Source organism: Carya illinoinensis, chromosome 9, assembly GCF_018687715.1.
Source record: "Carya illinoinensis cultivar Pawnee chromosome 9, C.illinoinensisPawnee_v1, whole genome shotgun sequence".
NCBI classification, from domain to species: Eukaryota; Viridiplantae; Streptophyta; class Magnoliopsida; order Fagales; family Juglandaceae; genus Carya; species Carya illinoinensis.
Genome location: NC_056760.1, coordinates 3,904,598 through 4,048,776, shown reverse-complemented (window position 1 = coordinate 4,048,776; position 144,179 = coordinate 3,904,598). Strand labels below are relative to the sequence as shown.

Genomic DNA, 144,179 nt, shown 5'->3' with positions numbered 1-144,179 from the left:
CACAAGTCCATCCCCACCCATGTGTTGTACCCAGGATCTCCCAAGGGCAAAGATCAATAACTCTTTTATATAATTTGAATTCTGCCGGGTATTTATTATTTAACATGCTTTCCACCCATACTTCAAATCATTAATTCATATATCATGAAATCTTTGATCACAATAAACAAGAATAATAATAATTGAGCTGTACAGTGCATCCGGGAATAAAAAATTCTAAGTTAATGCACTGAAAGGAGAGGTAAACTTCAGTCATGAACATATACTTCACTTGCTGCATAAAATATGATGATACAAGTTAATCCCAAACGTACCTTATGTCAAACTCTTCTGACTTTGTAACAGCTTCTTGGGCAGCTTTGACCACTTGATTATTCATACCAAGATTGGAACAAAAGCGCCTCTAAAGATTAAAATGATATTAAAGCCAGTCTGTGCCACAAATTATTGAATGCCAAATGAAGTTATCAATTTCAGAGATGAGAAAACATCTCACCATAAAGTCCCCAGCATGTATTGTTCCCATCTCCACCGACTGACCATTCTCCAACCCCAGCTGTTTCACTATATATTCTTTTGCTCGGCCAATTTCCTTCTTTGTGGCTCCGTTGGCGACAGAGCAAATTTCTAGTTGAAATCCACAGTTTCAGGGAAGCTCATACTTCTTTTTTTATAGGTACGCAATCATTTTATTAAAAAAGGCAATGCATAGCCCCAGTACACAGGTTGTATACAAGAGAACAGGGAAGCTCATACACATAGGGAAAGATAAATTAGGAAGCATCCATGTTAAAAGAATCATAGGCTGTACCCTTTACAGTGCGTGGCTTATCTTCTTGTCGACAAGCAATGTACAGGCAAGCAGCCAATAATGCATCCTGGTTTCTCCCTCTACTAGACTTTTGATCTTCCACCCTCTTAAATATCTCATTAGCCCGGTCCTTCAAATCAATAACAAAAGCACCATTAGGAAAGGAAAATAACAAGTTCAATTCCAAACGCCAAATAACAGATGCAGTGGTATCAGGACTGAAGATGAAAATAGAAATTCAAAGGCGTTTACATTTTTTTCCCAGGGAAAATGATGTAGCAATATTGGTAACGGGAAGAGGTCATCTTAGCTTGATACATCATATAACTATAACTTGCAACATGGTGTTAATCAAGGTTCTAAAAAGAGAATATTCCACTACAAGTTCGGCCATCAACACTTAACACCTCTGCATCATACAAATATGTAATTTTCTACAGTTTAATTTAAGAGCACCTTTAGAAAATTGGGACACTTTAAAAAATTTGAAATGTTAGATTATCTCTTCAACAAATCTAAGGAGCTCTTGAAAATAGAAAAGAACATGTTTCTTTAAATTAAAATTGAACAGCTCGGGTGCCTGAATTCTGAAGATCCTTATAGATAATGAACGAATATATAAAAAATTGATGTCCTAGAATATCCAAATTCAATTTTCTCTTCATTAGTCCAGATGATGAGCAGGCTAGACATTTTTTATTTATAAAAAGCACCTCCATTATGCAATATTTTATGGATCTAGAAAATTGAGTCAAACCAAAACATATATATTACTATCTTTTATTGTATTTTATGGATATTTTCTTACCATACATTATTTTTAGTAATGTCTGTTTTACTTTCAACCATACATGCGCTAGTGCTTAAGTGTGCCTGGTGCTTTCACCAATACCGACTCCCAATTATTTTATTTTGCAGTTTTCATACTCAACTCCACACAGATACTTTTTAAACAACATATTGTTGATTTTCTTGCATGTGCTAAATCAACATCTCTGCCGATTTCTGTTGCTCATTTTCAAAACTCAAAAATTTTGTCAAAAGCAAATATTCCCTAGCTAATAAATTTCAATATTGAAACTATGATGTTTTAGGTGTTTACTGCTAACACAAGTTTCATGTTACATTCCTTTGCATTGGAGGTCAAGAGCATTATAAATCGATCCTATTCTTTTATAGTTATTTTTTATCATAACCTTGCAGCCACACGTCAACGTTTGATAATTGAATAAAGTTTAGATACTTCATCTTTGAGGCATATAACAACATTAGAGAGCATGCAGACATATTGGCATTTGGGTGTGCTAAAACTTTAGTCACATAAATGAAAAATCATAACAGTGAGTAAATAGCATACCTTTATGGTTGCAACAAGGCCCAATCTGAAACATAATATCATCACATTAGCTTCATATTTCAGGATTCTTTTCATCAGAAAATAGAACTGCTGGCAGAATAACATATTAACGTTTCAATATTTAACATAACCAGAAAATATAGTGTTAAGCTAAATTGTCGCTGTATTTTCACAAGATAATTATTGAAAGCAAAATTACTGCAATATTAAAGAAATTTTTTTCGATATGTAATATAAAACTTAATGAAAATAGAAAGGTGAAACTCAAGTTCACAGAGAATATATGATATGTAAACCTAACTAGAAAAAGTGAACAGATTGAGAAAATCCTTAAAGCTAGAAGAAGAAAAACAGTCAAGAGCAACCATCCAGTGCAAAAATCCAAGATCAGCCTGAGTAGCTGGCCAATCAACATTGGCATATCATAAGCAAAGTAGCGGGTTGCTTTATTATTCCCTTAGCAAGCCAATATCAAGCAGCTTAGTAATATTTTCTATTGCCATTCCCATGCTTTCTAGCTGCCAAACATACCCCAAATTCAATTACTCAGAAGATCAACAAGGAACCCATAATTTTTCTATAGTATCAACGAGGAACCCATGTTAACAAAATCGAAACTAACCAGACACCTTACCAACAGGCTTCTGAGAAAAAAAAAAACACACACACACACACACACACACACACCGATCAAGGTCAATCACAATCACAAAACCTGAAGTCCAATTCAGATTCCTTTCTATTTTGCAATCGATTAGTCGGAATCTAAATTTCTCACTTGCCTCGACGTATTTCCCACTTGCCTCGACGTATTTCCCACACTTTTTTAGCATCCAAAAAAGGGCCCATAATGCCAATGCTAAAATGAGGAAAAAAAGGAAAATAAATTTTGAAAAATTACCTATCAGACATAGTAGCTATGGTCTTGAAGGCGAGGATGAGCCCCCGATCCGGGTTGGACCCGCGGTTCTGCCATCGCCCGAGCGAGGATGAGAGGAAATCACCTGTGGCACCGTTGGGCTTGGCTATGACGGTGGAGAGGCCACCGTCGGTCAATAGGGGGTTGGTGGGGCCGCCGACACGGACGGGATCGTTGTCGCCCGATTCATTGGCGAAAGTCCGCCACTCGGAGGTCTCATCGATGGAGTGTGATTCCAGAACCAGCCCGCACTCGGAGCAAACCGTGTCCCCGGCCGAGTGATCGAAAACCACTTCCGTCTGCCGCTTGCAGTCTGAACAAAACGCGTCCATGTTTCTTTATTCTTTATTTATTTCAAACAAAACAAATATCGTTTATGTTTCCTGCGGATTTTCCTGTTGGGGTTTCTGAGGGGTTTCCTCTTCTTCTCCTCTGCGGTGCGAGGCCAAAACCAAGAGGAGAGAAGAACGGGAATGGACTAGAAAGGGGAATGACCGAATGAGAGCATTGAGAGGGGTTGTTATTTCTTTTAATGAAAAATCTACCACAATATTAATATGTCTAACAATTCATCAAAAAAATAAATTTTATTAAAAATAATATTTATTTAAATTTTAAATATAAATAAATTATTATTATATATAAATTAATATGAAATTTTATTTATACGTAATAATTTTTTTTATTTTCTTATCATTTTCTCAATAAATAAAATATAATAAATAATTTTTAATTACCTAATATTACATCATAAAATGAGTAAATATTATAAGAATAAAAAAATTATATTTACTAGTCGGTGTAGATGACACACTGTTAATAATAGTTTTTAATTGAGTCTTTCTACTTGATTTAGAGGATGTGTCATTGTACTACTCGCTAAATATGATTTAATTTATAATAAATATTAGAAATTAATTTACTTGCAAATATAAATTTAAGAAAAATTTAGTTATAAACGATTCTGTGTACCAATACGTGTAACAATCTAACGTGATTAGTCAAAAAATTAGACTATAATAAAAATGATACTAATTTAAAATTTGAATATAAAAATAATACTATTGATATGTAGATTGGTAGATAAATTAATTTAGATAATTTTCTTATGATAAAAATGATTTTAGAAACAACCAACCATGACGAGTTTGAGGACCATGGCGAGTGCTGCATTTGGTAGGTGCATATTCAAGGCATTAGTTAGTTGTAACATTTTCTACTTGGTTGGCTCACGAAAGTAAGTGTCTTGGGTGTTTGGTTGCACCTAAAATGTTTATGTTCAGATCCACAAACAAATCGATGTCTGTTGGTTCTGTTCCATTGATATCGTTCTCATGCTCGACCGTACGTCTGCCCCCATAATTCTGTGGTTTCCCCCACCTTGAACTTGAAGTACTCTTTGCAGCTAGTTTTAAGGTGAAATGTCAGGTCTTGTGTTGGCTGCCGTAATCTTTACTTTTATCACAAGTAATACAACTCCATTAATCAACCTGTATTCTGCATCATCTTCTTTGTGGACTTCACTTTTGCTGGGATTTGAAGTTTCCTATCTTCAGTTCAATTAACTTCTCGATCTGTATTCATCCCCTAAATGGAATTCCCATTTTCAGTACAGGGTCACAGCACAAATTATTGCCTGCTGAAACATTAATTTTTTTCAATTATTTTGTAAGTCACCACCATCTATCGATACCAATGACCCAAATGCTTTTCACCAAATTCCAATTTGTTTGATTGATAAAGTATACAATATATTTACAGAGTAATGACACATACACAATTATTTTTACAACATTTTTTATGATCATATTTTAAAATGAGGTTATTTATTTAAAGTGATTGGAAGGGTTATATCCTTAGCCCATATGGCATTCTAGGCTCAGCCCAAATGGGGATCTCATTAGAAATGAAGGGAGAGAGAGAAGAAAGGAATGGGGAACAAAGGCTAAAGAAGGAAAAATGTGTCAGAAAAATAAAGGATGTGATGAAAATGAGGAAAAAATTTAGAGAATAAGAGAAGTAACCTAAAGTAACAACTGACAGGAAAAAACAGGAGAATTTGAGTTCAAGATCGGGGATTCAGCTGGAGGGACTTCGAGGCGATTAGAGATGGAGAGGTTCTTCAACCTACAGACCAGAAACTTTAATTTTATTATTTGCACACTGAGTAATAAAAGATTATAATAGATTGTAAAATATTTTTATTTATAATGAATTTACAGCTCAAAAGATTTTTTGATCCAATAATATAACAAAATTGCTTAAAGAAATCATGATATATAGGTATTAGTATTAATTAAAGTTAGATGCACGAAAAATCTCATGGCATTAATAAGTTTAAGAAAAATATAGTTATAAGCATAATTATATATTAATGTGCGCATTAGTTTAATGTGATTGATTAAAAAGTAAATTTTATTAAAAATAATATTAATTTAAATTTTAAATATAAATAAATTAATATTGATATGTAAATTAATATGTAATTTTGTTTATATATAACAAAACTAGTAAGTTTACGGTGTCTAAAGGCAGTTCCGAAGCCAATACGAGTCTCAGTGTTTTGTTTCGCGCAAGCCGAAGTCGAAAGCCCCAAAGCACATGGGATTTGTTTTCCTTTATTTCCAAACAGTCTGCATTTTTCCGTTAGATGTCTTGACGTTAAAGCAATTGTTATTTAGGTATTGTTGGAACTTGGGATATTAGAGTATTTTGATAATATTTTATTATTTATTATATTTTATTATTATTTAATATTTTATTATTATTATTTATAGAAAAGTAATAATATATACTATATGACGATTTATGATGTTGCATATTTATTATAATTTAATAAAAAAAATATAATAAATAATTATTTAATAATAATAAATATATTAAAAATAAAATATCTTACACCACCTCACTTCCTAGACCAGTTTGAAAACAAAAATCTTTTAAAGGGAACAAGCATGGGTTCGTAGTACGTGTCCAAAGCAATTGGTTGTCTCTTAGCATGTGTCCAAATTTAGTACCCACAGCAATTGGCTCTCTTAGCATGTACCCAAATTTTGTGGTGCTCGAAAAACAATATATGATGAATGACGAAAATATCCTTTATTTTATCACAACGTGTTAATTTCATGTCATAATAAATAAATATATTTTATAAGTAATATTATACATTACACTTTTATCTTATTATGTAAAATGTGATATATTTATTATCATTAAATAATAACGAATCATTCAATAAAATATAATCTAACGGTAATAAATGAATCACATCTTACACAATAGGTTGAAAGTAGTATGGTGTATAAATTTTTTCATATTTTATATTATCAAAATTTCAAATTTTAGAGACTTTTAAGTTTTAACACTTTGCTTTGAAAAATAATTAACTTTTTATACAAGAAAAATCAACACTGTCTTTGATTTATATCAATTTTTAAATTTGAATTATTTGTTTAATCAAGCAAGGGAAGAATGTATAAGCATTAGCATTGCTTAATGCAAAGTTTGGCTAATGAGTAACCTTTTAACTTTTGGCTGCCTAATCAAAACTTGAATCTCACATTATATTGGTCATCTCACTTAAGGGTAGGCATTGGGCAACCGTATCAGATTCATCCATTCCCTGTCCAGCTCTCGCTTAGGACAGCTGGCTGCACTCGCCCGTCGTGCAAGCAGACTCAAGCTTGGATGGAGTTTTCCCCTTCCCCCGGCCCAACACACACATATATAGAGAGATAGAGAATATATATATATATATATATTAAAAAAAAACATATTTTCTTAATAAAACAATATCGTTTTACCTTAGTTTTTCTGTTTTAAAATTTCTCTCTCTCTCTCTCTCGGTATCTCTATCTCTAGTAGCTCTCTTTGTACTTGTCGTGGGTAGTGAGCGAATGGCCCAAGAGACCAATCCACCTCTCGGCATTTGGACAGGAGGCGGGGCTAGCAACCACCCTTCTGGAGGTGCATATAGGATCCCATTTGACTGATTAGATAATGAGGATAACACATTTGACTGATTAGAGAGATGATCACTCCACTTTATAAGGAGAGTTTTTAAGATAAACTTTAGAGATTAGTCGTTATTATCCTCATCGTGGCCCTATAAATAACACCTGAAGGTATTACATTACATTGATTACATTCATTCATATGCTTAGGTTGAGATTATTTCTCTCTAACTTAGGCACTGGAGTTCCATTGGGCACCCTGTGCTATCTTTTTATTACGTTGCAGGTCATCCATGCCACCAACAACAGGTGTAGTCATAGATTGTGCAAACGCATCGCAATCTTTTTAAAAAGAGAAATAATATTTGTAGTCATAGAGTGCAGAAATACCACATAATTCATTTGAAAAAAATGAGAAATACAGAATTTATATAAAAAATTAATTTTCTAATAGTACTCTAATTTGTTCAAAAAGATTATGCGCCATTTGTGCACTCTATAACTATATCTAGTATTACTTTTTCGAAAAAATAGTAGTTTATTATTAAAAAATTAATTTTTTTACATGTATTCCATATTTACTTAATTCCTTTTTAAAAAAATACGTAAAGTTTGCATACTTTATAATTGTAAATATTATTTATCCTATTTATAACCCACCATGCAATACGCATGATGCGTGATGATTGAGATTAATATATTGAAACCACGTCTGATCATCGTCATGTAAATTATACAATAACTGATAATTTATTAAATACATCGATCCTCATTAATGTCTATAAATTTATATTTCGGCTGCTTGACTTGTTCAAGGACCTTCATTGTAAATGTAGAAATACAGTCCTTCGACTATCAAGTTAGTGTGTCGTTGTCGTTCATGAATTAATTAACACTAATTATATTACATTGCTGCCGTTGTCGTATAGCCAAATTTGACTTGTTTATTATTCTGGCCATGTTTGCTGATGAGCTTCTTCCACTAGTTTTCTTTGAAAAATAAAGAATTATTTAGTCCATCAAAAACTAACTCATGCTGTTTTAAGTTTTTAACTGTTCTTGTTCCCAACACTGGCGGCTGCACGTGCATTATTAATTAACCCGCGTCTGTGACTTGCTCACTCTCAACAAGTAACAACAGCACTCCAAGCGGCTGATACCAGGAGACCTTCAAGCGGTATATGAAAACATTTTGCCCACAATTTATCAAGTTGCAACTCGCTCATGATTAAGGTCCTTCAAAACTATAGGGTCTAAATATATATATGTATATATATACAGTAAGGTCGCAGTCAAGAAATTTAGAAAGATATTATGCATGACATGTGAAGTCAAGAGCCTCCCTGAGATGCCCTAATAATTTGAAAAAGAAAAAAAGAAAGAAGAAAAGGAAAGATATTATGCGTGACATGTGAAGTCAATAGCCAGCTCCCTGAGATGCCCTAATAATTTGAAAAAGAAAAAAAGAAAAAAGAAAGAAGAAAAGGAGCCTCCCTCAGATAGGTGAATTGTGAATAGCTCCGAAAGGGTGTTTTAAAGGAACGCCTGGTATGCAAGTTGCAACCACTGCCTAGCCTGTAATTGGCCTGTACGTGTGCTTTGTTCCCAACAATGCATACTTATTTTTAATTCCTCGATCAAAGGGTGAATCAGCAACTCCTTTGAGGCTTCGACAGCTACAGTACAACGTCTCTCCCTCTCTGACGTGAAAAGCAGCAACCCCCATTAAAACAACCTATCACCAGGCTCAAGCACTGCGCAGAACAACAGCAATGTTTGCCACTCTCTCTTCTCATAAATTCATAATCTTCTGTCCCTTCTTTTCCCCCGCTTCTCTCTCTCTCTACCTCTCTATAAAATACAGAGGAAACCCAGAAACCACCCTTCTAGAATAAGAATTAACAACTAGAAATACCCTCTCATATTTTTTCATCTCTCCCCATCTCCCTCCCTCATCGGTTTCAGTACAAAACCTCCACAGCAAAGAAATCTACCTTTCTCTCTTTGGGTCGACATCAGAACCCAGTTCAAAAGGTCGAATATCACATGCAGCGAGAGAAGTGAAGAAAAGAAAGAAGGGAAGGAAAATAGTACTAAAGTCAGTCAAAGCCATTACATAGAAAATGGTGCAATATCATCTTCACCATCACCAGTGGAGAAAAGGGGATAAACATATTGAAGACGACAAGGAGTCTCAAGCCCTTATCATGCAGTGTGAAAGCACCGGTTGTTACTACAAGCGAACCACACCCAAACTTCTAACCCCCCTATATCTCTCTATTCTTTCTTTTAGCTTTACACTAGCCCCAAACCTCTTCGGATGTGGCTCTTTCTCTCTCATCAGTAAGCCTCTCTCTCTCATGGGTTTCGTATCGTCCTTGATCATTCGGTTTGTTTTGCTCCAGTCCTGATGTGTCTTTTGGGTTTCTACAGATTCATTTGCCGATTCGAGGACAAATACTCCTACGTGCTCTTCAATCTCAAATGGTTAGTACTCTCTCTCTCTCTCTCTCTCTCTCTCTCTCTCTCCCCCTTTTTGTTTCTTCTTCTTTTTTACTTTCCCCGTGAAGTTTAACATAACAGTTTCAACTTTCAACATACTTGAAAAAGGGTGGACCCTGTGATAACGAAGTGTCCTTAACTCGAATTAGTGGGCGATCAAAATTCAGAGAAAGATATAAATAATTGATTGCAGTCGGCGCTCTAAGCATTAGTTAGTTTAATTTTCAAAACGATATTTACTCAATAATAGGAGTGCCAGCCAGCCCCAGCAACAGAGCAGGTGTTGATTTATTTACGTACTTCTGATTTGAGTTTGACGAAACAATAGAAACATTAGAATATTATAATTAAAATAAAAACTTCTTTGCTGAATTGTTACGGTTCGCTCATGGCTCATGCTTTAATCAATTCTACCTTTTATTTTTTGGCGGAATATGAATGCAGGAACTATATGTTGTGATAGGAGTAATGTTACATACAGTCACTTTTGCGCACTCCACTGATTTGATTGGCTGGATTAATTTTTTTTTAATACACAACCAATCATATCATTGGAGTGCACAAAGGAGTTCACAAAAATGACTGCACATAGAATTTTTCGTTGTGATAGAAGCAGTATTCGTTCTGACATATGCATCATGGAAGGGGATGTAAGAACACACCCTGCTTCCTCTTCAGTCTTCCTTTATTTCTCAAGAGAGACAAATGGTCTCGTTAATTATGGTAAAGAAGAGGGAGATGAGGAATTCCGACACGAAAAAATCAGACCCTATACACGGAAATGGGAAACATGTGTCATGGACGCTATCGGTGAATTAGGACTTATTGCAAAGAGAGTGAATTCTGGTATAACCAGACATCGTTGTGATGTCTGGCATGATGTTCCGGCTGTGTTATTCTCGACTGGAGGATTTACAGGCAATGTTTATCACGAATTCAATGATGGGATTCTGCCATTGTACATTACTTCACAGCATTTCAACAGGAAGGTTGTGTTTGTCATCACTGAATATCATAAGTGGTGGATTCTAAAGTACAGGGATGTGCTTTCTCAACTCTCTGATTATCCAGCAATAGATTTTAATGGTGAAAAGAGAACTCATTGCTTCCCAGAAGCCATTGTTGGTCTGAGAATCCATGACGAGCTTACCGTGGATTCTTCGTTGATGGAGGGGAATAAGAGCATTAGTGATTTTCGAAATCTTTTGGACCAAGCTTACTGGCCTCAAATCAGGGGTTTGATCCAAGATGAGGAACGAGAAGCGCAAGAGAAACTGAAACGCAAGCTTTCTTTGTTCCCCATATCATTAGAAACCTCGATAAAAGTGGAAAAGGAAGTGCAAGAGGATCGATCAGAGAAGCCTAAATTACTGATTTTGTCGCGGAATGGGTCCAGAGCGATAATCAATGAGTATTAGAGCACCTACACCTGCCTTAGACAATAACACCTCACAAGCACCAGCTGTATGCTCTCAACCGAATGCCACGTCCATTGCACCTGCTGCACAGCATCTCATAACAGACTCTGCTCCATAAGAATATTGGGAATTTGCTCCATCAAGAATATTATAGAATCTTCTAGAATTATCCTTGATGTAACCGCTGCACTTGTTCTATAAATATGGGCATTACTGTATTGAGGAACATTCAATATGTGAAGAATACTCTTGTTCAAGAATTCTCTCTGTAATGCATTTCTACAAACACCTAGGATACATATATTCTCTTGTTGGTTTAAACATGGTATCGAGAGCCTGAAAGGGCCAACACCCATTTTTCTTTCTCCGATCATCATGGCACCATCAAAAACCACTTCTCCGAATCCCTCCATCACTAATTCCGCTGCCCAACTCATCACCATCAAACTCTCAACCGACAATTACTTACTCTGGCTTGCTCAAATCACATCCTTTCTCCGTGGCAATCAACTTTTTGGATATGTTGACGGCACTACTCCAATCCCTCCTGCCCTCATCGATGATGTTCCCAATCCGAATCATTCCTTCTGGCTTCTACAAGATCAGCTCATCATGTCGGCTATCTACTCCTCATTGACCGATATGGTTCTTTCTCAAATTCTTGAATGTTCCACTTCTCAACAAATCTGGAAAACACTTCACAATCTCTATTCGGCTCAATCCACAGCTCATCTCATGCACACAAAATTTCAACTAGCTACTCTCAAAAAAGGGTCCGATTCAGTATCTACCTATTTTCACAAAGCTAAGGCACTCTCGGCTTCCCTCAATGCCGCCGGACATCCTCTTCCTGATTCCGAATTTATCATCTATTTTTTGACTGGTCTGGGTTCCGATTTTGAGTCTGTAGTTTCTTCCATAACTACAAGACCCAATCCTCTCTCCATCTCTCAGGTTTACAGTTTTCTCATTAATCACGAATCACGGCTTGCACATCAGACCATGTCTCTCCTCTCCACCAATTCTTTTACTGCAAACTCCACTACCCGAGGCTCTTTCTCTCCCTCCAATCGCAACCGTGGCCGAAGTCCTCGACGTGGAAGGGGAGGTCGTGTTTTCTCTCCAACTCCACCTAACTTCTTTTCTTCCGCTCAGACTAATCGACCCACTTGTCAACTCTGTAACCGTGTCGGTCACACAGTTGTTTCCTGCTATCATCGGTTTGATCATGCATATCAATCTCCTCCTCCTTCTTTCTTAGCTAATTTCACCAATTTTCCACATTCGTCCTCTGCTTCTTCTAATTGGTTTCCTGATACGGCTGCATCGACACACTTCACCTCAGATTTTTCCAAACTTAATCTCGAGTCCACTGCTTATCAAGGGCCAGACCAAGTAACAATTGGAGATGGATCCTCACTTGCTATTCAAAACACTGGCTCTGGCTTACTTCCCACTCCATCTGGCAATTTTCTTCTCCGTCAATTACTTCATGTTCCTTTGATTTCTCGCAATTTATTATCTGTTAGACAATTTTGTTTAGATAATTCAGTTTTCTTTGAATTTAACTCATCTGGTTTCTTTGTGAAGGATTTACATTCCCAGGAAGTACTTCTTCAGGGCCCCGTTAAGAATGGCTTGTACGTACTTCCAACTGATGATCAGAATGTTCGTCTTCCCTCCCAACATGCTTTCATAGGCGAACGGACTTCATCAACTATATGGCATGCTCGTCTTGGTCACCCATCTCCACGAATCACTTCTTTTACCATACGACATCACAATCTTCCTATCACATCCACCTCTACCTCATCCACTTGCTCGGCATGTCTCCAAGCCAAATCGCATGCTCTTCCTCATCCTTCTTCCCCTTCTCAATCGCAATTTCCTTTTCAATTGTTATTTTTAGATGTCTGGGGACCAGCGCCTGTGCTATCCTCTAGTGGTTATCGGTTTTATTTTTCCATTGTCGATGATTTTACGAAATATGTTTGGTTCTTTCCTTTAAATGCAAAATCTGATGTCTCGCAAATTTTTCTTAATTTCATTAAATTCGTTCGCAATACTTTTTCTAAAAATATTATTGCCGTTCAATCTGACTGGGGTGGTGAATTCCATCCCTTTCATGCCATTTTACAAAAACTTGGCATATCTCATCGAATTTCTTGTCCATATTCTCACGCACAAAATGGTAGCATTGAACGGCGACATCGCCACATTGTTGAAACTGGGCTCTCTCTTTTAGCCCAATCTTCAGTCCCTATCAAATATTGGATTGATGCTTTTCAAACAGCAGTTTTTCTCATAAATAGAATGCCCACACCTATTCTTAATCATTTCTCTCCGTTTACTTTTTAATTCCTTACCTGACTATCATTTTTTACGTGTTTTTGGCTCGGCCTGTTGGCCCAATCTTCGCCCCTTTAATCGTCATAAATTAGATATGCGTTCTCAACTCTGTGTCTTCTTAGGCTATACCCTTGATCACAAAGGATACAATTGCTTACACATTCCCACTGGCCGGATATATATTTCCCGAGATGTCCGTTTTGATGAAACTCTCTTCCCTTTTGCTTCAACTCAAACCTCCTCACAATCCCAAAGCTCACCCGCCCAGCCCAACTCTTTACATTTCCTTTCTCCACACTTACCAGACCGGGCCCCATCTATGAGTTATCAATCTACTACTCAATCCAGCCCAGCCGATAGCCTTTCCTCTCTCAATGATCAAAGCCCAGCCCATGAGCCCATTGCCCCTAACCCTAACTCGGCATCTCCTTCTCCAGAATCTGTTTCCTCTGCGCCGTCTACTTCGCACGAATTCCCTGCACCGAATCACTCAATCCCTTCATCCTCACCAGCTCCGTCTTCCACCTCCCTCCAAAATACCCATCCCATGACCACTCGGTCCAAAGCCTCCATCACCCGTCCTCTTACCCGAAACGATGGCACCATTTTATGGCCACCACCGAAACCCACTGCCTCTTTCTCTACTCATCTATCCATTCCCGATGAGCCTGCTTCCTACACGGAAGCCTCCAAATATCCAGCCTGGAGTGACGCCATGGCCAGTGAGTTTGCTGCTCTTCTTCGTAACAAGACCTGGTCCCTCGTCCCTCCCCATCCCTCTCAAAATCTACTCGGTTCCAAATGGGTCCTTAAGACCAAACGGCTTGCCGATGGAACCATTGAGCGACGAAAGGCTCGCCTTGTCGCCAAAGGTTTCCATCAACAAGCGGGACTCGATTATTCGGACACTTTTAGTCCAGTCGTTAAACCGGTTACCATACGACTTTTGCTTTCTCTTGCAGTGTCTCGGAAGTGGCCCCTTCATCAGTTGGATATACAGAACGCCTTCCTGCACGGGGACTTGGAAGAAGACGTTTTCATGCAACAACCTACTGGGTTTGTTCATTCTGACTTTCCTCACTTTGTTTGTAAATTAAAAAAATCTATCTATGGTTTGAAACAAGCCCCTAGGGCTTGGTTTGCAAAGCTTAGCTCGAAATTAATCTCACTCGGCTTTCATGCTTCTGTCTCTGATTCTTCTTTGTTTATCTTTAAATCTGCTACTGCTTCTGTGTATGTTCTCATTTATGTTGATGACATAGTGGTCACTGCCTCTGATTCCTCTCTTATTGCTGATTTTATATCCTCTTTGTTTGAATCTTTTCCTGTCAAAGACTTAGGTCCACTTCATTTTTTTTTGGGAATTCATGTCTATCGCACGGCTACTGGACTTTTTCTCTCTCAGTCTCGTTACATTTCGGATCTATTAAAGAAAACAAATATGCATGAGTCTAAACCTGTGTCAACACCAATGTCTACCTCTAATAAACTTTTAGCGCTTGATGGGCCCTCTTTTGAGGATTCTCAGCTCTATCGGAGTGATGTTGGTAGCCTCCAGTATCTATCCTTCACTCGTCCTGATATTTCGTTTGCAATCAATAAAGTCTGTCAGTTTATGCATTGTCCTCGCCAATCTCACTGGCAAGCTGTCAAACGCATACTGTGTTATCTCAAACTCACCATCTCTCTTGGCTTATATTTCTCCTCTGACTCTCCTCTTCATTTAACAGCATTCTCTGATGCTGATTGGGCTGGTTGCCCGGATGATCGGAAATCGACGGGTGGGTTTTGTGTCTATTTTGGATCTCATTTAGTATCTTGGGATTCCAAGAAACAAGCCACAATAGCTAGATCATCGACTGAAGCTGAATATAAATCAGTTGCAAATACTGCTTGTGAAATCCTTTGGATACAAGCCTTATTAAAAGAATTGGGGATTTTTATTTCTGCTGCACCTCACTTGTTATGTGACAACATTGGAGCCACTTATCTTTCAGCTAATCCTGTTTTACACTCACGGACTAAGCATGTGGACCTTGATTATCACTTTGTCCGTGATCGTGTCGCTAACAAAACTCTCATTGTCTCCTTTGTCTCAAGTAAAGAACAAATTGCAGATATTTTTACTAAGCCACTCTCCTCAGCACGTTTTGCACTTCTACGTTCAAGCCTCACCATCCAATCGGTGCCGCTTGAATCGCGGGGGAATATTAGAGCACCTACACCTGCCTTAGACAATAACACCTCACAAGCACCAGCTGTATGCTCTCAACCGAATGCCACGTCCATTGCACCTGCTGCACAGCATCTCATAACAGACTCTGCTCCATAAGAATATTGGGAATTTGCTCCATCAAGAATATTATAGAATCTTCTAGAATTATCCTTGATGTAACCGCTGCACTTGTTCTATAAATATGGGCATTACTGTATTGAGGAACATTCAATATATGAAGAATACTCTTGTTCAAGAATTCTCTCTGTAATGCATTTCTACAAACACCTAGGATACATATATTCTCTTGTTGGTTTAAACAATGAGAATTTGTTGGTGAAAATGTTGGAGGAAATCGGGTTTGGAGTCACAGTGTTGAGGCCTGACCCAACAACAGAACTGGCAATGATTTATAGGACTCTGAATTCAAACCATGTCATGGTTGGTGTGCATGGGGCAGCCATGACACATTTTCTCTTCATGAGACCTGGCTCTGTGTTGATTCAAGTTATTCCCCTTGGAACTATGTGGGCAGCAGAGACATATTTTGGGGAGCCTGCAAGGAAGTTTGGATTGAAGTATATTGGCTATGAAATAGTTCCTAAAGAGAGCTCACTGTATGATAAATACGATGCAAATGATCCGGTTCTTAGAGACCCAGACAGCGTGAATAAAAAGGGTTGGCAGTACACAAAGGACATCTATCTTGAAGGCCAAAATGTGCGACTAGATTTGAGAAGATTTAGGAAGCGGTTGGTTCGGGCTTATTACTACAATAACATTGCTAAAATGAATGGTCGTGTTCATCTCCAATCACAATATACGTAGTTTCCTAATTTATCTTTTGTTTTTTTGTTTTCGCCCTCGTATTTTGCTATGTTGTCTTTGATTAATAATTCACTCTTTGTACAGATATAAGTGAAATGCTGTGAATATCAAGCAGCATAAAATGATCTTTCTGGCAAATAGTAGCTTAGGACCCTTTAAATAACAGTTTCTTTTTTTTTCCCCCGTACTAGTTTGGATTGCTTCAATGTACTGAACGCAGAATTTCGCCGGCAATATCGGATCCGGATTGAATACACCTTGATCAGTGGAAACGTGTTTGCTATGTTTTTCATTCCCCGACATCTTGCCTCTCAAGTCTACGAAGCCGAAGTACAAAGTGATAGAAAATATAACAGAAAAGAAGATGGAGGAATTATGAGGAGGGAGAGGGAGAGATTTTACTATTAAAGAGAACTTTGCGTACATAAATAAATTATATAAAATAAATTTATAAATTATCATAATTTCATAAAATTTATTAGATTTATTTTATAATAAAAATAATTTTACAATCTATCGTATAATATTAAGTCACATCAATTTATATGTTTATTTTTATATAATTCTTTTGTGACTGAAGTACTTTTCTTAAATATAAGACATAGATTCCTATTTATCTTAACATAGAAATATCTTAATGGTTACGAAAATGAAATCAAATTTAATTCGTTTTATTTGCAATATAAAGTGGAGAACTTAGAAATATTAAATTTGAAAATTGAGTATAGTTTTCGTAATTCATATCATTGGTTTGATGAGATGGTAAAAGTGGTGTTGGTAGTGATGTGAATGTAACATCAAATTTGAAAATATGGCCAATAATGAATTGATAATGGATCAAAGCCAACAAATGATCTAACAATAGTCCCATAGATTGAGCCGACAATATTGAGCTAGCCTTAGTAAATTATAGATAATAATCTAAATGTCAAAAATGTTGGACTTGTTTGTGTGGATTCTGATTCTGTTTGTGTATGACCTGGTTTGATCCAACTTGACAATGATTTGTTATAGATTTTTTATAGATTTTCAATAACGCTTAGGTCAATAATTTTTTACTCGTTTCGGCTCTTGGTTAGACTTGACCCATCGACTAGGGTTTACTAATCCAGCTTGACCCACCGACGAGGGTGTACAGCGCACTGTATCTTTCATTCTCGTCTAAATAAAATCATATGCAGCTTTGAAGGCATATGCACGTTTACTGAACAATATAACCCTTGTGTTGTGTGTGATTTATTCTATCTTTTTGTCTTAGTTTTTCTCTTATTATTCCTAACAAAAAATGGGTATGAGACTTTAAACAATCCTCATAGTATACCAAAATCTAGGAAAAAAAAAACTCACGGCTAAAAAATATATTTCAAATGTATTGGTTTGAGACGTAATACAGTTGAACGGTGGCGACAAAAAATTTGTAAAAGGTAAAGCTAGTAGAAGAATTTAAAAGTAGAGAATTTAAAAATCTTGTTCTCCATCTCGTGCCTCTCTGATTTTTGATCCCTACGTTTCATCATCGCCGGTCATCGACTGTCATCATCGCGGGTCATTTTCGGCGTTATCTCTAACAATTTTGACCACAAATTCATCCCAAAAAAAAATTTAAGACCCTAAAAAATACACAAGATTTTGGAACAGAAATGCTACAGAGAAGTTGGCGCAGGAACTGTGCACACCTCCCATTACCTCATTTTTTTCGTTTCTTTTGATGCGCAATTCCTACACCAAAATACCTTCATCAATCATTTTTCATTTTAGAATATTTCCAATAGAAAATCAGTACATAGAAAACGCCATCACTGCTCTGAAGACGCTGTCACTGAATTGATCTCTGAAAAGAAATAAAAACATTAATTTAAAACATTACTTTCCATCAACTCACAACTTCCATGAACTAAAAATGACTTACTACTTTAATGGAAAACAAAAGTCAAATTTTCCAGAGCTTTTCTTATTACCAAGCGAACACGCACCAATGGGTCTTTAATATCCCTCCACCCTAGTATCTCAGCAACCATAGCCTTACACCTCGAAACACCCATCTCGGGTCACGACATGGAGGAGAGGAGGAGGGAGATGGAGAGGGGACCACGAGATAGCTTTCAGAAGGGAAGGAAAAAATTTTAAAACGCACCGAACTAATTTCCAAGTAAACCCCGCGTTTAGTCGTGCGCATCCCTCAGCCAACTCTCCTGCATACAGAGTATTTCTTTGACTTTATATCCCACAAAGTCGTAAAGTAGACGTGATTTCCTTTTCGTAGCATGCATCCTCTGCGTTTGGAACTTTGCTATAGCCTATGGGTAAGGGAATGGTACCATTCTGTAACTATATTCCCTAGTACAGTTAATGCCATAAAAGATTATTTTTAGATGTATACTTTTGTCATCTCTTTTCTACAATTTTTATTTTTATTAGACGTATTAAGAGCATTAGCAATTAACTAACTATTAAATATAATACTCACATAAGCATTACTATGTGCTCGATTTGTTGGTCTTGCAGTCAAAGTTCAGAATGAGAACCTTGCACAACAGTGTAAAAAGATGTGTGCAGATCCGTGAGGCCTATTGAAATGAAACTTTAATGCTTCAATAAGTGGGAGGGATATATTGTGAATCACTCACATTTTTGAATCTTAATATTTTAAATTGAGTTTTGCTACGTACAAACAAAGTCGCGTACTAATTTACATATTAATATTGATTCATTCATATTTAAAATTTAAATTAACATTATTTTCAATAAAATTTACTTTTTAACCGATAATATTAGATTGATACACATATTAATGCACAATTATACTTATAACTAGATTTTTTCTTATCAACTTTGAGTCTATCGGGATGGGTTCGAGTCATATGTCTGCCGATTGCCCAAAATATCTTTAACAGGCTTGATATGGGTCTTGTTTTAACATAACATATTAATCACGTATTAAAAATAAAACCATTTGATTGTTTTGACGTTGTTATTGAGACGTGTTTGGCACTCTAGCATTCAAAGAATGTTTTGAGTGTGGATGTGGACGTAGGGAAGCATACATCTGTTAATTTCTGATTGCCTTGGAGTGGATTTAAGAATCTCCACCAACAAAGATTTAACATGTGGTTAGAATTTGGAACCCATATTTGACCAATTTAAGTTTTTTAATAATGTGATGACGACTGCAATTTTGTAGACTTTGGGCTGTTCAAGGCACCTACGCCGCTACCATTACGCGGCTTCCTTGCAAAACCACGCCCCCATATAGGCGTCGACTTTCCTCTACGTAAACAACGCGCTGGCGTTCTTAATTAACCAAGTGTTAAACAGATCCGAATTTTGCATCAAAAGCGATTTGGAGGGTTGTATCGATTTTCTTTTATTTTTATTTCAACGCACACGACATCAAATATTGATACGAATGAATGTAATATGTGTCACAAGTCAGTAACCACTCCTGTTTGAGGTTATTTTGACTTGGGAAGTGCCTAAAATTGAAGAATGAAGGAGAGAGTCTTCCCATTTTCCAGCTTGAAACAGTGTATATAAGGATTCTCACTGTATACGTTTTGGGTAACCATCCTATTATTATCCGTACTACCCCTATTACTACCCAACTATATCAAGTTTTTTTTATTATTTTATCATTTTTTTAAGTATTTCTTTAACATCTTTAATCATTAAAAAAATTAAAAAAATATATAACTTTACTAATATTCACATCCTTAATCATTAAATAAAATAAAAAATTAAAAAAAAGCAAATACATAAAAAGTAAACCTATATTATTCATACGTTTTTACGTGACAAATGACAACAGAGAGGATAAAACGGAAGTGTGGTTTTCAAGAGACGCGTGGCGTGGGATGCCAAACACCCAGTTGGACCGTGTTGCCAACTTCAACAAGGCTAAGACCAGCCAGCCAGCAACGAAGTTACGAAGGTAATCAATTCAAAGACTGCATAAGTTCTCCTTTGTTGGCGCCTCTATCCCAGAAACAACCTATCCCAAACCACAACTCGCACACAAAACACCCTCTGTTCTCATAATCTCTCTATCTCTCTCTCTGACACACACAAGTCCCAGAAACAACCTGCTAAAAAAAAAAAAAAAATTAGCACACACCCGATTCTATCTTTCCTCTCTCTGTTTCTCTTCTTCTAAGTTTCAGTTCCAATACATCTACAGCGTAAGATCTTTATCTTGTTCGGTTCACTTCATCAATCTGTTCAAAAGGTGGATCACATACTGCAAAAGAGAGGAAAGAAAGGTAAATAGTAATATAAACCATATCAATAAAAACAAGAGGTTCACACAGGACATGGTGCGCTATCATCGTCTTCATCACCAGTGGAGGAAAGGCGATAAACATATGGAAGAAGATGAGGAGTTTCAAGCCCTTATCATGGACTGCCGAACTGCTGGTTGTTATTTCAAAAGAACCAGGCCCAAGCTTTTTTCTCTACTGTTGCTCTCTCTTCTCTCTTGTTGCTTTCTATTTGCTCCTCATCTCTTTAACTCAGGATCGACTCTTTCTCTCTTCGGTAAACTTCTCTCTCTCACGAGTTTCACTTATTCTCAAACTGCCTTGTTTCCCATGTTTTTCTTGAATCCTGATCTTGTGTTTTTGGTTTTGACAGATTCATTCCGAGTTGAAAAGGAAGGCACTGTTGCTCATATGGATGCAAATACTCCCATGTGTTCATCAATCTCAAACGGTTAATACTCTTCTCTCTCTGTTTTCTTTTTTCCCACTCTGGAAGTTGAATCCAACGGTATCAACTTACTGGAAAAGGGGTTGGCCGTATGACGATAAAATCCCGTTAGCTTCAATTTGGTAGGTGAGAAAACTAAACAAAAAATAAAATAATTTTTCGTCGCAAGAATAAAATAATTAATCTCGAATTGTTAGTGTTTAAGGTCGTTGATTTTACATTTTTTTTTCTTTTAAAAAAAGAAAAAAGAAAAAAAATCATGTTTACGTAGTAAATAAAAGTGGAACCCCCCACCCCCACCCCGACCTCACCTTCAGCCCTCAGCGAAAAAGCAATCTTTTCAAGTCTGATGAAATAACAGAATCATGAATTATTACCGTGGAGATGTATATTGGATTGCTACTGTTCCCTCCTACTCGTATGATTTATAGAATAGTAACGATCAAATCATTGAAAATCATATGGATTTGAATTATTTATCTATTTTTTTGGTGATTAAATGCAGGGACAATATGTTGTGATAGAAGCAGTATTCGTTCTGATATATGCCTGATGAAAGGGGATATAAGAACGCAGTCTACTTCCTCTTCAGTCTTCCTTTACATCTCAGGAGATACCAATGGTATCATTAATTTCGGCGATGAAGAGGGAGACAAGGAAATCCAACACGACAAGATCAAACCGTATACACGGAAATGGGAAAAGAGTGTCATGGACGGCATCGACGAGTTAGACCTTATTGCAAAGAAACTGCAATTTGGTAATAACCACCATTGTGATGTCATGCATGATGTTCCGGCTGTGTTTTTCTCGACGGGGGGATATACGGGTAATGTTTATCACGAATTCAATGATGGGCTTCTACCATTGTTCATTACTTCACAGCATTTCAACAGGAAGGTTGTGTTTGTCATTCTTGAATACCATAGCTGGTGGATTCTTAAATATGGAGATGTGCTTTCTCAACTCTCTGATTATCCAGCAATAGATTTTAGTGGGGACAAGAGAATTCATTGCTTCCCAGAAGCCATTGTTGGCCTGAGAATCCATGATGAGCTCGCCGTGGATTCATCGTTGATGGAGGGGAGTAAGAGCATTGTTGATTTTCGAAATCTTTTAGACCAAGCTTACTTGCCCAGAATTATGAGTTTGATCCAAGACGAGGAACGAGAAGCGCACGAGAAACTGGTGCACAAGCTTTCTTTGTCCCCAACATCATCAGAAACCTCAACGAAAATGGAAAAGGAAGTGCAAGAGGATCGATCAGAGAAGCCTAAACTACTGATTTTGTCGCGGAATGGATCCAGAGCGATAATTAACGAGAATTTGTTAGTGAAAATGGCAGAGAAGATCGGGTTTCGAGTTGAAGTGTTGAGGCCCGACCGGACAACAGAATTGGCAAAGATTTATAGGGCACTTAATTCAACCGATGTCATGATTGGGGTGCACGGGGCAGCCATGACACATTTTCTTTTCATGAAACCTGGCTCTGTCTTTATTCAAGTTATTCCACTTGGAACTGTATGGGCAGCAGAGACATATTATGGGGAACCGGCAAGGAAGCTTGGTTTGAAGTATATTGGCTATGAAATCGTGCCTAAAGAGAGCTCGTTGTATGAAAAATACGATAAAGATGATCCGGTTCTTAGAGACCCAAAGAGCGTTACTCAAAAGGGATGGGAATACACGAAAACTATCTATCTTGATGGCCAAAATGTGAGACTGAACCTCGGAAGATTTAGGAAGCGTTTGGTTCGCGCTTATAACTACTACAATGTTAAAATGAACAAGCATGTTCATCTCCAATCACAGTGACTTGCTTTTTTTTTTCGAATAGTTTATTCTGTTATCCTTATTCGCCACTGTTTATCCATGATTTTTTGACCTCTGTAAATTAGCTAGCAGGAAATGAAAAGCTGGAAGAATCCTTTGTATAGATTAGTTAAATGTGCATATCCAGCAGCAATAAAGAAGCTTCTTTCTTTATTTTCTTGTACAAACGTGGATTACTTCATTAAATCTAAATGGGTTTTCTTAATTTCTGAGTCTTCATACATCTTAATGTATTTCCTTAACATGGTATTATACAAGTTTTGAACTTTGTAGATGATGAGCTTCATCCGCGTTTTTGGTTTCGAGGAAAATCAATGCCAATTTCTGAGAACTATTTCTTTCTTTTGTTTTCCGTTGTCCTTCAAATTATGCAATTTGAAGTGGTTTATTTTCGTAGGGACAATTACAAAAATGGGCGTCAGCTAATTTCTTTAGCATATATAAAAAAAGGTTTATTTTTGTCAGGTATTTTCACGTGAACTGAAGAATCAGTTAACAAGAAGCAGAGACCTTTTGCAGTCAAAACTGAGCTCTGTAATCTCGGAGATATTGGAATATGCATCCGCAATCAACAATCAGCAGACAGTTCGCCCCATCTGATATTCTGCTCCCTTTAAACATGGACAGTATGTTAAACATTCCGATCACTCGATCAGACACCTGAAATCTATTCCAGGTTTACGGGTGTTGTAGCTCAATTGTCAGCATGTCAGTATGCTTTGAGTCAAAGCACCACTGCAGTCATCTTCACCTAATGTCATGCTGTCTATAACCACCGCTTCATAATCTTTGTTGATGGGTGGACTGGTGGAGGCGTCTTGGCATTCCTATCATCTTTTGCATCTACAAAAAAAAAAAAAAAGGGCACAGAATCTCAGATTATAAACATATAAATAAATTCAATTTGTCATATGGTTTTTGGATGGTGTAGAGACACTTGGTTTGTTTTGCTTACTAGAGTCAGTTGGCTTCCCTCCAAGAGAAGATCTTCGTGACTTGTCAGATCCTGATGCTTGGATGCCGGTTAGGGATTGCCTCCTCTGAATCCTACCATTAGCTGTCATTGGTGTCTTTGCCTCGTTTATATTAGCTGCACCTTTGATGGGTGAGCGTGGTTCCATCAGGTTCTGCTGGTTCCTGCAAAATGGCAAATCAGTGCTGTAATTCCAGCATCCCATTGTTTCTTCAATTATAGCTAATGGGATGAAAAAGCCACCAATTAAATATGATATGACCTATATATACATATACATATATATATATATATTCTGACAGCCAAAGCTCCTTCCTATCAATATTGAAAAATTTATAGAAAAAAATAGTCTCACCTCTTCTCAGAGCCATTTATCAGCTTTCCAATCGTCCTCAGTGATCTCCTTATTTGAGACCCTTTACCATTCGTGCTACTAATCAAGTTGGGGGTCTGGGACTCTTTAGAAAGACTGGGACCTTGTATCACAACCTGAACCTCATTTCTGGTGAGTATTGATGGTTCAGGTGTCTTTGGTAGCTGAAGAGTAGGAATTTGTGTTCTACCATCTGTTTTTAGGAATCGCTTCTGATAGTTAGTACCAGTAGGACTTCGGGGAGCCTTAGGATGAGATACATCCATTGCCATGGAACCTCCATTGCTAAAATGCCCATAAGGCTTTGTGACCGTATCTGCATCTTGAATGTGCCTGTACTTCTGTGCCGACACTGTCTCAGATGAGAGAGGCTTTGCTCCATCATCTGACACTTTTATCTGCAAATTATCCTTCTTAGCATATCTTGGCCCTTCCAAACTCAATCTTCTTGAACGAGTTGGCACAGAAGGGGTTTCCTTCCTATCTTCAATATTCATTTGTTTCTCAGTTTTTGTGTCAATATTCTCAATGCTCAGTCTTCGAGGACGTGGAGGAGTTCTCTCAACCACTGCTCTTGGTTTCTCACAGGGAGATTTCGGTTCCTTTGTTTTGTTTAACTGCATACTCTGAGCTTCCTTTTTTGCCAACGCCTTCTTTAGGCTCTCAATCTGCAAGATATATATTAAAAGAACACGACTGTTATAGTAATTGACTTGACCTGTGGCAGTTTGCGATGAACCATGGCAGGTGTTAGTGCTGGATAATTAATACGGCTCTGTTAAAGCCCCAAATCTGCTAGATATATAGAAGACTAACAGAAAAAATCCAGATAATTTTGCAATGAATGAAACAGCAATATTTGGTCCAAAAGGAGAAGTAGAAGCAAATCTTTTTGTAATGAATGTCTGTCTACCTGTTCCTTAAGTTGCATAACGTCTCTGCTCTCCCTGTTCAGACGAGCAACTCCGAGTTCAACAGTTGAGACCCTCTGAGCAAACTTTAGAGTGCTGACTGTTTCACCAAAAGAATCTTCTTCCGGACTCACATGAGCAAACATCAATGTTTTAGCGTGTCCACCTAAAATACAAGTTTATTACATAAGTGTCTAATTACAAAAAGAGTTCACTCTTTTTGAGAACAACAATCCTATGAAGTAGGCTTGCCCTGGTTGGAGACTACTAAGAAGGCAGAGTACATTATGAAGAAAGAGACAAGCCAGTGATTTGGAAAGATGAACACAGTACCCAAGGAATCTTGCAAGAGCAGTGTGAGTTTGCTGTTTCGGTAAGGGATGTGTGAGTTTTTCTGAGCCAATGCCATGATAACATCTCCTAGACAAGAAAGAGACTTGTTAATATACTGTGCCTCCTTGAGCCTGTCTCCTGTAACTTCAGATTTGTCCACTCGTTCACTTCCTGCAAGGTCTACCAAATGCAGGCAACTACGAAGAATGTTTCCGGATGTATCTTCTCCATGCACATGTACTGTGAGAACACTGCAGGTAAATGCCAAACCATCAAACATTACTGAACTCCACCTCTTATTCAGTTATCAAACTTAACAAACTTAATATGTCAACGTCCAACTTGGTTGTGAAAACATCAATCTTTTCTCTAATAATTACTAAGTTCAAAAAGAGAACAGCTCTCCAAACCGACCTGTGAGAACGACTACTTCGGTTGTTAATTGCAGTAGAACTGACGGCTCGATTCACCTCACCAAATTTCATTAGGTTCAGAACCTCAGTGGTGGACTTAACAGTCCGCATAGTAGCATCAGGAAGACAAAAGCCATTATCACTAGTACAGCTCCGAATTTCTAACTTGTGCTTAGTTAAGAAAACACATTTAAGTTCACGTGAATAATCAAAACCCAATACGATATGAATTTTCCAGTTCTTTTGGTACTCTAATCAATATTAATCAGTAAAGTAAAGGCCAATAGGGAAGGATATTTGGTAGTTGATGAATCTTCTGCAAGAAGGTCGCGTACTTGTTCATTATATATTTCAACCATCTGGACATGAATGTCATAATTTATCATGTCTTTCCTTTTATTAGACAACTGGAAGAGATAGTTCAGAGCAAGATAATTGATCCCTCTGTCTTTCATCGACCCACCTGGAGGGCCACTCTGTCATTGCATAAAAGCATCAGATGGAAGAGTGCAAAATAGAAGATTAATTATACTGAGGCAAAACCTGCCATCTATATATCTTACCATGGTATGTGTTTTTCCAGATCCAGTTTGACCATAAGCAAAAATGCATACATTGTAACCATCCATTACAGACCGAATTAATGGTTGTGTGTCCTTAAAAACTTCATCTGAAAATAAAAGGGAATTTATGTAAAGCAATTTAAATAAGTAAAAACTAAAATTAGTAGAACCTCGTAAGATACAAAACCTTGGGTAGCTGTGGGACCAAAGACCCTGTTAAACTGAAAAACTTTCTTTCCCTCTTTTTGGGGCTTTAATGGGTCTAAGATCACAAGCGTGCCATCCTCTCCAATAAAATCTATTATGTTTTTGGTTTCTGGACTAAAGGAGGGCCGAATCCTGCAGTAAACTCGAATATTCCCTGAGTATTAATCAGGAATAAATCATTAGTAAGATCTTACTGCTGAAACTTAAATTAAAATTGAGCACATTCATTCAATTATTATGTCTCAAAAAGTAAATTTACCTTTCAAATCCTGAACCATGTTGTATAAATTTCTGTTCTCCTTCACGACTCTATAATATCCACTAGCAGCAGAAGACATTTCCTGTACCTGATATTCTGAACCCAAACAAAAGACAACCATATTTTATTCTTCGCGAAACTTATAGACTCAGTGAGGACATGGTTATCTAAGTTCAGTATCAAGCCAATATATGGGTTTAGGACATCAATACATTTCAAAAGCTCCATATGCTGTAAAAAGTGACAATCTTGGCAAGATTCCAAATTACTGGTTTCAATTACTAAAACAAGATTAATGGTTAAAAATATAACAAAAAAACAAAATATTCACAAATATATGTCATCAAGACAAATTACTGAAGAATCTTGCTTTGCAGACCTCATAGATGATCAAATTTGTACTTTTCCTGGTCAGTAAGGATGCAAAAGACCATTGTCTAAAAAAACTTACATTGAGGGAAGCATCAAAATATGATACATGGTTTTTCTTTACATATAAGCTGATAAACTTAGGAACTAATTTACTGTTCAGTTCCATGGTATCAATAGTTCAACAACTCTAGTTCCTCTAGTAGCATACCCAGGTCTTTCAAATCCCTCTGCAACTGGGACTGCAAGTATTCAAACTCCTTTTTAGTTGATGACCAAAGGGCCCTAAGATCCTGCAAAATGAACAACATTCCAAGTCTATGAATTAGATATGCACAAAACTCCTCCATTGCTTGTCTAAACTACATTTTAAGACTACCCTCAGGTTTAAATAAGATAAACTTTGATGTTAAAAAGAGAATCCATCTTAATTTCAACTCCATGCATTCATGCTTGTGTCATTTAAAAAAAAAAACTCAAAGACAACCAAAATTTTTTTAGTGTTTGAGATAAATTAGCTAAAATTTCCTGTAAGTTTTATAGCTATCATATGTTAGTATGTATTTGATTATGGAAAAATCTATTTGTAAGCAATTCTATGCACCAATACACGCACCCATCCAATATGATTGGTCAGAAAGTCAGACTTTAATAAAAATTGTGCCAATTTGAATTTTGAATATGAAGGCAGCAGCATTAGCATGCAGATCGGTACGCGAATTCACTTGTACGTAGCAAAACTTTTTGATTATGTTTCCATATAAGCCATTCAAACAGTGTAAGTGAAAACCTTTTGACTATGAGAGAAATTTTGCTTTAAAACCTCAATATGGTTAAGATTAGAAGAAAAACTTACCAAAAGCTCCTTTTCTTGCATTTTAAATAGATGCCTGTGGTTGCAGTTACCTTTTCTCAAGAGAGCTCTGCGTCCCTATAAGAGAGATGTACAAAAGACAAATAACAATCTGCCATGAAAAATATAGAGTGCAGCATCTAACTCATTAACTAAATCATGTCAATAACCAAAGCAGAGGTTCTTCACAAGTTTATTGGAATTACATAAAACATTTCTTAGATCCCAAGATTGAAATAATTAGTACAGCTTCAGGTGAAGAAAGTGTCATCTTGCATTTCTTTGAGACTCAAGTAAGGATTTAGATGTAAAACAATTATAGGGCAGATTTGAAAAAGGAAATAGAAATCCATTTTAAAATCAAGGTTTTGAAATTTAATAATTTCAAAAGTGCATTCATACCATAAAACCACATTACTAAGAATACTATGAATAAGATACCTTGAAGTTTTCAAGTGCAGATATATCCTCCAAAGGCTTAAATGTTGATTGGGGAGGTGAGCTACATCTTTCTTCGAATAAATTTTTTATCTTCATTTGCATCTGATTTTGGACAAAGAAAATATAATACTATTAGGCTCATAATAACAGCTCATGTAAGAAAAAGCATTGCCACAAAATAAAAATAAAAATAAAGAGAGAGTTTCTAAATGACTAATAATCCCAAACTTCTCGCATTAATACGACACCAAGTTTATTAAGCTATGAAATCAAGTTCTGTGGTAGGCTTATCAAAATAAAAATAGAAACAGATAATTCAAGCAGTAAGACAATAGATGAATGGATGCATGCACCCCAATAAAAAACCATCAGAGCCATAGAGTCCCCTTATTGGTAGCAGCCAAATTATCATCCCTCACTCACTTGTCCAGCTTATATCTTAAGGAGGGTGGCTAACCACCCAGGCTACTCAAACCTAATGCGACCGAAATAAGATAACTTTCTATAAGCTTGGGAAGAAGACCCAACCCTGTAATATAAAATTAATCCACCAGACATGGCAATCATCAATACTATGAATGCACCAAAGAAAGAAAGAAAGAAAGAAAGAAATTTTAGGATTTTGATATGAATATATGAGCACATCAATCCAAGGTGGAACCATATTCATCAAACCCAAGGTTTTTCCCAATTAATTTTCATTAAATGCCAGTATTAAAGGACTCAACAAATTAAAGTCCTCACACACAGAGAAGATATAGAACAAATTTGGCCAGCAAAAGAGAGCGACTTTTCTTCAAGAGTAAATTGAACTGACCTTGGGGATCTTGTTCTGAACCTTTCCTTCCAAACAACTTGAGACAATTCTGCCTAATAGCTTTACTGGATCCTGTAGCACACATAAAGGATAAGAAGGAAAAAGAAAATCATCATCAAACCTAGCTCTATAATCCAATATTTCAAGGGAGAATAAAAATAAAGTCTTCTACCAATGCCCTTATTGTTACCAGGTTTCTGTCCCGGAAGGAAGCAATGAAGTTGTCATCAATGTTTTCCTTTGAGTCAACCATGCAGTCAGCAAGTAACTGTACAATAGCCCCTACATCGTATTGAGTAAGATGAATATTATTGACTTCTCCAAGCAAAAGGAAAGACAAATAAGTAAGAAGTGGATGCCACATAGAACTACAAATTTTTTTAAAGCAGATTTATCATATTTATTATTAACTGCCTTAGCTGCTACACATTCAAGTATACATTGTACATGTACCCTATAAAAAAACTATCGAAGTCAAATAAGTGCCTAATGGACAGAATATTTGTGTATATGGATTCAACAAGTATGCATAGATGCGACATGTAGAGAAGTGCATGATCAAGAGCAAGAGAAGCCAATTCAACCTTCAAGTTTCTGATTGTCACCCTCAACAGGTGGCTGTTTCTCACATGCTGCAGACATATCTAACCGCCTGGAGGAGTCCGATGAAATTGCTGTTGAGGCATGACCAAAGTTGCCCGTGTTCATTCTGCTGGCAGAATGCTTGACCAAAGGAGATTTTGCACTTCTGTAAGACCCATTCCCGCTGCCCATCTGTTTCCATTCATGATATGATTTAAGCGCCAATATGCAATCAACAACCTTGGACACGGATCCGGCCTCCAATGCATCCTTAAAGCAAAGCATATACCAACAATGACTTAGTCATACAAATTTAGATCCACATATATCTGCAGTTATAAGATACAACGCTGTAGATGTCTTACCCTTTCAAGATCAGATGCTTCAAAAGCAGGCAGCTTCAGCTCTTCCACAGCCACCAAAAAGTTCCGCACATTCTCAAAGTACTGATAGGCAGGCAATGGCTGGGATTCCCAGGTGACTGATTGTAAATGTGATTGATTCTCCACGACCTTAGATGATTTTAACAATCAAAGTGAACTTGTATGAAACAGAACCCCATGCCTAATTTGGATGGGGGGACACAAAAGAAAAAGGCATTCTCCCGTCTGAGCCTAGCTTAGTAAAGGCTGGGATGTCTACTTGTTAAAAACAAAATCAATATCTAGAAGAACAATCAGTGGTTCATTTTCTTTCTCTTTCCTAGGGCCGCAATCAATCAGTTGATAAATTGTTACTATAGCCCACTGTAGGAATGCAATACCTTGGGCACTGATCCCGGGTTAATCTTGTTGATGGCATTGCATAGGACCAGACCATTTCTCAAGAAAGAAATGAATGTCCTCTCCGAAGGCTGGTTTGATATGCCGAGCGGGCCGACCAAGCTCTGCAGCCAACTGACAGCTTGGTATCGCCTCCAAGCTGGGAACATTAGTGCAAAAAAAAAAGGGCTATCAACAGGGATTATTGAAACAAGGATAAAAGCCTTGTTTGAATTCCAAGAAATTTAGGGAAAGAAAAATAATCTGAGATTGGGACCCAGGAAAACAAAATATCTGCTAATCGGAAGAGGTTTGTTCCACGTTTCTTGGAAACCAGAAAGAACTTAAAAAGAAATAAAAAAATTGATAACTTTCTATCATTTTCTTTCCATTTACTTAATTTTTCTCACCAACCAAATAGAAATACATAAACTACTGAATAAAACGAGAAAGACTGACCTGCTTCTTCAGCTTTTCTTGAAGCCAAGTTGAGATCATGCAACTGGTGAGTTCTTGAACAGTCCTCCATGGAAAACCCAACCACTCTTTGCTTCTTGAAATTTCAAAGCACCTAGCATATAATCAGAAACCCATCAAAACCCACGCAATGTTCACCCTTCTCTTTCTTCTTCAAGAAAGTACATCTTTCAAGAGAAATAGTCGTACCCACGAATCAAATCTCACACTGAATAACAAAGACAAATACGCGCGCACACCCTAATACATACATACAATGGTACAGAGAGACCGAGAGCAGCAACCTGTTCTTATTTTGCTTTCTTGGAGTTGAAATGGAACAGAGAGACTGATTCTGGACTGAGAGTAATCTTTTTAACTTTTGCGGCTTTGCCTCCGGTTAAGGTTGGAATCCGAACCCGGGGCTACGAAATCGTAACGTTACTCTTTATTTTTTGAATTCAAATGCGTGGGGACGAATGTGCTTTTGATGCATTGGGAGGAAGATAACAACTTAATAGAGACGATCTCAACCGTCCATTCTAACGACTGGGTAGCGGACATCAACAGACGATATTTATCGTATAATTTTGGTTTGGGCTCGAGAGTGGGCCTTTTGGGCTTGGATATCGGTGCGCTACAAATTCCAATTGCCGTATAGGAAGCGACCCAGTCGCCTTGACTCAATCGCTCTTTCCAAATTCCAATTGCTATCACGCGCGATGCGGTTGCGCGTGGGAGTGAATATAGGCGTACATTCCGCCGTTGTGATGGGGAAGCACAGCTGTATTCTGCAGGGTCAAAAAAGTCCAAACACTCGGGGATTTTGTACGTAATTAACAAGAATCTGGAATTTGGATGCCAATTGCCAAAGATATTAAAACGCTTCCGTGTATCTTGTTTTGGAATCTTTGGTTGGTAAGATGATAACAAGTTTAGATTTTTTTATTTTTTTTTATTTTTAGTTTTTAATTCAAATTTTGAACTTTATATTATGTGTCACAGTGTCTACTTATTTTATTATACATATCAAAATTCAGATAGAATTATAAAACAATCTTTAATTAGAAAAGTCGGTCCGTTCATGGGACTTAAACAGTCCACAATAAAAATTGGCCACGTTAGTAATTCTACACTGCATATAATGAGACTCATCACATCCGATAAAAAAAGCCAAGACCATAAAAAAACAATTCCATCTCCCAGTTACTAGTTGCAGTACTTGGATTAATAACATTCGGTTTACTCTTTGAAAGTAGTCTGTATTCGTGCATGTTTTGGCAGGACGTTCTCGTAGTTTCCCTTCATAAAAGACAAGTGGCTTCCTGTACCCAATAGTGGGACCGTCCTTCGGGATCGGACGTTCTCCTCCACTGTGCTGCATACTAATTTGTTTTTAAAGATAAATGTATTGAGATTAAAGTAAAAAATTAAATAAAATATTATTTTAATATATTATTTTTATATTAAAATTTAAAATTTAAAATTATTTATTTTATTTTATGTGAGAATTTAAAAAAATTATAATAATTAAATAAGATAAAATAAAAATGTTTGGAAAAATGAATTAGGCGTTACAGTTAACCTCATGGGTGGATTCGAGGCTGTTTTTGGCCTTTAAATAGCATGAAGATATACTCATTATAAAAATCTTAAAAATGAGTCGAGTATGGAAGTTTAAAGAGTGTCTTTTATGTTCGTTCAGTTATAAAACTAAGATGAAATAAGCTGTTTTATTAAAAGTTAAATAAAATATTATTATAATATTAAATTTTTAAAATAATTTTTATTTTGAGATTTTAAAAAATTGAATTGTTTATTATATTTTGTATGGAAGTTTAGGAAAATTATAATAATTTTATGAATTAAGATAGTTTGATTGTGTATAACCAAACCCACCCTTAACCTTCTAGAGCTTTTTTAAGACCAAAAAAAGGGCATGTTTGGTAATTTTATTAAAAGCATTTTAAGCACCTACAAAATTTTGAAAGTCCACTTTTATTTATAAAAAAATTAAAAATTTTATTGAAAAATTTATACAGATAATGCTACATTTTTTTTAAAACTATCGTAAGTAACTTTAAAAACGTTTTTAGGTGCATGCCTACCATAAACAAGTTTTTAATAGTTTACTTTTTAATTAAGTTATTTATGAATTACAAATTCTATTATAAAAATTTATATTTCCTACAACAACATCAAACAGATATTTATACACGTACGTAGTAGTAAGTTTTTGGCTATTTTACTCTTGGGAGTTGGATAGAATTGAGTTAAAGACTTTTAAAAAAAAATCTTATTAATTAATATCCTCTTTGTTAGGGGGGATTTTCGTCCTAGGTCCATGAGGATCTTTAAAGCCCAAGCCCATCAGGGAGAGCTTCAGTAGAAGACGAAATAGAAAAAATGTAATGTCAGGCCTACGAGTAAGGGATAGAGGAAAAGACATGAGAGGTAAAGTGATGCGACATAAAGATGGGAGATGAAGAGATAAAAAGGGAAGAGACAGCTTCAAACAATTCTGCTAGAGACCCAAGCTGCATTAAATGACTAACACAAAAAAAACCAAGCTGCATTAAATGACTGATACCAAAAAAACTACATCACATTAAATGCAGTATGGCGATGGAGATTTTGGGGAGAGACGTCCCTCTACCCCAGAACATAGGGCATGACCCCCCTAACATGAAATGCCAAATATAAAGGTAGTCCAAAATTGCTAGGTAAGGGAGGACAAATTCAAGTCTGTTATCAATTATACACAACTGTTGTTGTATTCTTTAAAGCATTTTGATCTCTACACTATACTAACTTTAGCATCAAAGGTTCCTCGAGCCACCCCTCTTTTAACTCAAGATCTGTTACTAGTGAAGACTCACGCCGCTGAACAACTCGGCTCAAGGGCTTACGAAACACGACATTAACACTCTTCAACATAATTAGCTTCCATTTTTGTGTGTATAACCTCTAATCTTACATTTCAAAGTTGGGCCCTTTATAATCCAATTAATTGTGATATATAGGCAATTTAAATTATGCAAAATTATTGTATCGTAAGTGCATAAGCGTCGTGTAATCATTTTGAAAGAAATAAATAAATACAGAACTTACATGAAAATAAATTAATTTTTTAATAGTAGAGTCCACTCTCATTCAAAACGACTGTATGGTATTTGTGTATTTTACGATTGTATATAACATTACTCTTAAATTATAAGTCTACTATGATGCCATGTGATGCCATGCAGCAAGAGATTTGTGTACTAATCCTACTCCTGCTAGAGTAAAGGGAGCGTGCAGTTACTGCAATATGACATAGCAAGGAGAGGCAGATGGTGTTCCAGAAAATTGTCTTTTATATCGATTAATCGCATCATACCCCTTAGTTAGTTGTATCTCGATTGCGTAATTACAGAATCATATGAATTTTAGAAAATTATGAAGCTACCAAAATGGCATTTTAAATAGAAGATAGTATTTTTTCCCGGGATCAAAGCCGATGTATACACGAGTCAAAGGCCCGAAGAGTAATGTGTCTAATGGAAGCACATATGGGCATAACATATGTAACAGCCCGCTAGAAATTCAATTGTGAAATTTCTATTAACTTTAGGAACCTCGTGAAAACCCCATAAGTTTTCACGAATCCATTAATCGTATAGGTTTTTGTCTAACTACATAGTTAGTGTTATTATTTAATATGGTATCAGAAGTGTGTTTTTGATTATTGGAGATAGTTAGAAGTGTCAAAATGTATTATGATTTGTACCATTAGACTCGAAGGGTTATTTAAAGTCTTATGGCGCAATAACATTTTTTCATATTTTCGGACAAAACGTCTGTTCAAAACTGTAGATATTATTGGATAAAAAGAAATATCTTGAGGTAATTTTCATGAATATTATTGAGTAAAAATATTTTGAGTTGATTTTTATAGATATTATTAGATAAAAATATCTTAAGTTGATTTTTTGTAGATACTATTGGATAGAATTTTATGAGATAATATTTTATAGATATTTTGGGTAGGAGAAAACTACACTCAACTCTCAACTCCAGCCTCATCTCTTCCATATCTCATCCATAAGTATCTCCAGCCACCTCTCCCTACGAAATTATCTTCATTTACACTTTCCATTGAAAGAATATCAAACACTCTCTCTCGGACAGCTTTTAGGAGGTCTTTTGCACACACATTTCGAAGCTTTTGTAAGTGTTTTATCATAAAGTCTTCTTCATATAAGTTGTTCATTTTTTAGTCTAATTTACATGGATATCTTATTTGCCCCATTTGAAGATCATTTGGTCAGTCAAATATTGTGTAAACTATAGAAATGTCATTTTGGGAGATAAACTGGAGAATATGTTATAGTTTGGAGTTTTTGACCAAGCTAATGGATAGATATTGGTCCGAAATTTTTATGGAGTATTGTTAAGATGTATATGTGACTATTGGTTGAGGATTTTTGCATGATTAAAGGTTTTGATGAAAGATTTTCTTAAATTTAGAAACTTAGAAACTGTAAGAAGAAAAACAGTTTCTGTTTTAAGAAAGTTTAACTTTTTGGTGGTCTAAACCTATTCCAATGACTTTGATAATTTTATTAGAGGATTCTAAGCATCTTATATACATGTTATATTATTATTTTGAAGATATTTGGTGTTAGTTTCAAAGATATGAAATTTTATGCAAAGAGATATTCAAATAAGCCAAAGTATGGATATTCTTGGCTAAATTTATGTTTTGGTTAATTTCTAACTATGTGATCTTGAATTAGAAGCTTATATATATGTTTTAGGACATCTTTTTAAACCATGTAATGGTTTGGTTTGAAGATCATATGTTTATAAGTCATAGATAAAGAGATTTATCAAAACTAGTTGAGGAAAAAGTTTCTGTTTTTGGACTAAGTGTAAAACCAAAAACTCCAAATGTTATTTTGTGATTTTGGTGACTTTAGTTTGATGATTTAAAGCATGGTTGATGTTAGGATGATAATATGAATATGTTAGAAGTAAGATTTGATTTTTGAAATTCTTGGAGATGTTTTGATTTAAGGTCAAAACTTGTAATTCAAGTGCTTGGATCTTTTTACAAAAAAAAAAAGTTTGGTGTTAATTATTAGCTTTTTCTAAATGGACTTTTTAAGTATAGTTTTGAACTTAGGATTGGAAGATGTTTGTTGCAAAATTTTGGTTTAAGCATGAGTTTTGAAGTTAGAAGGAATTGCAACAAAAATCAAGGGAAATGGCCTATGGATGTTTCGGCCATAGTGTGTTCTTCATAGTTGTGTTTTGTTTTAAATTTTTCTAAGTTGATATTTAAGTTTAGGACAAAATTTACATGAGCAATGTAAATTTTAGAAACTTTTGGAATTAGTATGCAAAATCCTTAAGTTATGGGTAAAACAGTCATTTTCCCACATGTAGAGAGTAAAATGAAAATTTTACTCTTTAAGTTAGTATTTTCCATATTTCAAATATTTAGTGATTTAGTTTTAATTTTTAGAATCACTAATTACAGTTCCTTGTGGTCGCACTTGAAGTTTTATAAGAAACGCGGAGATCGAGGTAAGTTAGCTTTTAACTTACTAGCAGTCTACTGTGTATGTGTGCTAAGTAAAGGAACTACAGTGTATGTATATATGTTATCATATATGTCATGCCATGCCAAGTTATCACGTAATAATCTATTATACAGAATTTATTCTGTCATCAATTTTTATCTGTTACATAATATATTCTGTCATGTATTACTGTACATTACAAGTATGTCATGTTAAATATATTGTCTATTATATGTTATGCCATGTTACGAAATGTTTCTATCTCAAATTGGTCATATATTTCAAGTTATGTTCAAATCACGTTATGTTACGTCAGGGCTCCAGTCCTTTCGTATTCCAGTCACGTTTCATCTTGAGTACATTCAGTTTGTGTAGAATACATGGGACCACAACAACTGTGGAGTATGTATTTAACTGCATTGTGATGTGTAGAATACATGGAGCCACAACAACTGTGGAGTATGTATTTACACGTAGAATACATGGGGCCACAACAACTGTGGAGTATGTATTTTTCATGTTAAGTCAAGTTTGTATAGAATACATGGAGCTACAACAACTGTGGAGTATGTATTTACACGTAGAATACATGGAGCTACAACAACTGTGGAGTATGTATTTTTCATGTTAAGTCAAGTTTGTGTAGAATACATGGGGCCACAACAACTGTGGAGTATGTATTTTTCATGTTAAGTCAAGTTTCAGATCAAGTTCATGTCTAGTCAAGATCAGTTCATGTTTCAATTTAAGTTATGTTAATTATGCTATGTTGTACGCCAAGTTATACTTTAATTACTTATGAATTTGATTATGCATTTATGCTTTTACTGTCATGCATGCATCATTAGCTTGTGTGGAAGTTTTTTTGTTAACTTACTGAGATTTGTAATCAAATCTCACTTTGGTAGTCCCAACTACCATTCCCCCCGAATGGTAGATCTTGTTACAGGACCTGAAGGAGAATCAGGAGCTGATCAACTAGACACAGTTGACTAAGCGACGGTGCGACGTCAATGTTAATATAGTAGTTAACGTAAATTACTACTTGTACAATGGAGTTGCATCTTTAGTACTTTTTGGATCATAACCATTTTGGACTAGTGTTGTGATCTATTCAATGGGTCTTTATGTATGAAGTATGTTTTAAGCATTTGAGATATTTTTCAATTTGGTGCATAGTATTGCTAAAAAAAAAAAAATTATCCGCTGCGAATATTGCATAATGTTAGATGTATGTTAGGAACATTGCATCTTATATGTCATGAACGGGGGCAAGTAACCTTGTGTTGCATGTCTCGATGCTTCAAATGTCCGTCCGATCCCAAACAGAATTTGGGGGCGTCACAACATACATGAAGCAAGAACATTCCTTATAAAGATAGAGTGGAAAGTAACCCATGAGATCAAGAGGGTGGCAATTGGCGAATGAAGTTGCTCTTAGGTCCGTTTGGATTGTGAGTTGATACAAGATTAGTTGAGATGAAAGTTAAATAAAATATTATTAAAAATATTATTTTTTTAATAATATTATTTTTTAAAATTAAAAAAATTAAATGATTTATTATATTTTGTGTATGTATTTGAAAAAGTTATAATAATAAAATTAAATGAAATAAAACACTTTCAATATTCAAACGGAGCCTTATTTTGCTTGGAAATAGAAACGATCATACCATGAACATTGAATGTATTTCATCTACTTCATACTTGAGTTTCATGAATTGAATGTTATTTTCAAGAAAAATAAAAATATATATGTTGATATATAATTTATTTAAATTAGAAAAAATATGGTTGTAAGAGATTATTGCACTAATATATGTATCCATTCAATGTGATTAGTCAGAAAGTCAAATTTAATAAAAACGATGCAAATTTGAATTTTGAATATGAAGGCAGCAATATTAGTATACAGATTAGTATGCGAATTCGCTTATACGTAGCAAAACTCTTTGAATTATTTCTATTTCATAATTTAGTACATTAATGAAAAATATTCAAACATTTTTTAATATTTGAAAAAAAGAAGCTGTCTTTTAATTTCACAATTAATAAGGATCCAACTCAGACTGTCTTGAGAATATAATACCAATTTTAGTAAAAGAAATACTAGCATTGAACAGATATATATCTTATGATTTAATCATGTTTTCTTTTTTAGGAATTAAAAACCGTTCAAAAACAGCAAGTTTTCCTAATTTGTCACAACCAAAAAAATCCATCTCATTTTTGAGTACCGATAATTAACTTGAGTTACAGGCAAATTATTGCCTAAAATATGCTAAGGTTGCGTTTTGGAAAGAATAGATTTTCTTTTCATGTATTCAAAAGGAATCTTCTATCAAGACTGCGCGAAAGCCATGTTTGGATTTCATGCAAGCTGTAGGTACGTACCAAGGCATGTGGCCAATGGACTATAGAAAAAACAAACGTCTCTAAAATGAATAGAAAAATGATATTTACGGTGGTGTATAAATTTTTTAATAATGAAATCTTATAATTTTTTAAAAAAATTACGTGTAATTGATATATTTTAAAATTATATTTATTATTACACAAAAAAAGAGAAAAAAATTTTAAGAAGAAAAGAAATCACACCAATCCACGTAATATGCGACCATCTCTTCTCAAAAGACTACCGAATCGATTGGACTTTTCAATTCCATGTTACCTCAAAACACTCCCATGACCAAATGTTCCAAAAATGACAAGAACACATTGCTCAAGTAAATAGGAAAAATGCCATTTTTGGTTAATTGCCCCATATAGTATTGTATCTGTCACCTTTATATTTCGTATCCTAATTTTGGTCTCACTTTCCTTAATTTATTAGGCCCTGAGAATCCCAATCTGTTCAAGCAACGCAGTTTACATATAGCGATTTGTGTTTTCTTTTTCGTCCTCTTTCTCTGGTATTTGTAGTGCTGTTTGGAGAAGAGGAAGGAAAAATATCAGAACGGCGGCGAGAAAGAAAGAAAGAAAGAAGGAAAATAATAATGGGTAGAGGGAAAATTGAGATCAAGAAGATAGAGAATCTGAACAGCCGACAGGTTACGTTTTCGAAACGTCGAAGTGGGTTGCTCAAGAAAGCCAAGGAACTCTCGGTTCTTTGTGACGCAGAGGTTGCAGTCATTATTTTCTCTAGCACAGGAAAACTCTATGAATTTTCCAGCAACAGGTACATACTTTTTTTTTTTTTTTCCAAAAAAAAAAAAAAAACATTATTTGTACTTTCTTGGATTTTCTTTTTCTTTTTATTAAATGACTCAAGGGAATTATAAAATGTTATACAATCATATATGCATATATTATATCATTCACTGAACTTCTTTTCTCATTTATGAAGCATGGAACACATTCTTTCAAGATACAGCAGGAGTCTGGAAGTAGATTATCCAGAACATCCTTCGCGTGAGCATGCGGCAGAGGTAGGTTTGTTGTAGTTATTTATTTTTTGTTAAGTTTTGTGATACAATTAGCCCATGGTCATGACAGACATGACTCATGGTCATGATCATGGATATGGTTTGTATTTTTTTTTTGTTACATTTATTATTTCAAATTTGTATAGCATATTTAAAATTTCTCTTTTTTCTCGATTGAAGTTTCTATTTACATTTGAATTTGTTCTGTTGAATAAACAGCAGGTACAAGATGACATGAATGCAGTTAAGGACGAATTAGCGAAGTTGCGTTTGGGATATATGTAAGTTATTTTTATTATTTTTATTTATTTCATTGCGCAATTATCTAAGATATGGGATTGTTCCAGTGCTAGGCTAGAAACCTCATTCATAGAATGAGGGAACCCAAGAAAAGAAATGAAAAAAGAAGCTCATTCAATTGGTGATGTTACTTTCCTGGAAAGTCTCAACTTTTATTGGTATCCAAACACTTTCCTAGAGCAGTAACCTCTGGAATTTGTTTTTCCTTTAGTTCTTATTCCTATGTATATCTCTCTGATCTTATAGGCGGATGTTGGGAAAGGAGCTGGATGGCTTAAACTTCAATGAGCTCCAGGACCTAGAGGACCAGTTGAGTGAAGGGGTATTATCGGTGAAGGACAAGAAGGTGCTAAATTTTAGACTTTACTTCTCTATACTTCTTTTTGTTGTCTAAATTGAATGTGCTTATTTGAGAAATCAGCCTTCCATGTTATAGAATTCAGTTGTAATTTTGTACTCTTAAGAGCAATTCCACAGATATTTGTTACATGATGAAACAATCATGTGGATAATATAATGCGCACTTAGATGTGATTTTCTTTTAATTTTTTTCAAATGGGTATGTAGAAGGACTGATTCCTTTCATATATGCACCTATTTAAGCCCTAATCAGTCCTTCATTTTGTTAAATGGTAGCCAAACTGTCAATTTAAAGCTGTGTTTATATGTGGTTTCTTTCAAAACTCTCAAACTGCATGGAACTTCATTGCCTTTATTGTTGCAGGAGGAAGTACTTCTGGAGCAACTTAAGAAGTCTAGATTACAGGTAAACTAGGCTTGTTTTATGGGTGCAGCCCTTTTTTCTTTTTTGCTTTTAATCTTTGGTTGCTTTTTTTGAGGATCTGACCTGTTAAAAAGTATTTCCACTAGTCATTTTTTTATGATTCTCTTGAGTAATAAAGTGCCACACTTTTCCAACCAAAAGTTTTTACTTGCTTAACTGAGGAAGAAATGAAGCCAGATAATCCAACCAGCACAACAAGGCCCAAAAAGAGAGTTATTTTTAATGTTTAAGTACCATGAAAGTCTAATCTTTTCTACCATTCTTTTTGGGTTGGAGACTTGATTTCAAGAATTCAGTTGTGAATAAATGTTGCACATGATTAAACTAATTCTCTTATCCCTTGTAGTCATGGTTCCATATTTCGGCACAACAGAATTTACTTGAAAGAAAATTTGGAACTTTGGATGGCAATAACTTGACTGCAATTTGAAACTTGGAAAATAAAATTAATGCTGTTAGACCCTTTTTTTTTACTTTTTCTTTTGGGAATTTTGTGTCTCATTCACTTCAGAATTTAGAAATGCATATTGAAGTTTCATTACCTTGGAAACAAAGGCTAATGACAATATCAAAGTGGAAATTAATAACATGCTCTTTTGGATTACGGTTCACTTTTTATTGGAATTAACTTGGATTTGGTTTTATGTTACCCTCAGGAGCAAAAGGCCATGCTGGAGAATGAGGCCCTGCGCAAACAGGTGAGAATTAAACTTGATTCAACTATGCATACATACACATCAGAACCATTTCTTCTGCATAAAACCGTGTGAACAACATAAATCTGCTGCACTGATGTTTGTTGCCCCTAAATATGAACAGCTTGAGGAAAAACGAAGAAGCATCTCCAAGTCAGTTTTCCTTGAATTCAAGCCTGAGGATAGGATGTTTTCCCAAGCAGGTTCAAAAGCTGTTTCTACCTCATCTGAGGAAAATGAGCATTCAGAGACTTGTTTGCAATTGGGGTACGTCACAAGTTCGCATCAGTTCAGTATCTCCAAGTTTTCTCTTCTATATATGCTAGTAGCCTATGTTAGAAAGCTTCCAACTACCCTATTAATGTTAAGATGAGTTCAATTAAACCATGGACTGTTGAATGAAAATTCAATTAAAATCATTCCTTTTTTGACTCATATTTGATATACACCTTCTGCTTTTTCTAACAAAAATAACATTTACCTCGTAGATTGTCAGCAGATACTCGTCGCAAGAGAAAAGCACAAAAGATCAAACACATGTGCAATGATTCAGGGAGTCAAGTGGCCTCGGAGTGACATTTTTCACTACAAGAAATCGTGTTTTGCAGTTAGAGAACTTCCATACTTCACGTGTATTGGCTGCTACAAGCAGTTAATCTTTCTTCTTTTGGCATGATGTAGACATTACAGCAGGATTGAGCTAAATTCAGGAATTTTTTTGGTTTCTGTAAATGATAAGTATTCCAAGACATGGAAGCTGTAAGCTTTTCTGTTCATTTATGCACAAGGCTCTTAATGCAAAATGGATGTGATTTTGAACTGAATTACTGATTGGAGGAAAAAGAAGAAGAAGAACTGCCTTAAATTTTGTGATCTCCAGAGCAACTTCAAGATTATAGGTTCTGAATTAAACTACACACATCAAATGTGGGACCTGAATATATATATATATATAGTCAATGATTATTTTGCATCTTTTCTTTTGCTTTTAACATTAAAAAATAATCTCAACCGCACGATGTTCGATCATAACGAGACTTTGTTTCTACTTTATTTTTTTAAAGCCTCTATCCTACCTAGTTTAAACAATGGGGATGCTGATGCAAATCAATTAAATATATATGATCTATACTGCACATATTGAAAGCAATGTTCATGGCTGCTGGGTTGGTGCTTAGTCTGCCCACGTGGCAAGCTTTGGGATCCCTTTGATCGGCCCTCAAAAGAAATTGTTAGGCCACCAATATGATTGGACAAGGCATGCATAAAACATATGCTTAGTTGGGAACCGCCCAAAAGAGAGCTACTAATTTTAATAACATTAATGATAATATTAGTTTTATAAAAAGCACACATACTCATAAGCATATATTAAAAAAATATTAACGTTTGGATCTCCAAATGGATGGGGACAAAACTAAGTGACGTATAACGCAACATATGGTTGCATTGACCTTCATATATATCATGCTCCTCCTTCGTCACTTCATGACCTGGCCTAGCTCTATCCATATTCATGCATCCACCAGCAGGCACCCACAAGGACCGATGAGATCGATGGTCACGACCGAGCTTATAAGGGACCTCAACAGTAATAACACAGATGAGAAATGATAGTCATGGAGTACTGCGCTGTGCACTCCTTTTAAAATTAAGTGAATAAATATAAGATCTATATAAAAAAAAATTAATTTTTAAATAATAGATTTTATTAAAAAAAAATAGATATGCGATATTTGTATAATTCATAACTATATTTAATATTATTCTTTATATAATAAACACCCTCTTATGAAAATTGAATTAATTAAAGGCAATAATTTATGTGATTCGAAGCAATTATATATTGTCACGATAATATCATCAATTTCTTTTGCTCTTAAATAGATAAATCCGCGAAAATTTTCCAATATTGCCTCCGTTTTAATTGACTATAAAATATAGATTGAAAAAAGGAAAACAGGACGATGAATACAATTTTTCACTATTATATATTTCAGTAGTACGTACCATGACAGTGATGACACTCAAGTAAACAAAATACTCGAGTAAAGGTTTGTTTCTGAAGGCCATTTGTGTCTGGTTATTCCCCATTTGCGATATAATCTCACAGATAATCCTTTCACTACTGACTTGGAGCAGCCGCAAAGGGTATCCATCCCATCATGATAATGCCAAACTACATCAATCGATCCAGTCTAAACGAAGATTCCTTCGTCTTCACGAGGGAAACCTCGAAGAAGATTAGTGTCCCAGAAGCAAGGAGTACATTTCTCAGTGCATCTCCCAACATGTAGTCGCTTCATCAATCACCACTTTGTTATGGGATTACACTCATTTTATTGGATTGTACAAAAATCACCACTTTGTGTGGCTCTATCTTGGCGGAGAAGGGGTATAGAACATTTATTTATTTATGAAAGAGTGTTTGTCAGCATCTCCCTATCTCTTATTTACGTATTCTTTTATCATTTAATTATAATATATAGAAATAAATAAATACATTCTCAGTGGTGAAACTTTGAATGGCCTAGCACAAGCAACATATCGTTAAAAAAAAAAAAAAAACTATTTAATTAGGAGAGGAGTGTGAAATTGCCTGCCCGTGAGAGGCTATTAAGAGCATCCTTATTGGTTTATTCATATCTTAAAATTATCCAACCTTTTATTTATTAAAAGAAAAAATCAGTTTAATTGGATTATCTATTTCTAAAATTTTTAACTTTGACCTACAATAAATGAAAAGTAAAAAGCAAATTTGGTATTTACTGTATACCAAACAAATCTATATTTTATTATTTTTCTTTAGCTCTCTCTCATATTTTCAGATCTTATTACTATCTCTCTCTCACATCTCACAGATAGCACTAAGATAAGCCAATGCTTCTATCTTATTATTTTTCCTTAACTCTTTATCGTATTTTCATATCTTATTTTTCTTTATTGTATACATGAGCCAATACTTCTATTTTCTCTCTCTCTCTTATCTCAGATCTTATTTTACTGTATGTCAAGAAAATTTGACGTGAATTATTTATTACTATATTAATAATTAAATTATTAATTATTTATTATATAATAACGAAATAGATAATTTAATGCTGAGGTTTGATATAAATAGTTAAAATCAAATTCATCTTATATTATTTTATTGTTATATAAGAAAAAAGTAGCTATTCCAATATAGAGAGTTATATAAATAAAATAATTAAAATCTAAATTCATCTTACTTTCATTAAAATTATCTTTTACATATATATAATTCAATAACAATGCTAGAAGGACAGCTTGTTTTGTTTTCAACTGTAGTTTGGACTTGGGGATCGTTAAAAGGAATTACCCTTCAAATAAGGGTTTTGGATAAACTTCTAATTAAAGTCTCCTATCATGTTTCAACCACTTGTGATGTGTTTGTGATTCTAATCCAACGGTCAACATGAAGTCGAAAAATATCATATGACCAAGAATCTTAACACACTCTTGTCAACAACAGATCATGACAATTATATCAATCAAATCCTATCTGCAGATCACTGATCTCTTGAACAACAGCCAAATATCATTCAGGTTGATGCAGTGAATCACGACAGAGGAACCGCTCTTAATTATATATATATATATATATATATATATATTTATATGTTTGGTAAAAGCTGTACATTAAACGAGGTCGGGATCAAATTCATAAGGAGGGTTTGGGTAAAGGGCAAGGAAAAAAGAAGTCGGAGGTGTTGTATATACTGGTGGGCATTGAGTATTGACCCGTGGATTTAGTTTTGAGAATGTTTTAAAAGGGGACCCAAGAAAACTGGATGGTGGAGATGAATGATGGAAGGTGAAGGCAATAGTGAGATCGAGCATTATGGTGGGTATGTAGGGACTTCCAAAGAACAAAAGTCTCCGAAAGCAGACTATAAATGTCCCAAGAAATGATCATCATCACCACAAGCCTCCATAGTCTCCCTTTATATTGGCCAGCTCCGGACACCCTTCATCATGTTGTCGGCCTCTAGCCTCCCCCTCTCCCACCCCAGAAACCTCTGATCTCTCTCTCTCTCTCAAAGTTCCATCGAATTAGTTCTAATCCCCACTGTGTTCAGAGCCATCCCACTTGCAGCCATCTCTCTCTCTCTCTCTCTCTCTCTCTCTCTCTCTCTCTCTCTCTCAAAGTTCCATCGAAGTTCTTATTCCCAGTGTGTTCAGAGCTATCCCCCACTTGCAGCCATCTCTCTCTCTCGGCTTAGTTCGATTGAAGTTTTCATTCCATTGTGTTAGGCAACACAAAACTCTACACAAATATATATCCTTCTCTCTGTCTCCAGAATTCAATCAAATTTTTCACTTCCATTGTGGTTTAGGATCGGAGGCATAACACTCAGAATCCCATCTCACCCCCCTCCCCCCCTCTCCCTCTCTCTCCTCCATCCGTGTACCATGAAACACCAAGAATTCACCCTCCAAAGAACCACCAGCACCGCCAGAAGCACCAGAAGGATCCTCCCATCCAACCATACTCGTTCTTCGTCATCTTTCCCGCCCGAAGCCGACGAAATCTCCGACAACCTCCTGATCGCAAAACAATACTCCCCCATCTCACTTCACCGGGACCGGGACCAAAACCCTCCCACCGGCAAACCTCAGTACACCAAAAAGCTATCCTCCCTCCTCCGCTCCCTCCTCAGCCTCCTCTCCTTCCCCCCCATCCTCCCTACCTGCAAATGGCTCTCAATACCTTCTCAACTCTCCCTTAACCCTTCTATCGGCCGCAAAGTCACCGGCACCCTCTTCGGTCTCCGCCGCGGCCACGTCAGCTTCGCCGTCCAGCTCGATCCCCGCTCCGAACCCCTTCTACTCCTCGAGCTCGCCATGTCAACTTCATCCTTAGTCAAAGAGATGTCCTCCGGTCTAGTTCGCATCGCGCTCGAGTGCGAGAAGGTTAGCCCAGCTAATCAACCCGGTCGGTTCAGGAAGCTGTTCCAGGAACCGACGTGGACCATGTATTGCAATGGCAGGAAGTGCGGGTACGCGGTATCGCGCGCGTGCGGGGAGTTTGACTGGCACGTCCTGGGTACGGTGCAGAGCGTTTCGGTCGGTGCCGGAGTGATTCCTGTGGTGGATGACGGGAAAAAAAGTGGTGGCTCGGAAGGGGAGATGCTGTATATGCGAGCGAGATTTGAGCGAGTAGTCGGAAGTCGCGATTCCGAGGCGTTTTACATGATGAATCCGGACGGTAATGGAGGGCCTGAACTTAGTATTTTTCTTCTCAGAATATGAAGAGCCAACGATGAAAACGCATCAAGAAAAAAAAAAAAAATATTAAAGGAAATTTAAGAAGGCTATCGAAGACTAGTCATGTATTATGTTGTTGGCAGTTGGGGGATTTAAATTTAGGAAAGAAGCTGTGTTTAGTTAATTCCGTTGTATGGTATATTTTCTCTATGCATATTACCATGTGATTTGATATCTTTGTTCCTTTTTCTTCTTCCTTTTTTTTAGGGGGAGCTTTATACAATACACATGCATACATTATGTTAAAACGATCTCTCCGAGTCAATAATCCCATGGCCAAAATAATCTCTAAAGTTGGTAAATATACATGCATGCATGCATGATATCTATTCCGATCTGATTCGTGTAGAGTAAAACGATGCATTTTTTCGAGGCTTGAGTACTGCATAGGGTTGGTAACTTTGTGGCATGAAATCAAGGGGAGTTTTTGCAGGATCATGGGCACGCCTGTCTAATTGTCTTCTACCCCAAAACCACGCACGACATGATATAGATTAATATATTTTGAGTAAGAATGAAGATGAGGTTGTGAAATGAAAAAACAATGGAGGATTTGGGGTTACGTTATGTTCGGAAAAGCTGCAAAGAGAACCAAAAAAGAAAGACAACTTAAGATAAATTAAAGTTGTACGTTATAATTAATGTTTTGAGTGCGGATTAGTCGTGCGCCACGCCGTAATCATTGAGAACGTGTTGTGAGGACAAGCTTTTGTTGATCAATCCAGTTGAATATTGCAGTTTTTAGATCAGGCAGTGAGGAAATTAGAAAACATTAATACATTGCAGTACTGCTGTTTGGAACAAAGACTGATCACCAAAACATTGAAGTACTACTGAAATCATATATGTTTGTTGGATTGCAAGCAAGATTTTTTTTTTCCAAAGTTAACAATATTGGTTTAGTTACAACCGTTGGAACAATAGTTTGTAATAGGTTCAGCAAAACCGTTGATTTTCTAGCATAATGGTTGAGATCAATTTTACCAGGCCGGGCGAGAAGCTCCGTAAGATTCGACTACATTTTTTTCCAACCAACCCAGAAAAAAAGAGAGAAAAGGGAAGAATAGAAAAGAAAATTAATCAGAGAGCAATTAGAACGTTGATTGGACTTTAGATCAGTTTTAAACAACAATTGATTCGGTGGCAAAACTACTACGTAAAGGTTTAATTTGAACTAGATTTCAGCTAAATACAACGATCTGATTACCGATTGCATTGATTCTCTTGAGGTATATAGACCAATCATACAATATATTCATAATATTATTTCAAGAATATCTGTCACATTTTTCTTAATTGTTAGATTGGATCTGCAATTAATTAAGTAATTAAGAATAAGGCTATATTCACAGTCGTAGAGTATTAAAACGTCGCGTAATCGCTATGAAAAGAGTGTGTCTCATATTTATTCATTTTTTCAAAGAAATTATGCGATACTTGTACATCTAAAAATAAAATTTTTCATAAATATGTACATGTGATCATGGTTGTCTATTCTACCAGGCAAATCAATGGCCCCGAGGAAATAGTGGAGGCCCTCCCCACGGCCATATTGTCCCCTCAAAATGGACGTTAATGTGATAAAAAAATGATAAAAAATTTGACTAGACTGGTTGGCCAAAGAGATGGAGCATTTTGTTGAATTGCGGAAGGGATATCATCAAGCCCTATAGGGCTAAGATCTTCCAGGATATGTGGAAAATGTTCCCTGGATTCCAAATGAATTTGTCGTGACAGTACTCTAAATATTCTTTGGATTCATCTTCAGTAATATTCCAGGGTCAATGGGATGGAAAATACAGCCAATTAATCGTTGCAGACATGTATAATATTGATCTTAATTTCCCATGCAGTTAAAGTTATTGTTCATCTAGATCAGATGTCCGAGATAAGGATATATCTAGAATATACACAAATATATATATATATATATATATGATTCCCTCGGCCTGATCATCTTCTCAAATGGATCTTCCAATACCCCTTTTGATATCTTCTCCCTGGCCTGTGCGTGATATTCTCTAGGAACTAATAGTTTGCGATGGTGATTTTCTCTGATCCAGTACCATATTTTGTTTGTACGTACTTGACATTCTTTTCCAACATTTCCTTTATGCTCCGCGAAAAATGGAAAAAAGAAAACAATATCAAGTCTTTGGTCCCCTTGAAATCGACTGCAATTGTTTGAAAAATGGGAATTACGAAAAAGCACTTGAAGCAAGAAAATTAAGCGGGCAGGTTCATGCTCGTTAGCTTAGAATTGTACTTAAATTTTCATCCTATGGTATTGGGTGGTCTTGGGCCCCATTCAACTTCAAAAACTAGTTCAAGAGGTGATATTTTCTTTTATACTTATAAATCGACCACCAGACCATTCTACAACTGATGTGGAACAATTCCAATAATCTCTCTTTCACACAGTCTGTTTTTCTCACGGACTGTTGGTAAACTTGGACTCTGATATCATGAAGAAATTCATGAGCTTAACTTATCTCATAAAACCGGTTCAATAAGAGATGGTTGTTCATTGTTTAAATATGTCTAAAACCTTATCTATAAACAATATGGCCGAATTTATGAGATTTATTTCTCAACGTGTTCATACACATCTGATGAAAACAAAAAACCCATAACGAGCTTTTGTTAAATCGGATCATTAAATTAGGTCACTTTAGAGTCCACACAGAGAAGCTTAAGACGATCGACATTTCTCTGCCACGTGAAGGGATTATGATTATCTTGCACATTAGTATAGTGAACGTAGATCACACGCATTTCGGTGGAGAGGCAGGAAAGAGACAAAGATGCTTAATTTCGTATTATTGTACATCTATATCTGTATGTATGGTTCTCCTTTGATCTGAATTTTATCTTTGTCAGTACAGCTTGGAAGTGAATTAAGAAGCCATTTTAATATTTTACATCAACATGCAAGTTTAGTTCTATGTGCTTGTCCTGCTCGTGAATGGCATAGATCGAGCCAGGTTGTAGACTGGCATATGGTTAAATAATAGTCTGACCCAAAGAGGCCGGGAGAAATACAAGGCAGAATCATGGAAGAGATTGCTAACAACAAAAGATCAACACTGGCTTCTAAAGAGGAGATCATACTCATTGGCAAAGGCACATAAAGACAGAATATAAAACTCTTACGTCTGGTCTTCTTTGATCACCGAGAATAACTGACGAGAAAAAATGGGTAATAATTATAATTAGCAACACAGCATGCAGAAAGGGCACATGGGAAAGGTCACAATCTTGGTCGTGGGTGGCCTGGGTTACTATTATACTACTGTTAAATAGTTGAGATGGAATGGAAAAAAGAAGATAACATGAATTCCCAATCATCTATAATAAGATATTTCAAGAGAAAATCGTGCCGCTCAAAGTGGAACCAGATATTAATAGTTCTCCGGAGTTTGATACAGCTAGTTAAAACGATCATGTTTGGTTGGTGAGAATTTTGATGAACTTCGAGAAATAGTTGGGGACATGTTTTTTATTGGGTTTTACGAAAATGGGTAGGAAAGATGAAGTATTTTTGGACAAAACATTTTTGAGATATCGTAAGTCTCCGTGGGATTCCAAAGGCAGGTCTAGTCGTGCGGCCTACGAGCCCAAGGTGCTGAGAGAAAGAGGATGGATCACTCGAGCTTGGGCGTGCGGCCCAGCAGTCCAAAGGCGCACAAAAGTTTACTTTAAAAATAAAATTCAAACAGTGCGCCTGGTGAGACTCGAACCAATAGCTGCTCCGAACATATTACAAAAAGGAGAAAATATATTTTTAACTGTAAATTGTATAATTACTATATAATTATTTTGAAAAAAAATAAATAAATATGAGATCTATATAAAAAAAAAATTTAATTTTTTAATAATAAATCTCACTATTTTTTAAAGTGATTATGCGGCGTTTATTTACTTTATAATTATATATAGAATTACTCAAAACACAAGCGGATCTTCCTTGAAGTTGGTGTGTAATATGCATAGGCCTTTCAGGGTCTCATCTCGTTGGGTAATTTTTTAGTTGGTTTGAGTTTTGGACTGTACAGGTTCTAATACACATTAGTGGTTGACCCGCGCGGTACATGAGAATAGAACCTTTCCCTGTGTCAAGACCAGTCACCAGATAAGTTAGGTGGGAGGGTGACAGAAGCTTTTCCAAAATGTAAAATCACTATAACATTTCCATTGCGTTTCAAGGATGCCAAAAATATTGATGCTCCCAGAAAAAACAAAGTGATGCTAGAAATGCTCTCTGTTAGTAAGTTCTGAATTGCTGCATACTGGCTCATAGCAAAGAAAAAAGATCTATTTATAAGTGAAAAATTCTATTTACAATCTCCAAGTGATGATTATATGTATAGACTTTTTATTAAAAAAATATATATATAATTTTAAGAATATTTAAAAAAACTTTAAACATAAAATTGCTTATGTCTACATTGCAGTCTCTAAATAGAAACTGTACGTAGCATTGCTCTTTATAAGTATATGAAAAAGTTTTATTACAGTCAGGTGGAGAAGCACTACGTAGTCGGTACACACGTAGACAAAATTGAAACGAATCGTTTCATTCAAAATGGACAAAATATCAACTGTCATTTTTCTAGAAATTAACTTTTATGCCTATATTTAATTCTCATCCCTCTTCCCATTTTTATATTTATCTTTATTTATCTCTATTTCTCTCTCTCCCCCCTTCGAGTATCACAGTGAATGGTCTTTATGCTGATTCTAGAATTTTCTAGAAGCAATTTTAATTTCAAGGATGATTGCATCAAGTTTTAAATAGTATTTTTGCAAGTCATATCAGAAAGAGGGATTTCTTGAGAGAGAGAGAGAGAAGAGAGGAGGGGGGGGGGGGGGGGGGGGGGGGGGGGGGTGGGGGTGGGGCGGGCCGATCCTACTCTCTGCAGCCACACATACCTTGTATTGCAACAACCATTGTGGGTTTGGGAGCAGTCATAGCCAGCTAGCATAAACAAACAGTAGTTTATTTGGAAAGATCAACAAGAAACAACACAAATACATTGAAAATGAGTTTGAGAAAAATTTAGGAAATGGGTTTGACAAAAATCTGGATGGGTTTGAAAAATATTTAGGAAATGTGTTTGAAAAAAATCTAGGAAATGAGTTTGGAAGAAATATGTTAATGATGAAATCTTAAGAGATTGAGTTTTTTTCTTGGTAGAGAAATGTTTCAACCTACCAAGAATTTTAAAGGTTTGCTACGAGCTTGAAGAAGAAGAAAATATCAGTTTTTACCTTCCCACTTTTTTCTTCTTTAGCTTTATCTGTTCTCATTTTTGCGTTTTTATTAATTTTTTTTTTTCACTTCCACGTAGACTAGCCAGTTACCCGCATTTGCACATGCCGACTGTACCTAACAATTTTGTTAATAAATATATTGGCTTACGTGGCAAGCTGGTGCGCTCACAGTTACCTTCAACGGTTGCCTGTAGTAGTTCTGTAAATAAAATTTAAGAAAAAAGTTATAAAAAAAAATGTAATTTTTAACTAAATTTTAAGGAACATTATCAGGAGGCTGATGCTCTTATATACCACCTTATACAACAAAGGAAGCATGCGAGACAACGAAAACAATTCGTAAAATATATACTACCAACAATGCTGGACAATATATATCACCAATAATGGGTGTTTTGCATTGTGTCCCCAACACTCGTTTAGAACTGAAAGACTGGCATCGATTGATATTGAAACTTAGAAGGGGTCGTGATTTCAACGAAAAGGAGAAGAAACTTATTATAATTATAATGACAAGAGGTCGTGAGATTCGACAAAATGGTTAATTAATATTAGCAAAACAAGAAGCAGAAAGGCACTTAATTTTATATATATAGGAAACTAATTCGAAGACCCAAAAAAGATGGGTTTTAATTATTCTATTTAGTAGGTAGTCAAAATAATGGAATAAAATTCATAGTTGAAAACAACCAACTTTACAGAATTGAGTGAAATTCAATATAGGAGATTTTAAAACCGGTATTGACACACTCATTGCTCTGCTTGCTGCATCATCTACAGTACACTTTACCAATATGAGATGTCATTTTAAAAATTGAACACATTATTCCTCTAAGACGGTTTTGGAAGGAACAAAATTGGATCAAAAAAATTCACCACCCGGAAAGAGCCTTCGAAATACTCTTATTTATTTGCTTCAATGAACTCTCGGTACTCGCTCTTCATTTTCACGCCCGACACGGTCCTGCATATCCAGAATGGAATAATTAGTGGCTGCCAAGAACCAACAACCATGCACATAAGAAATAAAAGAATCAAATCAGATATCAACAGAGAGTTGACATAACCGACCTGAGCATTCAACCAGATAGCAAGAACTAAGAGTCTAAGAGGGCAAACAAATAAAATTCAAGAACACCAACGTAGAGGGAATAACAAAAGAAGTATGACAGGACAAGATATAACTGACCTGAGCATCTCCTTATTTTTGAAAAACTGAACACATGGTGTACCCATAATTCCAGCTGCTTCTGCTATTTCTGGATCTTCCTCAATATCGATTTCAACAAAATGTACATTCTGATCGAAGTCATCTATTACCTGCACCAGACATAGAGAAAAAGTACAGCACATTCTTATTTAGTTGTTCAACAAAATAACTCTCACAGACTCACAGATATCATAAGCATGAATCATTGAACACAAAATAATGACAATCTTGTGGTGGTGGCATGCAGACAATGCAAAGCCCTATTAAAAATATTGTTACCCAAATAAGGATCCTTGTCAAACTTGTGTTTTGAATTTTATATAAGCATACCAACAGTAGGTGAATGTGTTCCTATGTTCTCTATTCTGAAAACAAAACCAGATAGTTGGCCAATGGTCCTGGTTCAAATTACGATGCTTCTCTGCTTTAAAACAGGTGGAGGACTAGATCATGGGTTTGATCCCATGCAAGTGTATGAATTGTATCCAAAGGAAAGAGAGAAAAAGAAAACAAAAGAAGAAACAGTTGATCGTTTAGGAGAAAGAACATTACAGATCTAACATTATACACTATTAAGTCCTAAAATTTCAGATCTGATTTCACGACTCCAGAAAACATTCATTGTACTATTTCAATAGTTCGATTTCGTACACATGCCTTCCCTTCTGGTTTATGGCGCAAACCAGGTTGAAATAGTATTCCACAGAGGTAATGGACTTCAGATTTTCACTCAACCATCACCCATTGACCTCAGCTGCATGTGGTTTGGTTTGGTCCATAGTTGATTGTACTCTCCCTAGGATCAAGTATATATGTTTTATTTGTGGCTTCAAACAAAAGAAAATATCTATTTGTTGTAAAAGTCCGTTGTGCAGGCTTTAAATGAAAGATATACAATTCAGCTTCTGCATGAGCATCACTTCCCTTAAGGTACTTTATCTGATCTTTGCTTTAAAAAGAAGCCTCAGGCTTGACTAGAATATTAATGCGATATTAATGCGATTTGCACCATGTCCAACAGATGAAACAAGATTTTTAAAATATATATGTATATATAAATTTCCATATCCTTTATTAACAGAATTGTAATCTTCAAGACGCTCCATGCATATCAAGATTTTACATAACATTTCTTTTGTGTTTTACCACACCTTCCCATAGAAACTGTTCTCTATCTGTCATAGCAGAACATACAAATACACATTACAATTGTGTGTGAGAGATCATAGTAACCTCAAAACTAAACTAGCATTGAGATTTAACTATTGTGCAAAATTAAAACAAGTTTCAAATCATGTACCTTGCTAAGAATAGGCTTCAAAGTCCGACATGGACCACAGGTTGGCGATGTATATAGTACACATATAAGCCTTGGACTTTCATGGTACAATTTTCGTAATGCATACTGAAGAGGAGGTAAAAACAAGAAGCAATGAGCTGACTTATACAGAAAACCCATAAACAAGAAACTTAATTTCAGGGACATGTTAAAATATCGGATTAATGCTAGCATTTGGATAAATAACTTGTACCTGGCCCTTATGCTTTGTAAGTGAAATGTCAAAACCTTCTCGAACATCCCTGTCTGTGAGTTCCTTCTTGACCTCTTCAGCTTGGGGCTATCACATGTAATCACAAGGAGTTTCTTAAGGGATCATGGTATAAGTGCCAAATATAATGTTACAATTTTTCCAAATATAAGTAAACCAATTTGATGATTTAAAGTGTAGAGGGACACAACCCAAGAACACATGACGTATACGAGAGAAAAAGAAATTCCACAAATTCTAGAAAATTAAAAAAAAGGGACATATTGTGAGCAGCCATCCGCAAAGAAATTTGCACACAGTTGTGCTGTTGGTGTCATTGGAGATCAGGAGGAAGGGATTACTTTGCCTACTTTGGTTGGGATAAAGTTAGGCTGAGCTGGAAGAACTAGTTAGCTAGGGGGTGAATTGACACCAAGCCTAGAAGTGGATTTTACAATGGGGATGGAGTCTTCAAATTGGGTTTTGAACACTCTGAAGGATATCCCTTCGATGGTGGGGATCTCATGTTAAAGTTATGAGGAGTAGTTTATGGCTCTTATAACAGCTATCCAAGTGAGTCATTTCCAAGAGGATTCAACTTCCAACTTCAAACTAGTCAACAAAGGTACTAGTTCCAAAGGCAGAAGCTCAAACTGTGGAAGAGGCAAGGGAAGGGGTGTATCAATTCTTAATGGAGCCAAAGCTGGTGGTTATGTTTCGAAGTTCCAGTTCATTGGCATGGTTTTACATGGATTGGCCTTTAAGCTTGAACAATTTGATTGGTGTTAGTTTTTTTATGGGCTTCCGGTGGTTTTAGTTTTGTGGGTTAGGAGGGTGGATAAATAGTGTCAGCGGAAGTTTTCTTTTTCTAGTTTATCTTTGTTGTCTCCTCTCTTTTTCTGTTTAGGAGACTCATCTTATATTTTCTCGCATACTTGGTGCGCCATTTGGAGTTAATGAATTTTGATTACTTGTAAAAAAGCATCTACCTCTAGAAACAAGTAGAACAAATTAAGATAGATTTCCTTGAATACCTGGTGAAACTCAACCAAAAGATTATTGCTCACAAGATATCTCTCGACTGATAAAGCAGCAATGCATCCAGATCCAGCAGCAGTTATGGCTTGCCTCCATTCATGGTCCTATTAATATAACAAGAACTAGAGTTGCAAGATTGCATACTGAACAGCAAAACAACTATTACTCTGAATGAACTTGCAAATTGGATGTGCCTAATTTACGTACAAAATTAACATTCATTCTGTAGTTTATAAACATGAAAAGAAAGATTTTGCTGACCATCATACAGATTTTCACAGATCAAATACAAGTGTAGCAGAAGCTAAAATCTATGCCTGACACTCGCCCATCTCTAAATCAACCATGCCAAGAGATGGATTAGATGATAGCGATTCTAACATGCATCGCTTCCACTGAACTTATAAAAGACCTTTCTCAACTAATTGATAAGAGTTTTTTCTTGGGTAAATCCCAATTCCTCATATATCCATCACGCAATAATTACTAGACACAGGTTGTCATTACAGATTAAACAATGAAAATTCTGAACCTAGAGGATGACCACTAGTTGAATCGTAGCAATAACAGATATTAATAGTAAAGTTCAATTATGGGACCTAGGAGACACAATAAACCTTGACAGGTCATGGACCAATCTGAAAATTAAGAAATTAAAATGATAATCCTAAAGAGGATACCTGCACATCCCCAGCGGCAAAAACACCTTCAATGGAAGTTTTTGCAGTCCCCTCTTCAACTACCACATAGCCAGAGCCGTCAAGCTCAATTTGGCCTTCCAATAACTGGCTATTTGGTAAATGGCCTATACCATAAAATAATCCTTTTGCCTCAAGCACAGATTCCTCCCCAGTATCCACTTTTCGAACTGAAATTCCAGACATCTGGCCTTTTGTATTGCTAACAACGTCCACAGTCTCTGTATTGAAGTGCACGGTGATATTTGGACTGTTGTACACTCTGAAACATTCGCGATAATCAACCTGTTAAACAAACATTCAGGTGTTTGTTTAACAGGGAGTTGAAAACTCACATACAAGCTGTTCATTAGTATATAACTTACCATCAACAAAGCAGCCAGCAGAAAAAAGAAAAAGAAAAATAACCACACCATCAACCAAAACTTTTTAGCCACTGTCAATTGCTTATTGGTGGCCCATAGTTGGACAACCAAAAGAATAACGTTCTTCTCTCACACATATAAGCAAGATCGAACCTATCACCACACCCTCCACCTAATTGTTAATGGGGTGTAAGAGATGCAATTTGGTCAAAGACAGAGGTTTGCATTAAAGACCTCCTCTGCTCTCACACATTCTCAAAATAATAATAATAATAATAATAATAATATTATTATTATTATTATTATTAGATTTTAGAGTACAAGAAGAAATGGGGGAAACACTAAGGGAATCTTTAAATAGCTGTGAAGCTATAAGAAATTTGAGCATCTTCACCACAACTCCTAGAAGCTACTGAGAACCTACATATGCCTGCCAGCAATTCTCATGTCATCAAACAAACCACTTGCAGGAAGAAAATTTATGGTATATTCACTTTTTTTGAATAGCAAGCCATTTTATTGTTGAAAAAGAAAAACACAGAAGGAAAGAAAAATCTCTCATGTATTACATAAAAGATATGCAGTATAGCTTCAAAAGGAAAACACTGAAGAAAAGGCCACCAGAACTCACCTATCTTGCATTGCTTTGGAAGCCTTCAGATGGTCTCTACGTACAAGCAAGTGAACATGACGGGCATATTTAGTTAAGTACAATGCTTCCTCAGTAGCCGTGTCACCCCCTCCAACAACAGCAAGAACTTGCCCTTTAAACAATGGTGATGCTCCATCACAAATAGCACAAGCACTAATTCCCCTACTCCAAAATTCTTCTTCACGAGGTAACCTGAGCCTTTTTGCAGTAGCTCCTGTTGCAAAAATAATACTGTGGCACTTAACCTGAAATGTAAGCATAAGCGAAATTAATTCACAAAAATGTGTATCAGAAATGTGTCCTACTCAGCATCATGTGCACATTGACAACTGCAAGATATGTTATTCTCATGCCCACTAATTGAATCGCTCTATCTGGTATAAAGACCACGACATGATAAGTTGTCAGTTGACACTTACTCTACGTTTGGGTAATAAGATGAGATGAGAAATTCTCAAAACTTCTCACAATTTCCTTCTCTAACATCACTCAAACAAAAACACTTTTCAATTTTAAATATTCAAATCTTTCATCTAATAATTACAATTTTTTCAAACTTCAAAACAAAAATAATATTCAAACAAATTTTTAACTTTATATAATATTTTTTTCAACTTTTTTCTCACTCATTTCCTAAAACCCAATAAAACATTTTAACTTAGACTAGTTCACTACAATTCATAGAATTCCGAGGTGCTCCAAGTGTCTAAACGAGTCATAATTTTCCAAAAATAATTAGATAGAAAAACATTCACCTTGCAAGTCAAATAATTTTTTATGAAAAAATAAAAGAGGCCATCTTCATGCAGATTCGAAGAAACAGTTTAAATCAAGTTGACTATTTTTAAAGCTCAGTAGTCAGGTATGCAATCGATTCCAACATATATATATATATATATATATATATATGTATATATGAGAACCAGCTGCAGAAATAATATATCACCTTACGTTCACTGCTTTGCACTGTAAAAGGACTACTTTTTACATCAATAGTTTCCACATCTTCTTGAAACAATTCTGCTCCCCAACGTTCTGCTTGCCGTCGCATCCTAAACAATACCCAATGTCAAAATTATATTCCACAATTATACTTTAAGTCTAATGCTCGTACACATACATATATTTAACAACAAGCATTTCAAAGTGAAAAAGAAAGGTTCGATACCATGTATATTTTATTGTACCTGTCCATCAAATCTGGACCACTTATTCCATCAGGAAATCCAGGGAAATTCTCCACTTCAGTGGTAGTCATCAACTGTCCTCCAGGAACACCGCCTGCTTGATATCCCTCAAACACTACGGGCTTCAAATTGGCACGAGCTGCATATATTGCTGCTGTGTATCCAGCAGGACCTGAACCTATGATAACCACATTCTCGACTGCAAGAGAAATCATAACTATTATTCCCCAGATTTTAATAATCAACATCATCAGAAATAACGAAAGAAATCCTTTATTGCAGCACTACCCCAGCCTAGAATTAGCATTTTCAAGAGCGCAGATTCCCAAACGGCATCCAAACAGGTAACAACTAGCATTCACATATACTTAGCAAATACATAGACTGAATCTATGTTACCTGGAGAGGTTTGGAGGTCAGTGGAGGAGGCCGTAACTTTGAGAAGGGGAGGGCGAGTAGCGGCGGAGTGCAAACGAGGTCGTCGGCGAGTGGACCAAGTGTTTAGGAGAATTAGGCTGTTCTTGTGTGGAGTAAAAGGAGGAAGAGCATTGGAGAGAGTGGTGGGAGAGAGTGTGGAGGACATGGCGGCGATTCCGCGCAGGGGCTCCGATTCCTATCTTTCCGTTCCAACGGACGCTTGGTTTCAGACCATACAATGGACTTGCAGTTAGAAGGCTAGGGGTTGTGGCACACGCGCTAGAATGATTGTTTTACTTGCACAAGTAAAGAAGAAGAGCAACTCGCTTTGGATTTTTTTTCTTCATTTTCTTTGTGATTTGTCAAGGGTGTAGACGGGCGAGTAGTCTTATGGGGACAGTTGTAAAGTATGTTGGTACTTCTATCTGTTAGGTAGGGTCCTTTGATCTCGATGTTCGCGAATTGGATCTCGGTGACCTGCTCCGTCTCCATAATTATTTCCACCGTCGATTTTGGAATCTCAGCGATGACCGCTGTCAGTTTTGCCACTTGGCGTAGAGCGCCGCCTATAACCGGATGTACTTCAGATAAGCTACCTGATTTTTATGTGCAAATAAAAATGTGCCACGTGACAGATTATTTTGCACGGTGTGAAATCAAGATCAAAGTTATTTTTTTCTTTTGGAATTATGATCAAGGTTATGTCCTGACCTTCTGGTTATAACTCTTTTTATTTAAAATTTTATTTGTAAAATTAAAATTTTAAAATTAAATTATATCACAAAATTAAGCAATGTATACCTTAAGATAAAATACTCTTAAGAGTCCTATATAAATGTTCTATAAATCTTTAAAATCAACCTATGTAACATCCTAATAAAATTGATGAAGTACTAATGTACATGTTATAATTCATTTCCATTAATACTATGAAAGTATTATAAAAATAATTATAAATATATCATTATTTATAAATACACTACTAATTAGGAAATGATGCCTGACAAAATAAGAATTATTCTGACGACTAGTTAATCAATATAAACTAGAAATTGTAATCAAAACCAAAATTGATGTTAGGATGATAGATCCCGATCCAATTCTACGTTGATTGCATTGAATTAGCTCTAGAAGGTGAATTTGTTGACCTAGCTTAATTTTCTTGCCATATTTACACATTCACCTTTTAAAAGCAGTTTAATGCAATTAGAATTTGGATCTGTATCAACTTACATTTGCAACAGGTAGTTATATTATAATTATATAAATAGTCAAACATTTTCTTCTATCAAAGGGCCGGGAAAGCCAGCATGCATTAATACAGACTTGTATATCAACATGATGGGTATATTTGGTGTACCAATGAGCGATAGCTTACTTCATTTGATGTTGCCACTACATATATAATATTAGTAGCCCAACTAGATGGATTCAACCATGTTTGATTGAGTCAGAGGTAAGCGATAAGGTGATAAGCTTCTAAATCAAGTAGTTTGGTTCACTTATATGCAGAAATGGGATAGATAGAGGTAGGCAAGTAGGTCTCAGAATCAAGAAAAAGGCCATACTTTTTGAGTTACATTGGACGCTACTGCTCATGTGTACTACATATTATATGTATATACGTATATGATCATAGCTAGCTGGTTTGAGGCAGTTGGATCTCTTTCACATGCACGCCTGCATGTATAGTACTCATGAGTTTGAGGGTATAATATTATATATATATATATATATTTCATGAAGAAGTGGGAAAACAAAGCAAGGGTTGGTGAGGAGGGAGGCCTATTGAGGACAAAGCAGCAGCAAACCAATAGAAAAACAAATGCAGCAGAAAGATGGACATCAATTTTAAAATGAAGTCAAGAAAGCTCAGCTACCCAACCAGAATTATCACAACTTTCGTTAATTGATCTGTCCAAATACTCTGTATTTCTTCTCCCCCCTTCCAATATCCATTATTCACTAAAGCGCGTGTAATCCACGCTTACAGAATCACCAAGGATCTGTGGGTACTAAATCTATTAATTTATCTAAATATTGAAGGCAGTACGTACTTCAATCTACTCTATATATTATCTCTAGTATTGCATTAATCGACTAGTTAACGTTTATAATCAACTTGCATGTTAATATAATATAGTAGCTAGAATATATTATATTAGGTATAATTACTTTTATGTATTTTTTTATATATTTTAAAAAGTATGTAAAAGTACTGCACATAATATTTATGTAGAGCTAGATCAGCTGATCATGATGAGATCAGTAGTACTCGATGGATCATGATCTTGATCATTTAAGTTTATTACATGCACGTACTCGAATCGGATATATTTTGTTCGTCTCATCTTTTTAAGTTAATGTACTGTACGTGATGACCTCGAATGTATATCTTAATTAGTTATCACATGCACGCGCTAAGTTTTTGAGTAAGAGAGCCCTTTCGTCGAGAGGAATTTTGAACATGAAATAGCACACAAAAGTCAAATAAAGTCACTTCTCTGATGGAAGACTCGAAAAGCATGTCCGGATAATGTAAACTCATCAATGGAAGAAATTTTGGACTGAGGAATTTGAACGTCAGATATTTGAAAGAATAAATATATATATATAATATTAGAGAATCATATTGTAGAAAGTATCAGCAGACCTAAATCATGACTTTAACAAACATTATATACTATTCATCACACATGCATAGTAGCAAAAATAATGTTACAAGGAAACAATCCCACTAAACTCCCACATGAAGTACTATTGTCTGCTGAAATTGACCGTTCATCTAACTGCGGTTGGGCCCTCGAGATAGATAGAATATCCGATTCATGGGTTTTTCGTGATAGTTTGTGACATGATTATTAAATTGTCAACATGCGAGTAGGACTCATGTTACTGATCGATCATCATGCTGCCTAATTGCCTAAGTTGTCATGACATCCTAAACTTTTGATCCAACAAATGAGAATTACCGGCTGATATTGTTTTTGTTGAGGGGTTGGCTTTTCTTGTGCTGTAAGTGTACGTATGTCTTTGTCACATAATTATCAATATTCAAGCACTTAATATACTGTTTATCAATCAACGGGTCAAACGAATAATCCTGGCCATTGAAAAGTACATCATGATCATATAGGCTAGGGTTAATCATATATATGATCGTATAGTGGACAAACAGTACTTTACACGCACAGTCTTGACCGGGGTGTCTTAACAATACAAAAAATATATGTAAACATGGATTAGTATAATAATGTGCATGACATGAGTTTTCGCAACTATATAAAAAGGGGTTGGCTTAGTATGTACGTTTCAACCATTGGCTTCTTTTAAAGATCAGATCAGAGAGAGAGAGAGAGAGAGAAGGGGGAAGCCCTTGCATTTCTCATGAACTGTGGAGTCGTATTGGGGTTCTATTGTTGGGGTTGGGAGTTTTTGACTGCCCTCCTTCTCTTCTCGACTTATCTTCCTCAATCTTCATCCTCTAGCTAGCTTGTTGTAAGTAACCAAGAATCTCTCTCTCTCTCTCTCTCTCTCTCTCTCTCAAAAAAAAAAAGTTCCGAATGGTGGAGGGTGGGTGTGAAAAGGGTTTGTTAGAATATGGAAGGAAGTCAAGCCCACCACCTTTCTTGCTGAAGACATACATGCTGGTGGAGGATCCGGCGACAGATGAAATGATATCGTGGAACGCGGAGGGGACGGCGTTTGTTGTGTGGCAGCCGGCCGAGTTTTCCCGTGATCTCCTCCCTACACTTTTCAAGCATAGCAACTTCTCTAGCTTTGTCCGCCAGCTCAATACCTATGTACGTATGTGATCAACTTCCAACAGATCATTACCTTTTTTTTCGTTTTAGCTCTCGAAAACTATACCTTCAAATCCGATCTCTTTTATACGCACATGAGAAACCAAATGGTAAAAAAAAAAAAGACAAAAACAAAAAAATCTCTTTTGCGCGTGAGTTGAGTACTTGGTCGTTCTTAATTTAGTTTTCGAGTCCATTTTTGTTGTCGATGGATTTGAAAAGGTTAGCAGCTTCTGTCTCAACAAATACTAAGGTCGTGATTTGTTTGGCCTTATAAACTAATTACTCAACAATTTTGGTAATGATCTATATGATCAGCTGAACCAGGATTTTTTATGATCTATATATATATATATATATATAGTTAATAGATCTGATATCGTAATTTTGACCAGCACCTGATCCCCATATATACCTATATATGGATTTTCATGTATTTTTTTATTTGTAGACGTCTCTTGTTCCCATTAACTTATAGCTCAACAAAAATTTAAGAGTTTTCTTTTTTTTTTTTTTTTTTTTTTTTTTGATATTGGGGATTGGTGGCATGGATATATGCATCGAAATACCTACCTGAAATTGTTGGACCACTGCGGTTGGCCGCCGGGCTAAAAAAAACACAGATATATCGACGAGCTGAGTCAATATTTTTTTTGCCAAATCGATTAAGCCAAACTATATAGAAAAGTCAATGCATTCGAGTAATTTATTATTGTTGTTATTATTATTGGGACAGTAAAACTTTGACTATTTGTAAATTGATGTAAACTTCCTCGAGCCTGCGTGCATGCAGGATGGTCCACCTGAGCACGGCTGGGCTATATATATATATAATTAGTCAATAAAATACCAAGCATATTCCAACAAAGACTAGGTAAAACAACTTTAGCTATGGAATATATGTTTGGAATTTTGGCCCACTGCTTTATAAAAGAAAGAAAAAATTGGTTGAACTTGAGACCCACCGGCCACTTTAATTTCAATTTTCTAGCTACAACGTCTATAATATTTTTCTACAACAGTAGTAAATAACTAATAATAATCAAAAGAATACTTCTTCCATATATGTAAATATATATCAATATGTTTTCATATGCATGCATGCATAGGGTTTCCGGAAAACTGTGACGAACCGGTGGGAGTTTTGCAACGACATGTTTCGAAAGGGTGAGAAAGAGTTACTGTGTAAAATCCGTCGAAGAAAAGCATGGGCCAACAAGCCACAAGCAGCTGCACTGACAGCACCGAACCAATCATCCGCAGCAACCCAAGATCTGCATCAGTTTGATGAAGATCAAAGATCGTCGTCAACTTCATCGTCGTCTGGTTTCGGTACTCTGGTTGATGAAAACAAACGTCTCAAGAAAGCGAACGTGGACTTGAATTCCGAGCTTATAAGCATGAAAAAGAAGTGCAAGGAGCTTCTTGATTTGGTGGCAAAGTATACGCATTCAGAGAAGGAAGATGATGACCAGCTGGAAGATGAGAGACCCAAGTTGTTTGGAGTGAGACTGGAAGTTCATGGAGAGAGGGAGATCATGAAGAGAAAGAGGGCAGAGATTAGTGAAAGCGCAAGCATTCTACTTTCTCAACCATGCAAATAAATTTCGTATAGATAGTAATTAAGCTACTTGAAATCAAGTACAGCTAAGAGCATAATTAATATATTAGCGAGAAAAAAAATTAAAAAAAAAAAAACAAGAAGAAGAAGAAGAGGAGAAAAATAGATTAATAATTAGACTATATATGCATGGTGTATTAATACAGTGTTGGTAGTACTGAAGGAACTGTGAAGATCATAGTTCAATCAAGCAGCATATATTTGTAAATTTTTGTGTAGGCTTGAAAATGTGCTTTGAGTACTGGCCGGCACAAGCTAGCCTAGCCCTAGCCTTGTCAAACTTGTATGAATGCATGTGAAACGCTACATTTCTCTCCCTTGATGACCAATAATTAACTAGTAGTATGACTCTCCAAATGCATGGATTCTACTTAAGTAAATGAATATAAAACAAAATAATAAATCTCTGGAATATATAAATATGGACTGAATATCTTTCATAAATCAGTATTTTTTTTTTTTTTTTTTTAATCTTAGATTTGTCATCTTCAATCACATAAGTCCATGCATGTTGTAAGTTTGAAATGACTAATTTTTATATCAATCACGAGCTTCAATGAAAACTTATTTTAAAACATGGGCAGCGCTAGCGTGCCGCTCAATTTTAATAGCTGGAGATGCATGTCCGCTAGCATAAATCTTTCTTCTTTTATTTATTTTTTATTTTTTATTTTTTTATTTTAATATTTTTTAAAATTATTTAAATATTTAAAATATATATATCAATAATTTAAAAATCATTTCCTTAATTATTAATTAAAAAATTCAATACATGTGCAGTTGACAAACTCAAACAACGTACTAACATTAATTTCCTTAAAAAATACCACATTAGTTGAGGTCGCCGAAAAGTAATAGGATTTACAATATGAATATAGATCAAAGCGATGTAGTAGATGACAGTTCGTACGTGCAATATTTTAGTAATGATCTTCTCTTTCTCGCTAGCCTACATTTTCTTGATTAACAATATATGGCTTATTACAGATTTCAATTTTCTTGGCTACCTTCCACTGGAGTAGGTGTGTTCTTTTGGCATCTTGCAGCCTCATGCTTGTCGCGATTATATGATCATGGTCAAATTAGCCTTTGAAACTGAGCCTATATAGATACATATAGGTACAATTCGTAGAAAAATATGTTACTCATTTCATAAAATTAAGTCTAAATTGACGGATGTGATATATTAAATTATAAAAATATTTTTATAATAAAAATATATATATATATCTAATCTATTATATAAATCATATTAGTTTATAGATTTAATTTTTTAAGATCTTTTTGTACATAATTATAACGTACAATTATATATATATATATATATATAACTCAGGTTGAAATACAACAACGTGATGATCTCTAACAGTTTACTTGACTTTACAATGAATATAATGACTTCCCATGTGATCCATACAATAAATAATATATGTGTGGAGTTTGAAGTCAATGTATGAGAACCTTGACTTTCAATGTTAATAATTTAAAGTCGTTGATTTTGGTGATATCAAGCTGATCGATCACATGTAGTGCACGTAATTAAAGAAGTTATAACGACCATGAAACATTGAAAATACACGTTGATCATGTCATACGTACATACTTTCTTATACAAGCCATTTGTTTTCTCGTTTTCACATTTTTCTTGTGGTTGTCTTATTTTCACTAGCAAGTTCGCGTTCTTTGCCTTTCCTAGCTAGCTAGCTTCACAACTTTCAAATTTAATCAATAATGTAACAATCAATATCATTCATAAAAAAAGGAACCAATCATTGCTAACGTTAATGATCGACCCATATAGAGGTATAGAAAATAGAAACCAAGTGCGTCAAAATAGAAACACGAATTTCTTTCCAATTCACTAAATCATTTGGTTTGGTTATATATATAATGATCATTCAGTATACATGAGAATTTACAACAGAATGTATATATGTTCCATGTACATTGATATGCATGTTCCTTTCAACAATCATGTTGTTCACATCGTCAACAACATTGATTATTTGTTTCTGTTAGATGCGGTCACCGTATTAAAGACGATGACTAGTATAGGATGGCCACTGAAATGGTCATGTTTTACCAAATTCAAAAGATAGTTGAGGGCTGTCCAATATAAGTGATCTCTGAACTCCGGCAGTAAGGTGGAAGACAACCATGCAAAAGAGGAAAGAGGGGAAAGACTTCCACTGGCAAAACGTTGAGCATGGGATTCTGAGACCCAAGACAAGATGGTGGCTGTTATAATCAGTGCCAAAGTCACTCGCGTGATTATTGGAACGCGATGTTTTGACACCAGGCGTGCAAGTTTGCAACAGCTTAATTTCCACGTGAAATAGGTTAGACTAGGGCAGGACGTGCTACTTTCTGATATTTACAAGGGGCCTTTGCTTGTCACAGCCTCAACCTTTTACAAGAACACGATAGATACATGTATCATTTGATCCTTCCAAACAGATTTAAGTACAATATTAAGAAGACGATGGCAATACCTTATGAGTTTGCAGCAAAATGATTAAATATGGTTTCGAGAGTAGACTGGCTGATACTGTATTCAGCGATACCCAGGCGAAGTCTAATTAAAGAGATTATAAGAAACAATCATCAGCTTGAACAAGAAAGGAACATTGAAAAACAAGAAATGTGGTAATGTATCTCACCTATTTCGTTCCAGGTGTCCAAAAACGTCCGCAAGTGAAAGACCTTCACCATATGGCAACTGCAAGAGAATTCAACATGACTGACTACAGGTTGTAAAAGTCAAAGCTTTATCATGGCAAATATATGAAAAAACAAAAGCAACGTCTCCTTACAATTGCCCGCGTTAAGGCCACAACCAGTCACAAAATCCCAAATGCACATTTATCTTAATTGTCATTTGTAACCAGGTATGCCTTTTCATTTCACTAAGAAACATGGGAAGACCTTATTCGAATTGCATAAGTATCCCAAAGTCATTCTTAAGTTTACCTGATATTTAACACTCAATCCATTGCATCCTTTGAACGTTGCATCCGGAAACGAAGCGAGGACAAATGAATCAATCATAGAGAACTTTTCTTTGGCTAACCACCACTCAGAAAATATTGGCAGAGGTATGCCACCTATGCGAACATATATAGCAGTTAAAAAAGTAGCAAGACCAAAAATAGGAGTCACAAGATGATTATTATATTTATTATCAACTTAGAGAACCAAAAAAATAGGAGAACATACACGAATCCATAACATATACCTTTCTTTAAAAAAATGGTGGCAAGATACATATACACCCAATGGGTTTAAAACTCAGACCTCACCTTTGAATCCATTCTTATGGCGTGACGAGGAGCTATTTCAGCTAAAAGTCATTGAACTAAGATGGAAATATTCCAAAAGACAAACACAGAGAGAGAGTGAGAGAGTAACTTGCAATCATTCTCCTTGTAAGTGAAATTTTATTAGGATGTCCCTCATTAATCCTGACCTCCCATTTTAGAGTGATTTTCAAAATCGCTTTACCGGTGAAGATAAGTGATAAATCATTAGCCATCCCTAAAGTTTCAGCTGAAAAGAAAACGGTAAATTAATCATCTGATCATTATTTTGACACTAATATCACGTGTAAGCCAAAACTATTGTCAATAAGTAAGGTACAAATAACGAGAAAACAAAAAAGTGGTTTGTTAAACCTGCATTCATTACTAAACTCAAAAAACTAAGGAAAAATCAAAGCACAAGTAGTACTTAAAAGTACAAATTTATCGTTTGGTTAGAACACAAAAAACCACACAAAAAAATCACAATCAACCATAGTTTTTAAATAATCAAAGTTCGGAAGTCGGAGCCCAGAAGCTTTCTAAGCTTTATATTCATATTTTCGACAAAACAAAAGTGATTGACAAAGGACAATTCACAACAAAATGAAGAACAGGAATCAGCATATTTAAGGGCTCACATACCATCTCGAACCAACTGCTCAGATAACTGTTCACTAAAAATCCCATCAGGAACAAGTGTTGAAGATACAAGTGCCTTTGATCTTTCTTCATTACCAAGACAACGTCCAATTGTGATAATCATTTCCTTCGACAAGCTTATCTCCGCAGCTGATGCTTTTTCTGATGCAATGGAGTCAATGCCCCCAATGCAAACTTCAAGGTCATCAAGTAAACTTCTTGGGTGAGGAATGTCAAAAAGCCTTTCTTGAATAATTTGGCAAAGGCTTTCCAAGTCTGCAGAACTGACTTCTGTAGGTTTAACCTGAGGAGAGAGAATAGAGAATTAGATTCCTTAAAATCAAACTTCATGAGGCATCAACATACATACCTCTAGCTCAAGGTGATTTCCAAATCGTGTTTTCAGATGCTGAGGACTCCCAATGCATCTTAGTCGGCCTCCAACCTTCAAATCAAAAGCAGAGAGGAAAAACAAAGATTATGTTTGTGTGAAAAGGTTTTCAAGCTTGCAGGGAGCAAAGAAATATGTACCATTATTCCCATCCTGGTGCACAGAGCTTGAGCTTCATTCATGCTGTGTGTTGTGAGAATTACTGCTGTCTTTCCTTGTCTAGTAGATAAATGGGATATCACTTCCCACATAAACCGTTTGGCAAGAGGATCCATGCCTAAAATTATAAGTTATTAGTACTGGTAAAAAAAGGTTTAGCTATTAGTAACAAGAAATATAAGTTGTTTGCTAATAGCGTTAAAATGGAATAAAAAATAAGAGGGATTCAGTAGAGGGGAGTTGAAGGGTCAATAATTGATAGCCTCCAAGCATTTTATGAAGCTCGCATGATTCAAATAATCTCATGGTCTGCATTTCAACATTTTTTTTTTTTTTTAAAGCGGCATGCATTTCAGCATATTATTCACAGACAATTTTATAGAGCAATTTGATGTGCGGTGGCTTTGTGCTTATACACCATCAGATGAACAAATTATAATCGACAAAATGGCTTTTGGATCAGATCCATAGTTTCAAGGATGCCATGTCTCCTCTCACTCTTCAAACATATTTTAAACTTAAAAGGTAAGGAAAAATACTCATATAATCAGAATTTCTACCTAAGCCAAAGAAAAAATGTTGCATTTCAAACAAATCTCGCCCATGTAAGTGGATACAGCGGGTTAACCTTAAATTGAGTCGTGTGAAATCTCTTTACAAACATACCTTGTCAGATTACATTGAGATTGACTGGGAGAATCAGAATAATATCATTAACGTAAAAGGCATACTGAAGCATCAACCCTAAACATGTTTAATTTTTTTTGGGGGGGGGGGGGGGGGGGGGGGGGAACAATTAAACACAAGCAAACGAACTCTCAAACACTTGGCCATTGGTCCAAACTATTTTTAAAGATCATATATATTGACAGAATTACACTAAAAACACTGGAAAATATTGCAAGATATCATAATTTCATTGAAATAACTTATCCAATAAAACAATCGAAAGCAAAAACATTGGATACGAACATCAGAGATTCAACATATCTTCAGCTGAGAACAATGAAGATGTTACACCTCACATGCAGGCTTGAAATTGCATGTGGACCTTCAAATGGAATTGGGGTGGAAAATTAATTTCAAAGTTGAAACTAAACCAAGAACTTTTATTCATAAGAAGAGAAGGCATAGCCCAAGTACACATAAAGTATACATGAGAAGTACCTAACTAGGGTTTACAACTGAAAGTAGAAAATCATGGACATTTAGTCCATTAAAATCAATGACCCCCCGCCCATAAGAACAAGGTTTTAAAAAAGAGAATTTTAAGCTCATCTATTGTCCTCTCGCAATCCTCGAAACTTCTATCATTTCTCTCCCGCCAAATGCACCAACATATACATATAGGAGCCATTCTTCAGATTGCTACCACTTGTGGATTACTTTGGAGGCCTCTCCAGCTTGCTAGAAAACCCACCAATCTATGAGGCATGACCCATGATAATCCAACTCTTGCAAAAAAAATCATCCCATATGGCCCTAGCACCTAACAATGTAAAAGCAAGTGATCTAGTGATTCCCCGATGTTTCCTCATATTGTTTGTAGTAAGAATCTTGCCCAGGAAGGTTATCCAAACAAAAAGCTGCTTTTAAAGGAGCTTTCATCTACCATATGTTCCTCCATGGAAAAAGTGGTCATAACCTGGCTAGTTAAAACTTGGTCAAACGATCTAATTGTGAATCTACCTTTCTCGGAGGGGCTCCAATTGATCTTGTCTATGGTACCCTCAGTCACTCTTATGGAATATAGTAAAAAAAAGAACTCGATGATAACCTCCAACTCCCAACCTTGTGCTATCCTAATGAATCTACATTCTATTTAGGGGAACCACAAGAGAAGACCAAGAGATCAGCTATAGCTGCATCCTTCGCTCGTACAAGCTCAAAATAGGGAATGTCTTTTTGACGCAAGACTCGCCACCCACCACAATACATGCATGTCTTAGGAAGATCTCCCAGCCTTTTCTAATCTTTTTCCACAGACCCACCTTATATGAACTGCGTACCTCACTTGAGCACCATCCTCCCCAAGCATCCCCAAACTTCGAATCTATAATTGTCTTCCATAGGGCACCCCCTTTCTTGTTGGTACCGCCACAACCATTTACCCAAAAGATCTTGGTTGAACTTCATCAAGTTACAATCCCCAATCCATCCCTAGATATTGGTGTGCATACAATTGACCAATTCACTAGATGAAATTTGAACATGTCCCCCATCCCACTCTACTAGAAATCTCATTGTAACTTTCCAATACGATTGGCAACCTTTGTAGAGAGTGGGAACAATGACAGAAAATAGGTGGGTAGGTCAAAAAATGTACTTTTAATCAAAGTAAGCCTGCCCCCTTTATACAAGTATAACCTCTTCCAAAAAGCCAATTTGCACTCCACATTTTGAATCACAACATTCCAAATCCCCTCCGATTTGAAGGAAACACCCAACGGTAATCCAGGATACTTCATGGATAGAAAAGATACCTTACAACCCCACCGGCATCAATAAATTTTTTTCAAACTTTGAATGATTCACTCTCCAACCAAAGACAACTTCAAAATAAAGGAGAGCCCTCAAAGATTGAATGTGCCCAAGATTTGCTCCACAAAATATCAGAGTACCATCGGCAAAAAGCAAATGAGAAATATCAATAGAGCCACAGTCACCATTCCCCACCAAGAAGCCATAGAGAAAACCACATTCCACAAGGCCCGAAATCATTTTGCTGAGAGCTTCCATGACGATAATGAATAATGAAAAGTCTATCTCAAAGCACGGGAGGAGTCAAAGAAACACCGGTGAACCATTCACCAAATTAGAAAAGTGAACTGTAGAGATACAATACGCTACCCAAGACACCATTTCTCCCCAAAGCCACTTATTGCAAGTAGATATTGTAGGAAGGTTCCAGTTGACATGATCATAAGTTTTCTCCATGTCTAGTTTGCAAAGTAATGCAAGTAGATTTGAGTTGTACATCCAAAACTTCATTTGCAATTAATACTGAATCAAGAATTTGTCTACCTTTGACGAATGCATTTTGAGGCTTTGAAATTAACTTCTCCATCACCGTACTCAATATGTTCGCTAAAACTTTAGAAAGTATTTTGTACACCCCCTTCACAAGGCTAATAGGGTGGTAGTATCTAACATCCACAAGCCCCATCTTTTTGGGAATGAGGCTAAAAAACTAGCATTAAGACTTTTTTCAAAGCCATTAGTACAAAACTCTTGAAACACCCTCATAAGGCTATCCTTGATCACTTCCCAACAAACTTAGAAGAAACCCATGGTAAAACCATTAGGGCATGGAGCCTTGTCACTAGCCATGCCATGGATCACTTTGCACACCTCATCTTCTTCGAATGGCCTCTCAAGCCACCCTGAATCCTGTTAGTCTAATGATTCAAAAGTTAATCCATCCACTTTAGATCTCCATACGTACTATTCTGAGCGGAGATGCTCGTAGTACTGTATGATGTGGTTCTTAATAGCTGACCAATCCAAGGAAACTACTCTGTCTACCATCAACATCTAAATTGCATTGTTCCTCCTATGTGAATTAGCCACCTGATGGAAGAACTTCGTGCACTTATCTTCCTCCTTAAGTCATAGTGCTCTTGATTTTTGTCTCCAAGAGATCTCCATCAATGTTGCTCTTTTGAGTTCTGTGATTGCCTGATTTTGCAAGTTCTCTAGGATTCAAAGAGAGTTCTTGCCTTGTTCCTTGGCCTCCAAATATTGAGGCTCCTCCAAGAGAATGTGCCTCTGTTGGGCCATGTTTCCAAAAACTAATCATCCAGCGCTTCAAATCATTTTTCAACACTTTTAAATTTCATGCCATTATAAAGCTTGAGGAACCTTAAAAGCGCAATAAGACAATCACCATTTGTTTGATCTGTCTACAAAATCATCATATTTAAGCAACATATTCTCAAATTTAAAATATGTTATGCCTCTTTGGATGCCTCCAAAGTCTAAGATGATAGAGAAATGATCAGAGCATAACCTGGGTACTCTTTTTTTAATTACATTAGGAAAATACAATTCCCAATCTAAAGTTATCAAAAACCTATCAATCCTCAACCAAGATGAGTGATCAAGGTTGATGGACCATGTGAATGTACCTCCAATTAATGGAATATCCATAAGCTTTTGTACGAAAATGAAGTCAAAATAATACCTCATAGCAAGGTTAATTTGGGACACACCCAGTCTTTCACTCGAGAAGCAAGTGACATTGTAGCCACCCCTATACAACTCAGTATCTCCCACCAACTAAGAAGCCCTGCCAACTCTTCCCACAGTAACCTTCTTTCCGAATCGATATTAGGGCCATATACTCCTACAAACACCCATAGGAATCCGTCTTCTATATTCTTAAATGAGCAAGCCAGAGTAAACTCTCCCACACATTAGTGTTGTTGGTCAGGTTGACACCAAAATCTTAGGATTTAGCTCAAGTGATAAGAGCCTTGGTGTTGGGAGATGTTCCCCCAATATCCGGTCCCATGCCCCATCAGTGAAAAGTGGATAATTTATTGATCTGCATTATGTGGGCGCATTACACAGGTTTGGAGCTTAACTACGTAAAATACATTGCGTGTTGATTGTCTATGGGATTCCTCAACATAAAATAATAATAATAATAATAATAATAATAATAACTGACACCGAAGATGGCAATACAACCTCACCAAATTCCGATGGTCAGTTGGATTGGTGAGAAAAATGATTGGATCTGGTATGTAGGTATTTTCCAGTGACAGCAGTACCTCAATTCATCTGGGCAAGATCAGATGCGAGACAAGGAGGGCAGGAAGGGGGGAGGGGGGATCACATTGGCAGCAGTTTTGAGTGGTTTCTTGCATGTTACAGGTTTTTGGAGTCAACTAATCCATTCAGGATAAATGTTGCAGTGGAATTGATTCACCTGCTAGATCCTATGCCCTTTCCAAACCATGATAATTTTTTTATGAGTAATATATGATTTTATTCAAACTACTAAATAGGCATAGCTCAAGTACTCAGGAACTATACAAACAGCAAACACTTAATTACAAGTTAGAAGCTAGAAAGTGATACAAGAAAATCATGTAAGTTGGCTCCATTAAAAACATTGGCAGAAGGCCAAAGAAATAATGCATGGAAGAAACTTCTAAGCTCATCCGGAGAACGTTCCCTATCTTCAAAGCTTCAACCATTCCTTTCAATCCAAAGATACCACATGATACATAAATGAATCATTCTCCATACATCCACAATATGGGAATTGCCCTGAATCCTTTGCCAACAAGCAAACAAATCTACCACCCTCTTAGGCATCACCCATGCAATTCCAGTCCCAACTAAAAATCTCCACCCATAACATCCTTGCTACCTCATAGTGAAGTAAAAGATGATCTATGGACTCACCACTCTTCTTTACACATATAGCACCAATCCATCACGACAAGTTCACGCTTTCTCAAATTGTCAATAGTCAATATTTTCCCAACAGATGCAGTCCAACCAAAGAAAGCAATTTTAGGCAGTAACTTACTTTTCCAAATGCACTTCCAAGAAAACCAAAATATGATTTTGACATGACAAAGCCTTGTACAAAGATCGCACCGTTAACTTCCTACTCCCAAAATGGGAATTCAAACCACGATATTAATAACAACACATTCTTTCCTCACTTGATATTACGTTTCAATAAATCTTGGTAAGTTAGACTAAAAGCAAAGTTTTAATTAAAAGTGTAGTCGATATTGAGAGAAATTACACTTAGATATTTTATTGATCTTTAAGCTTATATATACAGTACACAAATGACACTAACACCCTTATATACATTAGTTACAACCATACCCTCTAACACTCCCCCTCAAGCTGGTGCATATATATCATATAAACCTAGCTTGAAACAAATAAGCTTTAACCGTTTACAACACAATGGTTTGGTAAATATATCTGCAAGTTGATCAGCAGATTTCACAAATGGTGTAGAAATGTCACCACTTAGTATTTTATCCCAAATGAAATGACAATCAATCTCAATGTGTTTAGTCCTCTCATGGAAAACAGGATTAGATGCAATATGCACTGCAGCTTGGTTATCACAAAGTAATTGAAGAGGGACAAGAGCTGGAAACCCAATCTCTTGAAGAAAGTGTTGCAACCATGTCAGCTCACTAGTTGTGTGAGTCATTGCTCTGTATTCAGCTTCTGCACTAGACCGAGCTACTACTGTTTGCTTCTTACTCTTCCACGTAACCAAGTTACCACCCACAAAGGTACAATATCCAGTAGTTGATCTTCTATCTGAAGGAGATCCAGCCCAATCAGCATCTGAAAAAGCTTCAATTCTAAAATGTCCATTTGATCTATACAACAATCCAATACCAGGAGGCCGTTTAAGGTAATGAAGAATATAAATTATAGCATCCCAATGTGAGACCCTGGGGATTTGTAGAAATTGACTCACTACATTCACTGCACGAGATATCAGGTCTAGTAATAGTAAGATAATTCAAGTTACCAACTAGTCTTTGATACCGACCTGGATCTCCAAACAACTCCCCTTCATCTTTCAAGAGTTTACGATTTGGATCCATAGGTGTGTCAATGGGTCGTGCACCCAACATGCCAGTTTCTTCTAGAATGTCAAGTACATATTTTCTTTGAGATAGGTTAATACCTTTCTTCGATCTACCAACTTCAATTCCAAGAAAGTATCTAAGTTTGCCCAAGTCTTTTGTTTGAAACTGATCATGTAGGAATTGTTTTAGCCTGGCAATTCCAACCAAGTCACTTCCAGTAATGACAATGTTATCCACATATACAACTAACAAGATATGACCTGCATCACTATGTAGGTGAAATACCGAATGATCTGTTTGGCATCTATGAAGACCAAATGCCAATACAGATTCCGAGAACCTTCCAAACCATGCTCGATGAGATTGTTTCAAACCATATGATGCCTTCTTTAACTTACACACAGTACCTCGATACTCCCCCTGAGCAACAAACCCAGGTGGTTGCTCCATATACACTTCCTCATTTAAGTCGCCATATAAGAATGCGTTTTTAACATCCAACTGAAATAAAGGTCAATCCAGATTAGCAGCAAGAGAGATCAATATTCGAACAGAAGAAATTTTGGCAACTAGGGAGAAAGTCTCATCATAATCAATGCCATAAGTGTAACCCTTAGCAACCAAGCGAGCTTTCAAGCGTTCCACAGAACCATCAGGGTGAAATTTGATGGTATACACCCATCTACAACCAACCGGGTGTTTACCAGGTGGTAAAGGGACAATATCCCATGTCCCATTATGATGAAAAGCATCCATTTCATTTTCCATGGCAGTCCTCTATTCCAAATCGGATAAAGCATCCTGAACAGTCTTAGGAACAAAAAGTTTTGAGAGTTGAGAAGAAAAACATGAGAAGGATGGAGATAAGGCATGAAAAGAGACATACTAGCTAATCAGATGTTGAGTAACACAAGAGCGAGAACCTTTTCAGAGACCAATAGGTCGAAATTCTGAAGCAGTAGATAACTCAGGATCTGAAGATGGAGACAAGGTTGGTGGCGGCATGAGAGCTGGGGGCCACAAGTGTTGCGAGTACACCTGTAAAGGAACAACGGAAGGCACTGAGGAGGGTTAGGAAGAATTGGGTGAGTGAGCAGGAGAAAGAGTAAGGGTAGGTAATGGTAGAGGATCACACTCACCAACCGAAGATGTTTCCGAGAAATAGGGTGTGGACTCAAAGAAGGTGACATCAGCACTAGTGAAGTAACATCTAAGAACAGGACTATAGCAACAATATCCTTTTTGAGTCCTAGAATAACCAACAAACAAACACTTAGTAGCACGTGGATCAAGCTTATCAAAGTTTGGGCTAAGATTATGAACATAGCAAACACGCCCAAAAATTTTTGGAGGGATAGAAAAAGGTGAAGAAGAAGGGTACAAGATGGAGAAGGGAGAGGAACCATTGAGAACTGATGAGGACATACGGTTAATAAGGTGACATGCAGTAAGAACACCATCACTCCAAAAGTGTTTAGGAACATGCATGTGCAGTAAAAGAGCTCGGGTTACATCTAACAAATGGCGATTTTTGCGTTCAGCCACCCCATTTTGTTGGGGTGTATAAGAACATGAAGTTTGATGGACAATTCCTTTATTACTTAAGTAAGTAGTAAAGGAATTAGATTGATACTCTTTAGCATTGTCAGAACGCAAGATTTGAACTTTTTGTCTAAATTGAGTTTTAATTTCTTTCCAGAATACTTTGAATATGGAAAAAATTTCAGATCGTGCCTTCAAAACAACCACGTCATTCGAGAGTAATCATCAACAAATGTAACAAAATACTGAAACTTGTTTGATACAATGTTAATTGGTCCCCATATATTAGAGTGAATCAATTCAAAAGGAATAGAAGCTCGATTATCAAGTCGAGGTACAAAAGACACACGATGGTGTTTGCTAAGCTGACATGCTTCACAAGAAAAGGGAGACACATTTCCAAGATTCCTAACTTGGCGTTTCAAAAGAGAAAGGGATGGGTGTCCAAGGCGACAATGCCATTCAAAAGCAGATGATGAAACTGTGAGAGCTCGAGTAGATGACTCTTCGACATCAAGGTAATATAGACCACCAGTTTCATGCCCCGTACCAATCTTCTTCCCCGTCTTGAGATCCTGAAAGATACATACAGATGGAAAAAAAGGTCACGGAACATTGAAGAGCTTGAGTAATTTTACTAATGGATAGTAAACTAAAGGGAAAACTAGGAGCGTATAAAACAGATGATAAGGATATAGAATCGGTGAGATTAGTGGATCCAATGCCTGTAACTTTAGCAAGAGAACCATTAGCAAGAGTGACACTCTTTAGAGATTTCATATTATTTAACTTAAACAAGGAAAAAGACAAACCGGTCAAGTGTTCATTGGCTCCTGAATCGATGATCCATGGATGTTGAGGAGATGAGACAAGACATGCGGACGTTGTACCTGAATGGGCACAAGTAGCTAGGGAAGATGAAGCCGTCTGTGTGCGACCCAAAAGCTGATCATACTCATCCTTGGATATGCTAATCATCTCTGGAGTTAGGTTGGAACTCGTTGATGGTAGATCATCTTGGAAAGTGGCTTGATTAGCGGACCCAAATGGTCTACCATGCAAATCCCAACAATAATCCACTGAGTGGTTAGTGCGACCACAATGGGTGCACTTACGAGATTCATGACCTCAAGTACGATTATCACGTCCCCCACGTGCACCTCCATGTGCACTTCTACCACTTCGACCTCCACGCCCAGCAGGAGCAACATAAGAGGCAACTAAAGCAGATCTCTCATTACTCTGATCAGAAGACAATGTAGCTCGCTGAAGTCGGGAGAATACATCAGGAAATGAGGGAAGCTATGGACTTGCCAAGATTTAAGAACGCACTGACTCATACTCAAGTTTTAAACCAACAAGGAAGCGAACAACATTAAAATCTTCCCGTTGTTTCAGCATACTTGAAACATCAGAAGTGATAGGTTGATACATTTTTAGCTCTTCACATATGCTCATCACTTGAGAGTAATATTCTTCCAGGCTCAAAACACTTTGTTCCAATGCGAAAAATTGTTTACACAACTCATACATACGAGTTATGTTTCCAACATCCGAATACATCTGTTTGAGATGCCTCCACACCTCTTTAGCGGTATCAAAATGTATTAAGCTTGTACAAATATTAGGCTCAATACTAGTCAACATCAAAGACAATATTTGAGCATCTTCTTGCTCCCATTGAGCAAAGGTAGAACTAGTCGAATCAGGAACTGGATCAACCAAATGAGTACGACGAAGACCTTTGCCTTTCAAAAACATTTCAACAGATCTTGACCACAACATATAATTTTTTCCATTTAACTTCACCGACGTCATAGGCATACTAACATTTGGTGCAAGAGACATTGACTCAAATTTAGTATCCATGGAAAACAAAAATATCACAACAATTCACTTTAGAAGAAAAGATTTCACATAAAAACATGAAATATGGATGAGAAATTGGAAAAAGCAAGCTGGAAAAGTACAAATCCAGATTAAAAACTTAAATTTCGGGCCTGTATCGTGGGAAACTAATCTGAACCCGTCGAAACAAGCAAATATCGGGTCTGAACTGGTATGTTTCGGCCTGAACCGGCCTGTTGCGGGTCTGAACCGGAATGTTTCGGGTCTGAACCGGACTGTTTCGGGATATTTCGGGTTTCGGCTTGTACCGGGTTCACTGCTGACCAAAAAAGGATTATGCTATCCCTAACCGAGAATAAGCTTACCTTATATCCATTACCAAACAGGGCTTATTCCGAATAGGAATAAGTTCCTATTGCAGGTTTGAGGCATACTCAGTCCAGAACTGGGTTTTGTTGAGACCTGCAGCCAAACACCCCAAGCCGAGCTCCTCGCCGGCGATATACGGTTGCTCCGGCAGCCAATGACGACGGAAAATACACCGGAATGCACAGAAAACGCCGATGAAGTGTGTATTCCGATGACTTTAACACTTGAAATCACCGGAAACACGTTGAAAATGGGCTTATTCCACTCCCTGCCGCCAACGCCAAATACAACACCACCGGAAAACACCACAGACCACCACAAACGGCTACGGTGATTCCACACAGCACCACTAACCACCACCAGCCACCACTAACAACCACTAATCACGAAACGCGTTGAAAAAAGTAAAAATTTGTCACACAACACTACCAACCGACTACGCAGAGTGCTCTGATACCATGTAGTCGATATTGAGAGAAATTACACTTAGATATTTTATTGATCTTTAAGCTTATATATACAGTACACAAATGACACTAACACCCTTATATACATTAGTTACAACCATACCCTCTAACAAAAAGGATCAAATATATTTGATAACGAAACTTAGAATGAGACTTATTTGTCAAACCTCATGATCAAGATGGAAAATGAAAAAAGCAGTACATACCTGTGGATGGCTCATCTAGAATGACTATAGGAGGATCACCAATCATTGCAATTGCAACAGATAATTTGCGCTTGTTTCCACCACTAAGGGAAAATGATGGTTTTTCGGCATGCTTCAACAAATCAAACTCCTCTAACTTTTCCGTTACAACCTGTTCAGATGGTGCATTAATGATCCAACATAAGATCATCGCTATATGCCAATCATACAAATTGAAGTTAAGAAGGTTTATCCTACTTAAAATATTATGCATTTAACTGAGCAGGGAACTTGATTCACATGCATTCATTAGATAAATTATCAGATAACCATAAACCAGATTATCATTATCCCTACTCTCTTCATCTTATCCCCCTTTTTTTTCTGAAGAACACAAAACGCTGCACATACCGAACTAAAGCAGATTGTCACAAATAAATTCAACCCCAAAATGAGGGGAAAAATCTAGAAGAAAGTTGAAACCAATTCCTTGCATATCAATTATGAACCAATTTTAAGTCGGTTGTAACTGTCTTGAGCACACACAGATTCTACTTAAACTACCTGAATCTACTTAAACTACCTGCTCAAGGCATAAAATTTAGTATAATACATACATCGTCTATCCTGTATTCTGGAACTCCCTTTATTCTTGCATAAAGCTCAAGATGCTCTCGGGCAGTTAAAAATTCCAACAGAGCATCAAATTGTGGGCAATACCCAATCTGAAAGTGAATAAAACAAGAACACTGAGTTAGCTTGGTTCCGTCAGTATATCACAGATAGAGAGCTTATCTTCCCTTAAAACAGAGAGAGAAAATAAATTAATTAAGATATACATGCCGACGAGCAGCCTTGGGATTGGAACATATATCTCTGCCAAAAATATAAGCAGTTCCATCAGTCGGGGATTCTTCTCCTGCATGGTAAATATTTGGTCAAACGCAGGTACCTCACTGAACATTTCAAAAATTTAGAAATATGCCACTTGTAGATACTTCAAGTACTATCTATTATTTTCCTCATTTCTGATTAGGTGTTTATACTATATACTCCCTTTGTACCTGGATACCAATCTTTTGCTTGTCAATTGAATTTTGAGTTATTTCTATGAAAAATGAAAATTGATTAATATCTACATCCTGGGTGTGTTCATATAAAGTTCATTCTGGGGACTGCATATACGAAACAACTAAGAAGAACAGTCACTATATAATAATGACCTTTACTATAAAATATATATATATATATATTATTTCTTATGAAGTTGGATCCTCTAATAAATTAATTGATTCACAAACTCTTACGGCAGGGATAAGATGGTTCAACATTCCACAGATAGAATATTCATGTATCGGTGCATAATTTTTGCATACCACAGAGCATCGAAAGTGTTGTGGTTTTCCCAGCTCCATTTGTTCCTAAAAATCCAAAACATTCTCCAGCTTGAACTGAGAAAGTCAACGACTGAACTGCAACTTTTGCATTGTGATGCATTCCTCCGGGATACACCTAAAGTTGGCATAATAGAATAACAGAATGATGAAGTATCAACATCATAACGGTAAACTTTAAAAACAAGTAATTTTATGCAAACCAAGTATTACCTTCCGAAGATTATGCAAGTAAATGATGGCATTATCAATTGACCCTGAAAGCACCCTATTTCTTTCTGATTTCACATCCATGTCTTCGTCAAGATCAAGAGCAACAGCTTCTGTGGAAGGTTTCAGAAGAGGCTCCAAATAACTAGAAGAAGTGCCACGATGGAAACTTTTAATACGGCTCCACCATTCCTTGATTGTGAAAGGAGCCAATTTGTGGGAAGGCAAGAGTTCAAGCCCAAGTGTTAAGAGGAAGAAACTAATGCTCTGCCACGGGTGAGAAAATTGAAAGGAATCATAGGAAACCCATTCCAGAAATAAATTTTATCGTTATTTCAAACAATATTTTAAGAGAATACTTGTACGAGGAGTAAGGTTGCTGAACTCATAGCTTTTAATTTCCACTGTCACATCTTATATATGGGTAGATTATTGTTTAAACTAGTAGAAGTAAATGCAAAACCATAGCCATGAAAGACAGAATTAAAAGCATTATTTACTTTCTCTCATTGCATTTTATTAAACAAATTCTATTATGGTTCCATGTAAAAATTAGTTTCTAGATATCCGAATGGTGTCAAGATAAAAGTAGACTACACAAAACAACTATTTTTTTTTTTATTAGTAAATAAGAATTTTATTAAAATAGGCAAAGCCAATTACATGGGACATAATACATTTTTTAAAACTTTGTTCAAAGGGTGTGTGCGGAGCTTGTGGACTCCAGGACTGTACAAATCATTTCTCATCCTGCATACAGTGATTAATTTACAGCAAATGAATTTCAATTGCATCATTCCAGCTCATTGACATAAAAATCAAGGAACTAAATTTCTATAAAACATTACTTAATATAAAATTAGTTCAATAGACGAGACTTCTATAGAAAATATGTCATCACTCCTACCCATCATAATACGGGGTAAAAACACCATTTATACTATATAATACAACAGCATGGATAGTAAGGAAACATTTTTTTTTAATAAGTAGGTGCATTAAGGAAACATTAATTGGATCAGCAAATATTTAAGAAATACTGAAATTACCAAGGTGAGTCAATCCTTTCACCCATAGTTATTAGCCATTTTCTCATGGGCTCCTCTCTCTTGTTAAAAAGTAAGTTGCACATTCCTACTTAAACCATGGTTTCTTGATTTGGCCTTAATTAAGCTCATATATGGCCCTATTTAAGCTTCTTTTTCTTATTCTTCTCCTTTTTCTTCAAATTATAACAAGTTATAGGTGATTGGAAACTGGAAAAGATAAATTTTCTTTCCAATGATGTAAAGATAAAATGCATTTTGTTTAATTATATCATGTAGAAAACAGTAAGTACCCCTCTTCCTCACTTCAAAAAAAGAGTACCCCTCTGTATTGTAATACTTAGTTTTCAGGTTCAATGATGCAACCACAAGACGTCTAAGATTTTAAAAGCTTAAAGATGCATATGGCCAAAATGCTTTTTAAACAGGATTGGGACAAGAAATGAACCTCAAGACCAAGATAACAAATGGAAGCGCCAGTAACATTCCAATCAAAAACCCCATCACTTGATTTATCTTTCATCCCTTGCCGTAGAAGAGCCAATGAAGCAAACCCGTCAGCAAAGCAAAACCCTGGAGATAATCTGAAGAAATTCTGGAAGGATATACAAAGATGCAAGGAAAGATAAGATGGCTAATACCACCCTGAATGCTGGCTATATACAGAGGAAAAAATATTTAATTACAGGAAAGGGAATTGTATTCAATGCTCTTGGAATTATTAGATAGTATCTATTGGCAACAACGTCTGGAAGCAATCACTTGCATTTCTGATGCACTAAGGCATTGCAGAATGGTAGTACATTTCTTAAGAGAATTGACACCATGTACCTCCATTTCAATGAAATCTAAACAAACTTTCAGTCCTCACTGACTTAATTATTCAAACTTTCAAGCATGTTGACCAGCAACATACTCATTGACCAGCAAAACCATATTCAACACAGAGCATATAACAACAATAAAAGGGATAAAGGATTAGGGCGCAAGATTGGATTAAAGACTCCATCATAGGGAAGGAATCAAGGTGACATTTCTCTGGCCACTAAGTTTTAATTTCTTAACTGTGCTCGTGGTTGTTTTGAGCTTTAACTCCATTGTGAATTGCATCTAAGTCCTCCATCAATGAGTATCTATAGCTTAAAACTGTCATTTGACATTAAGACTCTTTGTTGTTAGGGCCAAAATAGGGCCGGGGCCGTTATGTTATGGAATGGCACAAGATAGATATCTTTGTGAGCTTAAAACTGTTATTTGGAATTAAAAAAATTTTTGATAAGTAAAAAGAATTTATTAAACCACGTAATTAGGCAAGGCCCAAGTACACATAAAGTATACAGGAGATCAACCTAATTACAAGCTAAGCGTTGTGAAAAGAAGCATAAAAGTCATTAAAACATTTGATATTAAGAAATTAATTCACGCTCTTTGTTAGGGCCAAAATAGGGCCAGGGGAATTATGTTATAGAATGGCACAAGATAGATATCTTTGTGATCATTCACGTAACTTAACTGTGTTGGTGATTAACAGATAGGTTTGTTGTTAAAGCCACCCTAATGAATTCTTCAAAATACCCAAAACTTATAATGTAGACAGAAAGAACCTTAAGAAAAGAATTGGCGCTTGCTGTTGTCTGTATAAGCCCCATAATGAACGAGATAACCATAAGGATAAGCCCCGTGAAAAAGTGGACCAAGAGAACCACATTCTGCAAGCAAAGTGAAATATAAGCACGCACAAAAGTATAGTCATGATGCTCCAGAAGTTAAAGTAACCTGTTACGAATGAAAGTCCCTACCTGTGCCATAGTGTGGTCAGAAAAGAAAAACGTAAGGCAATACGTCAGTGATGCAATTGATAATCCATACTCCAAAAACATGATTACTGTTGACAAGACACAGCCCCTTCCAATAAACTGATCCAACCCTACCGAAAGTTTTATGAAAAATGAAAAATAAGATGAGCACTGAGCATAAAAATAATGTAAACATAGCGATTGCATGAAAAACAGTAGTCATTAATCGAGAAATGGGGAAGGCGAGAGGAAATGAAGCACCAGAGGGGAAGGACCGCTACCTTTATTTTGTTATTCTGCTTAAGAGAAAATAAGAAATCTGGTGGCTAAAGTAAAAGAAAAAGAATAGGCTAGAAACTTCCTCTGTAATGTTCTAACTCAGCACCAAAATTTGCAGAAGTAATATGGTGGGCCCTGAGGAGTCGAGAACCCCTTCATCTTTTGTTTCCCTCCTCCCCCAAGCAACACCCCACCCCCCCCCCCCCCCCCCCCCCAACCCCAAAAAAAAAAAAAAAACCATCACTGAAAAACATGCACAAAGACCGAGGAGAGATGCAAATTATTGCGCCATTGAAAGGATGAATTGCAATTACTATGCAAAATTGGGGTTCATGATGCTGCAGAATTGAGCTGGTTGGAGAAGATTTGCCCATTCTATCAGGTATTATTGTAAATATTTATGACTTTAAGGTTCTTTCAATTACGGTTATACTGTAGGACCAAGATAAATTTAACCGTAGGGATGGAGTTTGTTTTTGAGTAGGGTTTTAATTGGCAAAACAAAAAAGGCCGTAATTCTCATGTTCTGACAGTATGGCAGATTATTGAGGATTGACAGTTTAGAGCTGTGTTTGATTTCCTTCCTCTCAATTTTTTTGTTTATTTCTCATTAGTTCTACTTGCCCTTTAAATTATTCTTCTTTCCCTAGTCTGATTGTGACCAAAGTTAACCGCAAATAATTATGAATTCATCACAAAAATAAAAATAGAAAATAAAGTTAAGGACGTACCAAATATGTAAAAAAGAATTATTGCAAAAGATGAAGGAAATAAGAAGCTGACAAAGTCCCATATATATGTAGAAGCCCAATACGAAAGTACGGAAACCTGCGCAAGGATACATTGTCATAAAATAAATTCCTTAATAGTACTAACGAGATAAATAGAAGAAGCCAGTATTTATTTTTTCAAGAAAAAAAAAACATACGCCGCTAATTAGTTGTTGGTGTTTGGCTTTTACTTCACGCTCCTGCATAAGTGCATAGAAATTATTTTTCCAAGAAACAAGTAGAGGAAAATTACAGTTCAAAAGCTATACGGAACAACTTACATATATTCTTAAGGCAATTCTCACTAATGAAATTATATAGGCAAGATTTGCTTAACATATTATAAATAAAAATCATGATTAGAAATTATGGACCAATACTGCATATCCCACGAGAGTGGCAGGCCAAAAATCACATTTCATTATAATTTTCCTTGCCAGGAGATCTTGTTAGTTTATTAGCATTCAATACAAAGAGACATATATGCAAGCTTTACTCTTCTATTTATTTATTTGATTCAGAAAATAAATGGAACAGAAATTATAAAAATAGCCTACCTTGCCTTGCATTAAGCACTGCAGAGGTCTCGGAACTTGATATCAAAACGAACAGATTTAAGTGCATGCAAGCCATGCTCATACATGTCTTATATCTCTCCATTTATTATTATTGGTGTTGTTGTTGTTGTAATTGTAATGCTATTAATAGTATTTTTTATAACTAGTCGTAATCTAGCATCAAATAAAAGACATACTTGAACATTTTTTTGATAGTTAATAAGAGAATTTTATTCCAAGTAAATAGGCATAGCCCAAGTACACAAATACACCTAAATACAAGCCAAAACAGAACACGACTAAAACAGAACATTACAAATGTTCCCATCACTTACAAGATTCTTCACCCAAAAACTTTAAAGAAAAACTCCCTAAGTTTCCCCATGGAACGTTCACAATCTTCAAAACATCTCCCATTCCTCTCCAGCCGTAGGTGCCAAAATAAACACAAGGGGATCATCCTCCACACTGCTGCACTGCCTCTATTCCCCACAAGACCTTGCCAGCAATCCAAGAAATCCACCACATGCAGAGGCATCACCCAAGCAATGCCTACCCTTGCAAAAATCTCATTCCACATCTAACACCATCCTTCTTGCACAGATAACACCAATCGACCAGCAGTAAACCTCCCTTCCTCAAAGTATCCATGGTTAATATTTTCCCAAGAGACACCAGCCAACAAAAAAAAAAAAACCTTGCTAGGCACCTTGGCCCTCCAAATACATTTCCAGGGATAGTCTTTAGCTCCCCAACTAGTTAACACCTTGTAAAACGATTGCACAGAAAATTTGGAGTTATTATCTTGCACCCACAGCAGACTATCCTTCCTATTCTGATCAATCTTCATATCATATAATCTTCCAAAGAAATCAGATACTTCACCCACTTCCCAGTCCCACACATCTCTGTTGAATTCCATAATCCAATGTAACATGTTACTAGAAAACTGATAAGAATCAGCCACTGCAGACCCTTTATCTCTAGCAATCCTAAAAAGATTAGGATATACATACTTAAGAGCTGAATCCCCACACCAAGTATCACGCCAAAACTAAATTTTTCTCCCATCTCCCACTATGAATTTTATGTTTTTGACAAAATCCCCCCGTTCCAACCGAACGGAATTCCACAAACCCACCCCTTGCACCCTTTTTACTTCATTTGTACACCAACTCCCCCACATCCTCCTATATTTAACAACCACAATTTGTCTCCATAATGCATTACTCTCATTTTGGTATCTCCAAAGCCATTTCCCAAATAAAGCTTTGTGAAAAGCTATAAATTTCTCATACCCAAACCTCCACATGAAACCGGTTAACAAACTTTATTCCAACTCACCAAATGAAATTTTCTTTCCTCTCCATTACCATCCCACAAGAAATTCCGAAAAATCTTCTCTAATCTTTTTGCCGCCCCCGCAGGTAAAGGAAAAGGGGAAAGGAAATATGTAAGAAGATTAGACAATGTGCTTTTAATCAAGGTAATTCTTCCCCCTTTTGATAAGTAGAGCTTTTTCCAACCAGCTAACCTCCTATCAATCTTCTCAATAACCCCATCCCAAATAGAAATAGATTTGTGAGGAGCACCCAGAGGTAGACCAAGGAATCTCAAAGGAAAAGAAGCTACCTTACAACCCAAAATATTAGCCAATTCAAAAATATCCCTGACCATACCCACAGGAACAATTTCAGACTTAGATAAATTAATTCTAAGTCCTGAAACAGCTTCAAAGCATAGCAGTAAGGCTCTCAAAGCTCGGATATGATCCTGATTTGAATCACTAAGGATTAAAGTGTCATCTGCAAAAAGTAAGGATGAAACTGTAATGCTGCCCCGTGAGCCATCTCCCACCATATATCCCGACAAAAAACTCCCTTCCAAAGCCGCTTCAATCATACGACTCAAAACATCCATAACTATTACACAAAGGTAAGGAGATAGAGGATCTCCTTTCCTTAGACCACAGGAGCTAATAAAAAGGCCAACCGGAGTGCCATTTATCAATAAAGAAAATTTGGCCGTTGAAATACAATATTTTATCCATGAAGAGAAATCCCCAATTGACATGATCAAATGCCTTTTCTATGTCCAATTTAACTAAAATTCCAGATTCACCCATTCTTATCCTGTTTTCCAAGCATTCATTAGCTATTAAAACCGAGTCGAGGATTTCTCTTCCTCTCACAAATGCATTCTGAGTCTTCAATATAACCTTTTCCATAACCACACTTATGCGGTTAGCTAGCACTTTAGAAATAATCTTATACTCCCCATTCACCAAGCTAATAGGGCGAAAATCCCCCGTATCTACAGCAACCGCCTTTTTAGGAATGAAGGCAATGAAAATAGTATTAATACTCTTTCCAAAGTTCAAGAAAGAATAGAATTCTCCAAAAACTTTCATAATATCTTCCTTCACAATATCCCAACAAACTTGAAAAAACGCCATGGAAAAACCATCCGGACCCGGTGCCTTATCCTTAGACATACCTCTAACCACATCAAGTATTCCTCTTCCTCAAAAATTCTCTCTAACCAATCTGAACTAAATTGATCAATGGACTCAAAAGCCAGCCCAACTAACTTGGGTCTCCATGAAAATTCTTCCTAGAAAAGCTTCTCATAATAATTCACAAAATGATCTCCAATCTCCCCGTTATCAGTCAAAACATTATCTTCTACATGAAGAACCTCAAAAGCATTGAATCTACGGTGTGAATTAGCCATTTTGTGAAAGAATTTCGTAAAATTGAACATGGTTGTCTATATACACAACTGAAATCTTGCTGAGAAAGTAAACAGTATATGGAATGACCTTTGGTGTGGAGACCGAATTCTTAAGGAAGCCTACCCAACTTTATACGACATTGCACGACGACAGGAGGCTACAGTTGCAGAACTCATGGATCTATCTACTGGCTCTCCTCAATGGAATATCATACAGTCGCAGAACTCATGGATCTATCTACTAGCTCTCCTCAATGGAATATCATATTCACTAGAGCTGTGCAAGACTGGGAAATTGACACATTTGCAGATTTGTTCCAACGTGTATAACTATAGAGTGAATAGAGGAGCTGATATGATGATGTGGTCAAGGTCCAAGAAGGGAAGATTTACCGTCCAGTCATACTATAAGTCCCTAATGAAACATGCTACAAAAGCGTTCCCATGGAAGAACATTTGGAAGACTAAGGCCCCTCTAAAAGCTTCTTTTTTTTGTATGGACAGCTTCACTAAGGAAGATTCTCACCTTAGATAATCTAAGGAAACGCCGACTCATTGTGTTGGATTGGTGTTATATGTGCAAGAAAATTGGGGAGTGTGAATCACCTATTATTGCATTGTGACATGACTATGAGTTTGTGGAATGATATCTTTGCTAGAGCGGGGCTCCTTTGGGCGATGCCAAGAAGGGTTGTTGAATTTTTGGCTAGCTGGCAAGGCCTCTGGAGTAATTCTCAAATTGCAGCAATGTGAAAGATGATTCCAATCTATCTATGGTGGTGCCTCTGGATGGAAAGGAAAGGTCGCAGCTTTGAGGATCGTGAACGGACAATGGATGAGCTTAGAACTTTTTTTCTTCAAACTTTATTCCATTGGTTGATTGTAATAGACTTTAGTGGCATGAACGTACATGATTTCCTTGTATCTTTAGATAGCCATGCCTAAGTGTTGCTCTTATATATGTCCCGTGTACTTGGCTTCGCCTTTCTTTAATAAAATTTGTATTTACCGATCAAAAAAAATTATAACCTAACAGCAATTTTTAATTTTTAAACAAACATCAAATAATACACGCATATTATCTTTTTCTAAATTTATGATGCAGGGAGAAAGAAAGGTTATAAAAAATACCTTGACAACAGCAACAGCAAATGAGGCAGGGATGAAAGAGAAGGCAATATTAACAATAACTGCAGCAGAAAACGCATCAAGATCCTACAAATTGGAAATGAAAATACATGACTCCTTTGTATCAATCCAGTTTAAAAAGTGTTTCTTACATCCCCCGCTTTCCCACAAAAAGAACGGGGAGAGGGAGAGAGAGAGAGAGAGACCAACTACATCATGATGTTGAGATCTTGCCTTTGGCAGGGCTAATAATGTTCACATCACTAGAACTATAAAATGACAATCTCAATCAATACTGCTTCAAGGCAAATTCTACTTTGACCATTGTGTAATGCACAGCAACTAATAAGAATAGATGTCAAACACTTTCAACACCAAAGCCCATACTGTGTTTTTGCATTGAACAGACCAAGTTATCAAAAAATAAGGTGGACAAAAATTATTGTTGTAGCAGTCAAACGCCATGTACTCTATGATCAGAGAATGCTCAATGGCTTGTGACGTCATCACATTCTAATGCTTTTCCCAGAAGGATGCCTGTGATGTATTCCTACAGGCAAGCTAAAAACTAGGCTGTATTACTAAGGGCACAATCCATTTAAAACTTTTAAAACATTCCATGGTATCCAAAGAGAATAGTCCTTTCAAATAAATCAAGAAATGACAGGAATGCATTAATCAAAATTCCAAAAGAGTAAAAATAATGAATAAATGGGAAATAAACATTATGAGAAGTACCTAACTAGGGTTTACAACCGAAAGCAGAAAATCATGGACATTTGAGAGATTTGATTCCTAATCCAGCTAAGGAAAAGCCTCAAGCATTTTCATGGTAAGAAAGAACTAAATCATCTTGTCAATAATGTCAACAAATATATACTTATGAGGGTTTAAGGCATCATTCTTGTGGCAAGATGTGAGTTCATTACAAGACCTGTTCAGTGGTCGACCTTTAAGGACTACCGATATTAAAATAAAATGGGTAGCATACATGACGTTGCAGGTGCTGGCTTTCTGTCATTGGCAAAGGATGGTTCCGCGTTTGAATAGTCATATTATTTTTATGAGTAGCAAGCCTAAGGATCGCAGCATTCATCAGATTGATAAAGGTTGGAGCAGCATGCTGACAAGAGCTGTTGTGTAGTACAGAGTATCCTAGACTTCCATCCTCATTCTGATCATCCATCACAATTGCCCCATACCTGCACATCAGAACGAATTAAACTCAAGTAAATTTCCAGTAGATGGTGGGGTTCAGAATCATCTATTCTGTTATTACTTTTTCAGGTTGCTAATGACTCACATTTGGGCGAAAAGCAAAATATGGTTAAAAAAAGGGGAAACTTTTCTAGTATTGGGCCCGGAGATGGGCATGGGGCTCAGTAGCCCCTTAGCTATACACGGAAACAAGGCCTCCACGAGTGGTGGGCCTTGTTTCGGGCCTGGGCCTCCTCAGCCCAGGTCCTCTTCTGAAGACCCAAACCTGGGTAATCCGGGTTTTTCCAACCCAGTTTCCTACGACGCCTCTGAGGACCTAGTGTCTTCACCACGGCAGCAGTTGGCGGCAACGGTCACGGCGACGACACAGACCTCGCCGACGGTGGTTCTGGAGACCGCCGACGAGTTCCCGGTAGCCTTGTCTGATAAAATGACGCTGCCAAGTCTAGCAACGAGCCTGAGACTATATCGGGATGGGTCCTCTCCGGCGCAGGGAGGACAAAGGAGCCCGATAGGCTCAGATCCACTGGTTTTGGCTTCGGTGGAGGCCTCTATCACACCAATGGAGGCAGTGGTTGAAGAGGAGGAGAGTTCAGAGGAGGTAGAGCCTTCGGTGGAGGAAGAGGAGGAAGAACTCACCTTCCCTGACGTGTGTGGACAGTTAGGGTTGGATGACTTACCAGTAGAAGGAGAATTTCTGGGTTTGCAGATCAGTAGGGTGGAGGAACCGGTGCCGTTGAACTTTCGCCTTCCAGCGCAACCAATTATTTCAGATTGGGTCTTCCATAAGGTGAAGGAAATTCAAAAATTAGTGGGGATTGAAAGTGAAGGATATGAGGAGCAATTCATGGCTTTATTTACAGCAATCGAAGCGGGTCACAATCAAAAAACTAAAGGCGAATCGAAGAAGCATAGGGAACTTAAAAGATTAAATTGGTCGATGAAAACGGAGAGCAACGCTAGTAGGGGAAGGGTGAAAGGGAAGGGGCTGTCTAGTCCTCAATGAAGCCTAAAATTGTGTCTTGGAACGTCCGTGGGCTAAACGAGGCAAATAAGCGGCTACGGGTTAGGAATCTACTTCGAGAGTGGAAGGCGGATATTGTGTGTTTACAAGAGACCAAGCTGAAGATGATTGATAGGAAAATTGTGAGGAGCCTATGGAGGGGTAGTCATGTGGATTGGTCATTCTTGGCATCAAATGGGGCATCCGGAGGGGTTGTGGTAATGTGGGATAGACGGGTGGTAGAGAAAGTGGAGGATTGCATTGGGCAGTATGTGGTAGCATGCTCTTTTAAGTGTGTTTCCGATAATTTCTCATGGGCTTTTGCAGGTGTTTATGGCCCCAATCAAAACCAGTCAAGAAAACTTTTGCGGGAGGAATTATCAAGGATTCATTCCTAGTGGGGACTTCCATGGTGTATAGGGGGAGACTTCAATGTGGTGAGATTCCCGAGTGAAGTTTCGGGTACTAGAAGATTGAGACCAGCCATGGAGGAATTCTCGAAGTTTATTTTTGATGTGAACTTGGTGGACTTGCTACTCGCTGGGGGCATTGTGACTTTGTCAAATAATCAGTCATGGTCTAGATTGGACCGGTTCTTAATTTCTCCAGAATGGGAAAGCCACTTCCCGAATGTCTGGCAAAAACGTTTGCCCCGTATTGGATCCGACCATTGGCCTATTCTGATCGATTGCGGAGGAGTTCATAATGGTCGTCGGCCGTTTAAATTTGAGAATATGTGGTTAAAATCGGAAGGGTTCGTGGAGAGGGTCAAACAGTGGTGGTCTTCTTATCATTTCCATGGTACTCCTAGTTTCATTTTTGCAGGTAAATTGAAAGCCCTAAAAAGAGATCTAAAAGAATGGAACTTAAGAGTCTTTTGGCAACGTAGAAGTAAACAGGAAAGCCAAGATGTTAGAACTACAGGAGATTGAGAGGCTGCAAGAGGTACAACCACTCACTCAGGAAGAACAAGACAGGAGATCAGAGTTGGTCACTGAGATTGAGAGACTGATTCTGTTAGAAGAGATGTCTTGGCGGCAAAAGTCCAGGGCACTGTGGTTGCGGGAAGGAGATTGAAGCACAAGTTTCTTCCACAGAATTGCAAATTCACATAGGAGAAATAACAATATTGAGAAGCTGATAGTGGACGGTGCGGAGTGTAGTGATGAGTAGGTACTTCACAATCATGTAGTCGATTTTTATGAGAACCTACTGACAGAGCATGAGGGTTGGCGGCCTCCCCTAAATGGGATGGAATTTGACACTATTGGGTCAAATGACGTCTCTCGATTGGAACGGGAGTTCGAGGAGTTAGAGGTTTTTAAGGTAGTGAGTAAGATGGTCAGGGATAAAGCACAAGAACCGGATGGTTTCTCCATGGGCTTCTTCCAAGATTGTTGGGATGTATTAAAGGAGGACCTTATGAAGGTTTTCCAGGAGTTCTAATGGCTGGAAAATTTGAGAAAAGTCTAAACACCACTTTTATAGCACTGATACCCAAGAAGGTGGGGGCTATGGATTTGAAGGAGTTCCGGCCTATTAGTCTAGTGAATAGGTTGTATAAGATAATCTCGAAAGTACTTGCAAACAGAATGAGTGAGGTTATGGGACAGCTTATTACTAAACCCCAAAATGCCTTCGTAAAGGGCAAACAGATCTTGGATGCGGTACTAATTGCCAATGAATGCCTTGATAGCAAGTTGAAAGACGGAAAGTCAGGGATCATGTGCAAGTTAGACATGGAAAAGGCCTATGATCATGTTAATTGGGATTTTCTTCTACATTTGCTAAGGAGATGTGGTTTTGGGGAACCGTGGAGGGCGTGGATACATTGGTGTATATCTACGGTAAAGTATTCTATGTTGCTAAATGGAGTTCCAGTAGGCTTCTTCCAGAGTTCTCGTGGATTGCGACAAGGGGATCCATTGTCACCTTTACTGTTCAGGATAGTTATGGAGGCTCTAAGCAGGATGCTCTCGGTTATGGTTGAAAACAGACTCTTAAAAGGGATTCCGATTGGTAACACGGACAGGGAAACTATTATCATTTATCACCTCCTGTTTGCAGATGATACACTTATACTATGTGAAGCCGAGCAAAATCAGATGCAAGCGTTAAAGACTTTACTCTTTTGCTTCGAGGCCGTCTCTGGGTTAAAGGTGAATTTGGAAAAATCAGAGTTGGTGCCCATAGGGGAAGTTTCTAATATTCGCCACCTAGTGAGAACGATGGGGTATAAGATATCTTTCTTTCCCTATGACTTATTTGGGACTTCCTTTAGGGAGTGCCTCAAGGGCGTCCGCGGTGTGGGATTCAGTTATCAAAAAAATAGAGCGAAGATTGGCGGGGTGGAAGAGGTTGTACTTGTCAAAAGGTGGAAGGACTACATTGATAAAGAGTACACTCTCTAACTTACCTACTTACTTTTTATCTCTTTTCCCAATACCAGCAAGTGTGGTAGTTCGTATTGAGAAGCTCCAACGAGACTTCTTATGGAGGGGCTTGGGGGAGGAGTTCAAATTCCACTTGGTTAAGTGGGAGCAGGTGTGTCGTCCTATATCAGGGGGAGGCTTGGGGGTTCGAAACTTAAGGATGTTCAACCGAGCGCTACTAGGCAAATGGCTATGGAGATTTGCAAACGAACATGATTCTCTATGGAAATTGGTGGTTGCGAAGAAGTATGGCAGTCTACGGGGGGAGTGGTGCACTAGAGAAGTAAGGGGAGCTTATGGAGTGGGGTTATGGAAACATATAAGAAGAGGATGGGGGGTCTTTAATCAACATGTAAAGCTTCGTGTGGGCACGGGTTCAAGAATCAAATTCTGGAGAGATGTATGGTGTGCTAGTAGGGCCTTGAAAGACTTGTACCCTACTATGTTCCAGTTGGCTAGAGATAAGGAGGCTTCAGTGGCAGAAGTCATGGAGATAGAGGGGGGTCAGTTTCTTTGGAACATTAATTTTAGTAGGGCTGCACAAGACTGGGAATTAAGTATATTTGAGGACTTCTACAGCCTCATATACTCCATAAGACCCAATAGCCAGCAAGAGGATGTGTTGAGGTGGTCTCTAACAGACAAAGGTATTTTTTCAGTTCGCTCCTTCTATAAGACCCTCACCCAAGAGCCCACCTCTCCGTGTCCCTAGAGAAAAATCTGGAGAAATAAGGCTCCTCCTAAAGTATCATTCTTTGTTTGGACTGCATCCTTGGGAAAGATACTTACTACAGAGAATCTGAGGAAAAGAATGATCATTATCGCAGACTGGTGTTGCATGTGCAGAAGAGGGGGAGAGTCGGTCGACCATCTCCTTCTACACTGTGATACGGTAAGGGTCCTTTGGAATGAGGTATTCTCACGACTGGATATGGCTTGGGTTATGCCTAAAACTGTGGAGGCGACACTGGTTAGCTGGTCAAATATAAGGGGCAGAAAACCAATTAAAGCTATCTAGAAGATGATCCCTCTATTCATCATGTGGTGTGTATGGCAGGAGCGAAATGAGAGGACCTTTGAGGACCAAGAAAGATCAGTAGAGGAGCTTAAACTCTTATTTTTCAGAACACTTTGTAACTGGGCTATTGCTGTGGATTTTGATGGCATGGCCATGCATGATTTTCTAGTCTCTAACGTGCCTACCTAGTTAGGGCGTTAGAGTTGTAATATTGGCTTTGCCATTGATCAATACAATTTGTTTATTTATCAAAAAAAAAAAAAAAAGCTTTTGTAGTATTATCTTCATTCGTTTAACCTATTGTGTGACAATTTTGTGATAATCAAGTTGCTTAAAAAGACATTCCACCTTGATGAACATAATTTACTGACAATGTCGAGCACTACAAGAAGTTGACATAGGACAAGTTACCCATGTATTTTGAGGCAGCCCAACCAATGGGGAATAAAGATCATTCATTTGGGAATCCACATAATTTTTTTCTTTGTTTTTTTTGTGGGTTCAAGACTCAACAAGCATTACAAGTCTCGAGGAAACTTACGACCCTCATCTGATTATATATTTCCTACATTGAAGAGTCTAGGATAACTACCATAAATAAGAGCATACTTTATGCTTAGCCTTCAAGGTAGAATGTTATCCATCATTCAGTTGTCAGTATAATATCTGAGGTTTGTCTCCATTATACCTTGTGGGTTCAGGGTTTCCTAGTGGAATCTATGGCTCCTAGTGAATCAAGTGTATTCCCCTGTTGTACAATTTGTTACGGGCCTTTCTTTCCATCACTTCCAACTTGTGTCTAACATCCCTCGACGTGATGAAACTTGCTGCTATGCCAATCACTTGGCTGAAGAATATGAGGTAAGCAGAGCCACGTGCACCATGTTAAGAATGGCTTGATGCGAGGCATGATGGCTCAAGCCATGTTCACCTTTTAGATTCAAGGTTTAGAATTGGTTTCTAGGGCCCTAGTAGATTCTAATGCATTCATTAGTTATCATAGTTAGCTACAACCTACAACCCTTTCCATGGCTTCCGTCTGGCCACAGAAGTGTACAAATCCGTGCTATACTCACCAAATTCTTTCCATGACAAGCATTTTGATTTCTACAAGTCATACAACTTAATCACTGATTAAAAACAAAAAAGTAATGCAATGTCTTCTAAGTAACTGACAAAGACAAAAACAATGAAAATAAGTTACATGGGTTAACATACCTTGACTGGTAGGATTCATTAAAGCTAGACATCAAAAATTCGCTCATTGAAAGTAGAACTGGACCCAGAGTAGGCCCTGCAGCCTCAATCGCATCGGCTAATGCTTTTTCTGAATCCGGGAATTGATATGCACTTGGTTTGAAGCTTTGAATCCACCCCCCATCAATATACCTTGCAATCTATAGCATAGACAGCATTTTATATGAAGAATTACTACAAAACATGCCATCAACAAGTACTCTTTTAATCTCCACTACATTGATGATTATAGCAGCATGCAACATCAAAAGGAAAACGATGGAATATCACATGAATTAATATGACTAACAAACCTCCTTTGCAATAGGCCGGGATAGATCAAAGGGAATTGGACCACCACCACCACCACCACGTAAGAGAGGATTGAATTGTGAAGTTGTAAAAGTCAGAGACAGCTGATCAGGATGTGGCTTGAGCTTGAGAAAAAGAAGTCCAAAAAACAAAAAAACCACAGGAATTACAAGTTGGAAAACAATTGTTTTGTGGTCTCTCCGAGCAGATATCATCCTTTTTATGAATAATGCTCTAGAATGTTGCCAAAATGTTGACCTTGAAATGAAACAACAGCTACAACACTGCATACTTAAAAAGTTTATGAAACTCAAAACTGTAGCAAATATTAAGCCACAAGCTCTCCCCACTATGGTTGATATGACCCCAAGAATATATTTGTAATTTCCAAGAAGTTTGGAGTCCAAAATTTTTTTGGGAGCACAATCATGCACAGCTTGAGAAACCACAGCATCAGGTAAAAGAAAGTCCTCATTGTGCTCAATGCATTCGGCCTCTTCACAATCACCTCCAGCAACTCTCAGGAATACCTCCTCTAAAGTTGTTACAGAAATACCATAACTTTCGATGCCGAGATAGTCTTTGCCCTCACACCCACTTGTTTCAGAGTTAGAAAATGATCTTCTCGTGCAACTCTCAATTTCCCTAAACATATTTTCAAAGGAAGAGGAAGATGCTAAAGGAAGCTTGAAGGAAATCTCGGTTCCAACCTGAAGATGGGGGAAAATCAGCATTAGCAACACCAGGAATGGAGTCTGTATGCCAACACACTCAATGGCCGCACACATATGTAACAAAAATTTACAAGTGGAGACTAAGCAAGATTAACCCAATCACCCACCCTCCATTATCACCCAAGCCAAGGGCCAGGGTCATTTTTTATCATAACATTAATTCATGTATAATGAAAAAATAAAGTATAAAACAAAGAGGATATTTGCTGAACTTCAATTAGCCAAACATTGAAGTAAAGGGTTTAACAGGTCACTGGAAGAAAAGATATATCAGGCCATTGAAGTAAAGGGTTTCAACTTAGCAAAAATAGTAGTTACACATGATAGTAGTTGAGACAATGTGCATATTATAAAAGATAAATACTTTATATGCAAAATTTTTATTTATGAGCAACATAAATGAGTTATAAAGCAAGCAATACCTCACTGACACAGGTTGCTGATGGAACATGACGGTACACAATATCAGAGGCTACAGAGGCAGTAGGTGCAGACTGAAAGGAAGAGAACAATAAAGCCATCAGATGCCACATTGGTGCTTGGAAAATTACAATGAAACAACAAGTCCATGGAATGAAGAAAAAATAAATGAAAATAGGAGCACACCTTTGCTAGTGTTAGAGTGTAACCAACCCCATACCGATGCTTCAAGAAAAGGGAGCTGTTGAAAAAATGAGCATCCAAGGCAAGGTATTTTAGAGATACTTAACACTTCTCATAAAACTAGAAACAGTACAACCTACATTTCATATATGTTTCAATCAGTCACAACATTTACATCCCAAAAATGGAGGCCAACTTGAGGGCTGAAGTTTGACACGCCACTTTGGTCATCCTCAAGGGATATCCTCGATAACCATATACGAGAGGAATAGTAAGATGGGGGGAAGAGGAAGAGACTAGAGCTTCTTTTTTCACCTCTTTAAAGAATTTTTAAATGAAAATAGTTCGCAACAAAGCAATAATGAAAATAGGAAAAGACCTTTTTCATAAGTTATGATGTATCCAAACCCACTTCTTCAGAACAATAACTTTTCAGTTCTCCATGTTTGTTAAACATTTTGACCCATAGTCTTCTAGATCCAAAGCATATTCCAAGTATGTTTTTCCTTTTAAATGACTAAAGTGAAAAACCTTTAAAAGTAATTGAAATTTTATTAGAAATCACAAAGGGGAGAGCTACTAGTACATAGGAGTATACGAGAAATGCTGAATATTTCAATACCTCTCAAGATATTGGCGTTGATAGCTTTTCAAAGGTATCAAAAAGACTTCCCTTCCAATGGTTTGTATCTTCCACAATTTACAAGCCACAAAAGAAGAGATGGGCCAAGTTTTTCTTGTCATAAATCATGAGATTGGAAGAAATCAGCCCTAGTTCATCATCTAAAAGAAGTTGGAAAAGTCAATTTTTTCATCTACTTTAATACATGGTCCTAAAGACATTGGGAAAACAAATCTCAAGAGACAAAACAAATGATTAACAACTACAACCCGGAGTTGAGACTCTCGATCAGTAGCAGCATAGGGAACACCAGGAAAACAAGAACAAGTTTTTCAGTAAGATGGGGAAGTAAAATTTTATACTTCAGATATTTCAAAGAGCTCCAATAAAAAAAACATATATTTCAAAGAGTTCATATGCTGTTGTGTGTCCTGTATACTTTATGAGTTTTATGATAATCTAAGCATATATAGTTTCCTTGGTTCCTCCTCTACGGAACTTAGGCTTCAATGGAAAATTGAAGCATGCCACCCTCTTATCTTGCCCTTTACTGCTTATTTTAGCAGTAATAAAAATAAAAATAACGTATTTCCTTTCTGGGAGGATATACCTTCCACAGCATCTCAAAGAACCATTAGCCATGATAGCTATCCGATCTCCTAGTTCATCAGCTTCATCCATTGAGTGTGTTGTCAGCAATATTATCCTGCCCTTCTTTATTTTTTTTATCAACTGCCATGTCAAGCGCATTGAGTATGGATCCATTCCACTAGTCGGTTCATCAAGAATAATGACCTGTGGTAATAATAAAATGAACCATTACAATCAACACGAGGGAAATCAACAAAATGTATAACCAGATTGTTTGCCACCTTGCTGTCTCCAATCAGTGCGATTCCAAGAGACAATTTCCTCTTCATGCCACCAGAAAGAGCCTTAACAGCAGTGTTGGTTTTATCAGCCAAACCCACCTGGCCATAATGATAGCAGTAAATGAACCATTCTGGCTTAATCTCAAAGCGTAGTGGGAAAAAGAAGGATGATCTCAAATGTATCATTCCTTAGTGACTAACATATAGTTGATATTGAAAAACCAGACCAACACAAGCATACAAGACTCCAGTAATGCAAAAGGGAACTCACTTCATCAATCATATCCGAAACAACTCTCTCCAAAAATTCTTCCTTCACACCCTTCAATACTGCAAAAATTTCCAAATGCTCTCTCACCTGGATAGAGTAATTAATCAGGTCAAAACTAAAACCCAGCATACATAGGTATCAAGCAACTGAAGTTACAGATAAATATGGCATCAGATGGAAGAAAATGCTTTTTTTAATCAGTCAGATGGAAGAAAATGCATTCAATAAACCAGATATCAAAAGCTAAAAAGAGAATGAAAATAATGTTCAATTTAGCATCCTGGAAGTTAATATTTGCAAGAAAATCAGCATAGAATATTATTTTTTTAATAGGTAAAAATCCTTTCGCAAGCATAGAATATTATAGACATGTAGATTCCAGATTGTTTAATCAGTTTCATACTTATCTGTTGAGTTAGATCTACATGGAGTCTTTGTTCATAGAAAAAGATAATAAAAGGACAGTGGCAAACCAATATAACGGCACAAAACTAACATTAACCGAAAGAAGAAAAACAAAGTGGGTTATGAAAATGAAAAATGAAAAAACAACTGGAACCATTAAGCACCAACACACCCTAACGTGCCTCAAAACTCCAATTGTAACAGTAAGACAAGCTAACAAGAATCAGATCACAGCATAAATTTCCTTTTTTGATAAGTCTCATAGCATAAATTTCTATAAAGGCTATAAGGATCTGAACCCTGTTGTACTGGGTTACCTAGAGCAGGTCAAGTGTGCCAGACTTGATCAAACTCTCCATCAAACTAATAAGCACTTCTATAGAGCCCCACAGGATCTCAACTAAGAGATCTTCCATAAGCACAGTTGAAGAAAGAAACCCAAATAACCAAACCAAGGTGACGATCGGGCTGAGGGCTGCCTCACTCTCCTTTCCCTAATATGAACCTCGACTCATCAAAGCCCTGACTCAGCCTTGCCTAGTCACCCTACATGACTGGCAGTTCAAAAGGCTGTACTGTTGTCGTAATTTGGTAACCTAAGGGGCAGAAACTTTTTTACTCTAAAGGCAAAGACTCAGCCCAACAGGCAAACATGCTGGGCCCTTGATACAAGCATCAATAACTACCATTCAAATAGTTTTTTACAAGTTTAAAAAAATAGAAATTTATTAGTAGCATTTTAAGAATTTATCTTACCAAATACAATTTTATATATCTTGCTAATACAGACAATGGAAATTACATGAGCTTCCTACTTACGGTCAATTCTGGGAAAAGAATATCAATTTGGGGGCAAACACCCAGTCCCTTCCGTATCTCATCCTGAAAAACAAAATCAAATTGAAGATCAGGTTTTTAAAAAAAGCATAACTCCATCTCCAAAAGAATAGGGCAAACTAAATCGATGAGACTAATAAGATTAAATTGACCAATGAATGTCCTAAATCACAAAATCCTAAAATTAACAAAGTGTAGGCGTCACACATTTGAGTGAGTGAATAAATAATAATCATGACAAGATAATTGAGCATGCCAGCAAACTATCATTGGATATTTCTGCAGCATTAATCAAACCTATGATAAATTTTTTTTAAAAAAAATATTTCTGCAGCATTAATCAAACCCATGATAAATTTAAAAAAAAAAATAAAAAATATTTCTGCAGCATTAATCAAACCCATGATAAATTTTTAAAAAATAAACATATTTTGAACACCTGATGCAATATGTACAATCTCATGTTCAAAAAATTGGCTGATTTAGCCAAGTTTGACTCCTTAACAGTTAAGAGGGTCCATGTGCAAAACAAACTTAATAGGTATGTGCAGAGCTGTTTGTAGATAGCATACAAATTATGTTTGATCTAGTTTCTCCTTTAACACAACTGTGCAATCTGGTCGTACCTGTTCATATAATCAGGTATCGATAATTTTTTGGTAAGTAGGTATCCAAAAAGAATGTAAAACTGATTTAACTGGATTCACATGTATCTTATTTAATACAATTGTGCAATCAGAACAGGGTACCGGGCATGACAGTTTCACAAACGTAAGAAACAAGGAAACAACTATTCATATATCTGAACACAAATACAAATGTTATCTCTTTCTTTTATATATATATTGCTATAATTTCAACCAGAAATGCTCATATATAAAATATCCATATGTTTGCTAATAGTCGATACTTAAGGTTGACATGCGTGAAAAAGATGAGAACACAAAAACAATAAGAAATATTAAATATAGAAAATATCAAAAAATGCAGACACAACTACAAGTGCTTACAAGCTGCTTATAAGTACCCAAACAACTAATAAACACCACAACAATTGGTGTCATAGAACTAACCCTACCTCTGATTAAAAACTTGGAACTTTACGAGGATGTCAGTTATTATCTCACTCAAAAGGCAAAACAATCCCGAAAGAAAGAGTAAGTATTTATCTAATCACTACCAGAAAGATATTCTGCAAGTATAGCATAAAGAGAGAAAGGAGGACACAGATCACCTGAAAAACCAATAACTCACCATGTCTGTTATGATATTCTTCCCAAAAACCGTAGCATCCCCTGAACTTGGGGGGAGAAGGCCAACAAGCATCGAAATCGTTGTGCTTTTACCAGCTCCATTGTGCCCTTCAAGAATGATATCACAAATTCAACTCCAAAGTAATGATACATTGAAAGTACAATAAGAGAACTTTTTATGAGGGTAGATAAAGATAAATGCATTTAGCATATAGCAGATTTGGAAGCAGGAAGGTAAATGTTTGGCCCTTTTTTCTTTTTCGTTTTCACTTTTTAGAAGAAAAATTATTAGAAACTCCAAGGCACACAATTCATTAACACAAAGGATTTTTTTATGAGTAAGATTTTTATAAATATCAATAAACGAATAGGCATAGTCCAAGTACACGGGACGTATGCAAGAGAGATAACGCCTACCTATGAAGAAGAAACAGATACAAGAAAGTCATGAACATTGAGCCCATTAAAATCTATAGCCATTGCCCAAAGAAGTAATGTACTGTACAAAGGTCTTTTAAGTTCCTCCACCAAACGTTCTGTATCTTAAAAGTTCCAATCATCTATCTCCTAAGGCAGTTCTTTCCAATACCTCTGAAGCACTTAAAAAAAAAAAAAAAACAGAGTGGAGGAGCCAACTTCATTGAAGCTCCAAATGCACCACAGAAGGCAGAAAGGGATCATCTTCCAAATTACTACAATTTGAGCAATGCCATAAAGACTCTTCGAGCTGGTAAGAAGATCAAACACTCTCCTAGGCATAACCCATACTAACATAACTCTAATGAAAAAATCATTTTTTATAAGTAATAAGAGATTTTATTAATGCAAGTAAATAGGTATAGCCCAAGTATACAGGAAGTATACAAGCGGAAAAACCTAAATACAAACTAGGGACTAGGAACTAGAGAAAGGCTGAAAGGAAATCATTAAAATTATCCCCATTCAAAACAAGAACTTTTGCCCGAAGATAAAAATCATCCCACAAAGTCCAAGTGGCCTCACAAAGAAGTAGCAAGTGATCCATAGTTTCAACTTATAAAGACAGAGAAAGTATACAAAGCAAACCCACCTAGAAGAGCAAGAATTTGATTTTCGTACAAGGTCAACTCCAATGCGTTAACAGCACAACAATTCCCCTTCTTTGTAGCATATACCTTATGCAGGTTCCTAATTTGGATGCATCTACAAGTAGGGAAGAAAATAAGTGACAAGTAAGTGGAGAAGCACCAAAATGAGCAGTACAAGAACACAGAGTTGCATACAAAAGAAAAGCAGAAAATAAGAATGTACAGGAAATAATCAATTTGAATGTACAAACACTAATCCATTCAAATTTTAGTACATATTTGATATACCTGCCATCAAGCTCTTGTTGCCTCATGTCCAAGCTTATTGATTCCACAGAAGGTTCAAGAGCATCCTTCCTAGAAAAACCTATCTTTTTCTTGGAAATGTTGTCGTTACTTGTAACTTCTAAACTGGAAGTGTGATATTCAATGATACTTTTCTTTTTCCAGAAGCGCCCTTGGAATATGAAGTTCCATGGATAACGCACACCATTCTCTCGGGGAAGGACCTGATCATGTGAAAAAATTAAAACAATTTCCATACACAACATACAGTTGAAGAGCAGATACATATTTTATTTTTTTTTAAAGGTTTATGCAAAAACATGCTTAGTGGACTGGTGAAAACACTTTATACTCAATCAAATTCAAAAGATCAATTTTAAATTGTCCCGGTAATAACTGATAGCCATTGGATCGCTGTATGCCATGCACATTTTCCCCACACAAACATATCGAACAGTAGGATAACTATTCTTTATGACCAAAACAACTTTGAAAGGAAATATTTAAGGGCTTAAAGACAAACCTTATCCAGGTAAAGACCAATCACACAGTACAGCAGCATGTCAAGCAACATCATCAGGAGACAGACCAAAAAATTCACTCCAGATGATGCCTATACCGATCATTTCTAGAAGAGTTAGACACATGAACTCACACAAAAGGAGAAAAAATCAGTTAAACTCAATAGCAGCAGCACTCCCCCCCAACCCCAAATTCCCCCCCCCCCCCCCCCCCCCCAAAAAAAGAAAAAAAAGAAAGGTGCAAGGCATACCCGCCATATGTTGCTCCAACGAAGTCCAACATGAGCACGCTCATAGTCAGCGAAGTTAATCGACCCTAGAGCAAAGGCCGTAGGAGAAAGCAAAGAAGCAAGGACCTTTAAAGTACTGAAATAAGAAATGCAAATGTATCCCATCAGATTTCTAGAATAGGTGAGTTATGCAAGTGCAAATGTATTCCATGATTTTCTACTTTCGGTTGTAAACTCTAGTTAGGTATTTCTCAGATATACTTGGGCTTTGCCTACTTTTATGAATTAAACTTCTTGATTACCTATCAAAAATGATTTCTAGAAGAGGGGAGACAAACATAAAGTTGTTTATAGCATTACTTACATAGGGACAGCCTCGTCATTGACAGTGTAATACGGGAAATAGGCACCTAGAAAAGATAGAGTTCCAACTGCAACAGCTGTTTTGGCTCGTGTGAAGAACGTAGATATCAAAAATGACAGCATGATCGCACTAAGTCCAAATGAAAAGAAGTACACAAACACCACTGATTTATCACTATACTTGAAAAGGGTGTTCATGGTGCAGCCTGTAATGATCCCAGATGAAATTGCAAACTGCAAAAAAGTTTAAACTATGGGACAATGAGAACTCCATGGCATTTCCTTTTCTTTAATTTTTAGAGAAAGAAGAATGCTCATGTTCAGAGCAAATTTACTTATGAAAAAAATGTTCAGAGCAAATTTCAAGAACCATATAAGTTCAACCTCTAAAAGAAGCTGAATTAGAAATCTATTGAAACCTGAACTAGAATATCAAATAGCAATATAATTATCCAATCCACCACTTTATGATGCTACCACACATTGATCCAATTGGCGGCTCATTAGAATTAAAAATAAAATTAAAAGAAAAGAAACAGCCTAAATAGTGCAAATCAATCATAATCATCCATCAGCCTGATTTAAAATAAGAGAAACTTTAGCATGCAGAGATGGAAGAGGGCTGTGCATCCCATTTTTCTGATCGAGTATGAAATTTAAAGAAAAAAAAAAGGTGAAAATTAATATAACTATTAAATTAAAGGAAAGGGAATAATTTATCAATCACTTGTTTAAATTCTCAAAAAGGTGTGATTTCAAATTTTCGTTTCTATTTTTCTCTGCTGAGTAGGCTATATCAAATTTTTGCACCAGTAAGACTGCAAAAATCATAAAATAAATCACCATCAAAGCCACGACTACCACCTACACCAAAACACTCTCACTTTCAACACCAGAACAAACAACACAACTACAGAAATAGGTTTACGTAACCAATTCACCAACAAAATAGCCACAACTTCCAGTCCACTTTATTGTAACTACTATCACCTCTACTAATTGTGTAGCTAAACAAAACATACAGCATACATGACTCATACTACTCGATGCTTAGAACAGGTAAACTCTCCAAATCTTTTAAATCATTTTCAGCTTATCCCTTTTTCTTTATTGTAAGTTGATTCTCTTACAATGAAAGTGAACTTGATTATCATTGTCAAACATATCCAGCACTTTTGAAATAACCCAAAGAATGCCCAAACCACATATAAGCTTATACTAAAAAATACTAGTCAATATTCAGCTTCTCCCCTTTTCTTTAGCGTAAGTTAATTATCTCACAATGAAAGTTGACTTGATTATCATTTTCAAACATATCCAGCAGTACATTTGAAACAACCCAAAGAAAGCCCAAACCACATATAAGCTCATATGAACCCAACTATCAAAGATTCTTTCCATCCTCTATGCCAATTGAATCAAAGCTAAGACCATCCATCATAGACCTCTTAGTGAATTGTTTTTTTGTTTATAGGTAAATAAATTTTATTGATCCACGTAAATAGGCCAAGCCCGAGTACACAGGGAATATACAAGAAAGAGCCTATTTACAATCTAAGTGCTACAGATAGTAGCATAAAAGTCATTAAGACTCGTTCCGTTCAAAACGATAGTGGATGCCCAAAGGAGTAGAGTGTGAAAGAAAAAAGCTCGAAAACCATCCGGAGAGCATTCCTTATTCTCAAAACAGCGGTCATTTATTTCGGTCCACGTGCACCACATTAAACATAAAGGTACCATCTTCCATATAGCTGCAATCTGTCGATACCCTCTTAGCCCTTGCCAACAAGACAGTAAATCAATCACCCTCCGTGGCATGGCCCAAGCGATGCCAAGCCTCGAGAGGATCTCATCCCACAATACCTTAACTACGTTGCAATGAAGGAGAAGGTGGTCCACTGATTCACCATTGTGTTTACACATGAAACACCAATCCATTATGAAGAGTCCACGCTTCCTTAGCTTGTCTATAGTTAGTATTTTACCATGGGACGCCACCCACTCTCAGTGAATTGTTCACCAAAAAAAAAAAGATAGATATTTGTGTCTCCCTCCTTTGGCCAAATAGCTCTTGATTTATGTCTCCAGCACATCTCCTCCAAGAGGAGAATCCTTTTTGAACCACTAGAAGCCAGAAATGTGCTCATTGATTCAGCTCAAATAAAATTTGTCCTCCTACAAGAACATCAAATCTTCTGAGTTCATCCTAAAAGTATTGCTTTTGCTTCCCAATGTGGCCAAACACCTCCTCATTTCATTCTTTCTTCTACAATTTTGAGGCTTAGTTTGCTAGCCAGCACATAGCAGGGGAACCTTGAAAATTATAGGACCTCCACCATTGTTTCAATTTATCCACAAAACCCTCAAATCTTAGGTACACCTTCTCAAACTTGCAGCACCATTTACTCCAAACAACATCACCACAAACAAGCAATTAAGGAAAATGGTCTAAGAGTAATCTAGGAAGCTCTTTTGGGAAACATTGGAACTGGGCTTCCCAACCGAGAAAGAGAACAAATTTCAGGATCAAAAGAAAACTGTAGCCAGCGACTAGCACGGATAATATTAAAATCGTCCCCCAAAAGCCACCCTAGGTTCCACCAACTAATAAAGCCCACCAGTTCATCCCAAAGTAGTCTTCATCATCATCATTAGGACCTTACCACCTACGGTTTTTTTTTTAATAGGTAAATGATTATAATATATTAATACAATAGGACCATAACCATAACCACCTACGTTAGTAGGCAATTATAACAATTCAGCCAATAAAGGCCGCACAACATATGATAGTAAAAGAAACCCTTCACATAACTACTACAAAAAAGCAAAGCTATACAATTAAAATGATTCAGCCAAGGAAAAAAAGAATAATATTACCTGTAAAGCAGATGTAATAAACCAAGAAAGATGGTAAATCCCATCTTTTAAGCCCATCATGTGAAGACCTTCTTTTATTTTCTGTTCCTGAATATTAAAAATTTAAATAGGTTCACTTCATATCGAAAGTGTAAGAACAAGGAAAAACTCAGTATGAACTAAATGCACAGATAGTTAGGTAAATCATCAGCTTTATGTCATTTACAGTAATTACAATAATTACCAAACCTTCTCAAACACGTAACAGCTGATCAGGCGAGAGGTTGGGTAGAGAAATCCCAAAAGATACCTGCCCATCCCAGTTGCAGGTCACCAAAAAATACAATTCGTTATAAATCAAAGCTAAGTCACTATTTTCTATTTTTAATAAAAAAATAATACAAAAACAAAGGGCAATAACAAATACATAAAATTTCAAGAAGCACATACAATACGCCCATGACATTCTTAATGATGGACTGGAACTCATCAGCGGTGTATTGGCGAGTTGGAAAGGGAGCTATTCGTATCTTCGAAGGGCTAAATTGCATCGACGGAAACATGAGAGAGGAGGTTGTGCCAGAGGATTGTCCTAATGTAAGTTCTATATTTTGAGAGGAGTTAGTTTCAGTTTGCTGAGCAGCAAATATTATGAATGCATCCATTACTTGTTGAAGCTGCAGAAAGTATCAAACCACCAATTACCATTGTAACACATTTGCATAAAAATGGAGTTTGAGATCAAAGTATATGAGGTTTTAGCTGGAGTTTGACAACAGAGAAAAAATAAATAGAAAAAAGGAACAGTTAGAGCAGGATTATGGAACAATTCATACTATAAGTCATAATGAAAGTGAGAAAATTGACCGAATCACAATAGCTATAAAGCGATTAAAGCAAGATTTTGTGTGTGTTGCAACCTACATGATACTTTGAATTTGACATCACAATGTAAGATTGAAGCAGGATTGTTTTGTCACATAAAAGGTTAGAAAACATTCCACTTTAAATGAATTGCGTGTGCGTGCACAAGCAAGCACACACTGTGGCCAGCCCACAAGGTTAGAAGACATCATACTTTCGAATTTGATGACATCACACTTTGATTTTCCATCAAATCCTATGGATCTCAAAGGGATACAAACAAAATACTCTATTTGGATGTAGATGAAGGAACCCTCAATTAGAACCTAGTTTCCACAATAGCTAATTTCATCATTAAAACAAGTCATCAGTTCAGAAAAATTATGTCTTTCCTTCTATGTATGAAAACTTAAAAAGGGTACAACCCGATTAATTATTGATATTAGTCATTAAGGTAAGTCCAGCAGTATAATATTACTCAATAGAACAGATATAGAAAGAAATACGATTTTTCTTATGAGTAAAAAAGAAAAAAAAAAAACACAAAAATCTTATGATGGTACCAGTAGAGTTATGCAGTGTAATTTCATTTTCCTAACCAGAAAATCTTGCTTCAGTTACTGTAAGTATTATGATGGACTGAATTTGCAGAATAACTAGTTCTCCTGACTAGATGTGTTTTAAAACATTTAGAGACAAGAAAGATCAAGGATTAACAGTATTTACTTCAAAAATTATCCATGCTCATCAAGCTCTTAGGTGGTAACATCTAACAGAAGTCATGACATTATCATTACATTTGAGACACTGCTGCCACACCTGACTTCATAATTTTTTGGTGTACTACCATTGCAGCACGCTTATTATGTATCTATACCTAATCACGAAATCATCAAACATATATGTTGCCACTCACTTCGTACTCAGCAACAATAGTATCAGCCACATACCCATGTTCTCAAATACTACTGCACTCAAATGAACGCCAAAGTTCATTTGGAGAAAGCAACAGTCATAACCTAGTTACATAAGCCGTATACAACTAAGCACTTAAAAAGAGAAAAAACCAGAGAGGAAAATAAGAAAAGGAAATCTAATAGGTCTGATGACTGCACCAGATTTACTCTTTTTTTATAGGAAACCCATGAACTTATACAGATTGAATGGTGTCACCCTCCACCTTGGATCCTGGTATACTATCAAGGAACTGCAACAATAAACTTTTACATCATCTAGATTCAGGGAAGTTACTTGTTATTGACGGGATTATATAATTCAAGAAAAGAACATCTATCATGTTTCCTAGTAGGATAAAGACATTCCCCGTAAATCCCCACATCTGTTCTCTCTTCTTTAGAAGATAAGCAACAGTTTTTTTTTTATAAGTAAATCAAATTGAATAAAAAAACTGTTGCTTATCTTATAAAGAAGAGAGAAAGAATACCACCTACAGTTTTTTATAAGCAACAGTTTTTAGAAGATAAGCAACAGTTGAGAAAGAATACCAGCAAAAGAGGCACAACAGATCATTCTAATTGTCATTAGGATGTTCTAATAATCAAAATCACCTACAATCTGCCAATTGAAACTTAAAAAGCAAACAACAAAATAAGTAAAATTAATAAATAACTTAAAAAGAAAAAAATTTTAAGTGAATGATGCATTTGTAGACCTTAACTTGCATAAATGATTGAGAAATATCAAAGAAATGCAGAATTTGTACTTGGGCAACGCCTATTTACTTGTTTCAATAAAACTTTATTTTACCTATCAAAAACAAAAGGCAGAATTAAAGGATAAAAAGTAGGGAAGAGGTAATAGGGGAATCATACAGTCAAAAATCCACTGAAGCTATACTGCATTGTTGGTACAGTACTAACGCCCAGTGCCAAGTCATTGAGATAAGGACCATTTGTGTCCATGATGGTGTTTACATCAGGGAATCCCGAGAAAGCCCAAGTGTGGTTGAGGCGTATGCTGTAATCGAATATTAAAGGACCTTGATCATGAAACACTACTGCACCTTTGATCTTCGGATTTGAACAATTCCTAATCAAAGAGATGAATTAAATTTATCAGTAAAAGGCCTAAAATATTGAGCCTCCAATGGCAATAAACCAGATGGGACATATCATACAAAGCCGTTAATGAAAAACACTGCAACAGCAAATCTAAAAAGAACAATCAATTCCAAGTGGCAAGACTAAGGCTTGGTTTAGATAGTGAGTTGAGATGAGATGAGATGAGAGTTGAATAAAATATTATTAGAACATAACTTTTTAATAGTATTGTTGTTTTGGGATTTGAAAAAGTTGAGTTATTTATCATATTTTGTTTGGAACTTTAGCAAGGTTGTGATGATTAGATGAGATGAGATGGTTTCACTAAACAAACCAGGCCTAAGTCATATAACTATCATAATTACTTTCAAGAAACCAGCCAGATTGTATGCAAAAACAATCTTGCAATGCAAGATAAGCAGAGGACAAGGCCAACATCATCTGTATCCACCATGGGGTACTTAAACAGTTAAACATTCGCGGAATTTCAGAAATTAAACTCATGTTAAACTCAAATCCTTTAAAATAATAAATTTTGATATTCTATTTCCTAACTAAACGTAATGAATAAAAGGTTACGTTTTCCCTTGTTTTTAAAAAAAAATACTATCGAACAATTCCACTGCGGCACATAATTATTTCAAAAAAAAAAAAAAAACTCCATTCTTCTCACATTGCCTGAATATCATAGCAGTTACATGGGATGACTTACTTGACTTGATTGAAGGTACCATAGAGATTTGAGCGCACATAGGTTTCCAGATCTAGCTCATCTTTGTAAACTTTAGAGACTTGCTGTAAACATGAATTCAATTCAATTAGCTTGAGTCATGAGATACTTATCAAGGAACTATGTGAAGATGATACAAAAAATTGTTCCACTTGGCTCATGATACAAGAAGATCTCAATGACCAGAGTTCTTGCCTTCCATGGACTTGTCAGCACAGCAGAGGAAGGTGTTGTTAGGTTGGGGTGGGGGTAGAGAGAGAGGATGCAGAGCCATTGTCTTATTTAGGAACACAATAAAAAGAAGCCCATGTGGCACAAGAAGAATCACCCATATCCCTCATGTCCCCTCGGGTCCACTTACTATTGAATATGTAATGATAAATTGACGAGGGTAAAGGGAGGAAATCAATTGGCAATGGTAGATAACTTCTACAATCTGTTCTTGGCAATAAGTTGCTCATATGAAAGACTAGGTTTTAACATATTACTAGCTTTTACTTTTTCTATTAGGAGAAGTACCTTTTATATTGAACTGACAATGTATTAAATGTTGTTCTGGTGTGCCATATTACATGGCTCAGAGTTATTCTACCAAGTATTCAGCTAATCTCTTAATTGAATGGCCACAAAGAATTAACACCATAAAATAACTTCCATGCTAGGAAAAAAGGAATTGAAAGCATAGATAGGTGAGATAATCATGAAAGCATGTCCTGAATGAAAATTATATGCATATAAAAGGTCAAATATGAAAACAATAGTAATTAATGATAATGTGAGCATGAGTTTCAACCAAATACTGTTTAAAAGAGATATAAATCTTATACAAATCATTAAGGATAAGGGGGAGTAGCAATGATACACACGTGCAAGCTTGTGCCCGCATACTCCTAATGGAAAAGTGGGTACCTTCAACAAGGGAAACTTCATTGACATTAAGTTAATCATTGTCTCTGTCTCTTCTGTATCTGGTGCGAAGGCCAAGTACTCTCCTTTTGCCAGCAACAGCTCTAAAATTTGTTGGAAACTTGGGGACATATCTTTGCCCACTTCCACAAACATTTCTTTCTGTATATACCTGGTCCAGTTCCATAAAACCAAGGCAGCATTACTTCTCATAAAATCATAACTGACATACCCAATATTAAGCCAAAGACGTTATAACAATGAAAACATTACTTCCTTTTCCTTTCCTTTCACAAAATTAGAATCAAATAATATGTTGCTAGGCACAGCTGTTATAATGCTGATATTAAGAACATGTTAATGTAATTTTGAGATGTGTAAAAAGTAATTACATTTTTTGGGTTTTTGTGGAAGTGGATAGATGAAACCTACGTTGGGGAGATGAAATATTATGGGGTTCCAAACATGTTTGCATTGGATGTTGAAGAAAAATGGACGTTTTATTTTTGTTGACAAGCATGACCTAAAATTGTCAAATTAAAAGTTCATAGTTGCCTTGCTCAAGGCCCGCATTAACAGGGGGCAACATCTCTTTTTCTCGACCGTTAAATGAAATTGATTGCCAAGTAGAATTTTATTTTGTTTTGACTGTTTCTAGTTTATTCAGTAATCAAACAGAAGGTAACACTGAGACACATTGATGGGCAAGATAAGCAGGGTTCAAGAATACTCACGGCCGTGCAGGGTGAATTTGTGTATCAACTCGCGTCCGTATTGCTATTAACAACAACATCACAACTGTAGGGAGCAATATCTGCCAGAAAATTTAAATAAACATTCCGAATTATTTAGGTATTATTGATCCTTGTCGCAAAAGTTCCAAATGCAAAAACACATACCATAGCTCCTAAAAAATGCCACATTATAGCAAACACAACAAAAATAAATAAATATCCATATAGACAGCTAAAAATGTTTTTAAAGAAATGAACAACCTCGGCCGCAAAGACTCAAAAATTTATTCTCACTAAGACAATATGATCATCCAAGAAAATTAAGAAGAAACAAAAACCAAAGTAATCGGAATTCATCATACAATCATCAGTAAAACACACAAAACAACAAATTCTTAATTACCCAGTGATCAAGCATCAGTCAAACACGCCATAAGGAGAACAGAAGTTAAAGATTAAAATTAACTAAGACTAATAGAACAGAAACTGGCAGCCACGTATATATACATATATATAGAGAGAGAGAGAGAGAGAGAGAGAGAGAGAGAGAGAGAGAGAGACCTCGGCAAGGGTAGCGAAAGGGTGACGAATTTTGAGGAGCCAGTTCTTGCGAAGCATGGCCTTCAACTGTCTCCGACTGGTTCCCATCTCCAGAAAACCCTAGAGAGAGAAACAGTTGCAAGCACAAACACAAGAACGCATACACGGAAAGAGAGAGAGAGAGAGGGGTGGGTTGTTGTAGAGGAAAGGGGAGAGGAAAGGAGGAAGTGGCAACCAGTCCAAAAGACAATTCGCTGCTTTGGTTGGAAGCATGGAGGTGAAGCTGTTGCTCCATTAAAAAAAGATTCCCACCTATTTCCGTTTATTTTATTATTATTATTTTTTATTTACTCAGCTTCTACGAGTAAAAAAATTAATTAAGGATTCTGTTAATTTTATCTGAGATGATTTATTAACGAGAGAGACATTAATTAAGGGTGGATAATGTGGTCGGCAGGGCGGCTGCACGTCACTATCACTTTCACCTCCGAGTTAATTTTTAAACAGTAATATTTTATAAATTTTATTAAAATATATTTAAATATAAATCATTTGAAATATATATTTAAATATATAAAATTAATTAAAATAAGTTTAATTTCTTTATAAAAAATTAAAAAATAATAAATATCTTCAATAATTAATTTAAAATGAATTGAAGGGAGTTTGTATTCTAAAAATCTAAATTTTGAATCATTTATTTATTAAATAATATTTTTTTTAAAATTAAAATTTATATAAAAAATTATATTTTTTATATTGATCTCATATTTTTCTTATTTTTTTAAATATATATACTGAATTTATACCTTCTATAACTATATAAATCGTAAAAATTAGATTATATACGTTTACATAAATAAATATTAATTTAACATTTTTATTATTTTATTAAAATACATATTATATATTAACATGTATATATATATTTAAATAAAATAATAAATTATATATTAATATATGATATAAAAATAATAAATATCATCTCTCATTTTTCAACTGCTGACCATTTTATCACAAATTTTCCATAGATAATAGCATTTAGGAAGGAGTTCTGAGTCGAATTTTTTCAAAGTCAACAGATTTGACTATGGGATGCGAACGAGGAATTTTTTTTTGTATACGACGTCATCTAGTACCTTTTCTTATAAAATATCTAGAACGCATGGACCAGGGAAATTAAAGAATATTAAATAATTTTGATTTGTCGTGTTAATTTTTATAAAATTTTTATCTCATTTTATTTTATTTTAATTATTATAATTTTTTTAAATTCTCGTACAAAATAAAATAAATAATTCAACTTTTTTAAATTTTAATATAATTTTTTTAAATTTTAATACAAAAATAATATATTTTAATAATATTTTATTAAATTTATCTTGTCTCATTTCAGAAAACAAACAAAACAATAATTTAACTTGAGTTCATTTTACTTTAATGGACAATGTAAATTCTTAATTTGATGAAAAATAATAATTTCACATATCTCTACTTCTCGACTATAGAGCGAATCATTCGATCTTAGGATTGAAGTGATAAAATGGCGAATTATAACATTTCTTATCAAGGAATGCAAATGAACAATAGGTTTTGACAATTCCGTGTAAAGGATCGGATGTTGATCATTGAGGATCAGTTTTGTTGCATTCGAAAAGTATGGTAATGGCTAATTGCCTAACTCCTTGAAATAATTAATATCGTTGAAGACGAGATTCACATACAAATTTAGTACATAAATGGGAGTAATTTATGGAATAAATTATAATCATGTACATCTTTAAAATATAATCAACGTAACTCTTCACATGTATTTTATAATAAAAAAATATTAATGATCATTATTATAATTATTACAAATTATCTATCAATTCTTATTAATTTTTTTTCTAAGCAGTCTATCAATTATTTAATAATATTTATAATAAATATTATTTGTTTCTTATTTTAAATATGTTATAAGAAAATAAATAATTTCTGATTCGATGTTAATGTTTTAATTTGTGATTATTAACTAAAGATTGACATTTGACTCCATTCAAAAGGTCTATCTTATTTATAGTGCCTAGCAAAGAGCAGTGTTACATTCACCAAAGCACCAGTTCGGTCTCCAAAAAGAAACAAAAAAAAAATCATTTTCTATTAATTTTTTTATTTATATTTTTATATTTTGAAATATATATATTTTTAATTATAACATTATTAAAACATTTTCTATTACTAAATTTCAAAATAAAATTTTTGAAATTAGTTCGGAATAAATATCGTGACTATATTATTTATGGTCTAGTGAAATATACAAGATTTCACAACGATTATATTTAGACTTAGTTTAAATTAAAAGATTAGTTTAAATGAGATAATTTTAAATAAAAAATAAAAAATAAATTAAATTAAAAAAAATTATTTTAAAATTAAAAATGAATTAATTAAATTTTTATTATATTTTATATAAAAATTTAAAAAATATATAATAATAAAATAAAATAAGAGGTTAACAATCTCCACCAGGCTCTACTTTTTATGGACGCAAATATCTTGAGATCGCTTGCTCGAAAATCGAAGCAATTGTGGGTAGGTAAACGAGATATTTGCGAGTCTTTCTGTTTCGCGAATCCGATAATTCGTCCCGCACAAATTAATGGATCTCCACGCGTGTGAGTTTGTAAAGAATGTCGTGTCAACTCCACGCCATGCATGTCCCACTTATCACCGTCCATCATTCCTCACGCATTTTAAATGTACTCGGGAAAAGAGGGCAGAGTATATTATATTGTTTAAAAGTTAATTTATAACATTTAAAATTTAAAATTATATCATATAATATTTTATTAATTACTTTTTGTTTACAGAAAAAAATAACTTCACGTTTAATTTTACTATAACATGAACTACACGTGTCAAATATCTAATGGTTTTGGACCAGAGGCGAAAAATCTAAAGCTGCAGGGCCCACCTTATCATGTAATTCCGGTATGGACCGCCTCCATGGATGTATTTTAAATTTTCAATAGTTAGTGTTTCATTCATGGAAAACACTAGCTCCATAGGGGTTACCGAAATGTTTTACCGAAAACTGTTTTGATTTTTTTTTTTTAATTTAGTGGTTAAGTAATTGTTTTTAAATAAATATATGATTTTTTTTTATTCTTAAAAAATATTGAAAAAAAAATTAAAAAAAAAAAAATGTACTGATCGGCAAAAGATTTTTGTAAAAATCTTGTGTGAAAGTAACAACGTCCTTCATTCATTACTCGATGGAATAAAGCAAGGAATCAACTAAGATGCCTTTTTTAAAAAAAAAATTAATTTTTTAATTTCAGGTGTTTGAAGGCGACTTTGCTTCTTCCGGCACGCGATCATGACATCAATTTTGTCTCGTGTCCCGGATAAAAATGGTAGTATTTAATTATCGACATAATAATATATATTTAAAGGATATATAATATATTGACATAATAATATAAATTTAATTATCCGAGGATGACCTTTTTTTGTTTTATCACGAAAATAAATGGGTAGAGTTTTTACGCAGAGAATATATAAATTAATATGGAGATTCTAACTATGCTTGATTTAATTGTCTTCTAATCCCTTATTTAAAAGAGTATGTTCCCCCACAATATATAAAACATATATGCATCATCATGTGTACGTACGTAGCTTCGATCCAGCACATACACCGTTCAAAAGTAGGTGGCTGATTTTGGCGTGCATGATTAATTGGCCGTATGTTATCTTGCACACTTCCGATCACATGCAAGCACTAGTACTGCTACTGCTACTGCTACTAGATACAAAAATAAAAATCATCTGATCATCATCGTGAAGATGATGAAAAAAAAAAAACTCGAACTGCGTTAACGTACAGTACTCCATCCGCCTCTGATCTATCATTATATGCTTCTAATCAGAGTTAAGAGAGAGAGAGAGAGAGAGAGAGAGAGAGAGAGAGAGAGAGAGAGAGAGAGAGAGAGAGAGTAAATGCATTACAAGCAGAATATACAAACTATAAATTTATACCATCTATCACCTTGAAAACCCACGACTTCCACTGGCATCACCTTTCTCAAATACAAAAACGAAAAGAGATTGAAGATCGATGGAGTGGTACTGCTGACATCGATCCCTTTCTTCTTCTTGGTTTTTTTTTTTTTTTTCCTCTGTATTTTGCAGTTTGATCAGTAGTTGTAGATGGAGGGTTATATATGGGTCAGTACTACTTCTGAAATATGAAGGTGGTTGGAGGAAAACGGGTGTCATATATGTTGCGCAATGCATGCAAGCATTTATAAATATAATAATCCTAGCTAGCTAGCTAGGCAAGGAGATCATGATCAGTACGTACGTACAAAAATTATAATACATGAAAGGTAAGTAAACGGTGCATTATTAATAATCTACGAACGAAAGGGGGGACGAAACGTTAAAACGACAACTTATCATCTCATGCTGATGATCACGACATGCATGCATGCATGTAATGCAACGCAAGTTGAGAAAATTAAAGGGTACGACATGGGGCCGGCCAAGTTGTCCTTATCTCCTCAACACGAACTAATTGGAAAACCAAAACCTATGTTAACTAACAGTGTCGCATGAAGAATGAACAAATAATTATTAAAGGCCGCCCCGGTCCCATCTATTATTATGTCAATTATTGATCCCACGAATCTTAAAGTGTATATATATATATATTATATTTTCTATATATAAAAAGTGTGTATGAAACGAAAAATTTTGTTTTAACGATTTTTCTTATTTTTCCGTTAAAGTTAACACCGTTTATTTTAATGGTTTGACACATAAAATGAAGACATAAATGTTGAGAGAGATAACATTCAATGTTGTTATATGATTTCTTAATCTCAATAATTATAATACTTAATAGTTTATATAATAATAAGTAATTAAAGATTAGTTATTATATTTTTTTCTTTCTTCTTAACATATACAAGTGTATTAGGTGCATAAGACGTGAATCCCTAAGTATAATATATGTGTATTATATGTTTCATTAACTCAGATTATTGAGTATTTCAAATTTAAAAATCTCATATAATATATAATACAAGTGTGTTTAATCAAAGTGTTTTTTTTTTCCCCATGGTAGTAGGACGTAGCTTCCGCTAAGTCATATTCTATACGTGGACTTGCTATGATACGCACGTGACAAAGGCTGTGATCCTTGAGCTAATCAAGAAAGAGTAAATTCGGCCAACAATTTCCAAATATATTTTATGATTTATATATATGCTATATATAGAAAATATTATACCACAAATTTTATAAAAAGATTATGTTTTAATTTTATGTTGTCCCTGATCGACTCAACCAACAACAAAATAAGAATTTCAATGTTGTCTCTATTGATTGTCTACAGGATGACATAAATTGATGAATTATAATACAAACATCAAACGACACATATTTTAAACTACCGTTTGTGTTAGACATTTATTAAATTTTTTGTATACATCTTTGCTAAAATTATAGATGTTATAAACATATATTGGATTATATGATATTTTGAACTAATTTTTTTATTTTCTCCAATATGCCTTAAATTATTAAGTGACATCAATAATTTTGATAAAATATATATTATTTTTTACAAATAATTATTTCATAAAATTAGACAAACATACTTTGCACGTTACTTCCACCTAGTAAATAAATAAAAAGGAAATTCCAGTAGAGAAAGTTAATGAAAAGTGTAAGGTCTTTAACTCCTAATTAAGTAAAGCTTCACATGGTTGAGGAGGCATAATTTGTTTGGTTTGGTTGGTTTCCTTTTAAAGGTACGCAGGCGTTTGTATGTAATGTCTAAAGGTGGTCTTGATTTTGGTTGAAAGGAAGGAAGTTTCGTAGTGGGCCCAGGCCTCTCAATAGTTAGATATGCTTGACCCACTAGACGGTTAGGTGAGCTTGCTCTAACTCTCCAACCAATGGTACAAAGGCCACTGGATCCACACTGATAATTATCACTTAAAAATAATAATAAAAAAAATATAATTACAAGTATAATTATATATTAATCTATACATTAATATAATATGATTGATTAAAAAGTAAATTTTATTAAAAATAATATTAATTTAAATTTTAAATATGAATGAATTAATATTGATATACAAATTAGTAAGCGATTGTATTTATATATAACAAAATTCAAATAATAATAATAATAATAATAAGTATTACAATTTACAAAATAAAAGGAGAGGAAATAATTACAATTTATTATTTCCAGCATCATTCTCTGTGAATTATGGAAGGCCGCGAATGATGTTGGTAAAAAGTCTTTTCCTAAAAATGTTGGAAATATGTGATTCTTTTCTAATCAAGTTATATAATTAATTCATGACAAAAAAGAAAAGAAAGTATTTTTAAGGTATACATCCAATGAAAAATAAGTTGTATTATTTTAAAGAGGGTAAGTTTTGTGCATATCATCTGAAAAAGAATACAAATTTAAGACTTATATATATATTTTTTTAATTGTTACAATGCGTAGAGCTTGTACATTCTATTACATTACACAATGTTTAGCTATAAGGTGGGAATTGACTATTGTGCAAATAAGATCCCATTTGGATACAATAAGTATTAATTCATCTTATTTGATCTCATAATTATAATTTTTTTAAATTTTTACATAAAATAAAATAAATAATTCAAATTTTTTAAATTTTAAAATAAAAATATTAAAAAATAATATTTTATTTTACTTTCATCTCATCTCAATTTACTATCCGAATCACATCTAAGTGTGCGCTTTTTCTTTTTTCGCACAATGACTCTTGTTGTAGACAAATATTAGGTGATGTAGATTAATATGTTTGACATTATCTAAACTGACGTGTGAAATGTTTATAATATATGCGATCGTTGTAATAACGAGAGAATCACTTTCAATCTGCATAGAGTAAAGATTTATCCCAATACTTGACTTATTGCATGAACTGTTCATTCAAAAAATAGAGTGTTTTTTAAGCCATTGTGTAGCGGCGAATCTCGGTATGACATTGCGGATCTTAATTATTATAAAAAGATATCAAATCAATCTCATAAGGTCACTTCACGGTAAAGTTGAGGGTTCAATATTTATATCTTTCACGCAAGATTAATTAAAATGATACTCAAACTTTAAGAAATAATGATTTTGGTGGGTGAACTTACGGACCATTGTGGCATATGCTTTACTTTTCACACTTTGGAATTTTGAAATTCCAACATATATAGATAGGACTCCACTCAAAGTTTTCCAATCAAATATATATATGCATTAAGAATTTAGGCTTTGAGGAGCTGTTTCTTTTCTTTCTATGTTTGTGAATAACACGGGTAAGCTCACAGCTACCAGTCCATTTCTGTTAGTTGGAAAATTTGTTAAAATAAAAAAGTAAATTTTAATTATTATCTCGTTCAAATAAATGATAATGATAAATGGTATGTGATATCTAAAAATAAAAAATTATTACTTTTTATAATGTTTTAATGGAGTTATAGTTATATAATTTACTAGTCATTTAGAATATAGATTCATATGTGATTTGTATGAAATCTCACATTAAATATAAGTAGTGTATGAAATTTCGACTATGACTTTAAGAATATAGGCATATATATAGTCTATATAGGCCTAAATAAAAATAAGTGACATGTAAGATCTTATATTAAAGGTTGTTCAAGATATACGTAGAAATCGAATAATGCTACATATAATCGTAAAGTGTATAAGAACCACGTAATTGTTTTGAAAAAAAAAAAAATTATTATTAAAAAATTAAATTTTTCAGATAAATTATATATTTATTATTTTTTTCAAAAAAATTATGCAACACTTATATATTTTATAATTATAAATATCATTTTGATATAATTATGCTTTCAAATGGTGAATATATAAGGATGTTGTCGCTGAAAGAAGAGGCGAGAGAGTATCCACGCTGCTGCCTGCCGATTGGGTTGGAGGTAGTGGTTAGAAAATGTCCTGAATAAAGACGAGGCCAGAGACTTTCAATTTTTGCTGACGGTAGAGTTTGTAATTCCCTAGGGCTAGGGCAGGCCGTTGGATGTGGAAAATGATGTTGCCGACTTTAGTCCCTCATGTTTCACGCCAATGATTTTTCTTTACAAAGTGGCAGAAAAACAAGTACAACTATGCATAGTTGACCAAAAGCTTTTTTGTTTTTTTCAAAATATTCTGATTACTATAGCAAATTAGGCTGTAAATACAAGTGATTTTTAGGGATTTAGATATCCTAAAAATAGGAAAACAAGACGGTTAATGAACTCTACAGTATTAAATGCAGCCCGCAAATGATATATAGACCCAATATTAATTATAGTGAATTCACATGATATTGGGTTTATATCTCTTCAAAATTGAAAAAAGGATACGTACATGTGCTATTTATTGTAATTTTGGTTAGGACTGCGTTGTCAATCTTGTTTCTTCAAAACCCATGAATCAAAAATGGGGGAAAAAGAGAATAAATTGATTGGGCCTTATGGTAGGCCATTATGCACATCCGCTTCCATATTTGATACATCTACCTTGGCCCATGGGCGTCGGCATCTACTTCAAATTACTCTCATAACTTTAATACGTGTCATTATCAATTTTATGAATCTCATTTAAATTTCATATCGTGGCTCACATTGTGATACTTTATTTTTATGTATATTTTTACTGAATAAATATTTTAATTTAATTAAAATATTAGTTCTTTTATTTTAATTTATTATATTTTAATTGGATTTATTTAGTTGTAATATTTGTTTTGTGGAGCTTTCTTTATATTAATTATCGTTTTGAATTTAAATTGATGTTATTTAATTTAGTTTGTTTTTTAATTTAAAATTATGTTGTTAGTTTTTACTAATTATTTATTATATTTTAGTTTGATGTGGTGTTTAAATTATTTTATTCGTTTTATAGTTTTTAAAATTGTTTTCTTCGAATCAGTTTTTGGACTCCGGATGTGAGAATTGGATCTCATTTTTTTCTCCATCTTTTCTTTTTCTTTTCTCTTTTTCTTTTTCTTTTTCCTTTTCCTTTTTCTTCTTTTTTTTATTCTCTCTCTCTCTCTCTCTCTCTCTCTCTCTCTCTCTCTCTCTCCTCATTATCGTCGTTCAGCTTCTCTGCCCAGAACCGCCGCTCGCCGGCGACATGGCCGACACCACCCATCCAGAAACCTTCCCCTCCGGCTGGCGCACCTCCCCACCAAATTTCACCTCCCTCCAAGCCGCACGGTTTTTGTACATTTCCGCCGCCGTCGTTCCACCTCCGGCTCCGGCCACCATCTCTTCACAACTTTATCACCTACCTCTTACCGTCCTAAACCACCCATTTCTAGCCCCAATCCGTTGCCAGAGCAGCTCCCACGAGCTCAACTCCGTTTTGTCCTTTTTTCGCTTACACTGCCATTTCTACCGCCACCCACGGCCAACTCTCACTTCCATTAGCTTCATAAATACCTCTAGGACATTCCCTATCAATTCCAAGTCTTGGTTTTTTCCCGTTCGAAAGTGGGTATTTTATAACCCACGGCCACAGTGTATTTTACATTGTTACGTTACTTTTTCTCCGCCATTTGCAACGTCGTGATCCTTCGAAAATTATCTTTTAGCGCTGTAAGTATTTTTCTAAACTCTATTTTAGATTTAAATATATTATTATTTTTACAATAAATTCATTAACTGGTTGGTTATTCTGGACTGAGTCCAAGGAGTCGAGGGTCGAATGAATTTGAGGATGAAATTAGTTATGTTTGGTTGATGTTGAGATTTATTGGATATTTTGTGTCTTAATGTTTGCATTGCATAGTGCATACATGTTCATGTGTAAAAAGGAAAATGAGGTTTTCATGTAATTGCATGTATATACATGTGTTGGAACTTGAAAATTGGGCTTCAAGTGAGAAATGTTTTTTGGTATATATGAACGATTGGATTGACTGGTTTGAATCAGAGACACGTGTAGGGATGGTGATGAGCAGGAATGGTGGTAGAATCCCGCCTGTGATTCCCGCCTACGGTGCACGCGACGTAAGGATGGTGGTAAGCAGGGATGGTGGTAGAATCCCGCATGTAATTCACACCTACGGTGCATGCGTAGGGATGGTGGTAAACAGGGACGGTGGTAGAATCTCGCTTGTGATTCCCACCTACGGTGCATGCGTATGGATGGTGGTGAGCAGGGATGGTGGTAGAGTCCCGCCTGCGATTCTCGCGCTACAGTGCTCTGATGGTTTGGTTTTTGGGCCATCATCTGGGATAATGGCGAGACTATGTTTAAAGGAAATGTTTTTGGCCAAAATGAGATTTTTTGGCATGCGTGGAAAATGTAGATTTTGGGACATAGGCATATGGCATCATGTTCATGCATATTGTTGTGGCATGGATATATTTTTATCTTGTGGCTTTTAGATTATTACTTACCTGCGGCACTATTTTAGTACTGTAGATTTTGATGCAGATGTCGAGGAAAAGGAGGAGGCTGAGCCCGATGAGGCAGCTCCACCAGAGTTTTGATTTGGAGTTTTTATGTATTGTATTATGGTTTCGAAACTATATTAAGACTTGTAATATTTTATTATGTATGTTTTAATCGGGTTTGTATTAAACAAAAAATTATGGTACTTAGTTATAAGGTTTTTTTTATCCGTTACGTGTTTTTATTGCACACTTGTTGCATGTACACACACTTGGCACTTGGCGATAAGGTGGTGACTCGTGTTGTCATCATCTCGACGTCTCAATTTTCACGTGTCTGTACGTGGGATTTGGGGCCGTCACACACATACCTCCCTCTCTCCTTCTCAAACTCTCTATCAGAAAATCCTCCAAATTGTTGGCAGCTTTCTCCTCCTCCTCCTCTCTCTTTTACCTCTCATTCCCACATTTCTCCATCTCTCTTTTATCTTCCTCTCATCCTTTCCATCCCTCATTCTCTTATCTCTCTCATTTTCTCATTTCTCTTCTTTTCTTAATTTATTTTATTTACTTCGAGGTTGAAAAAACGAATCTACAATCCACCGACACCTCTTATGAAGCACGAGCGCTTCATAAGCCAATCGTTAGGAAGATAGTGACAAATAACTTAGGGATGTAAACGGTTTGGTTCAGTCCAATTTTGTATAAACTTTAGAACCAAACCGGTATAGACCGTTTTTGCATTTTTAAGAACTGATCCCGAACTGGTTATTCTTTTAAACCAATATTTTTAGTTTGATTGTTTCGGTCTGTTTTGGTTCGATTTTCCGGTTTAAATCAAGTGCCAATAGTTATATATATTACATATAAAAATGATATACATTTAAAATTAAAATTTTATGTTATAGATTATAATATAAAATTATTTCATATATAATTATATAAAAACTTCATATATAACTATATATATTATATATAATAATGTATATAATATTTAAAACTAATTATATATATTTTATAAACCAATATAGTGTCGGAAAACTAAGAACTGAAATTGAAATTGGTTTAGCCGGTTTTTAAAATATAGGAACGGGTCTCGGACCGGTTCAAAACCGAGCTAACTAGTCCGATTCGGACTAATTCTCTAGTTTTTTGGTTCAAATTTTTACCCCTAGGATCACCCATTTCGACAACTTATTCCGCCATCAGATCGTTTAGATATGACTTTTATAGCTGATTTCAAAATCTACCGAAATAGATGTAAATTGTAATTCGTCATTTTCACATATATATCTTTATGCTTTCATTTTATTTAGTTAAATAATACAAAAAATAGGTCGTCTCTTGGATGTTTTATCTATAGAGATTAGTCCTCTCATTCTTTGGAGGGTAAGTAATAAGTCTTTGTTTCAGGCAAAGTGCTGTCTTTTAGACAGTTTGTCTATAAAGAGCTACATCGGTAGTTAAAATCATATTAGTCACAAAGAAATTTTTTGTGCCAGTGGAACTCCCAATGCAGCAATTGGTTTGTAATATGAGAATTTTCCTATATGTATCAAGTTATGGTTGTAATTTTTTTTTATATGAATGAATGAAATCAGTTTCCTATAAAAAAAAGAAAAAAGAAAAGAAAAAGAAACAAAGAAAGAAAAAAAAAATCATGACACAGGTATCTAATCTAATCAAATTTATTTATTTAATTTTTTTCATATTTTTTCATAAAATTAGTTGAGAAAAAGTATTTTTCATCATAAATTTTGCCACCTCAGTCATTAACTGTTGTCATTTTTAAGTGATTGCAATTTTGTGACGTGTTATCAATGTAATGGAAGCCTTCGTTTCTATAAACCATGAAAAATTAGAGTACTGAATCACTCGGTAAAATTTTATCGGCAAGCTTTTGTTTGATAATTTAGAGGGGACTGAGACCCCTCAAAAGTGTCCTACAAACGAGATTAGGGATCGGAATTTATCGAATTACACCTAGATACGGGAAATGAGCACGCAACACAGACAAATATGTATACATTAAGCCTTCCTGCAACATCCATGTACAGTTATCCTTCCAACCAGCCACAAGCATCAACAGGTACACTTAATTCGCTTGACCAGAAGTGATGACATTTGCTCATTTCAGCACCTGCCAGAAGCCCATCTTTAGAAACATCAACGGATCTTGTCCCACTATTTCCTTCTTGATCTCCGCAGTTCTGCGAGAGGACTTCCCGGCAAAATAAGTGGCTTGCTATCCTCCTCCTTCACGAACGTATATCTACACTTACAGCAATACAAGGAGACTGTACCGAACTCTTGTCAGAAGCAATTGCTATTCAGACTTGTGCACATTGTCACTCATTTGTTGATTTTCAATCTTTTCCTCCCTAAATTCTGGTGTTTGCGTGATTTGGAAGCACCAGAATGTGTAGGAACTCTGGCTTTATCTTTCTTCATGTTTGTCAACTCCATCTGTTTTCTCTTTTTACCGATTGTTGGACCAGCGCTGTAACCACTCTGGCTCTTTTTTAGTCTCCCTTCTGACTGACCCTTTATTGATTTTGCATTATCAGAATGCATATCTCTGTTAGTTGATCTTAAACCGCTACTACTACCATTAGACCAGTGGCCTTTGTTTGAGCCAGGGGTGCGGGAATTATTTTTCTTCTCCCTCTTAGCCTTCCTTTGTTCTCCTGAATCATTTTCCTTGGATGGATAAGCCCATTTTTTGTGTCTCCTTTTATCTGGCCTAAAAACATGTAAAATAAGTGAGTTCAGAGGTAATGAGACCATGAGGATCTGAATCTCAAAACAATAGATTGAAAAAAGAAAATTATTCAGTCATACATGGAATCAGAAGCCTTAGTAGATGAATATGCAGGCATCATTTCCGTATCACCAGTGCCAGATTCTTTGGAATTTGTTTTGTTATGGCGGTTCTGCAATAAGATACGCCATAAACAGGATTTTCTATCAGATATTGGAATACGACTGTTCATCAAATTCACTTTGAATGAACTCCCAAACAGAAACTCAAACAAAAATTTCAGTCACAGGTACAATAGATTCAATAGGTTTAAACCCACAATGCTCATTTATTAAGGGAAAAATGTCTGCATGTGCGTTTACTTCATGGGCTTCATCTCTATGGACATTATGGTTCTTTGGACAAGTGGAAAAGATAGTGATTTTCTCAAGATTATAGAGCAGATATTTCTAAAGTCGTAGAAGCATGTGGCTTATTCTAATGCATTTCATCAGTAATCCACCTCTTAGAACAAGGCCCAATTATCTATTGTTATGAAGTCTATGATCTAGCTCTGTTTCTGTCATTCAATTGCTTGAACAAGTCCTCTCTCTCTCTCTCAAAAACAGAGAAATCTAGAAAAAAAAAATAGGCCAAAGAGAAAATGAAGAATTACCTCAACAACAGTCTTAAGAAAACTCTTATATTTCTCTGGCGTCACTGACCCCACTGCTGCAGAACCACACTTCCGTAACATTATCTCCATTATGACAGTGACCTGTAGATAAAATAAACATGCATATGTACGAAGATTAACAAGGCAGGACAGGTATCCATCTCCTCCACCCACCCCTCTCTTTCTCTCTCTCTCACTAACAAGTACTCATTTATTATGGAAAAAGGTTAATGCTAAATTTGCACGTGCCTTTTCTCTAAAGTGATGTCTGGAGACAGATGACCATCGGAGAACTTCATTGACAATTTCAGAAAGAAGATTCCGCAGGCCATTGGCTTCTAAGCAGGAGACTAGCACTTTCACAAAACCCAAAACAGCCTGTTGAATACGCAGTCATCACATTAGCATACAAGAAACACTGAACCAACGCCCGAATGAGGAACAACTGAGTAAGAGAAATCTCACCTTTATAACTTCCACAGCTTTGCTATGCAGCAACGATAAAATAGATGGTACCAGGTCAGGCATGGAAAGACATATATCGGCGTCCTTATATACCAATCCTGACAAGGCAGACACTGCTCCACTCTTTATATGAGGGGATGAACCAGAAAGATAGCCCATTATCTGAACGTTGTAAATCATTAGATATTAAAGAAGAAAGCAGCTGTGAAACTGGTGATATACCAAAGGACCAACAGTTAAACCATCACATAAAATCAGACATTCAATGCCGACTCCTTCATGCACTTACCATGCTAATCAGCTTATTATAGGGTGGATCAGAAACAGATGGTGAGTCTCTTAAACTGGAACTTATCATAAGAAGTACATCATAAGCAGCTTTTCTAGCTTCTTCCTTGCCCTATAATTAAGAAGCATGCACATATTATTAGTCCACCTCTTGCATTGTGAAGTCAACAACTATTGCTGAATACAAAAATGGAGTAATTAATAGAGAATACCATATCAGGCTAAAAATATGTACACAAAAGAAAAAGAAGGATCCTGGTGCAGTCAAACAATCCCAAACTCTCAAGTTATCATTCAGAAACAATTAATCAAATCAGAGCTTTTACTCGGTTCAAGGACTCGTAATCTGACTCCAAAACTTGAGGCCAAGCTTTTCTTCCTGACTGGGGAGAATGATGCAGCCATTGGAGGAAAGGTCAAGTTGCTGTGATTGAAATCATTTCAGTTTTAGCAACTTGAAGCTTTTCATGTATGGGGTTCATGTATAAAATTGGAACCAGACAAGTTCTTTATGATTTTGAAGTTCTTTCTTAAGAGCCTGGGGTTAAAGAAGTTACTAATTAGGATTTTTGATCTCATTCGTATTGAGAGGCATAATGTGATTTTATGCAACTTCAGCAAATTAAAAATATTTTGGTGGTTAAGAGGTGTAGGCATTTTATTACGCTTTTGCACACAAGGTCAAGTCCAAAGTTTACCAAGAGATTTCCAACCGGTACTTCTGTTTTAGATGTAACCTTGAGAAACATAACATTAACTTCACAGAGAGCGAGAGATTCAGCTTGGCCCTAAATTAAAGTTTGAATAAAGCATAGGCAAAACATCAAGCTTCTTTAAGTAGTAGCTCTTACTTCCTTTAAGGTGAGTATAATCTCGTTCAGAAAAAGAAAAGCCCTTGTATTCTCCTCCTCCAGGCTCATCTGCACGGCATTTAGGAAGGTATAACAAAAATAGTGTTAGAAACTCAACAACCATCTAAAACGTACAGAGAAGGCTGCTGCTTCACATATGTGGCAAAAGTAGAAATGTTTGAAGAGAATCAACAAACCATACATGATGTACCTAATTTTTGTATTACTTGTAAAAAATAAATGCATCCAACGAGTTGAAAGCACAGAATTTTATCAGCTCACCCATATAACCTTCAAGTTAGTTTTTGCTGCACGATTATTCTATTTCTATTAATTTTTTCCTTTTCTGAATCCACTTCTGTCTTACCATGCTGAAAAAGTAGCAGTTGTTATCCTTGACCAGTTGCATGATAGGCATCCCATAAGAATGTCAAAAGAATTGAAATTTGGATCGATACATTGCATTGGTCTCAAGATTTGATAATTAACATTAATAAGTGTTTGAATTTGATAATATTTTTACAATAATAGAAGTGGAGAAAGAGATTAAACTGAGGAAAGATGAAACCAAAGCTAGAAAGAGCACCAAGGAGCCTCTAATATACAGTTATTCATTAAACAATCATAAAACTACCCCATCCTAAAAACTAAGTTTATCATTTCCTTCGCTAACTCTTTACCTTCAGCGTGTGAACCATAAGAACGTGGAAACATGCAAAGCGATCTCTAATAGATGCAATATCAACAGGAGACTTGAGATCGAGTAACAGAGAACTCAGCTCAATAAATCGAGATGAAGAAAACCAAGCATGTTCCTGTACCATTGAATAAGACAAATTAGACAAAATTGCATCCATAAGGATAACAGGCACCAAAAATAATTAACATTATGAGAACTGTGATGCCAACATCAACCTCTAGAATTCTGCTCATGGTATGATATGCTTCACGATGCCCAGTCTCATCAGTTGCCTATAAACCAAAGATCGAAGAATAGTTTAGACTAGACTACATCCATTACTCATAGTAATAATAGAAATGGTAGTGACACAAACCATGTCACTGAGGTATTTAATTTCTATAACATACCTGAAAAGTATGCTTAATAAATTTATAGATAAGATCAATAAGATCCTCTTTGGCTCCTCCAACAAAAGACGATGCTAGCTCCATCATTACACACCTAAAAGAATAACCACATTAACTAAAAACTACATCATCAACCTATTTCATTACAAGAAAGTGAAAAAAAATGTTGTTACATTCTATATAGTATCATTTCCGCAGACTCCAAGTTGACTGATAACCCAATTTTCAACTACGCAAACAGTCACATTTACCTCTGAACATCTTTCTCGGTACTACTTAGATTGCCTTGTTCTTTATCAATCAACACTTGGTTATACTTTTCAAATTCTCCCTCACCATCTATGAACTGAAATCTCTCGAATAATGACATGAGAATCTTTTTTATTGATGAAGAATCTGTAATAGAAGCCAAGCATCCAATGGCATCCTGAGAAAATAAGAAGAGGAGTTATTTTATGGTATTTAGATATTAACTAATATGTAATACTGCCAATAGAAAGCTCAACCATAACAAATTTCAGAATGTACATGACAATTTTTTTTTTATAAGTAGAATGTACATGACAGTTAGCACGAATCTCAAACCAGAAAAGGGTTAAAATTCCATAAAAATTGATATAAAATCAAAAGACCACACATATAGACATATACTTATATTTAAGTAATTATTACAGACAGGGAATTTCAGCAATTTGGAAACCCATACGCTATATGCTGTTTTAGGTCAATTACCAAGTGTAATGGTTTGATAAAAACTTATTCCAAAAAAAAAAAAAGACTTTTACTCTCCAATACGCTGGTAGATATCAAATACCGTCTGGATTCTCCAAGAACCCAGCATGAAGTGGTTGGCCTGCCAGGTCACCTAAAGAACACATTAGGTTGGCATGTCAATGTTGGTAGTAACTGAACTTGTGTTTATTACCACCATGGAGTGGTCACAACTCCCCAAGATCAGGCAGTATCAGGTAAGGTTGATAGTTGGCACCTGTCTGTAACATAAACAAGTAGTAACAATTTTTTTTTTTTTTGATAGGTAAAAAGAAAATTTATTGATCTTTGTAAATAGGCAAAGCCCGAGTACACAGGGAGCAAGTAGTAACAATTTAAAGAGTCACAAAACTAAAAAAGGGATGGAACCCAAAGCTTTATTCCTTAACATTCTATACTTGTAGATGGCTACCATTTATGTTTCCCTAGCTTAAGTTTTCACGATTTTCTTGATCTTTTTACTTTCTCTAGTTAGGTATATCTGATACACTCAACGTACTTAGATAGTGCCTTTTTTTATCATTAACAACAAGGATATAAAAAAGAAAATAAAGGCTAAAAAGGCAATCAAAGCGGTACAAAACCGTGAAAGAAAGTTGCAAAGGTTCACGAAGGGTCGAGCTCTCCATGGCTACACTGAAGAAATTTAATTGTTTTATGGTTAAATATTGCAAATATGTGCAAATTAAAGGAAAGGGGAGACTAAGATAACATTAATCAATACCATAAATACGACTTCACTAAGTGACAAAAGGAGAACCTTTAGATATGAGCGCTTCTCAGGATGTGAATCAACAAATAAGTCTGTTAGAGCCTCGAGCAACTCTGTTGAACACGATTTCAAGGCCCTGATGTTTCTGGTTGCTGTCTTCTCTGAATAAGTGGGTATATTCCCAATCTCCACAACAAAGTCTTTTACTGCAAACAAATTTGATTGATCGGCATCTCTTCTAGAGCTAAGAACACTGTTGTTTTGAGACACAAGAACCTACTCAACAGGCCAACAAATGCATTAAAGATAATATAATAAGACAACAAGCATCAAATAAACACCCTGGCCCTAAACATTGTAAAGGAGAGAGCACCTGTAATGCAATGGCAATATTTTCATGCATGAATGAGTCCTTCTTTAGTAAAGGAATTAATATCTCAGCCAAAGGTCCAATATTTTGGTAAGTATCAGTTGGATAACGACAAAATCCAGGGAGTAGTCCCCAGAGGTCATGCGCATGTGCCAGCAGATCTTGACTGATTGCTAACTTCTTTTTATCAGTACTGATTGCTAACTTCTTAGCTGGAAAAGAAAGACAAAAAAGGATAGATAGATCAGGAAGTATTACACATCTAAATTCGCTTTTTTTTTCAGTAAACAAGAATTTTACTGATGATAATAGGCATCACCCAAGTATATGGGACTTCGTGGATTGGTTAAATGCATGACAACTATAAACTACAGCTTAGATGGAAATCATTGAAACCACAATAAGGTGTGAATATGAGGAAAAACACTGATATGGACAGAAACTTCTAATCCTCACTTAGAAGTTTTATAATTTTTTTTTTAATATATATATCAGTAAAAGAGGTTTGACAAGAGAAACACTTTGAAGTTTCATAATTAATGAGTAGATTTAATTTTTTACTCCAAAAATACCAAAAGGCTCTGGTAACAGGAATATATAAATGCCCAATGTCTTCAGACAGCAAGAACCAATAAGCTGTAGCTTAATATATCTTTTTTTTTTATCGGTAATCAAGAAGTTTTATTCATCATAAATGGCAAATCCCAAGTACACAGGGCATATACTTGAAAGATACCTATCTAGTTACAACCGAAACAAGAAAGTCATGGACATTTAGTCCATTACATACAATGGCTCCCACCCAAGAAAACAAAGTTTTGAAGAAAAAAACTTTCAGCTCCCCCAAGCTGTAGCTTAATATATCAAATGTCATTTAAAGGAATTTCAGCATTACAGGTTGGCAGTTCAAGCTTTAGTAAGGTGGAAATAATGTATGTTCCATCTCAGGAAGCAGCAGTAATGTGGACATGCAGAAAAGAGTCACACACTTCTACTTCAATTTTCAGATCACCGAAACAAGAGAAACTGTGGCAGAATCAAAATAAAGGATGGAGTCCCTTTATAAAGTTATGGAATACCTTTACGACTAGCCCGCTCAAAAGATTTTGCAAGAGGCACAATATGCTCCATATAGTACCTCAATGATGCTCCAACGACATAATCTTTTAAAATAGGTACCAACCAAAGGTTCATACAAGTGGAGTCATCAGTGTGAAGGGAGATAGGTAAAAGTGTAAGTATCCTCTCTGGTCCCATGGCAATTACAGCAGATCCAATACAGTTCTGAAGCTGTGTATCATTGGAGTAGAAAGATGTCAATCAATTATCAGTGGACACCAATTTCAATTAACTCATTTGCTTGCTAGCTATACATTTTTAAGCTTACCACACAGAAAAGTCCAGCAGAAGTTCAAAAATGAAAATTATAAATCAATAACATTCATACGGAACCTTGCAGATCCAGATTATAGTGTGGTAATAATAAATCCAATGAGTTGCTTAAGCTGTTAACAATTTACAACCTAATAATTAGCAAATATATATAGAAACTATGCTAGATGTAACAAAATCTCAGTTGATAGAGAAGCCCCAATATCTTCCCCTTGCGGATACACAAAAAACGAAAATCCAAGGGCTTCTTCTTGCCATTCCATACCAATTTCACGCCAAAACCTAAGATGAGGAGAACTTCTTGGGGGAAAAATTATAAATACAAATAACAAAATCCAGTTCACTATAAGGTCAAAAGACTAGCATGGACTTGGTGAATGATAGTCCCCAAAATTGTAAGTTTCTGGTAGATGAGAACAAAACCAAACATACTTTATATTTGAGTTGTCATTTCATGCTAATTCCCTTAACAGTATGGATAAAGTTAGAAGGAAATCCATTAACTTACATGGTTAGTGTAGGATGTGCCCCCACCATGAAGAATCAAGTCAGCAAGTTTAAGCACTATATTCTTCATAAAAACAAATGACCTCTCTCCTGTAAACAAAAAAGCGTAATATGAGCAGAAATTGTAGTGTCATTAAAATTACTAGTGTTTCTCACAAACAGCTGCAACAGAGATCTGAACAAGAAGTTGCAGAGTTTACAAATTGAACTTAGTAAAATTTTCTAAAGATAACATTATGCTACAGAATATAGTAATAAATGGCATATACGTACCAAGCTTGAGAAACAAAACAGATATGACGCCTAAAATATGCTCATTTGGAACACCATCAATAGCACTAAGGGCATTCTCAAAGATAGCACATATTGATTTCATTGCACTAGCTTCCATGCTCTCCTGACATTCATTGTCAAATTGTTTATCTTTGGGAGTCGAGAAAGATTTAGGATCCACGTGGTGACTGAGCAAGTCTTTCAAGATACTTGAAGTCTGTGATGCTGTGCTAGCCTCGGAATTTAGAAGACCTAAATGTATTGGCAGCATGAATCAGAATAAGTATTGATATACATAGATGAATAAGCCAAAAGAGGAGGGGGAAGGGGGGCACAGAGAGAGAGAGAGAGAGAGAGAGAGAGAGAGAGAGAGAGAGAGATGGTATGTAACAATCATCAAGATTTTATTAGTTATATTGCTACATTAAACTTTAGATTGTAATTTCTCGAAGGCTTTCTGAAAAACATACCTGCTAAAGATTCACAAACAAGAGGAAGACTTCTTGTCCACGAGCTTGGTTCTCCATCATGAAGTACATCCAGAGAACGTTTTAACAAGGTTGCTGCAGATACAACAGTGTCCAAGGGGTTCCTATCTCCCAAAGACACGTAAGAAGCAAGGGAATCCACAATGTTGTCCGTCTCCGGAACACCAAATTCAACTCTAGATGTTTCAAAAATTGCTTCAATAATTTTAAAAACGTGCCTTGTAAGCAGTGAGAAGTCCGACCTCACAAGTTTACACACTTCTGACATTACTTTTGAAGTGATTTTTGCCGAGAGATGGGGAACACTAATCTTCACTACATTTAACACATAAAGGACCTCCAGATGTTCGGGTTCAGACGATATTTCATCTTTTGACCCATCTACAGGTCTCAAACTACTTAATTTGATTGCCAAGGGCATGTGATTTTTAAGTAAAGACATTACCAACTTGCTCGCTTCCTTGACAACAGCCAAACACCTGAAAGACGTAAAAACCTTCTCAAGATAATCTTGAGCGCATCTCCTAACCTGCATTGATGCAATTTAAACAACTATAAATCATTTACATTAACTTGCTTTATATCTTTCATCCAATTAACACATTCAGAGATATATACACAAACGTAAACATAAATCGACGATCTATAGTATATACATGTCCATACCTTTGGACGCCGATCGACCGCGAGATTCAACAGCGTTTCAAACCCTAAGTTGATAGAATGCCAATCCTGCAAATCACAAAACCCTAACAAAACCCCCAAACACTTCACGACGGCTCTCACACTAGCCATGGCCAGCTCCTCCCGCTCCTTCCCAACCAATCCTACCAGCACGCCCACCGCCTCGCTCGCCTTTGGAGCTGCAATCCCCTTCGGCGGCACCAGCGGTACCACCATCGACAAAAACGACAACAGCGCGGCGATGGCGGTGGGGTCCAAGGTCCGGGAATTGGATGACGCAGAATCGATGGCGGCAGCGAAGTAGGCGGATGGGATCATGGGGAGGGACTCGGAGGCCAGGATCGAGCGCATGGCAACGGCAGTGGCGATGAGGTGGCGGTGCTGCGGAGCGGAGGACTTGGCGTAGCGGTCCACGAGCTGTTGGCAAAAGTCAGAGCCACCATTAAACAGCTCCGATTGTTCTTCTTGTTGGTCTTGAAGCTCCTGATTGCGCTCTCGTCCCGGCATGGTGCTTGGGGTTTCGGTCGGTTTTTTCATTGGTAAGGTTGTGAAGGGTTTAAGGAGGGTTTTGGGGAGTGATGGGTGCTCTAGGATTTTGGGTTTCGGGTTTAGCCGCGATTTCGTACGGAGCGTTAAGTTTTGGGTTAGGCTTGTTGAAGTTTTCGTCTTGGGCTTGAGGAGAGGAAATTGGGAGAGTAAAATGATGAGTATACTACAATCTTTTGAAAAGCCTCGGTCCAGTAATAATTATAATAATAATTCATATAAAATATAAAAAATAATTTAATTTTTTTAAATTTTAATTTTTATCTCATTTTATCATTTATCTAACCAAACAAAATTAAAGAGCAGATAATTGTACGTGTGTGGGTCTCATGGAAACTTCAACTAGATCTATTGTCAGAAAACAGTTGGCCACACAGAAGTCAAGAATCTCTGGGGCCTTTTATTCAAAACCATGATCTTAAGCGATCCCACCCGTCAGATGCCCCTCTTTCTTTTTGGTTTAACCCACAATAAATTTTAGGAGCGTGCATTCACCTTCCAATCACGTGGCAATAATATTTGCCCATAATTGAGTAATTGGCACGAAGAAGATTTAAAAAATAAAAAATAAAAATCACGGGGGAACACATGAAACCATTCCTTCTATGGCATGGCAAGGATAAGTAGATAAGAAAGACTAGGGATGAAAATGTGGCATGTAGCGTGACACTTTCAATGAAAGAGACAGACAAGGAATAGATCGAACGTCGAGTGAATTTGAAAGCAGGAGCTGTGAATGTTCCTTGCCTTTTCTTTTGTTTTGACTGCTTTTCATCTCACTTTCTGGAAAAATTAATAAGAATAATATGGAAAGCTGCTTTAGATTAAGAGCATGTTACACCTGTAAACAGTGTTTGTTAGTGGAACAGAGATAAATGATTAAACGGCTTAAAGTTGAAGGGACGGGACCAGCTTTTTATTTTTTATGACATGCTAAACCTATTGCCAATCACTAAGAACAAGAACAAGAATAGTGACAAACCGCTAGAACAAGTAGACACCGACAATGATTATGGCATTTTCAACATTTCATATACCACGCCCTGTTTTCTTTATAATCCAAATTAAGCCAAAAAAGATTTGTAAATAATTTATAAATAATAAAAATAATTTAAATATATATATAAATAATTATATTTCCAAACAACAGAAATATAAACACATACGAGTTGGCTGTTTAACAAACACAAAGGGGGTTCTTGCAGTCATTGGACCTACGAAGAGGTGTCCTGTCTTCTTAGCACTGGATTCCAATCTAACGAGCCCTGACGATCAATCACATCCCGCATTGTCGGCAGGATTTTTTTTTTCCTAATTTTCGTTTACTTGTTTTCTCTATTTATTTTTCCCTGAATTTAAACGTGCTGGTTGATCTGCGTTTGTTGACAAACATTGTCCCTGTTCAAATTATATAAAAATAATATCACAAATTAATATATATTTATATGATTCGTCATATTATAAAATTATTTTTATTATAAAATAAATTTAACAAATTATTTAAAATTCTATCAATTTATAAAATTAGTTTTGTATAATTATTTTATAGTTCATATATTTATCATGTTTCTGGTTTATGTATTTTGTCTATATATTAATTTTAAAATTCTGAATAATTTTTCTATAATCCTATCATTGGTAGAAGACTGAGCTTGGACATTTCAATGAAAAAATCTTGTTTATTATTATGAGTATTGTCGTATATAAAATGAATTAGAATCCAACCTATTAAAATGAATAAAAATAAAAAATAAGATAAGGAAAAGATAAAATTAAAAAAGATATGATAAAAAAAAGAAAAAAAAATGTAAAAGTGAAGTAAGGAAGATTCAACTGAATAGAAGATACTCTCTCTCTCTCTCTCTAAGTTTTTACAGTATGGTCGAAAAGGCTGAATGGAATTGGTATTTTTGTTTAAACTATATCACTTGGATTACAATTTCAGCATTTATTTCTTTTAAAATGGCAAGCTGATAAGTACAAGTACAATTCTGTTTTGAATATACAAACAGGTACAAGAATTATTTAATTCATGAAATTGCCAGGAAAGAGGTTGTGGACAAAATTAGCTCGTGGCCACGTCGGCCTTCGGCTCTGTAGCAACAAAAAAACCCAAGCTGTGCGTGCGAGTGAGTGAGAAAGAATGGGACTCTCAGCGAAGTCCAACGCCAAAGCCAAGAACAGCAGCAGCAGCGAGAACTGGGGTATGGGTCTCCTCCTAGTCTTCTTCCCCGAGGATAACCACGACTCCATTGTTGAAAAAAACAAGCTTTTCTCCTCGTCCTCGCCACCTTCTTCTTCTTCTTCTTCCTCTTCTTCATTGAAATCCAGCATTAGGAGAAGCAGCACTTCCAACCTTATCCTCTCCAAAGCCCAATCCACCATCTCCATCTGTGCCCTTTTCATCTTCATCACCCTCCTCCTCTTCACTCTTTCCACCTTCGAGCCCACCCCCATTAATAGAACCCATCCAACCTCCCCACGAAGATTCTTGTCCCAAAAACCTCCACCGAATTACATCTACAACCCCAAGCCCAAACCCAAAACCAATAATAACCACAATTCTGAACCCCGTTCCTCATGGTTCTGGAAGATATTTACGGAAAAGTCAAACAATGCATCAAAGACATCAAAGACTGCTCTTTCACCAACTGCGCTACAAGGAATGGGAACTCTGTATAGGCGAGGTACCAAAGCAATGAATGATCTTGTTGTTGCTCATGTGTTGGAGGATGCCACAGAGGACGACTTCCGATTGTTTTCGAGAGCCTTGCATAGGTCTGGCCTCACAGCTCGAGCCGACATAGTTTTCATATTTGCTACTTCGTCGTTTTCTTCCAGATTTGGTTCCATTGTTCAAGAAGAAAATGACTCGTTTTTTAAGCTAATTCGCCATTATAAGAAATCGAACAGTACTACTTCAAAGCGGGTGACGGGTTTTGACGTGACTCGTTTTACGAAGGCTGGAAAGAAAGAGAAGAAGGCAATGGGCGGGGAGCCCATATGGGGTAAGAGAATTAGGAGCAATTTCAGTAACTCGGCTGGTGAGGAAGGGGAAGCTGTGTCAGCCGAACTGAGTTATGGATCGGTTGTGGGGTTCGAATCTTCCGAGCTTGACCCGGAGAACTCGCTTTCCGGGTTTCTGGACAAAGTTCCGATGAGTTTGAGAAGATGGGCCTGTTATCCAATGCTACTCGGCCGACTTCGGCGGAATTTCAAGCATGTCATGCTGGCGGACGTGAGGAATTCGGTTGTACTAGGTGACCCACTCAGCCGAGTCAGAAACAGAAGTCCCTTAACAGTTCATTTATCAACCAAGTCAGAGAGTTCTTCCAGCAGGCATGGCAAGAAGAACTCGGACAAAACTCAGTCCCATCGTCCAGTCAACTCGGCCGTCATAATGGGTGGAACTCGAGGAGTTCGTCGATTGTCGAATGCCATGTTAACCGAAATTGTTCGAGCTTCAATGCAACACAAGAAGAAGAACTCGGTTTCCGAATCGTCAATCCTGAGTCAACTCGTTGCCAGTGAGTTTATATCAAAGACCATCACTTTTATTACATCCCCCGAGTCGATTCCGGATATGAGTTCACTCGCCTATCTAAACTCAGCTCCTCCCATGTCATCGTCAGATTACCCTGTAATCCAACGCGGTAATAGTAATCATGATTATAGTTCTGTCTTTAGGAAGTTAATATGTTTATCTGAAGTGGATTCTTCTGTCTATAGGGATTGTTAATTAAAAGGAAATTAAAAGCTAGAAATTAAAATAAGACAACCTGTAATTTTTTTGTTTTGTCTGTTGATTTTTTTTCCCAATTAGTCTTGTTGTTTATTAATTCATATAATGTATATAATATTTTGGAAATAAAGTTATTTTCATTTTTGCCAAAAATAGTTGTGATTTTGGTTGGTGTCGGCCATAGATTTGTTTTAGTACTTTACCTTTTATAATTGGTTTAACGTATGATTAGCACAATAATCTTGGCCGGATCGTCGATTCTGTCATTGAGTGACTTGACTATATGATTGATAATCTTTTTAGAGAAATATTTTGTCACAAGGAATTTTACTTACAACTGTAAAATACATAAATATTATATAATTATTTAAAAAAATTATGTAATTCATTTTTTAGAAATAAATTTTTTTATTTTTTTTATTTTTTCAACTGGACGAGGTTTCCTTTAGGATGGAAGCTGTGGCCCTCTTGCTCTTGGTCCCATGCTCTACTTTCTAAAGTTATATTCAAAGGAAAAGGAAAAGTAGGAAAAGGAAAAGAAAAGATAATGATAGTGAAAAAAAACTTGGCCCTCCTAATTCCAATATAATATATATTAGTCCAAAGTCATAAACCAAAGTAAAGATGATCACTTGGGTTTTGAGTACTTTTGGTTTTTGGTGCTTCTTTCTAGGAAAGTGAGAGAAAATTTCTAACTGATATTACTAAAGAAAGAATGAAAGAAAGAGATGGAATAAACAGAGGGAAAGGGGTTAAAGAAGAGGGAGTCACGGAGGGAATGTGAGGCAACTATATACGCGTAGGGAGAGGGGAAGCGCATTGATTAAAACCCATGTGCTCGTGATCTTTCTCCTACAGTTTCCGCGTTAACTTGTTCACATGAGTTTTTATGCTTTTTATTCAAAGCCAGAGAAAGCTAGCTAGTTCCAAAAGATACTCATGTTACCTGCAATTCCTGCCACGCCAACCAAACAAAGCCTTTGTATGAACTTCACGTGGCATTGAATTCACGACAAATTATATATATAAACAAATGGCAATATATTACAGTAGTCTGATAAGATGGTTTGGCCTTTTAAGAATTACAGGATTACTTAGAGAAGAAGAAAAGTGTCATCCTGTTTGTTACTCCCGATACTGATATTTTCTGCCTATTTCAGGCACATTAAACAGTCCATTGACTTTCCTTAATACCAACATTGATAATAAAGTTGGGAAGCTAGGGCGCTCATAGAGCCACCGCTGGGCTATAGCTAGGCTTATTTTTATTTTTATTTTTTGTACACATCATTTTTAATCCTTTTAAATATTTAAAAAAAAAATTATAATAATATTAAATAACATTTTCTTAATCACTAAAAAAAATAAAAAATAAAAAAGTCTAGCAGATCCCTACTAGCTTTATTTTAAGAGTTACACTACACAACCACCTACTATTCACTCGACCTCTACACTCCAGCTTATGTGGCTTTTTTTTTTAATTAAAACGCGCGTTTTGATCAGAACATTTCAATTTCTCCCCCCCTCTCCCTGTTTGTATTCACTTTCTTCAAAATTATTCCCCGCATTTTCTCCTCCACGTCCCCAGCTCGTGTCCTTTGTCAGCCTGGCCCTCTCCCCGCCCTGGCATCACTACGGAACTGTGTGGGTTCATCACTTCGTCACGGTAGAACAAAAGTTTTCCTCTGGATGCACCATTTCTGTACAGGTTCTCTAGCCTCACGGTTTTGGCACGGTTTCAGTCCTCCAGCCTCACGGTTTCGGCACGATTTCAGTCCCCGCCTTATCATCACTACTAAATCTATGCCATTCTCGGATGAGAATATACCCAAACTCAGCAACCATTAAAAAGACAAAACATAGATCTAACAAACACAAAACTAAAGAAGGAAATAGACATTTTGGAAGATAGAGATTAAAAAGAAAAATAAAAATAAAGTGCCTTCGGGGATGGCGAGAAGAGGCTGAAGGAAGTGAGTCAGATGGGTAGGTCTTGGAATCCATTGAGGAAGATTTATTCTAGGGTTCAGAATTGAAGGGGGTGAGAGAAATGGATCTTCGTTCAAGGGAGAGAGATGTGAAGGACGATGGGTGAGGGAGAAGAGTCTCACAATAATGGTAAAGGGTAGCTGCATTTAGGGGAGATGAAGAAGAGGGAGAAGAGTCTGAGGTGAGGGCGTCAGATTGATGAGTGATGGAGAAGAGAGAGTATGTAGGGAGCAGAGTAAAGGACAACCCGCTTGATTTTGATAATAAACCGTGACGTGGAAGGAGTGTGCCGTGCGTTAGGCAAACCGGAGGCTGAGTAACTTTTGGTGAATTTCTTTAATAAGTAGGAGAAGGTACGTATCGGGTGTACGGCCAAATCAAGGTTAGCTGGCTGGCTGGTTAATTTCATTTATATTTAACGGTGGAAGTTAATTTTAAAGAGTAATATTGTATATAGTTATTTTTATATAATTTTTTATAAATTTTAATAATATAATTGGTTACTTTAATTTTTTTGAATACACAATTAATCATGTGTATAAAAAAATAATTACAAATAAAATTTTTAAATTTTAAAAGGTTGATTAATTTGAAAATATTAGAGGGAAGAATATATATAATATATACACATATATGTATATATATGATTTCTGTTACGTACAATCATTTTTTTATATTTTTTTATATATTCTAGGATGAGTGTAATTAGTCCGATTCGGTTCTATTTTGAACAAAATTTATGATCGAACCGATATATATTGGTTTTATATTTTTCAAAACCGATTATACACCGGTTATCCTTCTAAATAGGTACTTCGGTTTTATTGGTTTTAATGTACTATATAATATATTATAATATATAATACTATAATGATAATATATTGTAGTATATTACAATATATATTATAATTGTATTATATACTATAATGATATAATATAATATATAATATAATGATATATTAATACACTATATATTACTATATTATAGTATATTATAATATATAGTGATATAGTATTAGTATAACTATTAATACAATAAAAAAATAATATAAGATTTTAAAATTTAAAATTATATTAATTAGTAATTTATCATATAATACAAAATTATTTTATATATAGTTATATATTATATACAAGAGAAAAAATTAAAATATATATATAAACTGGTCCAGTCCAATCCGATTTTAAAAAAAGAAAAATTGAAATCAGATTTATTTTGATTAGTTTTAAAAAAAATAAAACTGATACCGGACCGATCCCACCATTTTTTTTACATCCTTATATTCTAATTATGTGATTGGTCAAAACAGTTATTTTAGATTTAAAAAAAATGATGCAGTCAATTATATTAATGAAGTACGTAAAAAATAATCAAAAGTAACTGTATATAAAATTTATATATATATAGTTTATTGTATGCATGCATGTGTATGCACGTGTAAAAGTGCCATGATATGTGTGTATATATATAAGTAATTAAATTAACATGTCAATCAAGAACGTGGTTAATTGATACGAGCTAGACATTAATTAGCTGATTGATTGATTATCATGTAATTTAAATGCCATTATCATGCAATGCAATTTGAGAAGCTATATGTACTGTATCATCACATGTCTAGCTAGATCTAATTGGTGTTTATTCATAAATAGTAATAATAATAATAATAATAAGTACAGTTATTTACCACATATATATATATCTACACCATGCATGCTTAAAATTTTATA

General features: G+C 35.9%; 11 protein-coding genes and 1 long non-coding RNA gene across 19 annotated transcripts in view; 6 read left to right on the top strand and 6 right to left on the bottom strand.

The window, feature by feature from the left end:
• LOC122277376 (transcription initiation factor IIB-2-like) overlaps positions 1–3,602 on the bottom strand; it is a 4,796-nt gene extending 1,194 nt beyond the window's left edge. The window contains exons 1-5 of the mRNA XM_043087341.1: positions 3,070–3,602; positions 2,169–2,193; positions 812–941; positions 497–627; positions 315–403 (exon numbers count right to left, since the gene is read on the bottom strand). Coding sequence (XP_042943275.1) covers positions 315–403; positions 497–627; positions 812–941; positions 2,169–2,193; positions 3,070–3,419 — 725 coding nt within the window. The 5' untranslated portion in view covers positions 3,420–3,602. The remainder of the gene's footprint in view (positions 1–314; positions 404–496; positions 628–811; positions 942–2,168; positions 2,194–3,069) is intronic.
• Positions 3,603–10,109: 6,507 nt separating this feature from the next.
• Positions 10,110–16,731, top strand: LOC122276194 (xylan glycosyltransferase MUCI21-like). Its single transcript, XM_043085761.1, has 3 exons — positions 10,110–10,953; position 11,733; positions 15,852–16,731. Exons 1-3 carry the CDS (start codon positions 10,121–10,123, stop codon positions 16,350–16,352), a joined length of 1,335 nt encoding a protein of 444 aa, XP_042941695.1. The 5' UTR covers positions 10,110–10,120; the 3' UTR covers positions 16,353–16,731.
• Positions 16,732–20,278: 3,547 nt separating this feature from the next.
• On the top strand, positions 20,279–23,758 carry LOC122276193 (xylan glycosyltransferase MUCI21-like). The gene is made up of 4 exons (XM_043085760.1): positions 20,279–20,882; positions 20,979–21,056; positions 21,559–22,864; positions 23,352–23,758. The coding sequence occupies exons 1-4, from the start codon at positions 20,660–20,662 to the stop codon at positions 23,368–23,370; spliced, it is 1,626 nt and encodes a 541-aa protein (XP_042941694.1). The 5' UTR covers positions 20,279–20,659; the 3' UTR covers positions 23,371–23,758.
• On the bottom strand, positions 23,305–31,678 carry LOC122276191 (kinesin-like protein KIN-14L). 4 transcript variants are annotated; one of them, XM_043085756.1, is made up of 20 exons: positions 31,408–31,678; positions 31,201–31,312; positions 30,744–30,901; positions 30,346–30,492; positions 29,983–30,250; positions 29,589–29,680; positions 29,399–29,470; positions 28,582–28,683; positions 28,144–28,218; positions 27,499–27,580; positions 26,919–27,014; positions 26,640–26,813; positions 26,453–26,559; positions 26,187–26,365; positions 25,891–26,055; positions 25,477–25,727; positions 25,146–25,309; positions 24,215–24,900; positions 23,842–24,023; positions 23,305–23,729 (listed from the first exon to the last, which is right to left on the bottom strand). In XM_043085756.1, the coding sequence occupies exons 2-20, from the start codon at positions 31,268–31,270 to the stop codon at positions 23,653–23,655; spliced, it is 3,147 nt and encodes a 1,048-aa protein (XP_042941690.1). In that variant the 5' UTR covers positions 31,271–31,312; positions 31,408–31,678; the 3' UTR covers positions 23,305–23,652. The 4 variants fall into 4 exon arrangements, with proteins under 4 accessions (XP_042941690.1, XP_042941692.1, XP_042941693.1 ...); XM_043085758.1 differs by having other exon boundaries at positions 31,470–31,678; XM_043085759.1 differs by having other exon boundaries at positions 31,474–31,678.
• Positions 31,679–39,505: 7,827 nt separating this feature from the next.
• Positions 39,506–42,792, top strand: LOC122275597 (agamous-like MADS-box protein AGL18). Of its 2 annotated transcripts, none has more exons than XM_043084712.1 (8): positions 39,506–39,942; positions 40,111–40,192; positions 40,412–40,470; positions 40,736–40,835; positions 41,214–41,255; positions 41,930–41,971; positions 42,093–42,235; positions 42,457–42,792. In XM_043084712.1, the coding sequence occupies exons 1-8, from the start codon at positions 39,761–39,763 to the stop codon at positions 42,542–42,544; spliced, it is 738 nt and encodes a 245-aa protein (XP_042940646.1). In that variant the 5' UTR covers positions 39,506–39,760; the 3' UTR covers positions 42,545–42,792. The 2 variants fall into 2 exon arrangements, with proteins under 2 accessions (XP_042940646.1, XP_042940645.1); XM_043084711.1 differs by having other exon boundaries at positions 39,516–39,942; positions 40,409–40,470.
• A 3,105-nt stretch (positions 42,793–45,897) lies between these two features.
• Positions 45,898–47,429, top strand: LOC122275301 (protein MIZU-KUSSEI 1). The gene has a single exon (XM_043084306.1). It carries the CDS (start codon positions 46,403–46,405, stop codon positions 47,240–47,242), a length of 840 nt encoding a protein of 279 aa, XP_042940240.1. The 5' UTR covers positions 45,898–46,402; the 3' UTR covers positions 47,243–47,429.
• A 5,703-nt stretch (positions 47,430–53,132) lies between these two features.
• On the bottom strand, positions 53,133–59,994 carry LOC122277215 (NADPH-dependent thioredoxin reductase 3-like). Its single transcript, XM_043087141.1, has 10 exons — positions 59,610–59,994; positions 59,211–59,409; positions 58,970–59,075; positions 58,003–58,268; positions 56,989–57,268; positions 56,305–56,412; positions 55,274–55,360; positions 55,042–55,146; positions 53,721–53,851; positions 53,133–53,495 (listed from the first exon to the last, which is right to left on the bottom strand). The coding sequence occupies exons 1-10, from the start codon at positions 59,791–59,793 to the stop codon at positions 53,435–53,437; spliced, it is 1,527 nt and encodes a 508-aa protein (XP_042943075.1). The 5' UTR covers positions 59,794–59,994; the 3' UTR covers positions 53,133–53,434.
• A 2,939-nt stretch (positions 59,995–62,933) lies between these two features.
• On the top strand, positions 62,934–65,368 carry LOC122275229 (heat stress transcription factor B-3-like). The gene is made up of 2 exons (XM_043084210.1): positions 62,934–63,430; positions 64,540–65,368. Exons 1-2 carry the CDS (start codon positions 63,191–63,193, stop codon positions 65,032–65,034), a joined length of 735 nt encoding a protein of 244 aa, XP_042940144.1. The 5' UTR covers positions 62,934–63,190; the 3' UTR covers positions 65,035–65,368.
• A 1,540-nt stretch (positions 65,369–66,908) lies between these two features.
• LOC122276429 (ABC transporter A family member 1) lies at positions 66,909–114,712 on the bottom strand. Of its 4 annotated transcripts, XM_043086128.1 has the most exons (41): positions 114,444–114,711; positions 113,883–113,962; positions 113,152–113,320; positions 112,225–112,307; positions 111,285–111,501; positions 109,039–109,265; positions 108,838–108,898; positions 108,610–108,696; positions 105,731–105,963; positions 105,388–105,502; positions 105,139–105,228; positions 104,619–104,839; positions 104,333–104,445; positions 103,265–103,371; positions 101,993–102,055; positions 100,769–100,855; positions 100,498–100,596; positions 100,236–100,420; positions 99,007–99,061; positions 98,823–98,894; positions 97,669–98,376; positions 97,337–97,515; positions 91,439–91,649; positions 90,451–90,534; positions 86,188–86,229; positions 85,991–86,087; positions 84,984–85,111; positions 84,789–84,893; positions 83,633–83,779; positions 82,142–82,405; positions 81,911–82,046; positions 81,374–81,453; positions 81,152–81,259; positions 80,556–80,706; positions 69,521–69,657; positions 69,360–69,434; positions 68,993–69,293; positions 68,022–68,155; positions 67,712–67,770; positions 67,544–67,626; positions 66,909–67,458 (listed from the first exon to the last, which is right to left on the bottom strand). In XM_043086128.1, the coding sequence occupies exons 1-40, from the start codon at positions 114,528–114,530 to the stop codon at positions 67,545–67,547; spliced, it is 5,679 nt and encodes a 1,892-aa protein (XP_042942062.1). In that variant the 5' UTR covers positions 114,531–114,711; the 3' UTR covers positions 66,909–67,458; position 67,544. The 4 variants fall into 4 exon arrangements, 3 of the variants coding, with proteins under 3 accessions (XP_042942062.1, XP_042942064.1, XP_042942063.1); XM_043086129.1 differs by lacking the exons at positions 66,909–67,458; positions 67,544–67,626; positions 67,712–67,770; ... (2 more) ...; positions 69,360–69,434; positions 69,521–69,657 and adding an exon at positions 77,921–78,240 and having other exon boundaries at positions 114,444–114,712; XM_043086130.1 differs by lacking the exons at positions 108,838–108,898; positions 109,039–109,265; positions 111,285–111,501; ... (2 more) ...; positions 113,883–113,962; positions 114,444–114,711 and having other exon boundaries at positions 105,731–105,980.
• Positions 114,713–117,963: 3,251 nt separating this feature from the next.
• Positions 117,964–118,811, bottom strand: LOC122277701. Its single transcript, XR_006229094.1, has 2 exons — positions 118,446–118,811; positions 117,964–118,212 (listed from the first exon to the last, which is right to left on the bottom strand). It is a non-coding gene; the product is annotated as an uncharacterized LOC122277701 (long non-coding RNA).
• Positions 118,812–126,744: 7,933 nt separating this feature from the next.
• On the bottom strand, positions 126,745–136,844 carry LOC122275607 (RRP12-like protein). Its single transcript, XM_043084730.1, has 18 exons — positions 136,154–136,844; positions 135,470–136,016; positions 135,000–135,251; positions 134,728–134,816; positions 133,907–134,117; positions 132,831–133,039; positions 132,506–132,733; positions 131,226–131,401; positions 130,975–131,068; positions 130,801–130,857; positions 130,566–130,700; positions 129,886–129,954; positions 129,036–129,146; positions 128,747–128,908; positions 128,531–128,659; positions 128,282–128,383; positions 127,707–127,798; positions 126,745–127,608 (listed from the first exon to the last, which is right to left on the bottom strand). Exons 1-18 carry the CDS (start codon positions 136,706–136,708, stop codon positions 127,218–127,220), a joined length of 3,609 nt encoding a protein of 1,202 aa, XP_042940664.1. The 5' UTR covers positions 136,709–136,844; the 3' UTR covers positions 126,745–127,217.
• Positions 136,845–138,860: 2,016 nt separating this feature from the next.
• LOC122275944 lies at positions 138,861–140,456 on the top strand. Its single transcript, XM_043085292.1, has one exon. It carries the CDS (start codon positions 138,861–138,863, stop codon positions 140,454–140,456), a length of 1,596 nt encoding a protein of 531 aa, XP_042941226.1.
• The last annotated feature ends 3,723 nt before the right edge of the window (positions 140,457–144,179 follow it).

Excerpts from the sequence above, each read along its gene's own strand:
- LOC122276194 (XM_043085761.1), top strand. The coding sequence starts at position 10,121 with ATGACTGCACATAGAATTTTTCGTTGTGATAGAAGCAGTATTCGTTCT.
- LOC122276193 (XM_043085760.1), top strand. The coding sequence starts at position 20,660 with ATGGTGCGCTATCATCGTCTTCATCACCAGTGGAGGAAAGGCGATAAA. Across the intron at positions 20,883-20,978 it reads ATCGACTCTTTCTCTCTTCG|ATTCATTCCGAGTTGAAAAG; the intron begins GTAAACTTCTCT and ends TGGTTTTGACAG. Across the intron at positions 21,057-21,558 it reads GTGTTCATCAATCTCAAACG|GGACAATATGTTGTGATAGA; the intron begins GTTAATACTCTT and ends GATTAAATGCAG.
- LOC122276191 (XM_043085756.1), bottom strand. The coding sequence starts at position 31,270 with ATGGAGGACTGTTCAAGAACTCACCAGTTGCATGATCTCAACTTGGCT. Across the intron at positions 28,684-29,398 it reads TTCAGAACAAGATCCCCAAG|ATGCAAATGAAGATAAAAAA; the intron begins GTCAGTTCAATT and ends GTCCAAAATCAG. Across the intron at positions 24,901-25,145 it reads TTATGCAACTTAAGGAACAG|ATTGAGAGCCTAAAGAAGGC; the intron begins GTAGACAGACAT and ends TATATCTTGCAG.
- LOC122275597 (XM_043084711.1), top strand. The coding sequence starts at position 39,761 with ATGGGTAGAGGGAAAATTGAGATCAAGAAGATAGAGAATCTGAACAGC. Across the intron at positions 40,193-40,408 it reads CGCGTGAGCATGCGGCAGAG|CAGGTACAAGATGACATGAA; the intron begins GTAGGTTTGTTG and ends TTGAATAAACAG. Across the intron at positions 41,256-41,929 it reads TTAAGAAGTCTAGATTACAG|GAGCAAAAGGCCATGCTGGA; the intron begins GTAAACTAGGCT and ends TGTTACCCTCAG.
- LOC122275301 (XM_043084306.1), top strand. The coding sequence starts at position 46,403 with ATGAAACACCAAGAATTCACCCTCCAAAGAACCACCAGCACCGCCAGA.
- LOC122277215 (XM_043087141.1), bottom strand. The coding sequence starts at position 59,793 with ATGTCCTCCACACTCTCTCCCACCACTCTCTCCAATGCTCTTCCTCCT. Across the intron at positions 55,147-55,273 it reads TTACAAAGCATAAGGGCCAG|TATGCATTACGAAAATTGTA; the intron begins GTACAAGTTATT and ends CCTCCTCTTCAG. Across the intron at positions 53,852-55,041 it reads TGAAGCCTATTCTTAGCAAG|GTAATAGATGACTTCGATCA; the intron begins GTACATGATTTG and ends TGTCTGGTGCAG.
- LOC122275229 (XM_043084210.1), top strand. The coding sequence starts at position 63,191 with ATGGTGGAGGGTGGGTGTGAAAAGGGTTTGTTAGAATATGGAAGGAAG. Across the intron at positions 63,431-64,539 it reads TCCGCCAGCTCAATACCTAT|GGTTTCCGGAAAACTGTGAC; the intron begins GTACGTATGTGA and ends ATGCATGCATAG.
- LOC122276429 (XM_043086128.1), bottom strand. The coding sequence starts at position 114,530 with ATGGGAACCAGTCGGAGACAGTTGAAGGCCATGCTTCGCAAGAACTGG. Across the intron at positions 105,964-108,609 it reads TTATTACATCTGCTTTACAG|TTTGCAATTTCATCTGGGAT; the intron begins GTAATATTATTC and ends ACTTTTTTGCAG. Across the intron at positions 69,294-69,359 it reads GAAATCACCTTGAGCTAGAG|GTTAAACCTACAGAAGTCAG; the intron begins GTATGTATGTTG and ends CTCTCTCCTCAG.
- LOC122275607 (XM_043084730.1), bottom strand. The coding sequence starts at position 136,708 with ATGAAAAAACCGACCGAAACCCCAAGCACCATGCCGGGACGAGAGCGC. Across the intron at positions 134,118-134,727 it reads GCACATCCTACACTAACCAT|CTTCAGAACTGTATTGGATC; the intron begins GTAAGTTAATGG and ends AATGATACACAG. Across the intron at positions 129,147-129,885 it reads TTATACTCACCTTAAAGGAA|GGCAAGGAAGAAGCTAGAAA; the intron begins GTAAGAGCTACT and ends TCTTAATTATAG.
- LOC122275944 (XM_043085292.1), top strand. The coding sequence starts at position 138,861 with ATGGGACTCTCAGCGAAGTCCAACGCCAAAGCCAAGAACAGCAGCAGC.